Source organism: Magallana gigas, chromosome 6 (genome assembly GCF_963853765.1).
Source record: "Magallana gigas chromosome 6, xbMagGiga1.1, whole genome shotgun sequence".
NCBI lineage: Eukaryota > Metazoa > Mollusca > Bivalvia > Ostreida > Ostreidae > Magallana > Magallana gigas.
Genome location: NC_088858.1, coordinates 54,144,095 through 54,288,273, shown reverse-complemented (window position 1 = coordinate 54,288,273; position 144,179 = coordinate 54,144,095). Strand labels below are relative to the sequence as shown.

General features: G+C 32.9%; 1 protein-coding gene, 1 long non-coding RNA gene and 1 other non-coding gene across 4 annotated transcripts; 1 reads left to right on the top strand and 2 right to left on the bottom strand.

The window, feature by feature from the left end:
* Positions 1 to 41,264: 41,264 nt before the first annotated feature.
* Positions 41,265 to 52,625, bottom strand: LOC136276190 (uncharacterized). The gene is made up of 3 exons (XR_010714618.1): positions 52,492 to 52,625; positions 48,300 to 48,402; positions 41,265 to 41,393 (listed from the first exon to the last, which is right to left on the bottom strand). It is a non-coding gene; the product is annotated as an uncharacterized lncRNA (long non-coding RNA).
* Positions 52,626 to 53,550: 925 nt separating this feature from the next.
* LOC136276414 (uncharacterized) lies at positions 53,551 to 104,932 on the bottom strand. Its single transcript, XM_066088314.1, has 8 exons — positions 104,806 to 104,932; positions 101,192 to 101,254; positions 101,022 to 101,107; positions 87,090 to 87,161; positions 86,865 to 86,982; positions 85,571 to 85,665; positions 53,860 to 53,928; positions 53,551 to 53,667 (listed from the first exon to the last, which is right to left on the bottom strand). Exons 1-8 carry the CDS (start codon positions 104,930 to 104,932, stop codon positions 53,551 to 53,553), a joined length of 747 nt encoding a protein of 248 aa, XP_065944386.1.
* Positions 104,933 to 107,352: 2,420 nt separating this feature from the next.
* Positions 107,353 to 108,349, top strand: LOC117688764 (uncharacterized). 2 transcript variants are annotated; one of them, XR_010715193.1, is made up of 3 exons: positions 107,353 to 107,448; positions 107,700 to 107,780; positions 108,222 to 108,349. It is a non-coding gene; the product is annotated as an uncharacterized protein (transcript). The 2 variants fall into 2 exon arrangements; XR_010715192.1 differs by having other exon boundaries at positions 107,386 to 107,500.
* The last annotated feature ends 35,830 nt before the right edge of the window (positions 108,350 to 144,179 follow it).

Here is a 144,179-nt window from a genome sequence, read left to right as displayed (position 1 = left end):
GAAGAACAGTCCTAATCAGACAGCAAATACATAATACAGCATACGGACGTTTTTATTAATATAATTATATATAATTTATGTACTATTTAAGTATGCTTGAATATGCAAATTTTAAAGCCAATTCGATTTGTATTAGAAGATTAATCTACTAAGTAGTATTTTTAACCATGTGTTCGCTACTCGATCTTCAACTGTCCGATTACTTTTACAATGAACGTACATGTACACAAAATATTTAAAACTCACATATTCTTTCAGAATAAAAAAAAAATATATAAATGAAGAAAATCAGCAATGAGTTTGCTTTTTAATGAATCTGACCACCACTGAGATGAGGTTATACCAATAATGTGACCCTTATTATTTTACGGCCTGAATGTAAATAAAACATCAACTTGTTTAAAAATGGTTTGTTTTATCGTGCCCGTACCTACCGCAAGCATGTAACATTGGACTTCTTAAGCTGCCTTATCTCGAACGCTTTTTAAATATATTTCAACTTTTACTTACTACATCCTGCTTAACTCTCTCTCTCTCTCTCTCAACTCATAAAAACATTCTTATATTTTGTTAGCCAAATAAGGTATTACATTATCATAGATTACAGATACTTATGAGAATATCGCCTAGATTTTGTTGAAATTGGTAGTGTGTCCCAAACAGACACAAGCGAATTTATTTACATTTCAAATCGTACGACTGTAAAACGTATTATATTCATTGATGGCATTTTTCCCCTTGATTATACGAACTATGATTTAAATCTATGGTTTGATGCATCGTTAATCAATATAATTGGAAATGAAAACAACAACGAGCATTGGAATGTGTGATAACGTATAAACACGAGAAACATGTGTCCTACAGTGAATCGGCTGTCCACTAGCGCGGCATCTCCTCGGCCCGTGTTATGAAAATGTACACTCAATGTGGTGGGTTTGAAATGTTTGCAGTTTGATAACTGAAATTTAGTTTCGCACAATAAAACTATTTCATGACATAGACAAGATCACAAAGAACGCCTTTTTTCAATGACAGTCATACTATTCATTTTTTTTAATTAGGAGAGCAAAACAGCAAGACTTCGTAGTTAATGGTGTAATCTTTTTTCATTTACTCTTTAATATCGTTATAATCTGAATTCTTTGTGTTTGCAGCTACATAAATAAACCCGTGTGTGCATTACAGCAAGGCGCATATCTTGTGTATTGGATAACGGCAGACCGCTCGCTAGTCCAGCCGCGACCCATTTCCTCGGCCGCGGGCAAGGATCGGATACGTATAATTGTTTACATACATGAAGCTCGGAATACAGCTAGCACGATTTTAAATGCGACTCAAATACATTTCATAGAAGCAATTCTTATACCCATAATATGTTTCACTAGAAAAGAATAAAACTGTTTAAACACTTTCCGAATGCAAGCTAGTACACTGTCTATGGTAGTAGGTTAAGGTATAATCTTTTTTATCTACTATTAAAATCATTAAAATCGGAAGTTATGTGTTTGCAGCTTCATAAAAAAACCATGTGTGCATTACAGCAAGACACAAATCTTGTGTATTAGATAACAGCAGACCGCTCGCTAGTTTATTCGTGACCTATTTCCTCGGCTGCGGCAAGGGATCGGATACGTAATTGTTCACATACACAGTTTGGAATACAGCTAGATTTTAAATGCGACTCAAATGCATTGCATAGAAACAGTTCTTTTATCCATAATGTGTTTCACTAGAAAATAATTTAAATGTTAAAACACTTTCCGCCGTATGTAAACTGGTGCCCTTAATGTCAATTATACGCACAAAACACTAATACATGGTAATAGGTCTGGCTTTTTACACTCATATTACGCAATACCCGAACAAAATATTATTGTCACGACATTAATAAGATCATAATGAACAACTTTTGCAGCGACAGCCATATCGAAATCTTAACCGCGTTTGAGTTATAAAGCGATAACTTTCAAGAACTCTAGGTCCCTAACGTGACGGACCAGCTCTTTTTTCGTGATGTCATATGTAAACTCTTTCAAACATAATTTTTTTCTGTTCTACATGTCTTAACAAAATATTTCCGGAAAAAAAGATAAACTAAGAAAACCATGCAAAATCATAACGCTTTTTAATCTCATTTTTTTAGCCCTACCGAACTTCGGCGCTTTTTGCGCTGAAAAATTCTAAATGCACTATTACATATTTACAATCTTTCATCTTTCATTCCTGAAATTTTGAACTCAATATCTTTTTTAGTTTATGAGAACCTTCGTGGACAAGCCGACCCTCCAAAAATCGTTAAATCGTTATTATCTCAAAACCGGAAGTGACGTCACCATTAAAAAAAATTTGCAATAAGGTTCAGAGCAATATCTATCAGATCTGAAAGTTTCATGTAAATCGGCCGAGTAGTTTTTGAGAATCGCGTACACAAAATCGGTAAGAAAAAAAATAATAGGGAAAAAGAAACCGAACGAAAACAATAAGGTCTTTCGTTGGAAAACGGAAGACCTTAATAAAACGAATAAATACATATAGAAATATGTTTGATACTATCACATATACCTATCCCCCCCACCGGCATTGATCCAATTAACATGATTATTCAACATGTTAAACCACTGCTATATGAAACTTGACTATTCCCCAAATTAATTACTGGAAATCGTGATCGTTATGTGGCATATTTTCGCTTAGTTTTATTCTACTTGATTTTTACGATTGCTTTCGCTAATTTTATACCAGTAAAGCTTTTGGCTCGCATACTTAACCTACTATAAGGATAATAATACAAATAAATTAATAAATTAGATTTCACCCTTTAACGCACCCCCCCCCCCCCCCACACACACACAGTCAGTGGGTGCAAAGGTAGAGTACCCAGGCTATGTGCGGTGAGGCTTGATTAATCCTGCATATCTGGCCAGAACTGTCGATTTAAAAAAAAAAGAAGCAAGTTGGGAAGTCAGTGTGTTTTTGTTGTAGCTGATAAGAATATTGCGCGTGAAAACAATAAAAAAGCATTTGACAGAATGTGCATGTGTTTTAAAAGTGGATTACGGCATCACAAGATCTACAGGTATATTATTTCTAAAATGAGCTTCAAAGAGACATAACAGGGTTTTTTCCTCATTTTGGGTATTTCCCTTTTTAAACACAGTTGAGTAAAAGAATAGAAATCGTGCATGTACTGAAAGATTGAATTTTTTCCTGCAATAATAAGCTCGCAATTGCGTGTTAAAGATTTTTCCGGAATTCAAAATTCATGTCTTTAGAATTTTGTTTTCACCACATGTACAATCTGTAGAAATTCGTAATCTTTTCACCCCCTTGCTGAATTGATTACAATCGTTGCGCTAAGCTGTTGATCAAAAGGCTGAACTAGCAATATGTACTGTTTGGACCGTCTGAAATGATTAATTTAACGGTAAATTGAGAATTTTCAAATTTTACAAAGCATTATTTTAATATTCATGTAAGTTATGAGAAAACTGTCATTTTAAAAGTTTTAAATTTGCTGAGTGGGTTTAAATACAAAATTCACAGCATGACAACTGTTGTTATGTTGTTAATTTTTATTTACACCCACCCAGTAAATTTAAAATTAACATTTTGCGCCAAATGAGCCTGTGGCGTCTCTTTAATGTAAATATTTCATCTCCATAATTTTGGAAACGCTTAGAAATGTATTTGATCATTCTCTACAATCGAATCATACATTCTGCAAAAGAAAAAGAACGACAACTTTGTGAGATTGAGATCATGCATGTTATACCTAACATTAGGGGTTTTCAAGCAGGAACGAATTTTTCATATGAAAAAGTTCGCTGTTCAAGAGTTTTAATTGATTATTTATCATAAATTTTAGTATATATTGTGAATCATTAATTAAAATCTTAACTAAAAAAATATTTTCGGTAAAATATTTTTTATGCATATTCCATAAAAGAACACGAACATGTAAGCAAAGTAGTTTCTATCCTGTAGTATTTAGTATTGCAAACTCTTAAATAAGACTTCAAACCTATGTATGGGCCTAATATATGGGCCTAATATGGACACCCCTAGTTTTTATGAAAATATAAGAGATATATTTTTAGAATTTGACAATGATTAGTTCATACTGTGTGGTTATTCTAAACTCTAAATCCTTCGCTTGATACTTGTAAATTTACACTGGAATTAATAACGTAGTAAAGTCTTAGAAATTTTGGAAGATTTGCAATTTGTCGATTATTATAGAGTTCTAAATTCAGATAAAAAAGTTTACACATGGCGCAAGAAAAATCCTTAGAAACAAAGTCGTCTTGATATTTTTCTTATTTCTGATAATCTTTAAAATTTAGTTGAAAACTGTTCTATAAAACCGGGTTACAGGTCTGATCACTCCATTGTTTTGTTTAAGATAAAATCCAATCCCTTCGCGAAAGGGTGTGGGCTTTGAAAGTTCAACAATTCTTTTCTGTCAGACAAAGAATATGTAATAAAAGTTAAAGAAACTATTCAGTCAGTTAGTAGACGATATCTAGATAATATAGAGAGTTGTGATTTTCAATGTAAAAATGGTATTGATGAAAGTCTTTTTTGGAGGTGTTAACGATGGAAATAAGGGGGGGGGTGACTATTTCTTATTAACATATAGAAAAAAAGGTCAGAAACAACACTGAAAAACATCTTGTTCAGGAAATAGAATGGAATCAGATTCTACTGTTGATATTAATATTTTGGATGAGAAAAAGTGCTCTTGGAAAAACTACACAAGGAAAAGTTGTTTGGACATATGTTAAGGTTTCGTGCCCATTGGATGGAAGAAGGCGAAAAACCTTCAAAATATTCATACAATTTAGAAACTAGAAATTATATAAACAAAACAATAAAAAGAATTGAAGTTGATGGTATTGGAAGGGTATATGAGCAAGGAAAAATACTAGATTATGTAAAGAAGTATTATGAACATTTATATGCAAGTGCGGACACAAATTTAGTAAGAATTGATTTAGCTAATATTATTTTTAATTACAATTCACCTAAGTTAGACAATGGGTTGTCAAATGGTCTAGAAGTTTTTATAGAAAAAGAGGTATTAAATGTCATAAAACATATGAAGAACAACAAATCTCCTGGAAATGACGGGTACACTGCTGAATTTTTAAAATTCTTTTTGGAAAGATATTAAAAATTTTGTTGTACGAGCCATTAACTGTATATTTTTGAAGAAGGAACTCCCAATCTCACAGTGACTTGGAATTATCTCATGTCTACCTAAAGGTGATAAGCCTAGACAGTTTTTAAAAAACCCAGGCGACCAATTACTCTTTTAAATGTTTTGTATAAGATTATTTCAGGGTGTGTTAGTTTTAGAATCAAGAAAGTATTAGATTATTTAATATCCGATACACAGAATTTATGAAGGGAAGATACATTGGAGAGAATACTAGATTTATATATGACCTGTTATCTTACACTGAGTTCAAAAACATACCTGGTCTTTTATTACTTATAGATTTTGAAAAGGCTTTTGATTCTATGTCGTGGTCATTCATATACCAAGTCCTTAAATATTTTGGCTTTGGAGAAAATATTATTCAGTGGATTAAGATTTAAAATACAAACTTCCATGCTGCTATTTTACAGTGCGGCCATTTATCACAACAGTTAGTTGTACAAAGGGGATACCGTGTCGCTCCATATTTATTCATCATGTGTGCAGGAATCTTAGCAATAATGATTAAACAAAACAAAAATATTAAAGGTATTTTTATTAATGATATTGAACATAAGATATCACAATATGCAGATGACACTTCAATAGTCCTTGATGGTTCACCAAAATCACTTTTTGCAGCTCTAGAAACCATAGAATATTTTTCTAGTTTTTCTGGTCTTATAAATACATCTACGACAAAGATTATTTGGATTGGATCAAAAAATATTTCAGATCAGGTTTATCATCACACAAGATGGAAATTGGATTGGGGGTCAACAACATTTAAACTTTTAGGAATTCAGTTCTCAGCACATCTTCATAATATTGCCGATATGAATTATAATTTGCAAATTCCAAAAATTATTGCTTTGGTTGAGAAATGGAAACGACGAATTCTTGCTCCCATTAGTAGAATTACTGTTATTAAAAGTATGCTCATACCGAAACTAAATCATTTATTCATTTCACTACCAAATCCAAAGAAAGAAACAGTTTCATACCTTATTAAAATATTTTTTGAATTTCTGTGGAAATCTAAAATTGATAAAGTTAAGAGGCCAGTCATTACACAGGACTATTCATCAGGAGGGTTGAAAAGGGTTGATATTAATTTTATCATATCTCTCAAATGTTCATGGATAAAAAGGCTTACAAAATCACACAAACCATGGGTGGAATTTTTATTTACCATTTATGGAAATGAATTTTCACAGAAATTGTTTGAATTTGGTGATAGTTTTGTAATCGAATGTTTACACAAGGTAAACAATGATTTTTAGAAAGATGTGTTAAATTCATGGTTATGTTTTATTATTTCCTATAGTGATCACCCAAAGGCAAAAGATAATCTTTTAAATACTCCGGTGTGGTACAATTCAAAAATACACATAGCAAATATATAAAAATGTTTTCATAAAAACCTGGTATAAGAATGGTGTAAAGGTCATACAGGATTTTTATGATGAAAATTGTAATTTGTTTAGTTATGAAGAATTTAAATGTAAATACAATCTCAAGAATATATGTACATGTATATTGAAATACAACAGTGTTAAAACAGCAATTTTTAAGGTTTTTGAAAATGTCTAACTTTGACAGGACTTCTGTTAAAAGAAATCCTAATCCATGTATACCATTTTTTCCAAACAATTATACTCCATAAAAAGTGTACAAAAATTATTTACAATGTTTTTACTGAAAATGTGGTTGTCCCAATTGCTGTAACCAAATGGAAAACAGATCTAACAGATTATAATGTTGAAGATCTTACTGTATATGACATTTTAAAGATTTGTTTTAAAACTACCTAAGATTCTTCTGTACAATGGCTTCAATTTAGAATTTTACACATTTCCTGTGAGAAAATACATACCCTGTGGAGTGAACTTAGTTTATACATTTATAGAAAGACCTCTGAAAGAATTGGATTAAATATGTCTAATATTATACTTGGCCAACTTCCATTGTCATTTCATAACAAAGTCATTAATTTTATATCTCTGTATATGAAACAATAAATTTTTTGTTGTCTTATGTCAAATAAGATTCCATGATTGATTGGTTTCCTTTGTCACTTAAATCTAAAATACAATATTGAAAGATATGCTGCAATACAAACTTGTAAATAACAATATTTTGAAAACTTATGGGATAGTTGTAAAGGTATCTTGACTGCTGATATCTGATCTATTTTTTAATATTATGTTTTTTTTTGGTCTATTTTTAAAAGACTCCAAACCTTCTATATCTTAAAATTTAAAAAAAATGATATATTTTTGGGAGTTGATTTTAATAAACGCTCCAATGCAGTTACTCTGCATGGCAAACCGGAAGTGAAACTGTGTTTTGACCTAAGCACAAATCATCGCCGCTGACAAGACTTAGTTCTCGAAAATAATCGATAAATTCGATGTAATGTATTCCAAAACATTGTTTTCAAGGAAACTTATTTATTAATACTTTGAAAATAGTCAGATTTAAATGGTACGACCAATTTAGATAAATTTTGTAGCCTTATGTGTTACAACGACAGAGTTAAATATAGTCTCGTTCAACCAGACGCTCGGCTGTCTGCGTAAATGTCCGACAAGCAGATAGTCTCTCTTGCTAGTCGGAGATTAACGGAGACAACCGAACGTCTGGTTAAATGAAACTAGACTGAGATAAATATTGCTTGTATCCATACAATTTTCCATAAATATTTCCATTACTGATACATAGTTTGATGGCATTAATTCAGTCTTTAAATACTGCACAACAAGATTCATGTGGTGTTTCCCTAAATTCTTAAAATTGTCGGAAAAGCCCAAAAAGTCTTATCATAAAAATATGCGTAATTCAAATACGGATAACAAACTACTTGTCATGCCAAATAACATGTCGTTGATTTTAATATAAATAATAATCTATAAAATCAACTCCCGTTAGTACTTCAATATTTTGATAAGACTAATCTCCTCCCGAATGATGCCTCCGTTTATCAGTACTATCAGTTCTTTGATTCTTTATATCGAACGCTTATTTTTTGTGTTCTGAAGTATGAACCACGCGGTGACCTTTTAAGTTTTTAATCAATGTACGATCGCTGTAATGTTCACAAACTAAATCATTCACTCACAGTATATTCTAGATGTAAAAAATTGATTTTTTTATGGAATTAAAACAAACTAAAACTTAGTCTTGTGTATATTTACAAAGACTAAATGTAAATCTTCCTCATTTATTTCTTTTTATCAACATTTCAGTCATACTACAATCTCTTTGATCAGAAAGAAAACCATTCCACATAGGGTCGATGTGAGACAAAAAGAATGGTGCATTTAGATTTGCTAAAGAACAATCTTCGTACCACCACCCGGAACCACGAACTAGAGGACAGTTGCGGCGAGTATCATCATGATCGAAAGTGCTGAACTTATGACCGGTCAGAACGTGGTCTCTAAATGCGTCGGCTGTAAACCAAGATTCATACAAATAATCATTATACATATATATAATATGATTTCTTTCGTTTGAGGGACGAATTAGACAGAAATCAATTTCTACTTGGTATAATAATGAATTAATTATCCGGATATATAAGGTTTTCATTCGAATACCTGTTTGTGTCACCTGGTTCTTAAGAACCGGTTTATTAGCAAGGCTATATAAAGAATTACTCAGGTGTTAAATACCAGTTTAGGACGACACGTACAGCGGAAAGTTTAAATTTTCAGAATTTTTTTTATTAAAATAAATAATCATGTGATCCAACTTTATGCCATAATTATGTGTGTGTACATTTAATATGCCAAATATTAAATAGCTGCAGCGTGTCGTTGCTAATTCCACACAATGTGTTGTTATTTACTAGTATCATAGTATTCAGCTTTCATTTGGAAAGTAATGAATGGATTTAAAGGAGAATATATATATATATATATATATATATATATATATATATATATATATATATATATATATATATATATATATATATATATATATATATATATATAAATATATATATATATATATATATATATATATATATATATATATATATATATATATATATATATATATATATATATATTAGATATTAAAAAAATATTGACCGGTCAATATTTTTTGGATGTGCTTATGTTATAATATTTGCGCGACTCCAAAAATAAGGAACGTCATAATATAGGCAGTCAGTCAAGGCAAGTAAACAACTGACGTACAATGCGACGGTTTGCTATCTAAACGGATACACGGATTTGCAAATTATTGTGAAGTAAATTAATCAGATGGAACATCTGTAGCTTATTTTCTACGTGTTGCGAAATATAACTAGTGACCATTTGATGCCAATAATTTTTTGGAAATGTACTAAACACAAAATTAAATTCATGAACTCTATGTTGAGCTGATAAAATTACGACTATCCTTTTTTGATTTTTGGTTTGTTTCTTCATATAACAAAACAAATATTGACTGGGGTTGAGAGCAACAGTGATTATATTAATCCCCCTTTGGGACGAATATATTGCCCTTCGCTTCGCGTCGGGCAATATTTCGTCCCTCGGGGGCTTATATAATCAATGTTACCCTCAACCCCAGTCAATATTTGTATAATATTAAACTACCTCAACTAACCGACTTGAAAATTCATCCTATTGTTAATGGATTCAAAGACTAAATAACTTACTAGACGCAATACTTAAACCTATTTGTGAGTTTGTTTAATTAGTAAGAGATGATTTGGATTTTATGATTTACATTCCTAAATGTGTTGATTCTAAAACATTTTACAAGTATCCCATATACATTAAGAGTAGTGGCTTTAAATTAATGGATAGACAGACATCTCAATATTTAAATCCTCGATTCTCAAAAGAATGTATACTTGAAGGACTAAAATAAGTCAAACTATCACATATGTTCTAGACGTATGTAAGAATTAAAATTATTTCTTCAAAGACAGAAATACCTGATCAATCTAATCATCGCTGGAATAAGACGAGCGTCACAATTCCATTACTTGTTTTACGTAATCATCGCCGGTGTAACGAGAATAATGACCCCCGTTGAATAATGACCGGTGTCGTATAATTTAAGGTCCGCCCTGTAAAATGGTCCGGCCGGACCTTTAATGTTAACATTTAGGGTCCGACTTTCCCCTATAATAAAAGGTCCTACCCGTAGTCACTTATTAAAAGTTCTCTTAAAGTTATTATTCTTTTTGCTCCTGTACATGTATCTTAAAGATGTCTTTGTTTATGTAATCCAATCGGACATTTGCGTATCGTACATGAATGACCATATTACAAATTACATTACTTTTGGAATATTAAATATTGATAGCGGGTTAGATTTAGACCAATTGTATTAGAATCTGAAAAAAGAAAACCAGGAGTATTTTCACAATAATTTGCACACACTATTTAGTCCCTTTGTTTTTAAATCTCTTCCGGTGTAAATGTATTAACAGAGGGTTTCACGACAGGTGAACACGGGTAAAAGAAGCCCTGCAGGCATTCACACCTGTGCTAATCAGAATACACCCCTGAACTGTGAAAGAAAAAATGTCTCCGCTGTAGTGTTCTACACAACTTAGATTGTCTTTTTAGCTCGTGCTTTGTTTAATTTTCAGTAGGTCAGGAACGTATGATTATATACTAATAATTTATACATCTCTAGGTAGATTTGATATTTATTTAGTGTATGATAAATGATAAGAGGCCGCATACATGTGTATGGATTACCTGAATAAAAGCGATATACGTTGACAATATAGTGAACATACGTAACTGTGGTAACTATAAGGGCGTGAAAAAACAAAAGGAAGTTAATTAGAAGACAAATGTACCTATTTTCAAAAAGCATGTTTTGATTGACCACAGGTACATGTAGTGTTTATTCATTCTTTCTTTATTCACTTTAGGCTTAACAGCCCATCCGTATTCATGTACATATAACATAGAATATTTCCTCCAAAAATATGGTTTGATATATTTTTTATGAAAAAGATCATACAAATGACACACCAATAGGAAATAAAATTCATCTTCCACACAATAAATATTACAATATACATTTTCTTCGAATTCTGAGTGTTCTATTCAATCGACCAGTTTAAAAAGTAATAATAGTCTAATAGTGTGGTAATAATCTCTCTCTCTCTCTCTCCCTCTCTCTGTGTTTTTTTTTCTCAAAATATACACGCAATTTTGTTTTAAAAAAAGTAATGTGTTTATTCCCGACCGTATTTGATCACCTCAAAATTCTCAAAGATTGATTCCATATTCCTTTATTTACAACGTCCAATAATTTTACATGTATATAATGATGCATAATAATGCAGGATTTGGAAACGAGTAAACACTTAATAGATAAATCCTTTTCCATCGATAAATTCTACAAATTTCAAATTTTGGTATGTCCAATTTAGGATTTCTCATATATGAAAAATTAAAGTTGAACTAACAGCGTACTTACAAAAAATGCGTTGAGGAAGAAATATAAGAAGCAATGTATATAACCTGTAACCTTACAAAGTTCATTCATTCATTCTTTATTTCCTCTTTCCAGAGATTGTAAACACATACATATCAAAAGTATATTAGTAATACTAGAGACGAGCTCGTTGCAAGCAACGATTAGGTTTTCCGTCGTAGCTGCGTCATACTTGTGACGTATTACAAAAAATTGATAGCTGACCATCGTACAATATTAGATGTGTAAACACTGAGAAACAAAGTATTATATTTCTGTGACCGCGTAGATTTTACGGTGATAAAGAATTCGTCTGGATCTGCATCGGTCGTGTGCAGTACGAACGGTGAGGGAATGTTGGCGTAAAGTGTATAAGGTAAAAGGTTGGGGCGCGCTGTGGGCCGTAAGCTAAAACGAAGGGTAGGTTTGCCGTATTCCCGAAGGTCCACCAGTATACAGTTCCAGGGAAATAAACAGGCAATTGATGCAGGATTCCACATTATTGGACGAGACTCAACGATGGCAACATTATAACAATTTAACAGACAGACATGTTACAAACAAGTCGGATATGGCCAGAAGTGGCCTCCGGACTCAAGACTCTGGGAGAGTCGGACGTGGCCGGGTCTGGCTGCCGTATTCCAGACTGCACATTGACAATTGTACACAACTATTTATAAGAATCTTAACAATGAGTATAAATTGCAATAAACAGGTATTGGTATAAGTTAGCTGAGTGAAAGGTTCACAGATATAAACTAATTAAAAAAAACTCAATGAGTCTTTGATGTCCAAGATATGAAAATCTGACAATTGCACAATGTTGTTTTAAGAGATTAACAGTCCTTGAGACATGACACTCTGTCTCTTTGAAATCACATATAAAGTCTGAAAAGTGTCAATCACTAAATAAAAAAAGTAACTATGTAACAAATAAACTGTGAGAAAAAATTACGAAACAGATGTTGAATTTTACAAGTAAAGTAAAAAAAAAATTATAATTGAACAGTGCATTTTGCACGATGATACTACATGTTTATAAGCAAATACAGATCTTAACACGTTGTCTCTAGTTTGATTCGCCGCATTTTATTCACAGAGTGGGACTGTGGTTATGCCCGGTACGATGGTAAAAAGACCACTGGCAAACGTTTGACACGCATTTTTATCGAACGCAAGCGCCAATGAATCTATTAGTATATATGCGGAGATCCTGGAAATTTTACAAGGGGTTTTGAAGAATAATTTTGTATTTCGAGGAGGGGGAACATGCGCGGATCAGAAAATTTTTCCGGGGTGAGGGTTTGAAAGTCAGACGGTTATTTGAGTTTGCCAAGGGATGTCCGAGGCATATTTGGTAAGTTTAAAAAAATTGAACTTTCCAAAATTTTTAAAAATTTCACTCATAATTTCATACCATTTTTTTTACATGCTACCAAAATGGGGGGGGGGGCAACTCCATGATAATTCAATTTTTTTAATGTAAATTTTATAAAAATAGTTGCTTCGAGAAAAAGTGGGGAGAGGACATCTTTATGACATATAACATGTGAAACTGATTTTATTCCACCCACAAGCTTGAAATAATGAAATAATTTTAATGAAAACAATATAAATAGACGTCATAAATCCCATATCAAACGCCATATAACCACTTGATTCTGCGCGTCTTTTTAATGAATTTAGAAACAGCGGCAAATTCTAAAATTTATTTTTAAAGGTAATGTTAGCTGCAAGTCTGTAGACCTTGTATGAAAAATTTCGGATGGTAGTCAATTTTTCCGGGATACAGACAGAGCGGTACATGTATGCAGCTAAGGTAACTAAGAATGATCCCAATAAAATACTTTGTTGAGTAATGCAAGCTTTTAAAAAAGCAATACTTATATTTGTTTAAAATATAACACCCAAATACTTCGTCTTACATTCGTTATTTGTAGAACAAGCAGAACCAGTATCAGTCTGACCGGCCTCACAATATACAATGTTGGAATGTTATTGTCCTAGCATTGCAATGCTCTGCATGTACACAATTTCTTTTAAAATTCAAACACTTAAAGTGTTCATCTATATGGCTACACATAACGTACACACGTGATTCAAAATAACCCAGACGGAAAACGGTAAAGAATTCAGTCATTGAGTCTACGCTTTATAGAACTTGTAAGAAAACACAATGCGGGTCTGAATGTTTGTTGATATGTCAATCTATCAATGTACAGTTTGTTAATTATTTTCGATTGCTAAGGCTACAGCGTATTTGATGAACATTAAACAACATTTTTTCCATGCCACTTTTTTCCATGGAAGATAGCGAATACAAGTATAAAGCATTCATAAAATTCATTTAATTACCTCTTTAGAATTGTGTATGGAATAAATAATTTATAAGTTGCTGCTGAAGGTTGTTTGGTATTTTCGTTTGTAGATGCTTTTAAGGGCTGAATATTAAGTTCACTTTTTAAAATCATCTCCACGATGATAATTATATTATATCCATCGCAAATCAGTATTTTTTTTATTTTTTTTTGCTTTAAAAGAATTGTTCTATCGGGAGCAATCCCGCGTTCGTTTAAATTGTCATGTCAGTAATACACATTGTGCTTTATATGACGGCCGTGTATACGTATTGTAGAAAAGTTGAGTTTAATTACCATGCATTGGAACCCTTTTATTAACACATCTCCCAGTACTGAAACAATTCAAAATGTCCCTCTACAAGCACATGCACTGTCGTCTAGGCGACGGCCTGAATACAGCTAGCGACTCTCCTACTGATCGGTTACCTGAGTCTCGTAATGCATCTAAATATAGACAGGGGCACAGTTATGAAACAAACAACAAAAATAAGGTCAAAGAGGTTTATCTATATGAAATGAAAATGTACATATGTATAAACACATTTGGGAATTTTATGTGGAATTATTTTTGCGCGCTACATGTATCAGTTAGTGCATTACAAGAAGCCCTTTCATAACCTCATAAACGTGCGCACCCCCACAAAAATGGACCGAACTGACAACAATTGTTTCTGCAAATACTGACTATAAATTACAAAAACATTAAATTGAATACTATAGAAGGATTCAAAATAAATTTCTTTACAACTTTGCTTCAATAATGCATTAGAAATATTTATTCCTTTTTAAGTTATTGACAAGAAACTTTGGACGCCTCTAACTCCCTAATTATAAGGGCCAGCCCCTTTTTCGGTATACCGAATGAAAGGTCTGGGCAAGACCAAGAACTTTTAAAATACATGTTATAACAAATTTTTATCAGGTAGAAAACTAACACGGAAAATCCGCGAATTTTTTTGATTTTTTTTCTTACCTTTGTTTCAACATCTATACCACCCCTTTTATTTGCATTTAAATAATAAATAAAATATATCTCGCACAAATTCAATGTATTAGCTTCCAAACCAGCCCATCTTTGAGACTCTGCCAGTCATCGTTAAAGCTAAACCCCCTGGACAAAAGAAGTCGTGAAATTTTACTAAAAGGGGAATAACTCGAAACCAGATAGGGATTTTCCTCAACTTAAATATGCAACGACAACATCACGCGGCATGTTATCAGTCCTGAAAATTTCAAAACAATCGGTGAACAAACGAGCGAGATATTAAGGATCAAAGTTGGCGTCTAGAAGAAAAAAAAAATAATAAGAAATTTGAAAATTTTTCAGAATAATAGTAAGGTTTTCCGCTGAGAGCGGAAAACCTTAATAACATCATACAATATATTAAGTTAGTCTATATACAAGTATTATATATAACTACACACAGTATGCAAATAAATAAATAAATAAATAAATAAATTTCTGAGATTTGTTCGAGTTGCTGACCTTGTCAGCGGACGACTCGTGATAGGGTTCGATAGTGGAGCGAGGCACAATCTAGCACTAGATGATTATTGAGTTTTTGAAAATTGCTTGTGTTATTTTCATCTAAATACGCACACGTTTTGCGACCGAGGAGTATCAAAAAAAGGTCGTCGTATGAAAGAGCACAGAGTTCGCTGCAGAGATAGACACTCAAGTTCGAGATCTCTGTCCACCAGGCATTACGGATTGCGTAGGTTACAGAACAGGAACATGCTACATGAGTGAAGAAATCATAAAGTATGGCGCCACATAATTGACATGTATCTAGGTTTTCGTAAGGTTGATCCAAAATTAATTTGCAGATAAATTTACACTGAAAGATTTCGTAGCAATTTGTAGGAAAACGCCAAAACTTAGCTGGATCCTTGTCATGGAATATAGCTAAAAATCGTGAGAATCCGGGATCAGCGGAGATGCGGGATTGTCGGAGAGTTCTGTGACGTTGATTAACTGCTTGATTCACGATTTTTTTCCAGGTTTGCTTATTGGGAAATGTTCCAGTATCCAACCACTGTTGTAAAAATTCTAGGAGATTATATTCTGTCAGCAAAATCATAATGTCGGGTATAAATCCAAGTTGATATTTAGATAGGTTTTCTAGGAAGGAGAAAAGGCGGGTTAAGAAAATCCTGTTAGCTAGAATCTCGTAGTTTAGAAGACAAAGTCGTCCCAAGAAGACGAGTTTTCTTTTGTCAATTTCAGAACTGATGGGGTACACACCAAAGAGGCTTTCGCAAATATCTGACCTTGTTTTGCGTGGTAAATTTTGCGCCGTTTTACACACCGAGTGTTGGAATACGTGTAACCGCTGAGTATCTTTCGCTGACAAGTTGTTCCAAAGCTCGCATCCGTAAAGCACAGAGGCTCTTACTACAGTTTTGTACATATGTACTATTGTCAGTGGATTAAGGTAGGGAGAACCGATATCTGAAAGGGCGTAAAAGGTACTATTACCCTTGCGGCAAGCAGAATTGATGCGGTCAGAGAAGTTACACTTGTTGTTCACTAGAATACCTAAATGGTTGTATGTGTCTTGGGGGGAAATCGTGTCATTGCTTAAATACCACACATGATCCGAATTTGGTTTCCGTTTGTTGGGGTGAAATTCGAGGACGCACGATTTTGACGCGTTAAAGTTAAACCGCCACTTTATAGAGTATTCATAAGCGATATTTAGCATGTTCTGTAGTGATTGTGGCGTTAAACCAATGCACGAGATGTCATCAGCCAACGAAGGACAGTTACTTGTAATATTAAGTATGGAGTAAAAGATTGACGCCCTTACTAAAAGAGAGAGCGTCTAAGAAAAGCAGGCTTGTATTGGTATAATTTCAAAAACGATGCTTCGTGCCTGCTTTGATTTACCCCGAGGATCTTTTAATTTAGGAGTAGGACCCAATACTATGGCTCAAAAAAAGGTCCGCCCGCCGTTGAAATACTGGATGAAGATAATCAATATGCCTATTGATTCTTACTTTGATTTACCCCGAGGATCTTTTAATTCAGGAGTAGGATCTAATATTAAGGCTCAAGAAAAGGTCCACACGTTGAGAAAAACTTGTTAACAACTGTAGTTAAACAATGAATTAAGTACAAGTAGTTATTTCATATTGAACAAGTTTTAATGTCCATCTAAATTACATTTTTATTTAGGGGGTAGGATACAATATCATTGTACAGAAAAGGTCCACCCCATTGAAATGCTGTATGTAAATATAATTCACAGTAATTTTACCCGATGACCTTTTATTTTAGAGGAAGGACCCAATATTATAGTTCCAGAAAAGGTACGCTCGTTGAAAGAACTGGTCATACATGGATGTAGTTTAATATTCATTTGATTCTTGTTGTGATATTATTCACTTGATCTTCTTAATGTTGGAGTGGACATGAAATTGACTTCAGGGAAGTTTTTTTTTTTATTTATTCAGAGTAGTTACACATTAATTGTAAGTATTTAAATAATTGATTTTCATCGTAAGATATTTCAATTAAAGGAATGAGACTCGGTACATGTAAATATATATGCATTGTGTCCCTAAAAAGATCGTAAAATTAATGTAATAGTAAGAGAAGTTACCGTAGTAAAACATATTTATAATTAAGGTTATCCGACGACTTTTTAAAAATGTGACAAAGGCCTGAAATCCATTGCAAACGATTGTCCGTCTCATTTAAATAATCTTATAATATTGAGCTATGTTTGGGCTATTTGTCTGACGGTATTGATTTTCATCTAATGGCCTTTTTAGTCTTTAAATTGGGGGAGGGGCCAAGAAATGCATTTCATAATGTTTATATGATACTTGTGAAAAAAAATTAATGCTATATGTGGGTGTAGCAGGCAGGAATCTAAAATAAAAGAAGATAGGGGAATAAGATAGCGCAAATGCCCATTTGATTTCGTCGTAAAAAAAATTCCAATTTAATTTTTTCCAATTAAATATACTTGATAATGTATTATTACAAGTTTACAAAAGCCCAATTTCAAACTATATTCAGTTTTGAAAATTTAACCAAACGATAAGAAAAAAACCCAATAAATTTTGAAGTTTTAGTGATATCGAAGCCACAACCTAAAAACTCTAGCTCTATGATGTTACCTATTGTCCGGTGCTCTAACCACTGAGCCATTTCAGTAACAACATGACCTATTGTTAAATGCTACATAGGACTTCAACCACGAATTTACGCACTTGTAGTATTTTTCTTAAACGCTCAATTCCTGAGATACAAAATGACATTTTTAAAGTATAGTGAGTCATCTCTCTACGTTTTTGTTGATTGAAACCGGTTTGATTTCCTTTAAACCTTATTTAGACTATGACAAAAATATGGAGCCCAGACCCACTCTATAAAAGAAAAAGCATTGAAGTTCTAAAATGACACTATTTGGAGGTTTTGACACGCATACGCCAGTTTAAATCAACCTATTCCAAATATTTAACATATTTAAAGGTTATAAATCGATGTTATGGTAAATATTCATTGTTTTCAATAATTTAGAAAGAAATAATGAGATGTGTTCATATTTTAATTTTATAGTATCTTATCTATCCTCAAATAGGCAATAATTTACACGCCTTATTCACCCATCTTCTTTTACCGGGGTGTCAACATTTGCATTTTTCACACAAATATTTTCTTTTTAAGAAATTTTTAAACTGAATCACCTTAAATTCTTTTAAGATACAAAATGCTAAGACAGCCGAAGAAATGTGGCTCTTTGCTAATATTACATGTGTTTAATTTCTTATGAACAAATCAATTCCTTTGGATACTCCCCTTCTTTGATATTAACAAAGGCAAAAGTCTGATCCAAAAATATAATTATAGAAAAAAGGATCAAAGAATTGAACAGTTTATTATAATTAGCATAACTTACACATGTGCCCTAGTGCAAATAAAAAATAGCAATAATACATACCGCTTGCAGGTATCGGTATTTAACTTAATTGTAAAAAAATATTTGATTTTGTAACGTGTCACGTTTTCAAGCGTGTATCATATTGGAAAGATGTGCAAAATGAGGGCGTAAAGTATAAAATGTCCATTGTTTACATGATTATTTCAAACAGTCAAACACCGGAAGGTGTGAACCCTTCAGGGTGCTGTGTGTGTATAAAACACCTGACTGAAGCCATTGTTTAATTAGTGACACCAATCAGTTTCATTTCCTGTTTATATAAGATCTACTGGCAAAATTAATGTTGAAATAAAAAAAAAACCCAGGTTTAAACTGTTTTTTTAATGTGAGTTTTAACTACATGTAAAATTATGTATTTTCATTTACACTTCGTGATGGATGTTTACAAACTCACTTTGGGTAAGTACTCCTTTTAAAGAATTACAAACCAATACCACTTATTTTATTACAAAATACTCGAAATTGAAAAAAAAAATACAAATGAAAAAATATATACCCCGGACCTTTTATGGAATGCTGGAGAAAACGTACCCAGGAGAAAACGTACGCAGGAGAAAACGCACCCAATTTATAAGGTACGTTTTCTCCAGGAGAAAACGTACCCGGGTACGTTTTCTCCAAGAGAAAACGTACTCTATGGAAATAATAAATAATGGTTTTCATAGATATTCTTAAATGAAATAAAATATACAATAAACATTTGTATCATTTGTTGCTGTAGTTTTTAAATGCATAGTCACCATGGTCACGTACTTAAATTATTAAGACAATAATTTGTAACATACACATACACGAACGTGGCCTGAGCAGTTTAATTAGTCGACAATTAATCCACCATAAACGAAACCGTTAAATAATTAGTTTTTATTGTAATCTCATTTGGAGAACTAAATGATGAGTATCTCAAGAAGTCGAAATCGCGTTTTGAACAGTCAATTTGCTTCCGACGCCACTGACATGTATAATTTGTGTGGAGAGTGAATATTTCTACCTCCTGCGCGGGGAGGCAATACATAATATATAACATATCTTGGGAGTTAAAAGGTCAACTTGTAATGTAGCAGTTTATTCTGAATTAGGACGCTGTCCTCTGATGTACCAAAGAATGTTCAACATAGTTAAGTTCTGGAAAAAAATACTGTACCATAATAATTGTATTATTCAACATTGCTAATATACACTATATGACTGTGTCGAAAAACATAATGCAAAAAACTGGTTGTATCATGTTAAAGATTTTTTATGCAATCTGGGTATGTTTGAATTGTGGGAAAAACAAAAAATAACAGCTGCAGATCTCATTGTTGTTAAGCAACGTATTTTTGACCAAGCTACACAGTATATTTTTTCTCAACTAGATATTTCTAGTAAATGCTCTTTTTTCAAATACCTAATTGCAACCCATAATTTACAATTTTATTTAAGGAAACCTATTCCAAACAAATATCAAAAGTGTATTTCCAGATTCAGGTTGTCTTCACATCAATTGTCGATAGAAACAGGTCGATTTTATAATATTGAAAGACACAATAGAAATTGTTTTTTATGTTCAAATTCTATTGAAGATGAATTTCATTTTATTTTAATATGTCCCATATACGAAGGCTATCGCAAAAAATACATTAAGCCTTATTACTGGAAAAAACCTTCAATGTGTAAACTTCTGCAACTTTTTAATGCTGAAAATGTAAAGGAACTATGTAATCTGGGTAAATTTATTCACTTTGGTTTGAAATTAAGAAAAGATTTACTTAATGCAAATTAGATGTTGATATCATAGTATGTACACTTCTGCCACATTCTCCTGTTAACCTACCTGTACGTGTATATTGTTTATATTTATTGTACTGATGAGCTGTATAGCTTAAAGTTAATAAAGAACTTGAAACTTGAACTTGAAAATATTATAAATAATAATAACTCCTCAGGTATTTAATTGATTATCACTATAATTAAAATCAGGGGATCTCGCATAGAAAAACTCAAATCGGTAAGGCTACCGATAAATGGATAATTAGAAGAAGTAGACTGATAACACTTTATGACAGGTCATTATTTTGTACTAAAATAAAAGTTGCTACAATTATTATAAAGATATCATTCATTAAATGAATATATTTCTATACATCTATGCATTGAAATATGCATTAAAGTAGCATTTGAAAATTATTTAAAATGTCCAAATTATAAAGTATTAAATTCATTTATCTATGAAATTCTTACATTTCTGCATGTATATTTATTATGCAAAACAGTATTTAAAAGTATTAAAAAATATTAAGTAGTATTATTATGATTTTCATTGGGTACGTTTTCTCCTGGAGAAAACGTACCCTAGAGATTGGGTACGTTTTCTCCTCGGTACGTTTTCTCCTGATACCCTTTTATGTTAGGCGGACCTTTTCTTATACGGGCCGGACCCTTTTAGAGCAAAGGCGGACCTTAAATGTAAACATTTATGGTCCGCCCCGGACCATTTTACAGGGCGGACCTTAAATTATACGACACCGGTCATTATTCTACGTAGAAAAATTACCCTTTTGCCTATAAGAAGAATAAGTGTCATTTTCATAAAAATGAGAACACTCTGCACGAAGAAAAGTGACCCTTGTAGAATAATGACCCCCTTAGAGATAAAAGTTTTTCAGTATATTTTTTATTATTTTTGAAATAGTCTTTACAATATTGTAATTTTTACTGCAGTTTACAGAAAGTAACAGAAATTATAAATCTTATTCAAAAAAACTTAAAGTGAAAGAAGGGTACTACTAAACAGAGAACTCTAGAGAACTTTAGAGAACTCTGGGGATTTTCTCATATTTAAAGTATTTAGAACCCATTTTTGCATTTTATATGATAAAAAAAGTTGTATTTTAGTCGAAATATATATTTAAAATATTTGGATTTAAGTAAATATTAATTATTTCACGCAAAACATCAAGTTGGGGGAGGCTAAATTATTCAAAGGATCTCAATCCCGAGCAGTTTACTCTTTTTTAAATTCTTTCAACATTTAATATAATTCTTAATATGGATTTTATTTAAGGTTAATTATATTTTATTATTTGTAGCGTTAGTGTCTTTATTCTCCGTTTGTGATTTGTTATGATTTTAATTAAGATACTGACTTTTTGCTTGTCGCCAACTTCAAATCTTGATAGTTTTACCAGCTGTTTACGACTGAGTGTAATAAAACAACTCTTCTCCTTGAATATGCATTTATAAACGGACAATCGAAAAAATATCCGAAATCCATATGACACTAGAAATTGTAAATATTAATTAAGTGATATAAAGGGTTTAAAAATAATGCATAAATTGCCTTTTCCTTACAGAAGAAATTAAAGGGACATGTTCACGATTGTGGTCAAATTCTATATTTCTGTTTTAATTATTTACAATATGCTTTAGGAATACATTTTTAATGATCAAATGAAATTTAAGAGTCATTCGTTAACAGTAAAAAGCAAGATATGTACATTTTTTCTTTACAATGATAATAACGTACGTAAGTTGTTATATCTATAACAACAGAATATGATCATTGAAATGTGATAGCTCAATATATATCATGTTGTGTTTTTACGTGCATTATTATACCAATGGCTCTAGGTAACCTGTATATATAGAAACAATGTCTAAATGACATTAGATCAGGATCGGAGTTTGACGATCACGCCGACTAGATTTCCTTCGGGAATTTGTCTTTAATTAGTTTAAAATCAACTTTAATGAGTTTATGTATGTAGTATAACATGTTACTGAACAGATACGTGCATAATAAAGCATTTGTTAGCCCTTTTAAATGAAAAAATCCCAGAGTTCTCTAGGATTCTCTAGAGTTCTTTAGAGTTCTCTGTTTAGTAGGACCGGGTATATCTTAAACAAGAAAAATCCTTCCGTTATAACAAGATACTGACGTATTGCATTGGAGTATGATTGCCGTCTTAACGATTACATTTACATGTATCTATGGTGTTCCGATAGGGCCACTTTGACGGCGAAGGAGCGAAAGTGCGAAGATGCAACGACGAAGCGCGAAGATGCGATGGCGAAAGTGCGAAGGTGCGAAGGTGCAAAGGCGAAGGAGCGATTTAACTATCGCTCCTTCGCCTTCGCAACTTTGCACTCTCGCCTTCGCATCTTCGCAGTTTCGCCTTCGTCTTTTTTGATTGCATTCAGCAAGTCTGTCGATTACATAGCATTTGATGCAGGCACCGTACTCGCCAACGTTTTCCGATTGATCCATGCAATTATTGGTACGCATGCGCTAGGCCATCGTGCTTACTGTGAATGCTTATAAATATTTTAATGTGTACATGTGACATTATATAAATAGTGCCTGTTTGGGAGGGTAACAGTTGAAATTGACACCCCGAGAAAACCATTGTCAACCGACGCGAAGCGGAGGTTGACAATGGTTTTCGAGGGGTGTCAATTTCAACTGTTACCCTCCCAAACAGGCACTATTGTTTTTATTATACTGAATGTCTTATTTAATAATATTCTCGTTGAGTTCTTGCTTGGATAGACCCTCGAATCCCCCGCTTCCTCTTTTTTCAATCAGGAAGGTGCGGAATAGATTGACAGACCTCTTAATAGTACGTTTAGTACTATTAAGTATTTCTCATCCAAAAATTTAGCTATTTGGGACTCTTCCACATTTGCGAACATGTTTTTCCGTCGTTTGTTTTCTTTAATCAATCATACTCGGGCGCACGCTTTAATAAACTCTTTATTTGTTCACATTACTTCAAACGCATAACTGACTCCTTTAGGAATGACGTGAATCCACGGCGAACCGTACGCGCATAATTTACACGCATGTAACATTTTTTTGTGTTACCCGTTGCCAAGTGCGTTGCTAACGCTGAGGGTGATAGAAGGGTTTGTCAACTGCTTCTAAGCCAATCAGATTTCGGTATTTAACATGAAAGTATAATAAATATGTTTACTAGTGCTGGCTATGCCTAATCATTATATACTTCTCAATAAATGTAATGTCCGCCATAATGTATACATATGCACTTCCAAACTCCGGTCACTTACCAGCCATCTGTTTACCGTGGATCAAATACAGTAACATTCTAATTTCATTATGCAACACTCCTTGCTCATGCATGGATCTGGAGGAGGAGAGGGGGTCCCCCCCCTGGAAAATACAATATTAATTATTTCACGCAGTAAAAGGTTAGAGGGAGTCCGGACCCCATTCCCCCTAGATAATTAAGATTTATTAATTTTATAAAATAAAATTTCCAAAATATGCCTTGGAACCCTTTAAACGATAGAGAGATCCGCAATTATAATCAAATTACTGAAGTACTGCCGGGAGTTGATTTTATCGATTATTATCTATACTACTATATTAAAATAATAGACTCGAATTTTTTAGCTTTAATACCAAATAATCGGAAGAGTACTGTCTATTGTTTTATATATTCTAAACATATTTGGTATTTGAAGATTACCAATATGTTTTTATTTTTTCTCAATCAAGCTTCGCTAATTAATAATCAACGAAAATTTCTCAAAAAATTCCGGATATCATCTGAATATTTTTGGATTTTACAATTTTGCGCATGCGCATTACATTCATGGTAAATCACGGGAGGCTCTTTATTTTAAGTTTCGACAATATCACATTTGCATGGATAAACTCAGAGACATTAAAACAAATGCCTATAAATTTTCATTAGAAATTGTTTTCTGTTCATTAAAGAAAATACGGGAGATAACTCTAACACAGTGCATTTACTATAAAAAAAAAATCCCGAGAGTTTTGAATGTCAACATGGTGTGTAAAAAAACGTTGTTGAAGAAATGTTGAAATTAAACTTTTCGAAGAAAGGTATTTACAGCTTCCAAATGGTTTGTTATGAACAATCACAGGGCGAAAAACCATCTTTAAGCAAGTCCTTAAAGGTGGCTTAAAGGTGACTTAAAGGAGCTTAAAGGCTATACAACCTTTAAGCCGCCTTTAAGTCACCTTTAAGCAAGTGCTTATAGGTCCTTAATGTCCAAACTTCTTTAAGCTACCTTTAAGCCACCTTTAAGCCACCTTTAAGCATCTTTAAGTGGCATTTACGCTCTCTTTACGCTGCCTTTACACTGTCTTTAAGTGGCCTTTAAGTCAATATTGATCAAGCTGAACAATAAAAACATATATTAAATGCAAAAGCTCTTTTATAGAGATGGGAGGGGGTCATCCGAGTGATAATATAATTTCCAAGGAAGGGGGGGGGTGTTCCAGGCGGTTTTAATCGTCGCTCCATTAAACACAGATCGCTATCATCAGCACCGCTCTGATGGACACAGATTGCCGTTATAAAATTCTTTATAATTTTGGGGGGTTTCAAAATTATTGTAGGTATGAGCGCAGTCTCTGTATCTTAATATGTGCATAAAACTAATTAAAGTATGTTTGTTTCCTATTATAAATTAATCGGTGAAAAAAATCTCTCTCTCTCTCTCTCTCTCTCTCTCTCTCTCTCTCTCTCTCTCTCTCTCAGTTCATCCGGTTATTAAACAAAATAAAGATAATGAACCAAAAATGCATGATTTAATTTGTTAATCGGTTTAAGGTTTGTATTTTTTTTCAATTTTCATTATTTCTAACTCTAGATCTGCTAGATACATGTTAAAGATGAAAAGACTCTCAACTGCCTTTGTTATATCGGGCAGGATATTACTGCTTTGTTTGTCTAGACATAGTTTTGTTCGTTTGTGTATATCTAATTAGAGTCTATTGTTTGTCCAACTTAAGAAAACCCCTGGAACTAACACAGAATATACAAGATATACACAGCAGTTGTGTCGTGTGCCCAGGTGCATGTTTGTGTATATCTAATTAAAGTCTATTGTTTGTCCAACTTAAGAAAACCCCTGGAACTAACACAGAATATACAAGATATACACAACAGGTGTGTCGTGTGCCCAGGTGCACGTCAGGGTTTCTAAAGGCGTTGAATCTTAGTATGTACGAGTATACGATAAGGCTAGTGAATAAAAGTTAATTTACATTTGTAATTCATTTTCAAAGTATTATTTCCTAGCTCTGGGTTTCAAAGATGTTACGTCTACAAATTAACGATACATGTATGTAAGAGTAAAATCTTGAGGCTAATTAATTAATGTACCGGTGATCATAAATAGGGGTTGATTATTTAAATATATGTATAAGGGTAAATATGTCAAATATACCCGGCCTGGCACTTCATACAATTGTATGTACAAGTCATTTGCAATTGCCACATGCAGTAAATACGTCACCGGTAATTGGTAATTTTGTTTGTTATAGAATTGATAGTTTAAAAATCATGTACATGTACATACAATTACATGTAAATATTTAAACATATTGGAACGGCGCCGCGATCATGAAAACCGGGAAATTGCGGGAAATTGAACAAATACCGTAATAATATCAAGGCATTTAATAAAAGAAATGATTTCATTTTCTTTCTTACATTTTTATAGCTATAAATTAGATGAACGTATATCTACTCGGTTTAAATTTATTAACTAAGAAAGCCTACTATAGTGAACCTAACGGTTTCCATTTAGGTATAATATATTTTTGTTCACTGAAGACCAAGTTCCGTATTTCATTCTAAATACATGCATGCATGTAATTTATAAATTAGATATAATTGATTGTTACAAACTGAATGGTTTGTCAAAATCTTTTCAAGTAAACACATTCAATACAGTGATTCAATATCCACTGATATATAGGATATAAAAACGCTCATATATATGTAAGTTGCCGTGGCGCAGAGGATGTGTGGTGATGCTACTAAACTAAGGGTCCCGGGTTCAATTCTCGCCGTTGCCGGTTTTTTTGTGTTTTTTTTTTCATTTTTCTTTCTAGAACAAAAACCGTTTTAATACCTTTTCTTTCATAAAGTTAATACATTTTGTTGGAAATTAAGCACAATATTGAATTAAATTTTTTTTAATGGCTTAAAGGTGGCTTAAAGGTAGCTTAAAGGTGGCTTAAAGGTGGCTTAAAGAAGTTTGGACATTAAGGACCTATAAGTTGTCCTTAAAGGTGGCTTAAAGGTGGCTTAAAGATGGTCTTTAAGCTGCCTTTAAGCCATCTTTACGCTTTCTTTAAGCCACCTTTAAGCAATACTTATAGCTTAAAGGTAGCTTAAAGGTGGCTTAAAGATCGTCTTTAAGCTACCTTTAAACACCTTTAAGCTATCTTTAAGGAGGACTTAAAGTTGGTCATTCATCCTGTGAATTTGACTGTTATTTTCAATGCAACTTTATTAATTTTCTTCAAAATCGTTTTGGAGCGATTCTGCAATTTTCTGCTACATTATGGGTATATGGGAGGCAGACACAGATTACATTATTCCAACTCAGCAGAGTGTAGTGAAATAAATAGCATTATTGTGGCATAGCATATGCTATGTCAACCCGTGCACACACGGGTCAAAATCTAGTTTATCTTAAAATCAACGATATGTTATTTTGCTTGGCAAGTAGTTTATAATCTGTATTTGAATTATGCACGTTTTTAAGATATGAATTCTCGGACTTTTCCGACAAGAATTTCGAGAAAACCTCTTATGAATCATGGTGTGTAATATTTAAAAATAGAATAGATTTCATCCAACTATGTATCAGTATTCGAAATATTTCAAAAATTGTATGGATCCAACCAATAATGAACTCTAGTCTCGTTCAACCAGATGCTCGACTGTCTCCGACAAATAAGAGATACCAGGTCACGTGATAGCTTGGTGATGCGACCTGTAAATATAGACTGCCTCTCTGCTTATTGGAGATGTACGGAGACAGCCGATAGTTGAACGAGACTATTTTGAACTCTGGCGTAGGAATGCATAGGACTGCAAAAATTTCTTAATTGTTCGTACTATTTAAAATCAGACTATTTTCAGGGTATTTATAAATAAGTTTCCTTTTTAAAAAAATGCTTACATCGAATTTATCGATTATTTTCAAGAACTAAGTCTTGTCAGCGGTGATGATTTGTGCTTAGGTCCAAACACTGTTTCAGTTTCGGTTTGCTAGAGTAACTGCATAGGAGAGTTGATTTAAATCAACTCCCAAAAAGATGAAGGCGAGAGTGCGAAGTTGCGAAGGTAAAGGAGCGATAGTAGTATCGCTTCTTTGCTTTCGCAACTTCGCACTTTCGCCTTCACATCTTCGCGCTTCGCATTTTCGCTCTTCGCCGTCGCACCTTCGCACTTTCGCCATCGCAACTTCGCACTCTCGCATCTTCGCCCTGTAGCGAAAGTGCGAAGGTCGAGGTGGCCCCATCGGAACACATTATGTATCTTATTATTACGAGTGACAACACATTAAAATTATTTCGAGATACAAGACACTATAAAAACAAAATTCTGTTAATTGGTGATGAAAGAGTAGACTGGATATTGTGCACGAATTATACTTGCATTGACGATTTTCCCCTACTACAAACTGATGGGTATGTAAGTGCATCACCCAGAATTAATGATGAAACCAAAATTATGAAAAGATTACTCCACTGTTAAGCATAATAACCAAGCTGAAGTTAGCAGGCACTAACAGCAGCCATTACGCCAGTAGAAGTTAACAGCCAATAAGGAAAATCGTCAAAGTACTTAGAGTACTCGAACAGAAAATATATTTTACTTTATCATTGGCATACTTTTATTAATATCAAGATGATTAATGCATCTATGAGCCCGATATATATATATATATATATATATATATATATATATATATATATATATATATATATATATATATATATATATATATATATATATATTAGCACAAACATTGCAATAACTCTCAAATTGACATATACCCGCCCATAGTGAATGATATAGATATATATAAAGCACAGGGAAATTCACTTTTGTTGGAGCTCCACCTCCGCCCCGACTGAGACTTGAACTCACGACCTCTGGAACGCATTCTCCTAGCAGTGAGCGGCCACCGCTATATATATATATATATATATATATATATATATATATATATATATATATATATATATATATATATATATATATATATATATATATATATTCAAAAATTCCTTTTTCTTGGTACCGGGGATGAATAAACACAAAAAATAAGTCCAATGCTCAAACAACTTTTATCTATAGCGCTTTCGCCCTACCGGGTCTTCAGTAGATTTAAAAACAAAGTAAACATGAACATTATGATCTTGTTTACTTTGTCTTTAGTAGATTTAAAAACAAAGTAAACAAGAACATTATGATCTTGTTTACTTTGTTTTTAAATTTACTGAAGAGCCCGGTAGGGCGAAAGCGCTGTAGATAAAAGTTGTTTGAGCATTGGACTTACTTTTTGTGTTTATATATATATATATATATAGAGAGAGAGAGAGAGAGAGAGAGAGAGAGAGAGAGAGAGAGAGAATAATACATACCCTTTTCCATATCACAGCTTGTATCAGCCCGAGACTCCAATATCAGCCCGAGGGCCGAAGGCCTGAGGGTTGATATTGGTCGAGGGCTGATACAAGCTGTGATATGGAAAAGGGTATCTATTATTATATTTATTGCATACTTAGTAATAAATTTAAAAAGAAAACCCATCAACTTGAACAAATTGATTATTCATATCATTTGGAAAAAGTATGGACATGTACATGTATAAAATAAAAATATGAGTTCTTTTTGTTTAAACAAACATGAAGCTACAGGACGGAATTTCATCAGGTTTTAAAAGTTGACTGCCTTAAAACATTTGCTAGCATTTGAAGTTTTCAACTGCACTTAAAAATGTCGACTGTAACTGAAAGTGTTTTATTTTTCGTCTGTAAACATGCAAAAATGCCAAAGCGAAAAAAGGCAGAGGAGTTCCGCAAGGGGTGTGATACGGATCCGTATCAACCTGGAGGGCTGATAACCTGTATCAGCCCCGGAGGCCGATACGGATTTTGTGATGTCATCTGTATCACACGTGCAAAAAACCTGTATTTATTACTAAGTATGTAATAAATATATATATATAATACTTCGATTGACAATTCATTCACCAATATACAAATATTGACTGGGGTTAAAGGCAACATTGATTATATTAGCCCCCGAGGGACGAAATATTGCCCGACGCGAAGTCAACATTTGTTTTGTTATATGAAGAAACAAACTAAAGTTTAAGAAAGTACCTGGTACTGTGGTTTCATCAATATTCGTTGAATACCAATTTTCGTTGATTTCGTTGTTAAGTTTATCCTTGAAATTAAATATTCATTGAACTGCCATTTCTACTAATATTTTGTATTGATAGAGTCATTGGCCACGAATTTACGTATCCTTGAAACTGTGATTTTCACTTTATCCACGAAAATTGATACCCTTGAATATTAATGAAACCACAGAAATTGAAAACAGATCGCCGTAATTTTCTCAGCTCAACAAAGAATTCACGATTTCTATTTTGTGCAAAGTTCCTTTCCAAAATACCCTCAGCATCAGGCGGTCACTGGGGATATTCCGCCGACCGTAAGAATTAACATAAAAATGTAATACCTGATTTTACAGTAATTTGCAAAACCTTATATACGTTATGATAGCAAACCGTCGCGTCCGTTGTTTACTTGCCTTGACTGGCTCTCTATTATGACGTCACCTTGTTTTGGAGTCGCGAAGAATTATTTACGTCATCGTTTACAAATCAACAAATCGGAGGCGATTTTTTGAAAGAGGGAATGTTGTCTAGATATTATTCCTAGCCGGTCAATATCAAAACAATATTGACCGATCAATATTTTTCGGACAAGCTAATACTACAATTATTGACTATTCGTCTATATAGAGTTATATAGTGAGAATAAACCACTGAATATAACAATGACTATTATTATCGGGGTCACTGAAATCCAGGTTGGAAATTCGTGCCAATTCTTCGATAAACTGTAAATCGGAAAATGTAATTTATTGTTGCCCAACAAACGAAGAATTTTATATTGAACAAACAGGAAGATTAAACGCGCGTTTTCGTGTTTACAAGCAACATATTAAAGACCGCAGTGTATGTAATACTCATGTTGTGTGCTAAATGCGGTAAGTGGACATTTAAATAATTACCATTCTATAAAATTCCAACTGATAATGAAACACTGCGATTAGCTAAGGAAGACCACGTTATAAAATTATTCAAACCAAAGCTTAATCGCTTTCAGTGATAAAAAATATATACATGTATGTGTAATAAAAGTGTATCATTTATAACATTTGCTAAAATTATTTCAACGCCTTTATGTTTTGTGACTTTAACTGTCTGCCACTTTAACGTTATTATGACGTCTAAATGAACATTGCTTATTGACGTTACTTCGTAACATTCACTGTATTAATCATTTGAACATATTTACACTCTACTGTGTTTTTCCATTATATTTGGTGATCTTTACATGCCTCTAAACGCAACAACCAAAGCACTGCACTAAATTTACGTGTAATTTACATACGTAGTTTTTAAACATTGATTTCTATGTTATCGGTTTGAAAATATGATTCATACAAGTTGTACGCTACGTTTTTCAATCATTCAATAATAACGTTGATTCTATTGTTAAAGCAACATTTGAAGAGTTATTTTTCATGGATTATATTATGGGTCACTTCAACAGTCTTATTGAACACCAGTGTAAACCGATTTTAGAAACAGATGTTCTTGCTGTTACTAGTTTAATCCCTCCGTGATCTCCAATTGATATCGATTTATTAGATAATATAATGCATCTCATCAATAAAGGAATTTAAATAAAATCATTGATATTTTTGACGTCGTCTTGACAATAGACCAATCCGCACTTTACAAAAGTTATGTCCCTTGACCGCCATCTTTCGCGAAAAACCCATAGATTTCTCACAGCAGCCTTTGTAGTTTAGAGGTTTATTACTCTGTCATTTGAAGTTAAAAGTCCGTTTCTTTTGTGTATTTTTATTGCCCCAGGATTGGGCAACCCAGACCAAAGAAAAAAATTTCATTCAAAGACATTTCATTACAGGACGTCCAAATATTTGGTTGCATAACGAAAGTAAAGTTTTTTCTTCTTTGGGTTGACCCGACAAAGAGAAACAACTTTTGTAAAGTGTAGATTGGACTAAAACTGTCGTCAGCTGAGCAAACAAATTATCATAAGGCGTTAACTCTTGTTATTCAATTTGTCTGCTCACCTGACGGCAGTTATTGTCACGTCAAAAATATATCATTCAATGCTATGATATTTACATTTGCAAATATGTTTCCTTATATGAACCTATAGAATAGCGAAAACGTTCAATTCTGTATAAACTTTTTTGTGACGTACGGAAAAAATATAACATATATTCAAATATTCATTTTGAAATGCATTTAATTCTGGTTTATATAATGAAATGAAATGTTTTCCTTTTGTTTAATGCTCTTTTTCGGTTGTTGTTTAATACAATCAATTAAAAGGGCATATTGTTTGGGAAAATGTTTTTGGCACAGTTTCTGAGGTGTTTGCTCGGTATCGGTATGCAAGCCAGCAAAGCAAACTCCATATTGCCAATTGTTCTTTTTTAGAGTTCGGCTCAGGGTAACACCAAATTATTTAGCAAAAAAGTTTAACTGCTGATAATCAAGGAGACGTAACAGTGATAAACTTGTCAGATAAGGCACTTAGAGAAGAAACAAAGGTTTTTGAAAGGAGACTTAAATTTACCCAGACACCAAGTAGAAATAATACAGAGGAATTGAACAAGATACTGAAGCATTTTGTAGAGGATAAGGATTAGCAGAGTATTTCATAGACGAGGAATGCAGTTATAAATCCATCGTTCAAAATCAAAGCAATTTTACTACCCTCGATGTAGAAACCAGAGCCTTTATACTTTTATTGATCATTTTTCAAAATTACCAAGTACATTGTAGATAAAAAAATCATTTGATAATACGGGAAGATAAACTGGAGGCCATTGGAAATTAAAGAAGAACAAAAACATTATCACAAAAGAAGCTGAAGGCAAGGCAGTAATTTTAAAGGAAAGTGAACATTATAACACTTGTGTTTTTCCATACTGGAAAATGAACTTTACTCTGAAAAACTAACCAATTACCAATCTAAAAATATTATAGACGAATTGAGTAAAACCATAACAGAATATGGACAAAACCTGACTAAAAGGAAGATAATAACTTGTTATCTTTTGGTGTTATGACGACCAACTTTTACGGATTATCAAGAAGTCATAAAAGTCACATTATCAGCAACTTGTGCAGAATCATTCTCTACATACACATGTTGTTATTTGGTAAGTAAACGAATAGTCTGTGTGCGTATAACTGACATAAATATTAAACCGAAAGTGTGCCAGCTTACACGGAATGCTTTGATTTACTTCAACAAGTTTTCAAGTATTCATGCTTTTCGTACAGCTTTTATTCGAGAACTATTATAAGCCGATTTATTTAGCACTGTGTACTCTGTCGAAATCGGGAAAAACGAACAATCCATAGACAATTAAGTAAATATTATGGTCTCTCAATAAGTCAGCATGCAGTCCAGTGTTGTTTCTCAATAGCTTGTCCCGCCTAGAAAACTGTTCATACTTAGAGCATGCCCTTGCGTATGGAATTAATTGAGAGACAAAAACTCCATATGCAGGTGATGGCGGTATATTGCTTAACAGGTAAGGAAAGTTGGCAATGAAGTCATCACATTTTTCATAAAGTTTTGTTGTTAGGTTACCATCAATGCCCCTTTCCAGTAAAATATCCAAATATGAAACAGATTACCCAGATTCTGAGGTATCTTTAATTTCTAGTTCACCGAGATATATCGAGTCGACTGAAGTATGAAAGTAGGTAGGTTAATAAAAGTTACATTGTAATATATGTAATTTTTACAAACGAAATGTCAAAAGATTCATTTGAAAACCTCCCCATTGAGCTATGCTAATGGATAAGTTCATTCAAACCTCTCAGCCGAACGTTGCGTGAAAGTTAGCGGAAACTCTGCGCCATAAAATGTCTCATTTATTTGCGCGCCTATTAGTGAAAGAGTAGTCATGAAATACTTTTTTGCATCAGATACTTTTCTTAACTTTACATATATAAAACGAAATATCATGGATTTGCGCCCCCTCCAATTTTTATGAACTAAAAATAAAGAATTCTAATTGAATTGAAATGAAGTCACAGTTAGGATTTTCTTTCATAACTTTGAGAATTCACGATGTTAATTTCAAGATGTTTTGTATGAAGCTGCCCCTCATACATTCATAAACAATGATACGTTATTGAATATCCTGTCATGATGTAAATTTTGAATTTACCAGGTGGCATTAAATACAAAATTTTTGTAACAGTACAGAAGGTAGTGGGCCTGCGCAGAGGCTTAGTGCAACATACATTTTAAAACTTTTTTATACCACAATTTAGCACGGATAAAACCCCAAAAATATTCATTTACAAGTCAATTTCCGCTTATCGAATGTTTTATGCTAAGTATGTCATTAATACAGCAAAGATAGAAGGAACAAAAATAACCAGGTTGTTACATAACATATATATATATATATATATATATATATATATATATATATATATATATATATATATATATATATATATATATATATATATATATATATATATATCATACATATATTTAGATTTTTACATAAGTTTTTAGCAGGTTTATGTAACAGTATATTTCTCTGTCAGATGCGTAGGGGGGATAACAGATAGAACATTATAAACGATAAATGTGTTTTGTAACACGTACGAAATTTCAACGCTTTATACAATTATTCCCCATGACAAATTAAAATCTAGGCTTTTTATATCATCGACAGTTGTTTCTTCAATAAAAATAGAAGTCGTAAAAATACTTACCTTGTCATTGGAAATATAAAAAAATATGTTGTTAAAAACCATTCTGATTGAACACACAAGTACTCTGAAGTTGACATTAAAAAGATGCTTGAGTGTCTGATAGACACCAGCTATGAAGTTTTTGGAAATCAAGTCTTCCATCAATCTGTTGGAATTCCCATGGGTACCAAATTGTGTCCATTGTAAGGATATCTATTTTTTGAATTCTTATGAAGCAGAATTTATTCAAAAACTTGTACGTGAAAAAAATAAATCACTCGCTGTGGCCTTCAACTCAACATTCAGGTATATCGAAGACGTATTATCAATTAACAATTGTTATTTCCATACTTTCGTCGACTCGATATATCCAAGTGAACTTGAAATAAAAGATACCAGAGAGTCTGCGTTATCTGTTTCATATGTGGATATTTTACTGGAAATGGACATTGATGGTAACCTAACAACAAAGCTTTATGATAAACGCGATGACTTCAATTTTTCTATAGTCAACTTTTCCTTACTTATGTAGCAATATACCTTCATCACCTGCATATGGTGTTTTTGTGTCTCAGTTGATTCGATACCCAAGGGCATACTCTTCGTATGAACAGTTTCTAAGGCGAGGCAAGCTTCTGACAAACAAGTTGATAAAACAGGACTATCAACAGTCTCGAATGAAGTCATCTTTTCGTAAGTTCTATGGTCGATACAACTTCTTTGTCAGCAAATACAATCTTCCACTGGGTCGCATGCTGACTGACATTTTTCATACTTATTCTTGGACCATTATTAATCACCCAATTGACTTTTCCGGTTGTTTTTTTTCCGATTACGACAAAGAGCACACAGCGGGTGTGACCGGTCATCAGAGGATGCTCACTCCTCCTAGGCACCTGATCCTACCTCTGTCTATTTGGAGGTGCGTGTTGCTCTGCTTTGAATTTGTATTTCGTTTTATGGGTTTTTGAGATGGTTGACGGTTTCTTATTGCCATGTTTTCATTTCAAAATGACCGGTGACAAGGTAAGTAAATCTACATGATCCATATTTATTGAAAAAGATATCAATGATGTCAAAAAGACTGGACTTTGTTTATTTGAGGAATAGTTGTATAAAGTGTAGAATAGTCGTACGTTTTGATGCTGTTGATTTTAGTAAATTTTCTAATGGTTTGTTGTATGATTTACACCGATTCTTGAGTATATTATTGCATAGTACTCATGAAGTTTCTCCTTTACTCCTGTCAATATTTTGGTAAGAAGTAAAAAATTGAAGTAAATCGCCGAAGAGGGCTATTTGTTTGCTCATTAAAGGTTTTTTTCAGCTTGTCGAAAAGACCGGATAAGTTGTAATTGTTTCAATCATTCTTTTTAGACATCTACTTAATGCCGCATGAGTACTGCTTCGACGACGAACGGAACGAAATTCTGATATAATGCTATTAAATAAAAGACTTAAACAATCCAGAAACGAATATTTAAATATACTTAATGAAGAGTTCAAGTCTTTCACAAAATAAATAGATACAATTCGGAAATTGTATGATTCTATAATCAATCTACCCCATCCATTGTCTTAATATAACCATCATAGGAAGCAAATTCAAGATGTCAGAATCACTTACACTGGTAATCATTTTTTTTTATCAACGTCACGTATACAACGCAGCTGCGACGGAGGATTTACTTGTTGTTTTGCAACAAGCTCGGCTCTAGTTTACTTTGAACAATTTTGTAACAGCGGATTTGCGTAGATAAATTTCTGAAATCAATTAGAGCAATTTTAACTTATCAAACTCAAGTTGTTTAGATTCATCTGTTGGTGGCATTCTGTTTTTTTAATTTCATAAAAATTATTCTATTGGAAAACCCTTGTGTCAATATGCTTTTTTAAATGAGATCATGTAACAATTAACGACAAGAATAACTTAACACCGGGACAAAGGACGCTGTATGGTCTTTTTACGACTACTTTTACGATGGACTTCGACAAAGAAATAGATAATTTATATACAGTAAAACACGGTTATAGCGAACACGCTAATAATGAATTGACGCTTACAGCGAATGGAATTTCATTCCCCAAGTCTCTATTTCATGTTGTAAACTTGATGGATATAACGAATTACGCTTATAACGAAGTTAAATTGGCCGTCCCTGGGACTTCGTTATAAGCGTGTTTTACTGTATAGTCTCCTGTCCTGTGTTTCAAGTAATGTAAATTTAATTTGTACTTTGTATTTTCACATTTTATTACTTAAGAAAATTGCTTATACTGTTGATCTATTGATGATTTAGTCTTAAAAATGTGCCATGAGAACATTACCTTTAGTTGATCAAATAATTTAGATATAAGGGTATATTATATTCTTGGTTTTGTGCAGTGTTTAAATGACAACCCTGTTCTATTCAGATAACTTAACGTATATTTCTTTTTTTATTAGAAACTGACTTAAAGTTATCTCTACCCATTTTTTTTTATTTCTGCTCTAGAGATTTCTTTTTCTTTCGAATATATAAACACATTGTAAAAAATCACAAAATAGTTATATTTAAAATATATGTTTACCTCTTGGTTTGGTCACGGGATAATATCAGAGTTGATTTTTTTTAAAAATTGACATATTGTGGTATAAAAGATTATTTGAAACGAAATAACACTTTTAAAATGCAAATATGTTCTGTTCATGCTTTGTTCATAATTATTATTTTAGAAATCCATCGCCGCCTCAAATGAATGAGCTTATAATACTTATTTCTTCGGTTTTATGCATAGTTTAAAAGAGGTTGGCTCCTCTCTTTATGGGTAACTATGTATGTCACCTATTGTCTAAAAATTTGGCATCATATATTGATTCCATTGGAATATTTGCAATTTCAAATAAACCATACTGATTAAAATTATATTTACAGAATATAGTAAGGGCCTTTTTTGTGGCGGGGGGTTTTCAAGAAGAAAATGATCAATTTTTTTATAACCAAATATTTTTCATTTTGGTTGTAATTTGATTAAGCCAAAATTTTGAAACAATCTTTCCATTTGCTTGGCATTTAAAGCCATCAGTAATGCAAGGTCTTTTAAACTTTAACTTTGGTATCACTTATTTAATCACTACATGTGTTCAACTTCACACTGTATTGATTCATAACTAAATAATAGTTCAAACTATATTGATTTCTTCAAATAGTAAATTTCCATGCCAAATTTAAGCACTAATTTCAGGATAATTATCTTTTTATTTGGGACCCCATATTTCCAACCAAAAAAATGGCATGTGACCAGGCCGTAAATATAATATGAACATCTTATTTAGATCCCAATCTTTATATCAAAGTTGTTTTTGGATGATTGACAATACTAGTATATCAGGTGCCAACCTACTTAAAGGGCCATGGTCACAATTTTGGTTAAATTTAATTTTTCTGTTTTTATATTTTGCAAGGCTTTAGGAAATCAATGCATTTCTAATGATAAAATGGAATTTGAGAGTCAGACGTAGAGTTATAAGCAAGACATATAACTCACATTTCTTTGTCAGGTAAACAAGGTTCGTGCTCTTTTTTGTTTAATGTTCAATATTACAATAAAAAAAATCTTTTTCAACCATGATTTGTCTTTGTTCTTAATCATTTTAAGCATAAATAAACAAAAAACCTTATTGGAATGACCATCTGAAAGACCTATGGGGAAAATGTGATTTAAAGAGAAAGAGTTCCTTAAATGCGATTGAAATTGCAATATGAGGGCAAAACTACGACACAAATACACCCGAGATCGAGATAAGTTTGATAAGACATTGAGGCGAACTAAATGAGAATATAGGCGATCGAATGCCGAAGAAATAGAAAACATGAGTACGAAAAACCCGAACGATTTCTGGGCAAAATTCGCAATCTCGGTCCGAAAAACAAAAAAGCAATACCACTGGAACTCATAGACGAACACGAAAGATAATAAATGATGAGAAAGATTTGCTCTACAAAAGGCGTGCAGATTTTAAAAATTTGTATACACTGGAGGCGACAGAGATGATTTTGACCAAGGACACTTTGAACAAGTGAGTGAGGGCACATAAACACTTCCTAGAGTCGGGAATGGACAATCCATATTCACCAAATGGAACACTAAACAGGAATTTGTTATTTGATAAAATAAAACGTTTAGTCTTCAAAGCCAAATCAAAGTCCGTGGATACGACGAGATACCTTATGGAGTGTTAAAATCTCAAAAAGTCATAGAGACGTTGACGCGACTACTGTGGTTTCATCAATATTCGCTGAATACCGATTTTCGTGGATTTCGTTGTTAAGTTTATCCATGAAATTAAATGTTCATTGAATTGCAATTTCTAATATCAATTTGTATTGATGGGGTCATTGGCCAAGAAATTTACGTATCCTCGAAACTGTGATTTTTCACTTCATCCACGATAATTGACACCCTTGAATTTTAATGAAACCACACTATATTTCAGTTGATCCTTGACACTAGTATTGTTCCATCAGTTTGGCGTAAAGCAGTCAAGTCCTAGAATTCCTATAAACTATAGAGGAGTTAGTCTCCTCTCCCGTATCAGCAAGATCTACAGTGACTTTATCGACCATCGTATTACAAGTCACTTGGATGAACATGAAGTTTAGGCTGATGCGCAAAACGGCTTTCGAAAAAACAGGCCGTGTGGAGATCGATCACGTATTCACGTTGAATTCTGCTATTCAAAACTTAAAATTCACTATTTGTAGCTTCATTGGCTTACGAAAATGTTTCGATTTCATTAACAGAGATGATGGTGTTCAAATTATAAGTACATGACATTGATGGCAAGGTGTACAACTCTGTGAAAAACATTTATTAAAACTAAGAATCGTGTGTGCGGTTAAATGGTTAGCTTACCAATTGGTTCTCTTGTAACACTGGAGTGAAGCAAGGAGATACCTACCTCCCACATTGTTTTCGATATTTATCATTGACCTTGTACAAGACGTTAATGAACTCGGTCTTGGTGTGGATTTAGGGGAAACAAGCTCTCGCTCTTAATGTATGCGGGCGACATAGTAATGCTAGCGCATTCCGAAGCGGACCTTCAACGGATGTTAGATGAGCTTCAACAATGGTGCAAACAATCGGTAAAAGCACCCTAGAGACTGTGAATCAGTACAAATACGTACCTAGGAGTGACATTTAATTACAATAACTTCTTCAATAACAACGCAAAACTACTAGCTAAGAGTGGTGGCCGTGCACTTGGACAAATCATCGCCAAACTAAATAATAACAAATATTTTGGTTTTACATCGCAAAAAATCTATTTTCCTCGTGTGTTTCCCCTACCCTAGATTATGGAGCTTGTATGTAGGGCTACCGTAAGTTTCAGATTAAACATGTAGACAATTTACAGAACAGGGCAATAGGATACTTTCGGGGAGTCAATTTCGACGGTGGTTCTGCATGTTGAAGTTTTGGAACAAGCTGATATGTTTTGAGGATGACCGAATAACAAACATAACCTTTAATTTAGACTATGAGCGATGTCGTGATATCTTAAGCAGTTAAAAGAAACACATTATGAACGAGATTGGACTAGGGCAATATTACGACACCAAATAAACTATTGATTTGGGCTTAGTTGAATCAGATTTCTACTCGGAAATATGGAAAGACCCCTTAGAGAATGTACCAAAATAGTGGACGTCCAGGACCTTCAAGACCGATTTCGGCTTAGAAAATTATATCGCTAAATCTGAGCAAAGCGGAAAGATCACACATGGCCTAATCTAGAACAGAGATCCTTCCATAAAGAATCGAATCGGAAAATGTCCAAACGAGCGATTGTGCACTCTTTGTACCCAACAAGTCATAGAAAATGAACTACACTTCGTGTTTTACAGTCCGTATTGCAACCAGTGTCGCATTGAGATCATTGGCAAACAGCTGCAATTTTTATTTATTTAGGTTATTTTTTTAATTTTGATTTGTTTTCATTTTGGAGACGTATACAAATTATTGTACCTATGTAATAAATTGTGTGTTGATGCAATATGTAAAACATAAACATATTTGTGGCATCATTATGACATTCATTTTGGATTTTGCATTGCTCCATGGTTTTGAAATCTTTAATCATAATTATAATTGATAATTAGGTTCAACTAAGTTATTATTTAAATAAGATAAAAAAGTAAACCCTTTGCAAATAAAATAAACTCATAAAAACAAGCCAAATTGTTATGAAAATATAAAGCGTCCATTGTAATCCTCCTCATACGAAACATTTGTGGATGAAACTTTTTATCATATTAGCGAATTCTGAATTTAACTAATATCAAAGTACGTGTAACGTCAACATAATACATAATAAAATCCACCTTATATGACGAAAAAATGTCCCAATCTTACTTGCATTTCCAGAATAAGTCCCCAAAGAAAGCCGAAAGCCATCAGTTCCGTTGGATATTGAAAATGAAGAATATTGAGCAATTGCAACGTTATGATTCGATAGCTTTTCTATTCTGATGTAGAGAGAGTTGGCGTACTTAGTAGTCAGCTCATGAATGATTGTGTTTCCTGAAAAAAGCACAAATACACTATCATTAAAAATAACATTTGCTAGCTATTACTATAATTTATCAATGTTTGAATTAAATATAGCTAAATACATAAGGTCAATATTAAGATATACAAGAAACTTTAACATTGACAAAAAGAATGTTTGTGGATCTTGTGGGCTATCTTTACCCACTAACTTAGATCCCTTGAAACGTGTTTTCATATGTATCATACTATTTGTGATTTTCTTCATGAATACGATAAACTGTTTTCAAAATAGTCAATTATAAGGGTTTTTTAATCCAAGTATAGTAGGCCTTCAAATATCTGAAAACCAAATATCCGGACGCTTCAGTTTACCGACAATTTTACGGGACAAATGTTTATTATTTTCTTTTATCAGGAGTTTTGCGTTCGGATCCAGACGACCTGCTTTTATCACAAAACACCGTTAACTATCAATTTTGTTTCATTCAACGGGAAAGCTATTAACAAATAATTTTATCAATGAAAAAAATCGTTTTTAAAGAGTGAAATATAAATTCTAAAAATAAATAATCAAAGGTTAAAATCATATAATGTTATATATGTATTATTATCTTCAATTTTATAATTTTTTCTGACAAAATAGTAATAAAAAGCGGTGCCCCTTGTATTGAAACGTTTCAACTGAAAACTTTAATTTGTTGCTATTTCGTATCAAAAGCAATAAATAAAACCTTCATTTATTAACACTTATCTAAAACAAGTATAAATGCTAACTCCTCCTAGGCACCTGATGCCACCTCTATCTTTTTAGAGGTCCGTGTTGTTCTGCTTTGAATTTGTACTTCGTTTTATGGATTTTTGAGATGGTTGACAGTTTGTTATTGCCATTTTAATCCCCTCGCCAAATTGTTGCGAGGGGGATATAGCATTGCTGCTGTGCGTTTGTGTGTATGTATGTGTGTGTGTCCATTGTGAGCTTTTTAGCAAAATTCCAAGAAAACCCTCCAATAAATATTCATCAAACTTTGTACACTTCTTTGGCATGGTAAAAGGACAAACCCTATTGATTTCCAAGTCCACTGATTCAATAAGTTTTAAATTATCGTGAAAAAGCGAAGTTAAAACATGAATTTATGTACGACTTGACAATAGACATTTCTGGTAATTTTAGACCTTATGTATGACTTTTAAGTAAATCGCTACCGTATGCAGTTCAAATAAAAAACTTGATATTTTGGGATTTTAATCTAGTAAACGTAAAGAAACCAAACGTTTTGTAGTATTAGAGGGTTAGAAGATTGCCCATAGGTAAAAGTTGAAGCGGGCAAGAAATTAAAGTCATCCGATTGACATCGTAACAAGCAGTCGACTCTCGGACAAATTTTCCCGTATTACTTACAAAAGAACTAGTCCTAAATTCAAAGGAGACTTTAACAGATATCGCACGTTTATCCCGCGAGGATTGTTTCATATTAATAATAGCTGCATATCTATTACTATGGGTTGACATACCACAAGCAACTAGAATTGTCCATCAGAGCAGACTACAAATCGCTAGATCTTCAGTTACGTTTCATAATATATACGGATCGTTTATGTATGCTTATATAAAAATGAACATCACTTAATGAATCCAAATCATTTAACTTTAAAGGGGCATGGTCACGATTTGGTCAAAAATTCTTTTTTCGATTTTAATGTTTACAATGCTTTAGTAAAGCATTTTTAATAAGCAACCAAAATTTTAATGTCATGTGTTGAGTTTTAAGCGAGTTAAAGAGCTTACAATTCTTCGCTATGTAAACAAGGGTTTTGTTTACATTTTGAGTGTTGAAGTAAAAATTCCAGTTTTAGACCTAAAATGAATGAGTTAATCGTTAGGAACTGTTTTTTAATGCTTAAAATAAACTAGAAGATAGACAAATTCGCTTGAAAAAAGATTTTTTACTGGTATATTGAACCTATGTAAACAAAAACAGGGCATGAGCCTTGTTTACATGACGAAGAATTGTGAGCCCTGTATCTTGCTTAAAACTTATCAATTGGCACCCAAATTTTATTTGATCATTAGAAATACATTGCTTAAGCATTGTAAATAATAAAAACAGAAAAGTAAAATTTGACCAAAATCGTGATCATGCCCCTTTAAAGCATATTTGTACCTGTGTTGAGTTTCTGCTAGGAATAGGAAAACTGCAACCACGTGCATGTAAACCCCTAATTTATACACCACAAAACTTGGGGATTAGGATAAAATATATATTATGAATTCAAAGTGTTTTTTTTAAATACTTGTGTCATATTCATTTTGATCTGATTAATTTTGATCTGAAAAATTAAAATGTAATTTCCTAAATAAAGAACTTCCCCCAACAACAAATCATGTCGCGAGGGGATGCTCCGCTGTTCGGTGCCCTTGTGTCATTATCATTTGTGACAGTAATAGATACATGTTTTTATCCTACATTATGTAAATATTACTGAAATAACATTATTTAATATAATAACAAAAGTTCAAAAGAATATTATGAATAATTATCAAGATGGTGTTAATATGGCTGTCATTTTGACAGGAATTGGAGAGTATAAATGCCCCCCCCCCCCCCTTCGTTCTATGAAAAATAATATTTTATCTTAATAATCCTCTTTATAGAAAATAGAATGTAGATTATTAGGATACAATATGTGTTATTTTAACTAATAAACAACGCAAGCGTAAGTTAAAGAGAAAACAAAACAAACAGAGAAATAATAAAACATGTACAAGATCAACTCTGACTCGTTAACACAAATGTGAAGCGGGGGGGGGGGGGTTCTAATCTGGGGACCATTTTTTTTTCATTTTTCTATTAAAAGCACATAATTTCCTCAAATAACAGACTTTTGTACTTGAAATTATAAATTTAAAACTAATAGCATTTTTTATTGTGATATTTGTATTTGATAAACATTGAATGCGTTCTTGCTGCAACTAGTTACAGCTAAGTAGGTAATGAAATTCATCTTCTATTTCGCACTTTTTGCAATGAGCAAAGAATCTTTCATGTCTAGGAAAATTTGCTTAACGTCCACTTTAAATGGGTAGATGTTGATTACATGTTCGAAATTTACAAAAAGTAATTGCATCTCTTTTTTTAATAATGTATCAAAACAATGTTTAAATTTTCCTTATAAATTCTATCATGTAAAGCTTTTTGGGATGATTGAAAAATAGATTGCAAATTTGCTTTAACTGGTCTATCAAGGTAAGTTTTATTTTTGCCATAAGCTATTTTGTGTTATGTATAGTTCGATCAATCTAGATATTAGATTAACCACAGTTATTTAGAATATATTTAATGTTTTCATACCAATGAATTTTCCCCATTTCTGATTCATACAAATCCTAGACCATATACATATATCAATTTTGTAATTTTTGTATCTTTTCCGGCAAGTATTCTTTACCAAAAAGAAATAATGCATGTTTTAACTTGAATTTCAAGTGGATATCGACCAAGTTCACCATATATCATGAAATCTGGAGTTGAATTATTTAAATGGAGTAGAAGTTTACATAACTTGAGATGATTTCTTTCCATAATTGCAATATTTGAAAACTTCAGACAATTTTGTCGAAATCTAGTTGACATTAATTGATAGTTTATGAAATCTCCCCCCCCCCTTTTTTTTTTAGCTCAATTGGGCTGAAAGCTCAAGTGAGCTATTCTGATCACATTTTGTCTGTCGTCCGTCTGTCTGTCCGTCTGTCTGTCCGTCTGTAAACTTTTCACATTTTCAACATCTTCTCAACAACCAAACTTGGCACAAAGCATCCTTAGCCTAAGAAGATATAAAGTTGAGAAAATTAAGGACCAAACCTTCTTACAAGGGAAGATTTTTTTTAAACAATATTTTATTATGTAAAAAATATTACATAATAGGATTGGGCAGCAGGCAATCTGCCTATTTGAGCCCTCTCCTTTAACAGTCAATTTGACAAACATTTATGGTACAATGTAACAATAGAATATAGTTGAGAAAAACAAAGGAAAAATAAGTGGAATTAAGATGCTTGGTACCGGGTATTATTTATGTACAAAATGAAAAATAGTTGTAGAAAGCTAGCAGTTTTGCTGTTTGAATGACACGTGAATAATGCACTAAAACTTAAATCTTTTGGTAGCTAATACATAATCATGTACAATCGTAAATATAGCAACATTTTTGTTATAAGGCAAACTACTGTCCCCATATAACAATAAGTCAAGAGAGATGGGGATATCTAAATGTAAATTACTTATTGACTGTATAAAAACTTGCCTCTGTGCATCATAATGTGGACAGACAAAAAAATAATGATAAGCATTTTCATATACAATGGAATTTTCACACAAAAAACTTGCATTATTTCTTATCTGACAATGTATATTGTTTGCCTCGGCCTAGAATGTCTCTACGTCATTGGATATTTATCGTCACGTGATTGCCATGGAAATTTCTTTACACGGCGAGCGTCAAAATTTATACGGCAACATGGCGGACGTAACATTATTTAAGCTGATTATTTGCACAAATGTTCAACCATACCTTTGATTTTTAAGCCCCAAAATATTTAGAGTAGCCCCATTTTGCGCGTGACGTAATATTATGATCCTACAATATGGCATCCAGGTTTGCACAGACGACTGACGAGAAAGGTAAAAAAAATTAGAGAATTAAGCTTTGAATTTTAATATTATGTATTATCTTCTGTTTGTTTACATATAAAACTTTAGGTCCTCGACAATACAAAACACTTATTAGGTTTGTTACTGACTGTGTAAAGAAATTTGGGGGATTTGAAAAGTCCATAGAAGGCTCGGCTCCGCCTCGCCTTCTATAGACTTTACCAACCCCACAAATGTCTGTACACAGTTAGTAACAAACCTAATAAGTAATAATATTTGCTTTTCTGTTTCCAAAGTCATAAAGTTTGTTTGGCTTTCTAAAGAATATGTTTTTTTATGGCTTTTTTGAATGAAGACTCAGTTGGTAAAATTCTAATGTGAAGAGATAATTCATTTATGGATGAAGGTAGAAAACTGTTCATAAAGGCAGTTGTTTTTATCTGGGGTAAAACAAATTTAAAATCATCTTGGTGTCTTAGTGAGTAATTATTTTGCGGTGTACATGGCATAAGTAAATTTTGTAGATATTTGGGGGCAAGGCCATAGACCATTTTATAAAATAAGGTGAGTTTATGAACCTTTCTTCTATCTGATAGTAGATCAATACCCAATTCATCATATAGAGCTGACCTGGATGAGTTACTTCTAAGACCTGATATAATCCTTGCAGCAGTTACTTGAATATCTTCTAGAAGTTTAACTTCTCTATCTGAACAATTATCCCAAACTATATCAGCATATTCTAAAACTGGTCTTATAAATGAAAAATATATTTGTTAGAGAGCATCTACATAGCTTATATTTAACAAGTTTCAATAGGTTTAACCTTATACAAGCTTTTTCATGAATAGAATTAATATGTTGTTTCCAACCTCCATCATATTGGAGATTTACACCAAGATGGATGTGACGATCAACTTTTTGTATAAATGGACCATGGACACTAAACTGCACAAGGGGGTGAGATATATTTTTTCTACTAAAATCAAGGTTTTTGGTTTTACTGGGATTAAAATCAACTGCCCATATGTCAGACCATTTACATATTTTGTCAAGATCAGAAACATGTGAATTCGTTACAGCCTGTGTGTCATTGTCAACAATAACATATATAGAAGTGTCATCAGCAAAAAGACGAAGATTGTTTGATATATCATAAGGGAAGATAATTGGGAATTAATGAACATTTTCGAGAAATTTTCAAAAATCTTCTTCTCAAAAACCATTTGGCCAGTAAAGCTGAAACTTGTGTGGAAGCATTCACAGGTAGTTAGATTCAAAGTTGTGAAAATCATGACCACCGTGGGTAGGGTAGGGCCACAATGGGGGGGGGGGTGTCGAAATTTTACATAGGGATATATAGAGTAAATCTTTAAAAACCTTTTTATCGAAAACCGTTTGGCCAGAAAAGCTGTAACTTAGGTGAAAGCATCCTCATGTAGTTTAGATTTAAAGTTGTGAAAATCACACAATCTCACAAGGGGTTCAGAGTTTGATGTAGGTTTATATCCCATATATAAACAATTATTTAGGATCTTTTTGAGAGCTGCAATGCTCAACATGTGTTATTACTATAAAATCATCCTGTTAGAAAAGGGACTAATGATAATTAACATAAGAATATCCAGTGGAAAAATTGATTCTTATTTATACAGGATATACATGTATTATACTATGTTGTCCAGATAGTTTGTACTATGACTCCATTAAGCTGATTTTATAATGCCTTTTGTTGCTCAGGTGAGCAATGTGGCCCATGGGCCTCTTGTTAATATATCACATGATGCTTTTGTAGCTTTGTCGGCTAATTTCGATATCAGTAGCTTTCATCTACGGAAACGAGCCTTGTCTTTATACCAGTGTTGTGTATAATAAGACCCCACAACAAAAGTAGGTGAAAGACGGCGAAGAATCATCTTCAGCAATTTATATTTTACCGTAAAACGTTATTATTTAAACTATATAAAAAACAATTGAGTTATCAATATCTGTGATACTTATTTAAACAATAAGTATGCCCTTCTAACGAATAAACAACCCTTCGAACCATGCATTAAAATGTTGGCTTTCTACAAACATTAATCCCTACGAATAAATATACTTAAGTATTTTCAATTGTATTACATTTCAAAATAACAATATGTATTAATTTGAATACGAACTTACCTTCTAAAAAAAAAATTTCTTAAAGCTATTAATACAGTTTTCTGAATATTTATCTTTGACATCTGTTTTCTCTATGATTTAAAAAGAAATTACATTGTTTGTTAAAAAAACTATAATGTACCCAGCCAATAATTTTGATGAACATCACCAAATCCATTCTTGTATGCATCCCAAGTAGTATTGAAATTCACTCTGGCATTTTCTCGAGATCTATATTGAATTACCTGTAAATAAATAAATGAAATGATTATCTGTCTGCATAATTTCTTTTAACAAATGCTTTTTTAAAACAATATTTGCTGATCCTATTGTTAGGACATCTCGCTTTTTAGTTTATACACAAGAAATGATCAATGTTTTAGCATTAGATAATCTCTGGAGCGCATATAGGCCAATAAGAAAACTATGTATTTTAACTTTCCACATTACTAACTGTAACGTGCAAGGGGGTCACTGCCTGTGATCCCCGCGGGCCCGTACCCGACAGCTCCTGCACATATATAGGGACTCAACGTTACGCAGGCAGGGATGACCGCACACCTACGCAACTGAACAGGTACCAACGTTAACGCAAGCAGGGATGACCGCACACTTGCGCCAACAACGCAACCTAACGCAAGCAGGGAGTGCCACACACTTGCGCCAGAAAGGCCAGAACACCAGCAGGGATGACCACACACTAGTGCTCCGCCGCAACCACCACCAATACAAGCAGGGATGACCGCACACTTCTATTAATGCGATACAGAGCAGGGGTGACCGCACACTCTGTATCGTAGGTTAAATCACACGAAGATTAGAAAGAGCAGGGATGTCCACACACTCAATCTAACCGTACCTGTCTAAGTTTAACCCCAAACAGTCGTTTTTAGAAACGCAATAGACACTGTCCCTATATATATGCCGGACTAAAATAATTCGTGGTATCTTAAAACAGAAAATCAAAAATAAACAAACTGATCCAACCTAATCTAAAACTACTTATGCCAAACAACTTATTTACATAGAATATTTAATATTGTACAACAAATAATCATCACACTAATTGGTTATTATTGGAAACATTAATTAAATTATCAAAAATCAATAAATCAAAGGGGAATAACTCTAACCAAGAACACATTAGTAAGCTGCCCGCTTCATAACATCAATAAAAGTATTTAAAACATGAATTATCAAAGTACTGAAGTACTGACGGGAATTGATTTTATGGATTATCATCTTAAAACCAACTTATCTTGCATGGCAATTAGTTTCTAGTCTGTATTTGAATTACGCACTTTTTATAATATGAATTTTTAGACTTTTCCGACAAGAATTTCGAGAAACCCCATATAAATCATGTTGTGTAATGTGTAAAGAAAGATTTCAAACTATGTATTAGTTATCGAAACAATTCTAAAAATGTATGAACCCAAGCACTATTGATATCGAACTCTTGTCTTGTAAAACTAGACGTTCGGCTGTCTCCGTTTCCGTTAATCTCCGACAAGAAAGAGAGCCGGGCGTTTGGTTGAACGAGACTTTATTAAACCCTGGCGTAGGAATACACGAGACTACAAAAATATATAAATTTTTCGTATTATATGAAATCTGGCTATTTTCAAAGTGTTTATATATAAGTTTGCTTGAAAAACAATGTTGCAACATACATTACATAACATTAATTTTTCTATTTATTTCAAGAACTAAGTCTTGTCAGTGGTGATGATTTGTGCTTAGGTCTAAACACTGTTTCACTTTCGTTTTGCCAGAGTAACTACATAGGAGAGTTGATTAAAATCAACTCCCAAAAATCACTCGCTATGGCCTTCAACTCAACTTTCAGTTATATCAACGACGTATTATCAATTAACAATTGTTATTTCCATACTTTCGTCGACTCGATATATGCCAGTGAACTTGAAAAAAAAAGATACCACAGAGTATGCGTCATCGGTTTCATATGTGGATATTTTACTGGAAATGGACATTGATGGTAACCTAACAACAAAACGCGATGACTTAAATTTTTCCCTAGTCAACATTCCTTACTTATGTTGCAATGTACCTTTACCTGCATATGGTGTTTTTGTCTCTAAATAAATTCGATACGCAAGGACATGCTCTTCGTATGAACAGTTTCTAAGACGAGGCGAGCTACTGACAAACAAGTTGATAAAACAGGACTATCAACAGTTTCGTTTGAAGTCATCTTTTCGTTGATTCTATGGTCGATACAACGACCTTATCAGCAAATACAATCTTCCACTAGGTCGCATGCTGACTGACGTTTTTCATACTAATTGTTAGACCATAATTAATCACCTAATTGTCTACGGACTTTTCCGGGTTTTTTTTTCCCCGATTACGACAAAGAGCACACGACAGGTATGACTGGTCAGCATGGAATGCTCACTCCTCCTAGGCACCTGATCATACCGCTATCTTTTTGGAGGTCCGTGTTGCTCTGCTTTGAATTTGTATTTCGTGTTATGGATTTTTGAAATGGTTGGCGGTTTGTTATTGGCATTTTTTTTATGAAAAAAAGGAATAATTCCAATCCATTTTGTGACAACTGTACTGTAAATTCATTTTTTTAAACTATAAAAAGAAAGTATGGCTACGTAGGTTGTGGTAATTTTAATTATATAGAAGAAAGCGAGTATAAAACTTTAACACTAACTCGAACGAAAACTAAAATAAATATCAACGATATCAGTGGTCTGTGTAATACTGTTTACATGAAACCTAGAATTATATTGAAGTTTAGACATGATTTGTAAATGTACTCTAAGATTAAACTTCTGTAGTATCTTCTATGTAAGATGATATGGGTACTAGTATGTCTGCATTTATTTCTAGTTTTTACACATCGTCTGAACCAAGTCTTTGAGCCATGTATATAATCCACACATACGCAACAATCCCAACATGCGGTTTCTTCTGAAGGCAGAGGACATTGTCGAACGCGGAGCAGTAGTAAGTTGCCACGAAAAAGGGTAGGGCATTAAGTTTGCTTTCAACTCATCAATAAAATATTTACTTCAAAGAAAATGGCCGCAGAAGATTGTTTGTTTACAGGAATCATCGACAATTGGAATTAAAATGTACGAAACCTCGAAATTTTACAGTCTCGAACATTAGCTGATAACTCAAATATAACAAGGCATTATTTTGAGAGTTGAAATTAATGCATATCTCTCCTATTAAAAACTTACAAATTTTCTAATAGTCATAAGGGGTAAATCAAAAAATAGTTTTATCTCAAATGTTAATTATTTCAATGCAATTATATTTATTTAGTTACTAGTATATTGTTTATCATAACATACTGCATTGAAGCAATAAGAACAGAAAATATTGTGCGTATATCAGAAATCAATAACTACAAATTCAAACATATTCTATAGTTTAACAGTGTGTTATATCAACATATGTTTAAAAATAAAAAAGTTAAAAAAAGAAAACAAAAACACCGATTTCAAACAACCACACTCCGAAGCCTTTTTTCACTTATCCAGCACGCAACCAGTGAGCTATGCGTGACCTTCACATAAGAGCGGTAAACGTAGCATTTAAAACGACATTTTCTATAGCATTGAATCATGATTTTTTGAAGTATACACTCTCATAACTGCAGCGGTGTGTGCATACAAATTGAGTAACGCGTGTTAGCGCGTTATGAAAATTTGTATGCACACACCGCTGCAGTTATGAGAGTGTATACTTCAAAAAATCATGATTTAATGCTTATATTTACATTTTTTTTTAACTTCTTGCCTTGTCTGCAAATGTGATTCATACCTTAAAATTCCTATCTTATCCTAAGGGTAAGTTAATATTAATGGAAGAGCCACAGTAACAGCCATAAGCGTGAACTTTGATTTTCGCTTGTGACGTTGCAGTTTACAGCGTTCAACGTTTGTGACGTCATAATAAAACTCGCCAATTTGACCTTTGACTACTTGTTGCATTTAGAGGCATTTAAATATCACGGAATTTAATGGAAAAACACAGTAGAATGTAAATATATACCTTTAGACTGTTTATTATCCTTCCGAAATATTGTGAAAAAGTGCGTATTTGGTTATCTCTGGGTACTTGCACCCTTCTTTTAAAGGAGCATATTTTATGTTGATCAAAGAACAATCGTAATCTTCAAGCAAGAGGATAGATAGATAGATAGATAGATAGATAGATAGATAGATAGATAGATAGATAGATAGATAGATAGATAGATAGATAGATAGATAAATAGATAGATAGATAGATAGATAGATAGATAGATAGATAGATAGATAGATAAATAGATAGATAGATAGATAGATAACCGTCCATCCTCCTCCAAGCAGGTCCATGTCACACATCACTTTAACAGGCTTGTGAATATCCTGGGTTGGAAATATTTCATACACTCCTGATCGCCTTAGATTACTGTTGTAAATGTCTAAACAGTCGAATGGCAGATCACCTGTATATACAAATAAATCTTTTAAATTATCACTTCCTCTACTGTCGAACCTCAATATCAGTATTTCTCATTATTATGCCCCCCCCCTGTAAGTTTATCTCCATATATTCAATACTTATCTAATTTCGCATAGTATATATATATATATATATATATATATATATATATATATATATATATATATATATATATATATATATATATATATATATATGAACGAAGATATATACAATTGACATCAAGCAAATAAAAAATAATGAATCTTTCCAAAACGCCTCTTTATTAACAGACTGGGTGATTCTAAAGTTTAAATAAACGTTTGCTGATTTTTTTGGGGGGTAATGTACAGCAACTTGAAGATATTAATTAAATATTCAATCCATTTATTTGAAAGAACAAATGTCTGCTTTTCCGGTGATTATTTTTAAGGACTAAAAATACTTAAACATCCCAGCTACTTATATTAAGGCACATAAGTATACAACAGTCGTTTCTTGCTTGTGCATTATGTATCAAACCCGACTACTATTTTAAATTGGCAAAGTACATGCACAACACAACACTATGTTATAAATTTGGTAATTTAAAACGATATTGTAACATAATAATGTGATATGGTATCATATAATGTAATACAATATTGTATAATGTGATATGAAACAATATTGTATTTTATGACATTTTATGTGTAACAATATTGTATTTTATGATATTTTATCATATATGATGATACAATATCATTTAATACAATATTGTATCATATCTTGATACAAGTTGGTATCGGCTAGTTCCAAGAGATGTATAAACCTCAGACAAATTGAGCCAAATGCTCTCTTTTTAAAAAAAAATAGTAAGTTGCGTATAGGCAAGTTTTCATTGTTTTTTAAATGCTGTAAGGCGCTGTTTTTCATATAAATTATCAAAACAATTGTAACTCACAGTTGTAGTTACACAGATCTTGGCGGCAACATTTTGAACAAAAATGGACATTCCGTTTTTTGCCGAAAGTAGTTCCAGCGCTGTATGCATCGCAAACCTTCATTGTTAAAAGTATATAAATTAGGAAAAGAAAAGCCTATAACTTTTCCCTTTTTTAACTACTAAATATGAATAAAAAAGTATTTGAGTATAGTATTAGTTTATTTTTTGGTGGAGAGGGGTGGTGTATAAGGAAACGTTAAATCATATGAATTGTTGCTTAAAATAATGATGTTTTTGCAAAACTTACTCTCTTTTCTGAACAGGTTGATGTAAAATATCGCTCTCCGAATTCACGGATTTCGTGTATGTGGCACATCTTCATAAAACGAGTGATAAAATAGTATTCATGTTTCATTAAATTGCGTTAGAAATATTTTCAAGTGCGCAAACACATAAACGTGCGAGCACATGGGTATATTATACATTTATCGCATGATCGTGAGGGAAATAGTAGATTTATTCCTCCAAAAAATCATATTTCCCGAGGGCCTCGCCCGAGGTAAATATGATCTCTCTTGGGGAAATAAATCTTCATATTTCCCTCACAATCAATAATAATAATAACTAGAGCAAAGCTCATAGCAAAGCAACGAGTGGGTCTTCCGATAATGTTGAAATTAAAGCTAGAAGTTCCTGTAAGAAGCACAGTTCTTAAACCAATAAACATAAGTAACTACGACAAAAAGAAAAAAATCGAATTATTCTTGGTATGAGTTAACAAAATCCAAATGATTATAAGCACGAATTAACAAACCTTATCGATTTCAAGCACGGCTTAACAAATACAAATCCGAATATGTAAAAGTACGATTTAACATTTATCGAATAATTTTAGATACGAGTTAATTTAACTCTTAACAGAAAACTATTTTCTTTACCAAAAAAGTGGAATCAAAACTCCTGGAAAAATTAATTTTTAAACCATTTATATCTCTGTAATACATCGTCCGATTTTAGACCGGGTTTCAGTTTTAAATTATAAATAATAAGCTCTTATTTTCTGCTTTATGATTTCCAACAGACTATCGCTAAAAAATAAGTTATAATGAAAAAACTTTGTAGCCCTTTTGGCCCCTAATTTGAGGGGTCAGTCCCTTTTTCTTGATATCAAATGAAAGGTATCGTAAATATATACATATTTTGTCCAACAAGTATTCACGAATTATCGACTGTTCTAAAGATATCCGAACAGCTGTGTTTTAGGGGCCGACCCTTAAACTCCTTACCAGGGCCTCCAACAATTTTTTTTAGATCCCATATCGTTAAGAACATTATTTTGAGCATTTTTTCTTCTACAATGCTTTTCAAAATATTTCTCCTTTTCTAGATATAAATAATCAAAGTTTTGGAAATCTGGCCCCTTGAAACCCCTAATTTCGTAACATATGACTTTCATATGGTACCGTATAGATAAACAACTGTACAATGAACATTTTTGCTTCTATAATTGAAAACAAATTATTTTTCAGTAAAGAGTTATTATTAAAAGACTTTAGAGCCCTCTTGGCCCCCTTTTTAAGGGGCCAGCCCTTATTTATTGATATCAAATACAAGGTCTTGTAAATAAAAACACATTTTGTTCATCAAGTGATCAGAAATTGTTGACCGCTCTAAAGATATCTGAACAAATGTGTTTTAGGGGCCGACCCTTAAAATCCTTACTGGGGCCACCAACAAAAATTATTTAGGTAGCATAGTGTCAAGAACAATATTCTAAGCTTTTTTTGTTCTATAATTCTTATCAAAATATTTCTCCTTTTCGAGATATTAAAGATCAAAGTTTTGGACTTCAAGCCCCTTGAAACCCCTAATTACGTAACATATGACTTAAATATACTTTTGTATACATTAACAGCTGTACAATGAACATTTTTGCTTCTATAATTGATAACAATTTATTTTTCAGTAAATAGTTATTGCAAAAATACTTTAGATCCCTCTTGGCCCCTAGTTTGAGGGGCCAGTCCCTTTTTCTTGAAATCAAACGAAAGTCCTAGTTAATTTGAACAACTTTTGCTTTACATGTCTTAACAAAATATTTACACATTAAAAGCTAGTGCTGAAAATGTGCGAAAAATTCGTGAAAAAAATTGGTGCCAATTTTTGAGCTCAGGCGAGCTTCGCCGCCTTGTGCATTTTTCAAAAAATCATATAAGTAGGATCATCTACAGACATTCATCTACTATCCCTGAAAGTTTCGCGTTTCTATCGCAATTAGTTTTTGAGAAGTTACGTGGACAAAATGGGCCTTCAAAATTCACTAAGTTCTCAAAATCTCAAACTGGATGTGACGTCATCAGCCAGAAATTTTATAATATCAAGTACTTTTGATGCTCAATACGTCCTGAAAATTTCATGCAAATCTGTTGAGTAGTTCACTAGAAATAGCGTTCGAAAAAAGTCAGAAAAAAAAAATAAAAAAAATAAAATAATAACTAGAGCAAAGCTCGTTGCAAAGCAACGAGTGGGTCTTCCGTTAATGTCGGAAGTAAAGCTGGAAGTTCCTGTAAGAAGCAGATCTCTTAAACCAATAACAAGAGTAACTGAAATAAAAAGATATCTAAATAAAAAAATCGAATATTCCTGGTACGACTTAACAAAATACGAATGATTTTAAGTACGACTTAACAAAAACCTTTCCGATTTTAAGAACGACTGAACCAAAGAAATCTGAATGTGTTAAGGTACGACTTAGCAATTTTTTTTTGTACGAGTTAATTTTACTTTGAACATTACGCTATTTTTTAAACCAAGGACGCGGAATCAAAATTTTTAAACCCCGATATCTCTGTAATGCATCGTCCGATTTTCAAACGGATTTCAGTTTCGTATTCAGCATAAATAACTCTACAAATCTAGTTAACATTTGAAATTGAAACGAAAAATACGAAAATTTTAAAACGCTTCCGGTTTCGACCAGAAGTGACGGAAACTAAATTCCAGTCTTATGTTCAAATTAAAACGATCAATGCTTCAACACAGAAAATTCCAAGTTTCTATCTTAAAGCGTTTTTGAAAAACGCCCTGGACAAAATCACTTTTTTAAAATTTAAAAATTGACGTAACGTAAAAACGGAAGTGACGTTGTAGTTAAAAATAAAACATCTTTGAGGCACAATAACCCTTCTTGATCCCTGAAAGTTTCATATAAATCTGTTGAAAACTTTTTGAGATATTAAGCTTAAAAAAAGTCAGAAAAATAAAGAAAAAGAAAAATAATAATAACTAGAGCAAAGCTCGTTGCAAAGCAACGAGTGGGTCTTCCGGTAATGTCGAAAGTAAAGCTAGAAGTTCCTGTAAAAATCAGGGTTCTTAAACCAACATAAGAAAAAACTAAGACAAAAAAATCGAATTATTCTTGGTACGAATTAACAAAATCCGAATGATTCCAAGTACGAATTAACAAAGCTTATCGATTTCAAGAACGACCTAGCAAATACAAATCCGAATGTGTAAAAGTACGATTCAACAATTATCGAATAATTTTAGGTACGAGTTAATTTAGGTCTGAACATAAAACTTTTTTCTTAACCAAGTATGTGGAAATAAAATGTCCGGAAAAATCAATTTTTAAACCCCTATATCTCTGTATTGCATCGTCCGATTTTAGAACGGATTTAGTTTTGAATTATGAATAATAAGCTCTTATTTTATGTTATTATGATTAATAACAAATTATCGCAAAAAATAAGTTATTATGAAAAGTCTTCGTAGCCCCTTTGGCCCCTTATTTGAGGGGTCACTCCTTTTTCTTGATATCAAATGCAAGGTCTTGTAAATATAAACATATTTTGTTCTACATGTATTCACGAATTGTTGACAGTTCTAGAGATATCCGAACAATTGTGTTTTAGGGGCCGACCCTTAAAATCCTTACCAGGGCCACCAACATAAATGTTTTAGATACCATATCGTTAAGAACATTATTTTAAGCATTTTTTGTTCTATAATGCTTATCAAAATATTTCTCCTTTTTTTCTAGATATTAATGATCAAAGTTTTGGACATATGGCCCCTTGAAACCCCTAATTACGTATCATATGACATATATATGGTACCGTATAGATAAACAGATGTACAATGAACATTTTTGGTTCTATAATTGATAACAAATTATTTTTCAGTTAAGAGTTATTATAAAAAGAATTTACAGCCCTCTTGGCCCCTTTTTTTATATCAAATAAAAGGTCTTGTAAATATAAACGCATTTTGTTCAAGTGTTCAGAAATTGTTGACCGTTCTAAAAATATCTGAACAAATGTGTTTTAGGGGCCGACCCTTAAAATCCTTACTGGGACCACCAACAAAAATTTTTTAGGGAGCATATTGTTAAGAACATTATTTTAAGCATTTTTTTGTTCTATAATGCTTATCAAAATATTTCTCCTTTTCTAGATATTTAAGATCAAAATTTTCTGACTTTTGGCCCCTTAAAGCCCCTAATGACGTAACATATGACTTAGACATGGTACTGTTTAGATAAACAGATGTACAATGAACATTTTTGGTTCTATAATTGATAACAAATTATTTTTCAGTAAAGAGTTATTGCAAAAATACTTTATAGCCCTTTTGGCCCCTAATTTGAGAGGCCAGCCCCTTTTTTCTGAAATCAAACGAAAGATCTAGTTAATCTAAACAACTTTTGCATTACATGTCTTAACAAAATATTTACACATTAAAAGCTAGGGCCGAAAATGTGCGAAAATTTCCTGAAAAAAATTGGTGCCAATTTTCGAGCTCGGGCGAGCTTCGCCGCCTTGCGCATTTTTCAAAATATAAAATAAATAGGATCATCTACAAACATTCATCTACTATCCCTGAAAGTTTCATATTTCTATCGCAATTAGTTTTTGAGAAGATACGTGGACAAAATGGTCCTTAAAAATTTACTAAATCCTCAAAATCTCAAACCGGAAGTGACGTCATCAGCCAGAAATTTTATAATCTCAAGTACGTTTGATGCTCAATACGTCCTGTAAATTTCATGCAAATCGGTCCAGTAGTTCACGAGAAATAGCGTTCGAAAAAAGTCAGAAAAAAAATAAAAAATAAAATAATAATAAGGAAAAGAAACAATAGAATAACAAGAGGGTCTTCCGTCGGAAACGGAAGACCCTAACTAGAGCAAATATCGTTGCAAAGCAATGAGTGGGTCTTCCGTTAATGTTGGAAGTAAAGCTGGAAGTTCCTGTAAGAAGCAGATTTCTTAAACCAATTACAAGAGTAAATAAAATAAAAAGATGAAAAAAATCGAATATTCCTGGTACGACTTAACAAAATACAAATGATTTTAAGTATGACATAACAAAAACTTCTCCGATTTTAAGAACGACTTAACAAAAAATATCCGAATGTGTTGAGGTACGACTTAGCAATTATTTTTGGAATGAGTTAATTTTACTTTGAACATAACGCTATTTTTAAACCAAGGACGCGAAAACAAAATTTCCGGAAAAATCTTTTTTCAAACCCCATATCTCTGTAATGCATCGTCCGATTTTCATACGGATTTCAGTTTCGTATTCAGCATGACCAACTCTACAAACCTCGTAAACATTTGAAATTGAAACGAAACATTCGAAAATTTTAAAACACTTCCGGTTTGGACCGGAAGTGACGGAAACTAAATTCCAGTCTTATGTCCAAATAAAAACGATCAATGCTTCAACACAGAAAATTCCAAGTCTCTATCTTCAAGCGTTTTTGAAAAACGCCCTGGACAAAATCACTTTTTTTAAATTTAATTGACGTAACGTAAATACGGAAGTGACGTTGTAGTTAAAAATTTAACATCTTTGAGGCACAATAATGCTTCATAATCCCTGGAAGTTTCATGTAAATCGACTTAACAATTATTTTTGGTACGAGTTAATTTCACTTTGAACATTACGCTATTTTACAAACCAAGAACGCGGAATCAAAATTTCCGGAAAAATCAATTTTTAAACCCCGATATCTCTTTAATGCATCGTCCGATTTTCAAACGGATTTCAGTTTCGTATTTAGCATGACCAACTCTACAAATCCTATAAACATTTGAAATTGAAACGAAAAATTCGAAAATTCGAAAATTTTAAAACGCTTCCGGTTTTGACCAGAAGTGACGGAATCTAAATTCCAGCCTTTTGTCCGTATAAAAGCGATCAATGCTTCAACACAGAAAATTCCAAGTCTCTATCTTGAAGCGTTTTTGAAAAATGTCCTGGACAAAATCACTTTTTTAAAATTTAAAAATTGACGTAACGTAAAAACAGAAGTGACGCTGTAGTTAAAAATTTCCGTTAATGTCGGAAGTAAAGCTAGAAGTTCCTGCAAAAAGCAGAGCTCTTAAACCAATAACAAGAGTAACTAAAATAAAAAGATGAAAAAATCGAATATTCCTGGTACGACTTAACAAAATACGAATGATTTTAAGTACGACTTAACAAAAACCTTTCCGATTTCAAGAACGACTTAACAAACAAAAAATCCGAATGTGTTCAAGTACGACTTAGCAATTATTTTTGGTACGAGTTAATTTTACTTTGAACATTACGCTATTTTTTAAACCAAGGACGCGGAATCAAAATTTCCGGAAAAATCAATTTTTAAACCCCGATATCTCTGTAATGCATTGTCTGATTTGAAAACGTGTTTCAGTGTTAGATTCAGCTTAATAAGCTCTACAAAACACATTTTCATTTTTGATTCGATCAGAAAATTCATTTTTTCGAAAAATTTCGGTTTCGACCGGAAGTGACAAAATACATTTTTTTGGTCAAATGCCATAAGTAAATCCGCAGATTTACAATCACAGAAAATTTCAAGTCTTTATAAACAACCGTTTACGAGAAAAGTCATGGACAAATTCAATTTTTGAAAATTTTTAAAATGACGTAACTAGAAAAAGGAAGTGATTTAATGACTTAACAAAAAAAAATCCGAATGTGTTCAAGTACGACTTAGCAATTATTTTTGGTACGAGTTAATTTTACTTTGAACATTACGCTATTTTTTAAACCAAGGACGCGGAATCAAAATTTCCGGAAAAATCAATTTTTAAACCCCGATATCTCTGTAATGCATTGTCCGATTTGAAAACGTGTTTCAGTGTTAGATTCAGCTTAATAAGCTCTACAAAACACATTTTCATTTTTGATTCGATCAGAAAATTCATTTTTTCGAAAAAATTTCGGTTTCGACCGGAAGTGACAAAATACATTTTTTTGGTCAAATGCCATAAGTAAATCCGCAGATTTACAATCACAGAAAATGTCAAGTCTTTATAAACAACCGTTTACGAGAAAAGTCATGGACAAATGTAATTTTTGAAAATTTTTAAAATGACGTAACTAGAAAAAGGAAGTGATTTAATGACTTAACAAAAAAAAATCTGAATGTGTTCAAGTACGACTTAGCAATTATTTTTGGTACGAGTTAATTTTACTTTGAACATTACGCTATTTTTTAAACCAAGGACGCGGAATCAAAATTTCCGGAAAAATCAATTTTTAAACCCCGATATCTCTGTAATGCATTGTCCGATTTGAAAACGTGTTTCAGTGTTAGATTCAGCTTAATAAGCTCTACAAAACACATTTTCATTTTTGATTCGATCAGAAAATTCATTTTTTCGAAAAATTTCGGTTTCGACCGGAAGTGACAAAATACATTTTTTTGGTCAAATGCCATAAGTTAATCCGCAGATTTACAATCACAGAAAATTTCAAGTCTTTATAAACAACCGTTTACGAGAAAAGTCATGGACAAATTCAATTTTTGAAAATTTTTAAAATGACGTAACTAGAAAAAGGAAGTGATTTAATGACGGAAACTTTTAAAGCTTCAAGGGACAAGAATTTAACACAATCCCTGAAAATTTCTTGCAAATCGGTCGAATAGTTTTTGAGATATAAAGAAAAAAAGAAGTCAGAAGGAAAAACAAGAAGAATAACTAGAGCAAAGCTCGTTGCAAAGCAACGAGTGGGGCTTCCATTAATGTCGGAAGTAAAGCTGGAAGTTCCTGTAAGAAGCAGACCTCTTAAACCAATGACAAGAGAAACTAAAATAAAAAGATGAAAAATATCGAATCATTCCTGGTACAAATTACCAAAATCCGAATGATTTTAAGTACGACTTAACAAAAACCTTCCTGATTTCAAGAACGACTTAACAAAAAAAATCCGAATGTGTTCATGTACGAGTGTACAATTATTTATTGGTACGAGTTAACTTTACTTTGAACATTGTGCTATTTTTTAAACCAAGGACGCGGAATCAAAATTTCCGGAAAAATCAATTTTTAAGCCCCGATATCTCTGTAATACATCGTTCGATTTGAAAACGAATTTCAGTTTTGCATTTAGCTTTGCAATCTCTACAACATGCATATAATTTTATTATTTACGCAAAAAAATGAAAATTCCGAAAAATTAGAATCACTTCCGGTTTCGACTGGAAGTGACAAAAATTTTTTTTTGTAAAAATGCCTTAAGTAAATCCGCAGATTTACAATCACAGAAAATTTCAAGTCTTTATAAACAACCGTTTACGAGAAATGTCGTGGACAAAATCACTTTTTGAATTTTTTTAAAATGACGTAACTAGAAAATAGAAGTGACTTAATGACTGAAAGTTTAAAGGCTTCAATGGACAAGAATTTAACATAATCCCTGAAAATTTTTGAGATATAAAGCATAAAAGAAGTCAGAAGGAAAAACAAGAATAATAATAATAATAAAAACTAGAGCAAAGCTCGTTGCAAAGCAACGAGTGGGTCTACCGTTAATGTCGGAAGTAAAGCTGGAAGTTCCTGTAAGAAGCAGAGCTCATAAACCAATAACAAGATTAACTAAAATAAAAAGATGATAAAAATCGAATTATTCCTGGTACGACTTCACAAAATCCGAATGATTTTAAGTACGACTTACCAAAAACCTTTCCGATTTCAAGAACAACTTTGCAAAAAAAATCCGAATGTGTTACAGTACGACTTAACAATTATTTTTGGTACGAGTTAATTTTACTTTGAACATTACGCTATTTTTTAAACCAAGGATGCGGAATCAAAATTTCCGGAAAAATCAATTTTTAAACCCCGATATCTCTGTAATGCATCGTCCGATTTTCAAACAGATTTCAGTTTCGTATTCAGCATAACCAACTGTACACACCTCGTAAACATTTGAAATTGAAACAAAAAATTCGAAAATTCAACATCTTTGAGGGACAGTGATGATCCATAATCCCTGAAAATTTCATGTAAATCTGTTGAACACTTTTTGAGATATTAAGCTTTAAAAAAGTCAGAAAAATAAAGAAAAAGAAAAATAACTAGACACGATCTCGTTGCGAGCAACGAGGAGGTCTTCCGTCCAATTTTTAGAATAAGGAATGACCTTACTCTTGGTCTTAGTCAACGAAACGTATCCGGAAAAGGAGGTGGAATATATGAGTGTAATAGGTGGAAGACTATTTATCCCTTTGGTGTCCCTTATTTGAGGGATCAGCTCCTTTTCATTCATTTTAGTTAAAGGTATTTTTGTGTACCGCTAATAAGTGTTTAGAAATTGGTTACGGTGTTTGTGATATCTAGATAAAATTGTTTTTATATCCGGTCCTGAAACTCCTTTTAAGGTCCAGAAAACAAACAATATATGGTTGTACATTGTTAGCACATTATTTTGAGAATCTTTTGATGAATACTGCTTTCCAGAATTTTCCTCTATTTCGAGATATTGAGGATCAAAGTGTTTGACTTCTGGCCCCTTAAAATCCCTAATTACATAAAATAGGAGTAAATGAGTCCCTTTTTCTTGATGTCATAAGACTGTTCTTGTCAATTCAAACACATTTTGTTCGACAAGTGTTAGAAATTCTCTAACGTTCTCGAGATATCTTTAGACGGCTGTTTTAAGGGCCGACCCTGAAACTCCTTTAAGGGACCGCATAACAAAGAAATTATGGTTGACTATTGTAAAGCTCAATATTTTGAGCATCTTTTGTTCAATATTGCTTTTCAAAATTTTCCTCCATTTTGAGATATTGAGCATCAAAGTTTTGGACTTCTGGCCCCTTAAAATCCCTAATTATGTAACATAGGAGGAAATGATTGCCAAGTATAGGTGAATACCGTTAGAATGAACATAATTGCTTCTATAATGTATCACAAAATATTTCACAGTAAAAAGTTATCATTAAAAGACTTTAGAGCCTCCTCAGCCCCTTTTTTGAAGGGCCAGCCCTTTTTTCATGATTTCAAATGAAAGCTCTTGTCAATTCAAACACTTTTTGTTCAACAAGTAATTACAAATTTTGTACCGTTCTCGAGATATCTTGAGAGGGTCGTTTTAGGGACCGACCCTGTAACTCCCTTAAAAGACCGCATAACAAAGAAATTATGGTTGACTATTGTTAAGCTCAATATTTTGAGCATCTTTTGTTCAAAAATGCTTTTCAAAATTTTCCTCCATTTTGAGATATTAAGCATCAAAGTTTTGGACTTCTGGCCCCTTAAAATCCCTAATTATGTACCATAGGAGGAAATGATTGCCATGTATAGGTGAATATCGTTAGAATGAACATAATTGTTTCTATAATGTATCACAAAATATCTCACAGTAAAAAGTTATCATCAAAAGACTTTAGAGCCCCCTCAGCCCCTTTTTTGAAGGGCCAGCCCCTTTTTCATGATTTCAAATGAAAGCTCTTGTCAATTCAAACACTTTTTGTTCAACAAGTAATTACAAATTTTGTACCGTTCTCGAGATATCTTGAGAGGGTCGTTTTAGGGGCCGACCCTGTAACTCCCTTAAAGGACCGCATAACAAAGAAATTATGGCTGACTATTGTTAAGCTCAATATTTTGAGCATCTTTTGTTCAAGAATGCTTTTCAAAATGTTCCTCTATTTTGAGATATTGAGAATCAAAGTTTAGGACTTCTGGCCCCTTAAAATCCCTAATTATGTAACATAGGAGTAAATGATTGCCATGTATAGGTGAATATCGTTAGATTGAACAACTTTGCTTCTATAATGTATCACAAAATATTTCACATTAAAAAGTTATCATTTAAAGACTTTAGAGCCTCCTCAGACCCTTATTTGAAGGGCCAGCCCCTTTTTCTTGATGTCACATGAAAGCTCTTGCCTTTATAAAGATTTTTTGTTCTACATGTTATAATAAAATACTATCAAAGAAAGAAATATTGAAAGAAAACCACGAAAAATCACGATGCTTTTTTAACTGTAATTTTCGAGCTCGGGCGAGCTTCAGCGCTTTTGCTCACAGGAAAACATGTATACCACATGTCAGATCTACAACCTTTTGTCTACAATCCCTGATATTTTAAACTCAATATCTTAAATTGTTTAGGAGTTTACCCCTGGACAAGCCGGCCCTCTGAAAATCGTTAAATTGTAAATAACTCAAAACCGGAAGTGACGTCATCATTAAAAAAAAATTCCAATAAGATTCAGATCATAATCTATCAGACCTGAAAGTTTCATGTAAATCGGTCGAGTAGTTTTAGAGAAAAACTTTATTACCTCTAGCCCCTAAAAACCCTAATAAGGTTAACACATGAAAAAATAATTACATTGTTAGGATATATAAACGTATAATTATGCTTCTATAATATTTCACAAAATATATCTCAGTAAAGGGCTACAAATAAATTTTTAGAGCCTTTTGGTCCCCTAATTTGAGGGACAAGCCCTTTTTCTTGATATCAAATGAAAGGCCATTTTATTTTAAACACATTTTGTTCAACAAGTGTTAAGAAATTTGTTACCGTTCTTGAGATACATGAGAAAGAAGGTTTAAGTGGTTAATCCCTTTTTTTGGGCCATTTAACGAAATTTTGAAAGTTGCATATTATTTAGTATATCATTTTGAGCATCTTTTCTTCTATACTGCATTTTATAATCTTTTTCCTTTCTGAGATATTGGTGATCAAAATATTGGACTTTTGGCCCCTAAAAACCTCTAATTACGTAACACATGATAAAATCATTACATTGCTTGGATAACTGTAAAATAAACATATTTGCTTCTATAACATTTCACAAAATACCTCTCAGTAAAGGGATACAGGTGAGAGACTTTCGAGCCCTTTGGTCCCCTAATTTGAGGGGCCAGCCCCTTTTTTTATATCAAATGATAGGTCATTTAATTCTAAACAAATGTTGTTGAATCAGTGTATGGAATTTGTTACCGTTTTTGAGATATTTGAGAAAGAAGGTTTTAGGGGCCGATCCCTTATCTCCTTTTAGGGGCCGCTTAACGAAATTTTGAAGGTTGCATATTACTAAGGACATCACTTTGAGCATCTTTCCTTCTATACTGCATTTCAAAATCTTCTTCCTTTCTGAGATATGGGTGATCGAAATTTTGGAATTTTGGCCCCTAAAAACCCCTAATTACGTAACACATAATAAAATCATTACATTGCTTGGATACATGACTGTAAGATTAACATATTTGCTTCTATAACATTTCACAAAAAATCTCTCAGTAAAGGGCTACAGATGAAAAACTTTCGAGCCCTTTGGTCCCCTAATTTGAGGGGCCAGCCCCTTTTTCTTGATAACAGATAAAAGGTCATATAATTCTAAACAAATTTTGTTCAATAAGTATTTAAAAATTTGTTACCGTTCTTGAGATAGATGAGAAAGAAGGTTTTAGAGGTCGATCCCTTATCTACTTTTAGGGGCCGTTTAACTAAATTTTGAAGGTTGCATATTTCTTAGGACATCATTTTTAGCATCTTTTCTTCTATACTGCATTTCAAAATCTTTTTCCTTTCTGAGATATGGGTGATCGAAATTTTGGACTTTTGGCCCCTAGAAACCTCTAATTACGTAACACATTATAAAATCATAAAATTGTTTGGATACATAACTGTAAGATAAACATATTTGCTTCTATAACATTTCACAAAATATCTCTCAGTAAAGGGCTACAGAAGAAAAACTTTCGAGCCCATTAGTTTTCTAATTTGAGGCGCCAGCCCCTTTTTCCTGATATCAAATGAAAGCTCCTGCAAATAGAAACTTATTTTACATTACATGTCTTAACAAAATATTTTTCAGAAAAGAGATAAACAAAGAAATCCAGAAAAAATCACAGCACTTTTCTAAACTCAATTTTCATGTCCAGGCAAGCTTCGGCGCCTTTTTACCATGACAGTTAAAATTGACATTATACACAACTATAATCTTTTGTCTACCATTCCTGAAAATTTGAACTTAATATCTTTTATAGTTTAGGAGGAGTTGCATGGACAAACTAAACCTTAAAAAATCGCTAAAACGGTAATATCTCAAAAACGGATATGACGTCATCAATATAAAAAATTTCCAATAAGGTTCAGATCAATATCTATCAGATCTGAAAGTTTTATGAAAATCGGCGGAGCCATTTCTGAGAACTCGCGCGGACAAAATTTGTAAGAAAAAAAAATAAAAATAACTAGACACGATCTCGTTGCGAGCAACGAGGAGGTCTTCCGTCCGATTTTTAGGTCATGGAATGACCTTACTCTTGATCTTCGCCAACGAAACGTATCAGGAAAAGGAGGCGGGATCTAAGAGTAATCGGTGAAAGACTATCTATACCTTTGGTGTCCCTTATTTGAAGGATCAGCTCCTTTTCATTCATTTTAGTTGAAAGGTATATTTGTGTACCGCTAATAAGTGTTTAGAAATTGGTTACCCTTTTTGAGATATCTGGGAAAATCGTTTTGATATCCGGTCCTAAAACTCATTTTAGGATCCCGATAACAAACAATATATGGTTGTACATTGTTAAGCACATTATTTTGAGCATATTTTGTTAAATACTGCTTTCCAGAACTTTCCTCTATTTCGAGATATTGAGGATCAAAGTGATGAACTTCTGGTCCCTTAAAATCCCTAATTACATAACATAGGAGTAAATGATTGCCATGTATAGGTAAAAAACCTTATAATAAACATAATTGCTTCTATAACGTATCACAACATATTTCACAGTAAAAGGTTATCATTAAAAGACTTTAGAGCCCCCTCAGCCCCTTATTTGAAGGGCCATCCCCTTTTCTTGATTTCAAATGAAAAGCTCTTGTCAATTTAAACACATTTTGTTCAACAAGTAATTACAAATTTTGTGCCGTTCTCGGGATATCTTTAAAGGGTCGTTTTAGGGGCCGACCCTGTAACTCCCTTTAAGGACCGCATAACAAAGAATAAATGGTTGTACATTGTTAAGCTCAATATTTTAAGCATCTTTTGTTCAATATTGCTTATCAAAATTTTCCTCCATTTTGAGATATTGAGCACCAAAGTTTTGGAATACTGGCCCCTTAAAATCCCTAATGACGTAAGATAGGAGTAAATGATTGCCATGTATAGGTGAATAACGTTAGAATGAACATAATTGCTTCTATAACGTATCACAAAATATTTCACAGTAAAAAGTTATCATTAAAAGACTTTAGAGCCCCCTCAGCCCCTTATTTGAAGGGCCAGCCCCTTTTTCATGATTTCAAATGAAAGCTCTTGTCAATTCAAACACATTTTGTTCAACAAGTAATTACAAATTTTGTGCCGTTCTCGAGATATCTTTAAAGGGTCGTTTTAGGGACCGACCCTGTAACTCCCTTTTAGGACCGCATAACAAAGAATAAATAGTTGTACATTGTTAAGCTCAATATTTTGAGCATCTTTTGTTCAATATTGCTTATCAAAATTTTCCTCCACTTTGAGATATTGAGCACCAAAGTTTTGGACTTCTGGCCCCTTAAATCCCCTAATTATGTAACATGGGAGTAAATGATTGCCATGTTTAGGTGAATAACGTTAGAATGAACATAATTGCTTCTATAACGTATCACAAAATATTTCACAGTAAAAAGTTATCATTAAAAGACTTTTGAGCCCCCTCAGCCCCTGATTTGAAGGGTCAGCCCCCTTTTCTTGATTTCAAATGAAAGCTCTTGTCAATTTAAACACATTTTGTTCAACAGGTAATTACAAATTTTGTGCCGTTCTCGAGATATCTTTAAAGGGTCGTTTTAGGGACCGACCCTGTAACTCCCTTTAGGGACCGCATAAAAAAGAATAAATGGTTGTACATTGTTAAGCTCAATATTTTGAGCATCTTTTGTTCAATATTGCTTATCAAAATTTTCCTCCATTTTGAGATATTGAGCATCAAAGTTTTGGACTTCTGGCCCCTTAAATTCCCTAATTATGTAACATAGGAGTAAATGATTGCCATGTATAGGTGAATAATGTTAGAATGAACACAATTGCTTCTATAACGTATCACAAAATATTTCACAGTAAAAAGTTATCATCAAAAGACTTTAGAGCCCCCTCAGCCCCTTAATTGAAGGGCCAGCCCCTTTTTCATGATTTCAAATGAAAGCTCTAGACTTTATAAAGATTTTTTATTCTACATGTTATAACAAAATACTATCGAGGAAAGAGATATTGAAAGAAAACCACGAAAAATCACGACGCTTTTTTAACCGTAATTTTCGAGCTCAGGTGAGCTTCGGCGCTTTTGGTCACAGGAAAATATTTATACCACATGTCAGATCTACAACTTTTTGTCTACAATCCCTGAAATTTTGAACTCAATATCTTAAATCGTTTAGGAGTTTACCCCTGGACAAGCCGACCCTCTGAAAATCGTTAAAATGTGAATAACTCAAAACCGGAAGTGACGTCATCCGTAAAAAAATTTCCAATAAGGTTCAGATCACTATCGTTCAAATCTGAAAGTTTCGTGTAAATCGGTCGAACAGTTACCAAGAAATCGCGTACACAAAATTTGTAAGAAAAAAAAAGAAAAATAACTAGACACGATCTCGTTGCGAGCAACGAGGAGGTCCTCCGTCCGATTTTTAGAATAAGGAATGACATTACTCTTGATCTTCGTCAACGAAACTTATCCGGTAAAGGAGGCGGAATCTTTGAGTGTAATGGGTGAAAGACTATCTATCCCTTTGGTGTCCCTTATTTGAAGGATCAGCTCATTTTCATTCATTTTAATTAAAAGGTATTTTTGTGAACCGCTAATAAGTGTTTAGAAATTGGTTACCGTTTTTGAGATATCTGGGAAAAATCGTTTTGATATCCGGTCCTAAAACTCTTTCTAGGGTCCAGATAACAAACAAAATATGGTTGTTTATTGTTAAGCACAATATTTTGAGCATGTTTTGTTAAATACTGCTTTCCAGAATTTTCCTCTGTATCGAGATATTGAAGATCAAAGTGTTGGACTTCTGGCCCCTTAAAATCCCTAATTACATAACATAGGAGTAAATGATTACCATGTATAGGTAAATAACCTTAGAATGAACATAATTGGCTCTATAACGTATCACAAAATATTTCACAGTAAAAAGTTATCATTAAAAGACTTTAGAGCCCCCTCAGCCCCTTATTTGAAGAACCAGCCCCTTTTTCATGATTTCAAATGAAAGCTCTAATCAATTAAAACACATTTTGTTCAACAAGTGTTAACAAATTTTGTACCATTCTCGAGATATCTTGAGAGGGTCGTTTTAGGGGCCGACCCAGCAACTCCTTTTAGAGACTGCATAACAAAAAAAATTATGGTTGCAGATTGTTAAGCTCAATATTTTGAGCATCTTTTATTCAATATTGCTTTTCAAAATTTTCCTCCATTTTGAGATATTGAGCATCAAATTTTTGGACTTCTGGCCCCTTAAAATCTCTAATTACGTAACATAGGAGTAAATGATTGCCATGTATAGGTGGATAACGTTAGAATGAACACAATTGCTTCTATAACGTATCACAAAATATTTCGCAGTGAAAAGTTATCATTTAAAGACTTTAGAGCCCCCTCAGCCCCTAATTTGAAGGGCCAGCCCCTTTTTCTTGATGTCACATAAAAGCTCTTGGCTTTATAAAGATTTTTTGTTCTACATGTTATAACAAAATACAATCGAAGAAAGAGATATTGAAAGAAAACCACGAAAAATCACGACGCTTTTTTAACTGTAATTTTTCGAGCTCGGGCGAGCTTCGGCGCTTTTGGTCACAGGAAAATATATATACCACATGTCAGATCTACAACCTTTTGTCTACAATCCCTGAAATTTTGAACTTAATATCTCAAAGTGTTTAGGAGTTTACCCCTGGACAAGCCGACCCTCTGAAAATCGTCAAATTGTAAATAACTCAAAACCGGAAGTGACGTCATCATTAAAAAAAAATTCCAATAAGGTTCAGATCATTAGCTATCAGACCTGTAAGTTTCATGTAAATCGGTCGAGTAATTTTAGAGAAATCGCGTACACAAAATTGGTTGGAAAAAAAAAGAAAAATAATAATAATAGGGAAAAAGAAACCAAACGAAAACAATACGGTCTTCCGTTGAAAAACGGAAGACCTTAATAATAAGAAGAATAGGGAAAAAGAAACCTAACGAAAACAATAAGGTCTTCCGTTGGAAACGGAAGACCTTAATAATAGGGAAAAGGAAACCGAACGAAAACAATAAGGTCTTCCGTTGGAAACGGAAGACCTTAATAATAATAAAAAGAAACAATAGAATAACAAGAGGGTCTTCCGTTGGAAACGGAAGACCCTAATAATAAAAAGAAACAATAGAATAACAAGAGGGTCTTCCGTTGGAAACGGAAGACCCTAAAAAGAAACCGTAGAAAAACAAAAGGGTCTTCCGTTGGAAACAGAAGACCCTAATAATAGAAAGAAACAATAGAATAACAAGAGGGTCTTCCGTTGGAAATGGAAGACCCTAATAAAAAGAAACCGAAGAATAACAAGAGGTCTTCCGTTGGAAACGGAAGACCCTAATAAGGAAAAGAAACAATAGAATAACAAGAGGGTCTTCTGTCGGAAACGGAAGACCCTAATAATAAATTGTTTATATCGAACGACAGGTGATATTATGATTACACTAGGCTGTAATTGCTTTTCAATTGTAGTAAAGCAATAACGTAGCGAATGTTAACCTGTTTCTTTCTGATCAGTTTTATGATATAAAAAGGATTTAAAAAGAATTTTTAGAAGAATGAGTCATATAATTACATAGTATGCTCATCATTGGAATTTTTCATAAGCATGGTATGAAAAATGAAAGGTTGGATATGATGAAAAATATGACGATGATAGAGAAGTTTTAGTGCCCTGACATGTGACTTTCTAGAACTAATCAGATGTCTTGTTATATAGATTAATCATATTGAGGTTTGATAATATAAACCTACTTAATTTGAACATATTTTATTGCATACAATATATTAAGATATATATACAAATTGTTCAGACACAAGTTCTGACAACTTACTAGGTCTTTACCATTAAATAGAAAAATTATACAAAACTTACAACTGTTATTACATGATATAGAATTGTTTTTACGATAAATGAAAATATAGTATTAGTGCTATATACGAAAATAAGAAACATGCACATAAACGATATTAAACAAATCTACCAGTTTCGTTGATATACATTTGAACTAATGAGAATAACTGCTTGTTAATATCAAAAGATAATGACTCATCGCCCCATAATTAAAGATGAGAATTAGATATATGAAAATGGTCTAGTTGTACATGTAGCAGATTAAGAAAAAAAAATTTCTGGCGATGGTATAATTTGCATTTGAAAAAAAGGTAAGCATCTTCAGGTGATCCACATCGACAATTACCGCTTTCTATAATATTTAGTTTGTGTAAATCATAATTGAGTATACAATTGTGTCTTATCTTGTTATGTATTATGTGTAGCTAGCGCTTTCCATGTGTAAAAAAGAGGGAGCTTAAGCCATGTTTTAAGATTTATATAATGAATTTTTAAATCTTTGTATAGAAGATTCATTTCTTACTCCTATACTTAATGTATTCCACAATTGAATAGTGTCCGGTACAAATGATTTCTTATATATTTCTGTTCTACATCTTGGTAAACTATAATTTTCAACGTTCCTAGTTCTATATCCAGAATCGTTACTCCTAGTATTAGGAATAATTTGAGATAAATATTTAGGGACACACCTACAACACTTTTATGTCTTATTGTAACGTATTACGATTAAAGCTTGAGATATAAAAAACCATCGGCACGTTCTATAAAAGTCAAATTTAAATATAAGATTCGATATTTATTTATCACCTAACCTTCTGTTAAAATATTGCGTATTACTTAAACATTGCTTTTAGAAATAAATTTCTTTCTCAAAACTATATCTATGGCCAATTAAATGCATTATTGCATCAATATTCGGAATAAAAATGAATTGAATCATGTGTATGTCTTCGAAGAGCAGTGGTATTCCTATTAAAGTTCTAGTCGTTGAACATTTTAATATTTCATATTGTCATTAATAACGGCACTAACATAAGGTAAAAGTAATTTTGTTATGTCCACTATGAAAACACATATTTGTAAAAACTGTTTTTAATTACTGCAAGAATAGAAAGTGCTCGATTTGATTTATTATTGTTCTAGTTAAAGGGATCTGTTTATGATTAGAACTGCGCTTTTAAAAATTTTTAAATCGGTATATCAGTTGTCAAGAAATTTTTAAGTTAAACATAAAGCTGAAAATCTTCTTAACAAGGTTATGTCTTATTTTTTAAATGTAAGTTCTTTAATAGGCCATATCTGAAACACAACGAGATGTGAAAAACATAGAACATTTAAGGGTCCTCGACACTCTGTTACTCCTATTTTGGGTGGTAATGGTCTGAGATTCGGGAGAAACGTCAGTCAACATTTTTCAGTCTCGACGAATCTCGCTAAGATTACAAAATGTTATAAATACAACTTCTATGTAGTAAAACTAAGATCCATGTATTTTTTTTTAGAGCTGCTTGGGGCCGATTTTATTGCAAATTTTATGTACGCTTTTAAACGATGGTTATGCTAGTTATGTGTATACATTTGTAATAACAGACATTGCAGTAGTTTTTCCGGTCAATTTAGCCACATTTCAATGATAAAATGATGTACAAAATCGTTTACAAAACAAAGGACATAAAATGGGGTATGGCGTTATTTTGCGTTATATTAAGCCCTTGGCGTCGATGCGGGTATGATTGTATTACGACTTTGACATTGCTCTAAATAAAGATTATAATGTTTTGGCAAATCAAAATTTAACCTGTGTACATTTTGTTCACGAATATTTATACAGTTTGCCTTGTTTATAATCGATGCATAATTAAACATGCGGGTTGAATATATACATGTATACCATATCAGTCAGGGGACAAAACCAAACGTTTCCCTTTTCTAAACATTCCCATAATGCAGTTTGGTTGGGGGGGGGTTCTCCTAAATAGAAACTATTTTTTTACTTTGAATACTTTTGGGTGTTGATTTTTAATCAACTCTCCTATGCAGTCACTCGGACAAACCGAAAGTGAAACAGTGTTTGGACCTCAGCACAAATCATTGCTCCTGACAAGACTTAGTTCTTGGAAATAATTGATGAATTCGATGTAATGTATGCTAAAGCATTGTTTTTCAAGGAAACTTATTTACAAATACCTTAAAAATAGTCAGATTTTAAATGGTACGAACAATTTAAATATTTTTTGTAGTCGTATGTATTCCTACGCCAGAGTTTAATATAGTCTCGTTCAACTCGACGCTCGGCTGTTTCCGTAAACCCTTGTCGGAGATTTACGGTGTCAGCCGAGCGTTTGGTTGAACGAGACTAGAGTTCAATATTGCTTGGATCCATACAATTTTCGAGAAATATTTCTACCACTGATACATAGTTTGATTGAATTAATTTTATCTTTAAATATTATTTAACATGATTCATATGGAGGTTTCTCGACATTCTAGTCGAAAAAGTTTAAAAATTCATATTATAAAAATATGCGTAATTCAAATTAGAAACTACGTATACATGTACTTGTCATGCAAAATAACATACCATCTATACTACTATATTAAAATAATAGACTCGAATTTTTAGTCTTTAATACCGAGAAATCGGAAGAATACTGTCTTTTGTTTTATATATTTTAAACATCTTTGGTACTTGAAGATTACCAATTTGTTTTTATTTTTTCTCAGTTAAGCTTCGCTAATTAATAATCAACGAAAATTCCTCAAAAAATCCCGGAAATCACCTGGATTTTTTGGATTTTACAATCTTGCGCTTGCGCAATACATTCACGCTAACGGGATCTTTAGTTTATATTTGTTTCCACAATATCACATCTCCCTGAATAAACTCAGAAATGATAATACAAATACGGGTAAATTTTCATTGGACTTTTGCTATATATTCTGTTCATATAAATTAATGATTTCTTACGAGAGAAAGCATAAAATAACAAATATACATTTCAACTAAGCACTTACTTTCATCTTCGTGATGACAAAAAATATTGATTACATGCAAAAACGTTACATTATATTTGTTAGGAGAGTGAAGATCGAATATGTTTTATCGTAAAAATGAATAATGTCCTACAGACCCAGTTTTACAAAGAAAATACGTGTACGTTGGTGAAAAGGTGTTGAGTTCTTCCATTCTATGGATTAAATTTTTTAGTTGAAAGAGATTTGCAGTCTCATAAAGGTTTGTTGTGATGTATTTGAATGTTATTTACAAGGCAACATCATTCATTAACTTTCTCCAAAATCGTTCCGGAGCTATTCTGCAATTTTCTGCTACTTTACGGGTATAAGTAAGGGATGGGCCTTTCTCGAGACACAGTTAGGTTATTAAAACTAAGGAAAGTGTAGTGAAATTAATAGCATTATTGTAGGCTTATAGCTTTGTTATGTAAATGTCAATAATAAGGTGTATCGATGTACCTATTTCTAAATGTCCGATATGCAATGTCAACCCGTGCACACACGGGTCAAAGTCTAGTTGATTTTAAAATAAATAAACATCGACAAAATCAACTCCCGTCAGTTCTTCAGTACTCTGATTAAATTTGAAAGCACACCGATTCTGTTAGTGTAAAAGGACAAAAGTCTATAACTTTCTTAAATAACTGGTTATGAGTGTGGCGATAACGAACTGTATTCTAATTCAAAAGTCCAAAGAAAAATACAAAACAGGAGCAGAACAAACACGGACCTCTACGAACAGTAGAGGTAGAAAAAGCTAGTGTTAGGAACATGGAAAAATCCTTTGACAATTCGGTGATTAATAACGACTTTAAAATAAGTGTGAAACTTAGAAATACAAAAAGAGTTTTTATTAGTGATAGCATATGCTCACTGGTTATTTGGTTACTCGGTAGGAATTATGGTAACCGGGTACAAATTCTTAAAACGGTTAGTTTACAAAAATCTTAATAACCGTGCATCTTAACGCAATTTCTTTACTTTAATTTCGTAATCCTCACGACGCTGATATACTGTTAAATCTTCGGCCATATTGAAAGTTATAATAGATATAGATAGTCTAAACCAGTCGGCCCAAAGCTGTGTAATTGATTTGTGATTAGTAAGTACTTTAAAAACCAACATGTACTTTTTTGTTTAACATTTTAGGAATGAATTTTATTTCAACCTATGTGTAAGCCTTCCGTCTTCATGATCTTCTTGATGTTTAACTCAAATTTAGGAACCACCAAGTCCAATTGCTGTTTATCAAGCAGTTTATTAACAAGCGTATTCGTATAGTTTTGTCAAAGTTATCAGAAGCAGCCCAAAAGTAAAGATCTAAAATTAAAAATCTAAATCTTGATCTCTTATTTTACATCCAAATAAAAAAATTTCTAACATCCTTTTTACAGAGGATTTTATAACATTTTACTTATGATTGACTGTTCCGAATAGTTCGGTCGATCTACGATGATGATAAGTGAACAATTAGTGTTCGAATTCCAGAGTAATATTTTATTTATTTTTTAAAACAGTCAGAATTTTCTATCAAAGAGTATGGATGCAAATTTTGAGTCCCGAGTCTCTGAGTCCCCTACCTGGGTATGATTAATCGCTTACGCACAATACATTCATTAATACATGGCTTTAAGGTTACAAAGTTAAATAGATGGAACAAACATTTTATGACTAGCTTGTAGTATCAGGGCCTTCATTGTAGACACAGTATCGCCAAATATGACAATTTGCTGATAAATTATTTATATACTTTCAGTTTGGATTTTACTGTGCCCGAATTCCGTACCTGATTAATTAACGTCATTTAGGACTAAGATTATTGAGATGCAGGCTTTGAGTCTCCTGCCTAAGTTTGACGCATCGCTTGCGCACAATATTTTAAAAATCTAATATATTAAAGTATACATGAGTTCAGGGTTTAAATGGTTACAAAGTTTATATAGAATATGGAATACAAGACTCGGTATAGATTACCAAAGATATCGATGCAGACACAGAGTCGCCAAATATGACAACTTATCTATAAACTCCCAATTTGGAATCTCAGACTCTTCCTTCTTTAGCTCCAGAGGCCTTTGGTATTAAGAGACCTGCTGAACTTTAATTGTCAATCGTTGATAATATCCAGTTTTATTTATAATGCACACAAAATGCATGAAGCTTTTTTTTTCTACAAGTATACAATACACAGGATATTAAAGTAGATTTCCAACAAAAGAACTCGTATTTAATTCAATATTGCCAAGCGACAATTTACCATAAAGCTTTCAAGATGAAGTTAAAACAGCAATTACTAAGTAAAAATGCATGTTCAATATACGATCATATGTATCAACACCCTCCTCCCCCGACACCGATAAAAAGTCTCAACTTCCGCCCCAGGGCCGGGGAACATGAATTTTACAATTTAACATCAAGACATTATGAATCCAATAACAATGCTTGATTTTTTTCCACAACTGTAATAATAACCAAAAAATATTATATCAATGCAACTTAACTATGTGGTTTGAACCCCCTGACCCAGTAACCATAATTAGGCCCAAAAAAAATTATTCCTGTTTCCTGTCACCCGACCGACCCTATCTTTTACCTTCCGACCCTAAAAGTTTTTTTTGTGATCATGGTGGTGATCGGTAACTTCGCCAGAATTTCCTCATAAAGAGAATTGAAAGTGCCCAGTCTTTTAAGTTCACAATCGTGTAAATTAACCTTACTGGCAAAAGAATGATAGAAAACTAATCTACAGACATTTTTACTGCATAAATTAACCTTGTGGTTATTAACTTGCGACTATCTTATCTTCAGGGGTTATAAATACGGGTGATGCAACAACATACTGTGTATTGGAAATTACAAAAACGATGTTTATTACTTTAAACCCTGATATTACAGTTAGTTAATAACCTGTTATTAGTTAATAACTGCAATAAATGTTAAAATTATCATAAAAACTGCTTTCTGTATCATCTTGAGAATTAAACAGATCCTCTACATAACGTACGGAAGTAAGTGGGTCAAAGGGTTGGACTAATACCCCAAGAACATGGAAGTACAGAGAATAATTTAATTAATATTGACATTAAGCTAATACAATACAGAAATATTTATCCAGAAAAGGATAAATATATTCATACACATGGAGATTAAATTTTGCAAATAATATTAGTTTTTATTTTTAATTAAAAAAAAATAATCTATTTTTTCTTTGCCTATACATTACCTGCATCAATAGTACAAAGATCTTTGGAAATTTTAAGTTATCATTAATATACTGTACACTGTGAATATCCTTTTTTATCATTTTAACAAACATGCTCCAAGTTTTTAAAAATAAAATATTTTTTTAAAAATAAAGATTTTTTCCTACCTACCTATCCTAATTTTTTTGGTCAGGTGACAGGAAACAGGAATATATTTTTTTTTTGGCCTTATCACAAGTTTCGTAAAGAACTTCATTATCATGCATTTAGTTTTTTTCTAAGATGAATATAGCGGAGAAGATTTCTTTAACAAAAAATTGATGTATTTTACTCTATGGTCATATTGCCCCTTTAGGGTCTAAAGTCCTGTCACAGGGACCCTGAGTTTCACAATTTATATAGATGACTTCTTGGTCTTCAGAATAATGCATTATGTTTTTCTCAATTATAATTATACTGGAGTAGAGAAGAACAGTTTCTTAGATCTAATACATTTTCACAATATGTCAAATTCGGGCGTGAAGTCCTGTCCCATTGGTCATGGATTACACAATTTACGTAGATGGCTCTATGGACATCATAACCATGCATTTAGTTTTTCTCAAATATACAACATAATGCCACAAATGGGTCGACTTTTTTAATGGCTGCCAGCCTTCCAAATGAACTCTAATCACTCTAATATTTTGTGATGTCGCCTTTCTGAATCAGTACTTCTCTACATCTTCTTGGTAGACTTGTGTACAATTTTTGAATGTAAACTAGTGGAATTTCATTCCAAGCCTTAGTTAACTGTGTTTTTAGGTCATTTAAATTTAGGATCAGGTAAAGTCTATTTTTCATTTTGTTTTTCATCAATAGCCAAACATTTTCGATTTGACTCAGGATCAGGAGATTTGGGAGGCCAGCTTACCTGTGGTATTTTGTTCCGATGTCTCCAATTTTCAGATTCATTGGCTCTATGACATGGGGCATTGTCATCTTGAAAGTACCATGTATTGTTGCCAAAATGTTTGACAACAACCTGCCAAATATTGTCATCAGGTGTTTAAATATATTTCTGAGAGTTCATATTTCCAATTATCAATGGTAAACTTCCTACCCCATAGTATGTTATACATCCCCATACCATTATTTTGATAGTAGCGGATGACATTGGTGCAAAATGGCTAAAACACTCGGGTCTCCATATTTCCGACGACTTTCTCCAGACTTTAAACTTACCGTCCACAGAGGCCAAGCCCGTTTCAACATTAATATCAATGTAACCATAAATAAAGAGAGGAGTCGAACTCTGACCCAGATAATAAACTACCAGCTCGCTTCAAAAGCCTAATAAATCAATTATTTTTTACAACACTTGCAATATACAGCAAAACTCGTTTAGTACGAACACGGATATAGCGAATTCTCGGATATAGCGAAGTTTTTTCGAGTCCCCAGTAATATGCTTAACAAATCTTTGCAAAATTTTATGGTTATAACGAATTCGGATATAACGAATTTACGGATATAGCGAACTGATTTTGAGTCCCGTTAAGGTGAATACTAACGAAATTTAACACCTTTATAACGATTTTCTTTACTGTTTAAAAAAGTTTGCACTACCATTTAACATAATAGTTTGAATGAATTATTTTCATATATTTTGTTCAATTCACAATCCGTTTATTAAAGGTATCAAAGTAATGTATTTTTAATTTAGGCATCATTTAGCAAAAGTTACAGTCTGGTGAAAGAAAACATGTATATAGCGAATTCGCTATAAATATTATAACGAATTCGTTATACGGATATAACGAATTACGGATATAACGAAGTAATTCCATTGGTCCATGGGACTTCGCTATAACCGAGTTTTACTGTACATGTATTTTTCCGAAAATTAAGGTTTAAGATACACTCATGCAGAATTTCAAGTTGATGGGTCTTAAAATAGCGGAGATATACGTCATTATTCTCTCGAAGTCGCCAGTTTATTTTTACTCGGACAGTTACCGGTCCAGGGCTCACGATGGGATTTTGCTTATGACAACAACAGTATTGCAACAAGTCGAGAAACATTCGCCTAATTTCTCACATCAAACGCACGCTACTTACATCCTTAAATTCCGATAAATTTCCTCAAAAGTTCGACCCCCTTATTTATGGTTACATTGAAATTAATGTTAAAATGGGCTTGGCCCCTGTGTTTCCATCAGGTTTAATAACAACCATCATTTCATCCGTAAACTCCACCTTCTTCCACTGGTTAATAATAGTCCAATGCAACTTTCCTCGGCACCAAGCTATGCGTTTCTTTTTGTTTACGTTTCGAATTCCAATGGACTTCCTAGAAGATCTCCTTGTGTATCACAAAGAGTGGAGTGTTCTTTGTACTGTGCACGAGAAATTTAAATATGTGTACTGTTATTAAAATCAGCAGTAATATCTTTCAAAAATGTCCTACGAGCGTGTCCGTTCTCATCTGACAGTAACGAATCTGGGTCTTCTCGTTCGCGGCTTGTTTTCTACATTCCCACGTTCTCTCCAACGCTTTAAAAACTTGGAAATTGTAGACTTGTTTATGTTAAAACTTTCAGATATTTCTGACGCCCTGTGTCCACTTTCTATAAGTTGTATGATCACTTTTTTAGTGTCGTCTGACATTTCATTGCCGTGTTTTGCCATTTTGTAAACAAGCGGAAAATGTAATAATAAAATTGAATTCGATACTGAAAATTTCGGAAATAAAAATTCGTAGGTGTTACTCCCTTTTGATCAAAGATATGTGTGACATCGTTGTATTGTCTCAAACGTAACTTCGAAGTTTTGAGGCGACGCTATTTATTGGGCGTCATTAAAAAGTTGACTCTTTTATGGCACTATGCTGTATATGGGAGAAGAAAGATGATACACTTTTACTATATGGCCATATTAGCCACCCCCCCCCCCCCCCCTCGTCCTTAATCTCTGACCCAGGGTCATGAATTTTACAAATTTGGTATATGGCTTCATTGACATTATTACTAAGAAATTGTCTTTTTCTCCATTTGTGTATGCGTAGAGAAGAAGATTTGGAAAAATGTAGCCATTTTAGCATATTTGGTCACGCTAATGGCGCCCCAGTGATGGTAAAGCCATATTTCACAATCTAAATTCATCTTACCATAAAAATGTTTCACACCAAATTTGGTAATAATTGGTCTTGTTTTATTCAGGAAAATTTGAAAATGTAAATTGTAAAACGATGGACGACGCACGACACACGACGACGAAAACCAACTGCAATAAGTCAACTGAGAGACTCACGTGATTTAAAAAGTGTAAATTGTCCCCAGTTATGTTATGTACTGTTATACAGGTATACTAAAATCGAATTTAACAACTACTTTTGAAAAAAAAGATGAAGATAAAGAAAACCTCATATTGATTTAAAGGGGCATAGTCACGATTTTAGTAAAAAAAATCATTATTATTGTCTATGATGCTTTAGTAATGTATTTCTTATGTTAGACAATAATTTATGACCCAATTGTCCACGGACTCTTCCGTTTTTTCCCGATTACGACAAAGAGGACACCGCGCGGGTGTGACCGGTCAGCAGAGTATGCTCACTCCTCCTAGACACCTGATCCTACCTCTATCTTTATGGAGTCGGTGTTGCTATGCTTTAAATTTGTTTTTCGTTTTATGGATTTTTGAGATGGTTGACGGTTTGTTATTGTCATTTTTTCATCAACTAAAATTTGAGTATCAGTCGTAATGGTTTAAGCAAGATACAGAGATCGCAATTCTTCGTTATGCAAACAAGGCTCGTGTCTTGTTTTTGTTTACATTGGGTCAATATACCTGTGAAAGTCTTTTTTCATACTGATTTTCTATCTGCGATATAGTCATATGCATTGGAGTAATATCCATTTGAGGTCTGAACCTGGAATTTGATTTTGAACGGTCAAAGTGTAAACAATGCTTTGGGAGCTCTGTATCTGGCTTATAACTCGACGATTGTTCTCAAATGTTGTATGACTATTAGGAATGCCTTACTGAAGCATTGTAAACATTAATCAAAGCATTGAAGTACTGACGTAAGTTGATTTTTTATCGGTTAAACATAACTAGTAGTTTCTAATCTGTATTTGAATTATGCACATTTATATCATATGAATAATCGGACTTTTCCGACAAGAATTTCGAGAAAATGCAATATGAATTATGTTGTGTAATATCTTAAATAAAAATAATTCCATTATAAACTATGTATCAGTACTCAATATTTCTAAAAATTGTACACATGTCTGGATACAAGCAATATTGAACCTTTGTCTCGTTCAACAATGCAGACGCTCGGATGTCTCCGTTAATCGCCGACTACTAAGAGAGATTCTCTGCTTGTCGGAGATTTACGGAGACGATATATTGAACTTAGGAATACATACATGAACGACAAAATATATCTTAATTGTTCGTACTACTTAAAACTGACTATTTTCAAGGTATTCATCAATATGTTTTCTTGAAAAAACAATGGTTCAGTATACATAATAATGAACTAATCTATTATTTTCAAGAACTAAGTAAACTCTTGTGTGGTATATGCCATTCCTACTAGCTCTGGCTAGCGGGTTAACCCTTTAGCTCGATTGGCAGAGTGTTGGACTGGCGTGCCAGAGGACCCGGATTCAAACCTCAGCAGAGGCAATAAGTGTCTCTGTTACACTTGTCAGCGGTGATGATTTGTGCTTAGGTCTAAACCGTGTTTCAGTTCCGGTTTGCCAGAGTAACTGCATGGGAGAGTTGATTAAAATCAACTCCCGTAAAACAAATATATTCTGATCAATCTCGTGACCACTCTCTTTTAAGGATTACGTTTACTCAGGGCGAAAAAAAAATCCACTAATAGGAACGAAAAACCACTAATTGTTCATTGTAGCCCCACTATTGTGGTGCTATTTTTCACTTTCAAATAACTAGGTCAATGACCTACTTTTTCTGCTATTGACCTCTAAATGTTTTTTGAAAAAAATGTCAAAATTTGTCAAAATTTTCCACCATTTTCAAGGTTTTCTTTATTTTTTAATTATTAAAAATAATAGAACAATTTCCAGGTTCGGAAAGGATAAAATACGAATAGATTTACTAATCTTATATTTGAATAAATCGTTTAAAGCTCATATTTTATATTTAATTTAGTGCGAATTTCCTTTATCAATTCCCAAAATTGTACCCCTTTTTTATCGAGTTTTACAAAAAAACTGACTAATAGAAGCTCCAAAACATTGATTGCCTAAAACTGTTTTTATTGTCTGTATTATTTTGACATTAACATTATATAAGGTCAATGATCAAAATTTCGAGATATTTTATCTTGAATCAATTTTATGTATTTTAAAGATTTTTCCAATCGCGTGCCAGCCAGTGATATAAATTTATAGACGAGTAAATACACAATAAAATATGTAAAATGATATGAAAAAACACATAGAAACTTAACTTTTGCAATTACACTGCAACAGAAAGTTTTTAAAAGAAAATAAGAAAATGAAAAAATTAGTCCGAATTTCCTCTGTTTCAGTTTTAATCTACTTTTGTCGGAGCATATCTTCCTCAAATGAACAAATCATGGACATCAATATCGATATTTGTTAATAGCATTGTTATTTTGTGTTTTTAAACCAACTTTGGACTTCAGATATTGAACTTTGTAAAAATATTTTTTAAAATCTCAAACCCTGAGTAAACGTAATCCTTAACGAGGCCGGGTCTAATTAGTTGTGCCCTAGATTTTTTAATGAAATTTTTTACCTGAATTTCTACTGATATAATTATTATTTTAAGATTAAAAAATAAGACATTTACCACACCGTTTGTTTAGGGGGTCATCTCAAATTTTGTTAATCTTTAACATAGGACCCTATGGGATTTTGCTTGAAATGTATCAATTTTGCACATTTTTTTAAACTTCTGCCCTAGGGATTTCTTTTTCTGTTCTACATATTAAAGTTATTGCTAAAAGGCATCAAATGGTCAAATAAAAAAAACCTTTTACCTCCTGGTTTGTTCCAGGGGTCTTATCAAAGTTGATTTTTGTATGCCCAATTTCCCAGATTTGTCAGATAATGGCTATTTTTTATTTGACAAAGGCGGAAAAGGTGATCTTTATAGTATTATTAAAGCCTTCAGACATATTTAAGTAATAAAAAAATATATAAAATCACATATTAAGGGTCATTAATATAAAATACATGGTTACTGTGTTGAAATATATGAATTAAGCTATATTTAGGCGGGTTAAGAAAACGTGACAGAGGGTTTGGCCTGCTGAACCCTCTTCACTTTTTCGACCCGAGCCCAAATATTGCTTATACTTCGAGACAGTTATTTTTATTCCACAATATAACATTAATTTTACGCATTAAACGAGCAATTTTCAACAAATTTCGCTGAATATCTGCAGATAAAACTATCACGCCATGGCGTCAAACAAGCAAAAAGATGACGTCACAATACAAATGAAACGCTGCGCGAAAGCGTGCGTACTCGTTCTGTACTCGGCCTCGTTAAATCTAATTGATATTGATGTTTTGCGTTCACACTTTATTGTGGCGCTGTTAAAGTTATGTCATACGATAAAGATACTTTTTTAGCCAATATAATTGTGTTTTTTATTCTTAGTTAAGTTATGTTGTTAGCTCTACATGTTTATTGATTTGTCTAAATTTGGCACAAAACTGCAATCCTCAAGATATTCTAAATTTGTGACTTATCAAAGGCCAACTTTCATCGAACTTCGTTGATCACAGATTTCAAGAATATAAAGTTACTACGAAATGCAATCGAGAAGGACATTAATTTTTATGACTAGAGTATGGACGTGAGAATTTCTGATACTTTTTTGTGGCTTAAGTAGAAATAGAATATTAAGACTTTTCGTCTATATTCATTTTCAACAGTTCTTACTTATGAAAACACAACGTATAGAATGTCCCAAATGTGTGTATCTAGATACTAATTAATCAGATAATCTACTAGTAACTTAGCGATAAGACTGATATCAACTGAAAAAGTAGCATGATGCACGTGTTTTGTCACGAGGAGGTTTCGTCACGGGTACTGCAAAATTCCATGCTTACAACATGTTTTTTATACATTAAATTCGTGATTTTCAAATATGTATTCTATTTCAGGGTTAACGCTAATCATTTTGTATAGTATTCTATCTACAAAAGACAAGCAAATCACTGTAATAGTATTTTCGCACGTTTAACAAATTTATAATCATTGTTTTATTCATCTTAACATGCTTAATCATAAACTTGTGTAACACAATAGTAAACAACAGATTTGAAGCACTTTAACTGTTTTCTTGACTGTTAGTTAATTTTATTGATTTTCGATAGAATTAAAGAATGAATAAAGAAATTGTACCTCGTCTTCGCTACAAATTCTGGCTGTTCGACATAACGTTGGATGCAATGCTTGAGAACAGCTAAAACACAATGGGCCTCGATTTGTTGGGTAATCTAAAAAATAAAAACCTTAGAAGCTATGTGAAATTCTGTTGATTATTTCAATGAATAAATAATGATACTTGGAATTTCAAAACAGCGTCTCGTAGACAGAAGACTGCATAAAAAATGACAATAACAAACTGTCAACCATCTAAAAAATCCATAAAACGAAATTGAAAGCAGAGCAACACCGACCTCTAAGAAGATAGAGGTAGGATCAGGTGCCATGGAGGAGTGAGAGACCTCTGCTGACCGGTCACACCCGACGTGTGCTCTTTGTCGTAATCGGGGAAAACATTGAAGACAATTTAGTGATTATTTATGGTCTAAAAATTAGTATGGAAAACGTCAGTCAGCATGCGACCCAGATTGTATTTGCTGCCATGGTCATTGTATCAACCATAGAACTTACGAAAGGATGACTTTAAACAAGACAGTTAATAGTCCTGAGCGTGCCCTTGTTTATCGAATTAACTGAGAGACAAACAACACCATATGCAGGTGATGAAGGTATATTGCTACATAAGTAAGGAAAGTCGACTATAGAAAAATTGAAGTCATCGCATTTATCATAAAGTTTTTTTCATTAGGTTATCATTAATGTCCATTTCCAGTAAAATATTCAAATATGAAACAGATTACGCATACTCAGTGCCATCTCTTAATTCAATTTCAATGGGATATATCAAGTCGACGTAAGTATGGAAATAACAATTGTTAATTAATAATACGTCGTCAATATACCTAAATGTTGAGTTGAAGGCCACAGCAAGTGATTTGCTTTTTCACGTACAAGTATTTGAATGAATTTTGCTTCATAAGAATACAAAAATAGGTCTGCTCACAATGGGGCACAATTGGTACCCATGGGAATTCCAACAGATTGTTGGAAGACTTGATTTCAAAAAAACTACATAGATGTTGTCTATCAGAAACTCAAGCATCTTTTTAATGACATCTTCAGAGTACTTGTGTGTGCAATCAGAATGGGTTTTAGCAAAATGAATTTTTAGATTTCCAGTGACAAGTTAAGCATTTTTACAACCTCCATTTTTATTGAAGAAACAACTGTTGATGATATCAAAAAGCCTAGATTTTAATTTATTTACAATTTCAACATGCAGTTCAAACTAAAGGCTATCATTAGTAATAAAAAAAGTGCTAAATGCTTTTGTTTCTAAGGAAATCATTGCTTTTAAAAATCACAATACCTTGAGCACCACATCCGTGGCTGTTACATGCGCTTCCCGTGCAGCATTCTAAACATTGTTGGATATGATTGGTGGAAGTAATATCAATAGGATTCCCAACAGAACTCGAGTTGCAGAACTAAATTTTTAAAAAATTATTCTATTTATGTTCACTTGAACAAAAAGTCATGTACAATTTGCAACTCACAAAAACAGATAATAACCAAAAGTTTCTAAAACGCGTACCGATTCTGCGTGACATCCGATATTATACAAAGTTTCTCCATTGAAGTTCGTAAATTTTTCTGTGAAACAGACCTGAAAACAGAAGAAAACAATAAAAAAAAATCCGACACTTTTTCAATAACCGGACATTACTTTTTGAATAATTCTCGTGTCGTTTACAAACTAGACAAAATAAGAAGCAAAAGATTCAAATCTTACTCGTACTCAAGATATCGAGGGTATAAACTTTTTTCATACTCATACAATACTTGACCTAAAAACTAATAGAACAAACACTGTTTTTCTTTCATGAATGAAGGAGCACGTGGTGCAGCTCGCGGACTGATTTCATTGACAGGTGAAGCACGTAGACTCCAACTGAAACTGCATGTTTGATTTAATCATAATGTATACTGTTCCTATTCTTTTATGAATACTAAACTTAGGGATATTTAATATTAGTATATTTCAAATGAATGCAGTGGCATCGGGAGCCAATTGAAAGTGTATTTGGAAGGAAGGGGGAGGGCTGAAGCGCTTTCCCCCTCCCCTCTCTCTCATAAAGATCGATATCGTAGATAAAATCAAGATCGGCGACATTCAAATTAATCAAAAAGCCTCCTCTGTAAGATAGGTAAAGGGTGGTGCTTTACGGTTAGACGAAGCCGTAAGCAATTAAGAGATTTTCTTTTGTTTTGAATAGGTGTGAAAACCCATAGTGCATGTCGTTTTTACCATGAGTTTGTTAATCACTATAGACAGGAAACTATCGCGTCTTCTAATTAATATACACACTAAATAAAATGTGTACAAAAATAGTTTGCATTTTAATATTTTGAAAGTAAAATATATATAAGTATATATATGATGTAACGAGAGTCTTTTCAGGGAAGCAACCTGAAAAGACTCTTGTTACATCATTACGTCATAGTAAACGTTTCATACAAGTTCATAACTTATGTACATTCACCTGAAGAAGGATGTAAATCCAGAAAGCGCTAGTGAATAGAAACTTTGGAACTGTTCATTTTCTTTTTCTTTATTTGATTATTTATACTGTGTGATATCACCTTTCACTCATTTTGGATTATATATATATATATATATATATATATATATATATATATATATATATATATATATATATATATATATATATATATATATTTATTATATTATATTATATTATATTATATTATATTATATTATATCATATTTATTCCATTAAATGTTTCAAATCCATTCGCTAATGCAATTGAAAATGTGTCCAAACGTATATCATTAGAGATCAAGGGAGTAATTATTTCACATTTTTTTCCATATCATTAGAGGTTACGAATGCATTTAATAACATGTACAATTTCCCATCTTTTTGTTTTGATAATGCAGCATTTAGCTTTTTAATGATAGCTATTTCTTTTATTCTACAGGTTTACCTGCTGCCTCCAGATGATCTGAAGATCAGGAATATAGAGAATATTGTCAATATGTGATTTTGCTAATGACCCAGTCAAGTCTGCTGAAGCCCAGAAGGTACTTCTTTGTCATGTGATAAACTTACAAATTGTCCTCCATATGTAGATATATTTGGTCTAAGCTGATTGGAAGCCCTAGCTACAATGTCCTGTGTAAAAGGGAAAGGTTTGTATGGGCATTTTGATGGACATTGCATACGTGATTATCGGTATTTTAAGTGTTTGGAAACTCCGAAAGTAATACCAGAAGTTCGAAAATATAATAAACTTTACAAAATGTCTTTTACACTCTCTGAGAGAATTTGATCTGCAAAAATCCCATGACTTTCTTATGCTGAAAATATGATTTTTTTGAGTTTTTGTTATTGACGCAGTCTTAATTTGGTGTACATAGTTGCAACTCATACCGACACTCATTTGCTACATATGTGTTGTTTATGACTTTGATTTTCAATATATTGAATATTTTTCTGTCAACTGGAAATTCAAATATATTTGAAGTAACACCAATCGGTAACAAAGTCTAACTATTTGATTCATTACATTTTTCACGTAAGTGCACACATTGACCCGGGTTTCCTTATTTTTCTGTATAAGTGATATTGTTTTAAAAAGTATATCACTTGTGACTTAATATTGGTAAATTAGTACATATTTCATTTTTTGAGGCTTTTTTGTGGCTTTTAAAATTACTGAAAGTACATGCACATGAGGCAACTGTTTTTTTTTGACATTGTATATATAATAATAAGATAAAGAAACTGTGAGCTGGGTTTAAAATTAGTAGCAAAATGATGTGATATGTACAATATTAGAGAAGATTACATGGTCAATATCACTTTACGACACACTCTTAAAACTATATGCTGTCATTAGACAGTAATACCCGCACCAAGTGTTTGCCCCTAAATAACACTGTTTTGTACCAGTTTAATTAAAAATAAAGGCCACATGCAAGCTCCGGTAATACATTTAAAAATTATAATTTTCATAACTGAAGGATGAGATCCCTTCCCATATGATAATACACATGAGCAGCATTTTGTGCAATTTGGGGTTGAACTGTTTGCTGTGAATTTTCAGTGAATAATCTTAAAATTTCATGTCATAGAAAGAATAACGGTCTATATAATTACTACAAACAAAATTATAAATTAGATTATGCCCCCTCCCCGTGGCGGTTGCCGGTTTTAGATTTGCTTCTGTGTGCCTACATGTACATCATCGTGTGCACAGATTTAGAGAAGGGGTGGGAGTGAGGGGTCCAGACCCCCCCCCCCTGAAAACTCATTTATATCAATTGTAAAATTACCAAAAATACACCTTGGACCCCAATGCTATTACAGACATGTAAACGCTCTAACCCATTGCGCTTCAATGTTAGGTAACATTATTTGGGGGGTAAATATTTAATTAATATTTAATTTACTTTATTGTTTATCTCAATAGGAAGTATACACCACAATATGCAGGTGTCCTGCACCACCATAAAGCTGTTATTTACCTAATAAAATAGTGCAAGTTGGTTTGAAGAATAGGTCATAAAATTACATGCATGTTACAAATAACTAATCGTTGTCTGAAGTTACATACACAACACAGGTCTGCAGGTATCATTAGCGGGTACTAGTTTTACCCAGTTCTTCGATTAGATGGGGTCACGTGTATACATACATGTCTGTGTTTTCCATATGCAGAAAAGGATTAGTTAAGATCAGCGAAAGAAATTCATTATTGTGTTTTAATTGGATTACCATTATGATGTTGACCAATATAGGTAAACATAATACATGTAGTAGCAGTAGCACAATAAAATGAGATGCCAGCATACATAAGTTCTACTTTCACTTTCTAAATGTGATCTCCCTTTGACAGCATACTGTATCATCATCTTTTAATATTTAAATAAGCTTATCTTCGTTACATATCCTATCGCATTTGTAAAGATTCTGTCATTTTAGTTGCAAAAGTTATTTTTTTCAATTGTCAGACTTGCACTATTGAGTTGACCCCATATAGCTGCAGGTCTGTAGCTCCCGGTCTGAAAAATTCAGATGGACGACCTGGGAGCTACAGGGCCATCCATTGAAAAAATTGTATATTTATTGCGCAGAAAAACGTGCGCTAGTTTTGGACTGATTTACCTTATTTATACGCAAATTCTGTGAAAACAATTAGTACCATTACAGTCTTCATGCAATTTACTACTGATATCGTCTCTTCACTTGCCTCGGATGGTCTTTTAAACTCCATCACCAGTCCCGTAAATTCATGTGGTTCACTTTGTTTCCATGTAAAATGGCGACTCTCGATCTTGATGTAAATTCAACATACTTGATTTTCCGAGGTCGGTAGCGTGTTTCGGAGAAAGTCTGAGGCAAATAAAGAGGCGATATCAGTAGTAAATTGCATGAAGAATTGAATGAAATTTGGAGAATTATTGTTTTTTATGGTTCTTAATACATGTATTATTATTCTTCGTCTTCTTTTTCTTCTTTCCCTCTCTGAACTTGTTTCTCAGAGATGGCTGAACAGAATTGTACAAAACTCTAGGATATGATAGGCCTGCATATCTAGTTGTGCACCCTGATTTGATTTTTCTCATTTTGGGTTAGACAACCACTTTTCGGGGGGGGGGGGTCAAAAGGGTGTGGAGTCTAACATTGAACCTTGTAGGAAGAATCGTATTATTGATATTAATGAATATTCATTGAATGGAATGCATGAATATTTGGATGGAACCTTATTCTGCCTTTTGTTTTACCAACTTATACCATCTTTAAACATTTGAACACAAATGAAGCCAACTACAGAAGTAATTGTTCTAAACACATCATTCATAACATTATAGTTTATGTTACATTAAAAAAGTGTGAGCACTTTAATTTAAATGTTACTGAATGAATTGTTTTAACAATAAGTGATCACATAATGAATAACAGCAAATATTTTATCGGGTGTACTTGTTTTGTGTATTTTTCTTATCCATTTAAGATATGTTTTATATTTTAAACATATTCATATACATGTAACATTTTTGGAAACAGTTATCTTTATTTAATTGAAATTTACCATTACTATTTTAGTTTTTTGTAACTCTTTTGTTTACAAACAAAAAACATCAGTTACAATAGGTAATGAACGTAATATATGTATACATTAATTTTAAAGCAGTGTATGATAAATACATAGGTCTTGTTCATGAACAGAAAAAGTTAAAATGACATAAAAATATACAGTTTCAGCCAATATATACAAATATCAATATTTTTTTTTTTCAGAATATTACTAAATTTAAGTTGAAAAGAAATTAAGATATTACATTTTTCCCCCTTTATTTAATGTTTGGAAACAAATCCCTTTAAATTTTTACCGCTTATATCTAAATTGCTGTACAGTGTATCCTATTGATCCCTGTAATACATCTTTGCTAGCAAAGGTTTTCTGATCCGCATTGCTTCTCACAAACCCTTGGATAATCGTGCTATCAAAAGGGATTTTTTTCCTGGTTTACTGACACCATTCGACCAATCAATAAATGCAAGGCATATCTAATTTAATCAACAACGTTTCCTACTGTTTATTCACGAGTGTCTCTAACACAATTAGGTCAAAACCCTTATTTTTCTAGTCTTTCAGTTTGAGCTTTCATGATGCATGTATCATTAAATGGCGCAATAACAAATTAATCAGATTGTTTATCAACAGAGGCATGCACTCGTAGATTAATGATTTACCAATGTTTTACCCCCTTCATTCTTTTACCTTCTGAATGAATTCGATCTATATGTAACATTTCTATTTATTGAATACACTAGGCATAAAAACGTTCTTCCAACTTGTCAAAATCAATGTATAGAGAGGCCGCCATTTCTGCACTAGGCATCTTCATCATTTGGCTGTTTTATAAAAAGGATACGAGATCACGTGACAACGAAAATCACGACTTTTGATAGCACGATATGCCAACGGTTTGTGAGACGCGGTGCGAATCAGAAAACCTTGGCTAGCGAAGATGCCCTGAAATATACCATTTTAGTTTTCTTGAAGAGCACATATATTACTTTTTTTCCTCATAATCATGTATACAGGGTCAATTATTTATTTATTGTCATTAAAATAGATTCAAATAAGCCTTTTGCGACCTCTTCATTGTTCAAATGGTATTGAAACGAAAGTCGGAATCAAAATCATATTCGCTTCTCATACTAGAGTACTGGCTGGACTACAAATCTCATTTTGACGCCTCCGCTGCCCTTAACAATTGGTCAGAGAAGGAGAAAGGATTATACATAGCTGTTTAGCTGCGTGGGGCAGCTCAAGGTATACTTGGGAATGTTTCTAATGAAATGGGACAACGGTATGATATCCTGGTAAAAGCTCTAGAGGAACGTTTTGCGCCGCCAAACCAGACGGAACTCTGTTGAGCGCAATTAAAGGAAAGACGACAGAAGCATCTGAAACCCTGTCGAAATTAGGTCAGGCTATTAACAGGTTGACTTGTTTAGCTTATCCGACGACATCGTCTGAGGTTAAGGAGACACTACGCAGCATTGTTAAGGCGTCCCGATTCTAAAATACGGCTGGGAAACGATATTATTTGAATCATGGCAAAAATAATTTTACCGGGAGTATTTCTTTAAATCTATGTTACATTTATTGACATCGATGTTAAACATTATATTTGATGCATTTTTGTGTCGTCATATGTACTTCGTAATCACGTGACAGGCGAATCCTAATATTGCAAATGATCTAGTTAAAACGCATCGGCGCAGGTGATTAATGCCATTAAATCATATATATTTTTAAGAAAAATCCTTTGTTAAGTCATAAACTTTGAAGTTCTTGCTTGGGAAAGAAATAGATATTTCGTTTATAGAAGATATTGTTGACACATTCCACAAAATCATCAAAATAATGCACATTTTTACTAATCAAAAGCGATTTACAAAAAAATGGGGTAAATCCGTAGGTTTCCGCAGCACGATTCACATTGGTACTTATATTCTCTACCAATTTTACGTAAAATATTCTAAAATTGTGTTGATCTTTCACCTGCGCCAAGCTGGTTTTACATGCATTAAAATTTCTTCATTCAGTTGTTTACACGTAGCAGGGAGAGTCTCCAAACCACTAGTTTATAAATAGTCTTTAACTTAAAACGAAGCTTTAAAACTGCCGATTATTTGATACTGGTTTTTAATATGAATGAATTCTGTACGTCTAGAATTAACTGCAACATTTATATAAAGGAAACATGCGGTATTATACTGGTTTGATATAATTCACTTTTAACGTTAAGATACATTCCCTGAGAACTATCGACAGGAATGCAGATCGTGACGTCAAAGTTAATTATGACGTCATATCGTATGAAGTACAGACAAGTGACTTTCTACATATCGCATCGGGAAGCCTTAACATGCCCGCGTAGGTAAAGATGCGTTTATCGATGCACTAGTCAACTCGGATATGAGACTGCGCATCAAACAGAGCAGACCTGAAAACCTAAATGAGGCAATTCGCCTTGCCGTGGAGCTGGATGCGTATTTCAAAACATAAAAGCGAGGAGACTTGCGCATGATTGAGAGTGGTGAAAGCGCAAAACCTCAGACAACGCAGCTAATGGATTTAATGAAGGCAATGCAAACTAAATTAGATAAACTAGAAAAACAAGTTCAAAATGGGGCACGACAAAGACGACCTATACAGACTTCAGGCGGAAACCTCAGCAATGGCGTGGTTTGCTATTACTGAAAGGGAAAGGGTTATATTTGGAGAAACTGTCCCAGTTTGAAGAGTAGAGGGGCAGATAAGAAAAGTGAGCCTTATAGGGGAAAACTCGTCGAATTCGTAGCAATCAAAGTAAAACAAGTGTATGAACGCAAATATAGGCGCAAACACTTCAAATCATGAAGCTGGTATCTTTCTACAAACTAAGGTCAATGAAGTCCAAGCAAATATGTTGATCGACACAGGCGTTTCGTTGACATTAATATCAAAGAAGATATACGATTTGATACCACAACACACGCGCCCAATTTTAAAAGAAAGTTCGCAAAGAGTATTAAATGCAAGCGGAGATGCGCTCCCTCAGTATGGAAGAGCAATATTTGGTATCGAGGTTTGTCAATCTGATACACATATTCCAGCGATAGTGACGGATATCACTTCGATGGAATACTCGGCCTTGGTTTCCTAAAAATGGGAAATGGTATTATAAATCTCGGAACTAATACTTTGCGGCTAAATGATGCAGAGTGCGCAGTCTATAGGCTGTTTCCGTATCACTGCTGCCGACGACGTTCATATTCCCCAACGAAGTTTAGTCATAAAGGGTAAAATTTCGGGAGACAATAAATGCGGTACCATAGATTACATTGTCGAGCTAGAAAAAAAATTCTGGAAAGGGGTCGTGCGCTAGTTGGGCGAACGTTGATTAAAGGTAGAGAGAATATACCCGTTCGACTTATGAATATTACAGATGTACTGCAAACGATATACAAGGACACAACCATCGCCAAGATGACGGCTATCGATGCAGAGAAGAGCACAGTTAGATTTGAAAACCAGTCCTCTGGCGAGCTGCGAGAGGATTTGCGCGATTTGCTAGACCGAGGTAAGGGCAACCTTACGCACTCCCAAGCCAAAGATGCTGAACAATTCCTACAAAATTATCAACACCTGTTTGCAAGTTATAATTTCGACCTTGATAAATACTGGAACAGTTGAGAAACCAATTAAGCCAGGCGTGCGCCGGATTCCTTTGCATGTGTCACATGAAGTCGACAAACAAGTAAATGAAATGCTAGAAAGAGATGTTATAGAACCTTCCAATAGCCCTTGGGCATCGCCTGTTGTTCTAGTGCGCAAAAAGGACGGGTCAATGTGATTCTGTATTGATTATCGCCGCTTGAATGAAGTAACTATCAAAGATGCATATCCTCTCCCAAATATTGACGAAGCATTTGACCATCTCTCGGGTCATGCTATGTTCTCAACATTAGAGCTAAGACATCTTTGTAACGCAGAAAGGCCTATTTCAATTTAAGACTATGCCTTTTGGTCTAACCTGTGCGCCTGCGACGTTTGAACGTCTGATGGAAACTGTTCTGGCGGGTCTTCAGTGGGACATTTGCCTAGTGTTTCTTGACGACATAATAGTTATTGGGAATATTCTTTTGAGAACATGATAGAGAACAGCAAGCTGGATTGAAATTAAAGGCAAAGAAGTGCAACCTTTTTGCAACTAAAGTTAAATACCTGGGACACATGAGGGCATTGCTACAGACCCGGATAAGATTGCAGCAGTTGCCCAGTGGCCAACTCCTTCCAATGTTTCTGACATTCGCTCATTTTTTAGGGTTGTGCAGTTATTATAGACGCTTTATTCGAAATTTTGCTTCTGCAAAACCATTGCATCGTGTTACAGAAAAGGGGCGAAAGTTTCAGTGGACGCAAGAAGCACAGAGGGCTTTTGAAAATATTCGAAACAGGTTAATATCTGCACCAATACTGGCGTTACCTGATGTGTCCAAACGATTCATTCTTGATACAGACGCAAGTAACTGCTCAATAGGCGCTGTGCTTTCGCAGGAAATCAACGGAAACGAGCGGGTGATAGCGTATTCGAGTCGTGCACTATCTAAAACAGAGAGAAGGTATTGTGTGACGAGAAAAGAATTGCTCGCTGTTGTCCATTTCAAAAAACACTTTAGCCACTATCTTTATGGAAAACAATTTTTGTTAAGGACTGACCATGGGTCACTGAAATGGCTTCTAAGGTTAAAAATCCCGGAAGGACAATTAGCGCGATGGCTTGAAGTCATCAGCACCTTTGATATGGAGATAGAGCATCGCCCGGGCAGAAAACACGGGAACGCGGATGCCCTTAGTAGAATTCCATGCACTCAGTGTGGATTACATTATAATTGGGAGACCAATGATTCAAAACCTTTAGTTAGAGTATTGCACTCATCTACAGAGGTCGAGGATAACAAAAATGGGTTGGCGAGCATCCAGGGTGGTTTGCTGGTGCGTCGATGGGTATTGCTTCCGTCAAATCGAGAGATCTATCAAGCCATAGTACCAGATTGTGAGAGGAAAAGTGTATTGGAAATGTGTCACGACAATAAGACGTCAGGTCACTTTGGAGTGACAAAGACGCTGGCAAAAATTAGACAACGATACTATTGGCCATGTCTACAGAGAGATGTACATCAGTACATAGCGGGATGTGACACATGTACTAAGCGGAAAAATCCTATTCCGAAACGCCGCTCTCCTATGCAAATCACAACGTCTGGTGTGCCTATGGAGAGGATAGCTACTGACATTTTGTGTGAGTTGCCTGAGACGGCCCGAGGAAATCGTCACATTCTCGTCGTTTCGGACTACTTCACAAAGTGGACAGAGGCATTTGCTCTTCCACACATGGAAGCGGAGACCATTGCTCAAACAATTATGGAACAAGTTATCGTGAGGTTTGGTGTTCCATCCATCATTCATTCCGATCAAGGTCGACAGTATGAGAGTAAGCTGTTCACAGAAATGTGCAAATTGCTGGGCATTACAAAAACACAGACAACGCCCTACCATCCTAAATCCGAAGGACTGGATGAGCAATTAAACCGCACATTGCTTTCAATGCTGAGCGCCTATGTCAAAGATAACCAACGAGATTGGGACATGTGTCTTCCTTATATCCTCATGGCTTATCGATCAACGATGCACGAGACAACGAATTTCTCTCCTAATATGCTTATGTTAGGTCGAGAGGCAACGACGCCTTTAGATTTAATATACGAGATGCCGTCAGAAATTAAAGAAATACCTGCTCATCAATGGGTTTGGATATTGCGCGAACGTTTGAGGAAGGCGCATGCCATTATCAGAGACAATGTAAAAGGAGAGATGCTTCGTCAGAAGAAGTACCATGATGTTAAAGTATCTTGGTCGTCATTTAAGCCAGGCGATATGGTATATGTTTTCTTCCCAGTAAGGAAAAGCGGATGCTCTCCCAAGCTAACTTCATTTTGGAGGGGTCCTTATAAAGTAGAGAATAAGCTGTCAGATGTATTGTACACAGTTGCATGTGGTTTTTTAGAAAAAAGCACTGTCATTCATTGTGACCGAATGAGAAAGAGCCATGCTCAGACATTAAGGGGATAAGACAATTCGGACAACAAGCCTGAAAACAAAGGTGGCTTAGAGATAGGTGACAGTTCACCTCATGGCGATGTTCACATTGAGGAAACGGAGCCATTCATTTCCGTTGAGGAAACTGGCGCAAGCGTAAACTGCCGATCGAAACGCGATAGAAATGCACCTAAGTGGTTACCAGACTATGAAGGCGACTATAGCGGCTAGATATTTAACGTAGGATAGACGTTCATTGAATAATTGTTCAGAGTGCAAGCGATATCTTGACTTTTGTTTGCACGGGAAAAGTTTAGAGATAGTTGACCTGTTGTAAATCATAGCCGATAAAATGGTCGCAGCTAGGAGGGAAAGACCAATGTCACATCGCGTGAAGACGAGAGAGTTGGTTTTAGATAAATTCAAGTTGAAGATATGTTCTTCTTTGATTAAGGCAGGTTCATTATTGGCTGATTATTCATTATTTGTAAGTCATGCGGACTGCTCATTGATCTTTTGCTGATTACATATTTTTTACTCATACTAAAAGATCTTTTCACTGATTTTTGTATTGAGCGAACTGTCTTTGAATCAAGTTGTTTTATTGTTAGTTTTGTTATGTTCCACGCGCATTACCAGATCATATTGTTATTTTAAATGTGGGACGCATACCTTGAGGCGTGGGTAATGAAACGAAAGTCGGAATCATAATCATATTCGCTTCTCATACTAGAGTACTACTTCCTGTTTCTAGATCTCCGAGTATCACGTGACTTAAGGTATATAAGGAGAGTTTCTGAGCTCTCAGTCGGAGTTCTGAACAGACAGCCGAGGTGAGAAGAAGCTGTAAAGGAAGCAGTAATTAGCGTGAAACCTATAACACAAATAAATACCTTACGTGCCTGCATAAGGCTTTCAGGTTTTATTGTATGTGTTGTGTCGGCTGATAACAGAATAATTTCTGTTGAGGAAGCGCGTGCGCTCTAGTAGAAAGTAACGAATTGTATATATTACTGATTTAAAGCTTTGATTGAGAAATTTGATTTGTATTATAATTGCTCAGGCAGAGCAACCGAATCTTTGAACCCGGAAAACATTGCAGTATGGAGTTTTTGAAACACATCTAGTGATCTTTATCTTATTACCTTTCATGTGAAAAATGACATCTGAATCTTAAATTGCTGTACAGTATGTTTTATCCCTTTAATATATGTTATTTTTGTTGAACTGCACGTCTATTAGTTTTATAATTTTTTTAAATGATTTGAAGAATGATAAGTATGCAATTTCATTAATCTGTTTTTCAATTTTAGAAAATTCATTCAAAAAAGATCTCTTACAACCAGTGTATTTTTTTCATTGATTTTCAATATAGTGTATTCATTGTATGAAATTGTAGATTTATACCTACAAGCAATATACATTTGATATTCACCAGGTAAATGTACCAGCGTACTACAATTGATAATGTACTTCTTTCATGCATTATAATCATTTTTAAAGGTAATACGTATAATTAAATTACTTTGACAACTTTTCTAAATTTATTTATTTTCATAAGATTAAGAAACGATTGATAGTAAATGCACGTTTTCAAAAGTTTTTTCTCCAGCGGACAACAATGAATGCTTCCCAGGGTTCATGATATATATATATATATATATATATATATATATATATATATATATATATATATATATATATATATAAACACAAAGAATAAGTCTAGTGCTCAAACAACTTTTTTTAGCATCGGACTTAATATTCTTTGTGTTTATTCATTTATATATATATATATATATATATATATATATATATATATATATATATATATATATATATATAAATGTGTGTGTGTGTGTGTGTGTGTGTGTGTGTGTGTGTGTGTGTGTGTGTGTGTGTGTGTGTGTGTGTGTTACGGTTGGTTGTTTTCCGGTCGAGGCATTTAGGCTGCGCGGGCTTCTAAATGAAAGAACTACACTTTGCAGTAATATGCTTTTTAAAAAGAATGAAGGATACCCCAATCAATAAAACATAAAAGATGACTTATTCTTTGAAAGAATTTTCTTTGCATTTTATTGTATATCTCGACCGCACTAAATCCAACAATAAGTAAAAGTAAGTTCAAGAAAGTAACAACGTAACATCGTTGGCAAAACATTCCGTTTTTAAACTTCATGCTGCCACTGCACGACCTACTGCAGTTTATGGTTTGCGCATGTGCGATACTATAATAGTACGACACAGAAAGACTTTCTGATGATTGAGGGTTTTTGAAATATATGTGCCGGGATTTCTGTCCATTTTGTTTGTTTTCATTGGATATTCCTTACACGTGCATATTAAGGAATTCATGTCAACTTTAATTACGCATTATTTCACTTTTGTCTCCGACTACCCCCAAGTTATTTTTCAATTTCTATCGTTACGCTCATCGTGTCATACACCCTGTGTAAGGCCGAGCGCACTATTCAAACTTCACCGCATTCAGGTATTTCATTCGCCTTACATTGGACAGACCCCTTTTGAACAAAAATAATACGACAGCCTCTGCACTGGTAGGAAATGTCCAATGAAAAACAAAACAAAATGGGCACATCCAGGCACATATATTAAAAAATAATCAATTAATGTAGAGGGTTTTCCTATATCTTATTGTCATAAAATCACACAAGCGTAAACCACATACTCTAGCAGATCGTGCAGTGACAGCATGAGCAAAACCAATTGTTTTGGTAGAAACTGATAAAAACGATGTTACCTTATTTATTCTTGCATTTATTTACTTTCACTTTGATTGTAGTTTCATATTTTCTTGTTTAGAAACATTTTACTGCAATGTAAAGTTCATACTTTATTTTTCTTTTATTGTCCAAAACCTATAACAATAACAAATATTTTGCCCTAATCTAATCTTTTTGGCAGCTGCCATGGATGGGACCATGACTAAGCTCCAACCTAATACAGAGAATTAATAGTTTTTCTAAATCATCTCGCAGGATGACACATTTAATGTATTTATAAAATAATAGCAATAGACAATAAAACAAAAAGAAAGATAAATAATGTATGTATGACAGTTTAAGTATATTTGAAATACATATTATAGACATATAAAAGTTCATACATTTTGAAGTCAGTGCAACCTGAAAAATTTGATTGAAAAGCGACCGTTTAGTGGAAGTTTAGGAGCGATCAAAACTAATATGGCGGCCGAATACTTTTAAGAATTTATGTTATGTTTAATCATTTTAGTTAACACTAGCGCCTGCGAAGCTGGAATGAAGACCAGACCGAACTAAAGAGCTGACTTGAAATCAACTAACAAATAAATTACCTGTCCTTCATCACACAATCTGATATTGTGGCAGTGGCGTGGTGATATAACGGCAGAGCAACTTAGACAATATAGTATTCCCGTATCTGGATATAAAAAAGAATACATAAAATAAATGACTTTTTTCATGCATTTGTTATAAATGATATCAATTGATTCTTAATTTTTACCTGCATTGAGAGCAGCGGAAATAGCAAATTGGAAATTTACCAGTACCAGTATCAATGCTATGCCTGCAATAGAAAGAGAATCAAATTTATACACTTTGAAAAAATATATTATGAATTACAATATAAGGATTGAAATTAAACACACGTCTTCTAAACGACTCCATTTTGAAATGCGCAGTTCTGAACTGATTTACCTTATCTATGGTACACTGTTACCATGTGTTTAGTTCACAAGAGTTGCACTTCAAAAGGAAAAAGATAAAAATCGTTATCGTATGTCATCAGAAGATGACCGTTTTAGATATTGGTCGGCCCGTTGCTAATTTCTTTGTGGAATCATAGAGTACACGGCGGGTGTGACCGGTCAGCGGAGGATGCTCACTCCTCCTAGGCACCTGATCCTACCTCTATCTTTTTAGGGGTCTGTGTTGCTCTGCTTTGAATTTGTCTTTCGTCTATTGGATTTCTGAGATGGTTGAAAGTTTTTTATTGTCATTTTTTCATGTTATCACAAAAAAGCAACTTGATAGATTTTGCCTACTTGTTAAAGAGTCTTAAACACAGTTCTAAATCAAGAGTATTTTTTATAAGGCCTACAGTGATTTATAAAGATATATGAACTCATAAGCTATTCATTTATATAGTCTTAACATGTTGTTAAGTTCATTGTAACATTATATTACCATCTAAGGAAAGCTCTCATATGTTTGTATATCCTCATTTTTACATATTACTAACTTGTTACTTTAACACACACACACACACTCTCTCTCTCTCTCTTTCTCTCTCTCTCATCATAATTGTTTTAAATAATGCTTTGTTAACAGATATTTCGTGCTTCCTTTCACTTCCTTATTCTCGCTCTAACACTCCGTTCTCTGTTCTTTATTTCACATATAAGAACATTAATTTAACTATATATAATTTGTTGCGCCCCAGTAAATCTAACTATTCTCTTACTCTTTTACATTTCATTATATATTGTTCGGCAAATGATATAGTTGACAGAGGTAGACTGGTTACATTACATGTCTGATCATTTATATAATTTTCGTAATCACGAGGATGTTTACTAGGAAAAGACATTAATGGAAACGTATGGAAAGCTATAAGTTGTAAACAAACTCAATTTTGAACTATAAACGCCATAGAACCCTAGGTATTTCCATGATTTTTAGATAGTGCTTGGAATGAACTTTTAAATGTGACCAAGGATATGTCTGTAAGTATAATAGCAAACTAGCCAGATGAATTTAGGTTAACATTGAGCCCTATGGGAAATGAATTGGTACTCTTTTCCCTATAATTGTAAAGGTTGAAGGAGAGTTATTGTTCCTGCCGACAATAATTATTATTTTTCGCTGGCTACGATTATAATAATGTTGACTTGTATTCGCCCAATAAATATAATGTGGATTTCGATCACGATTATTGGGTGACATTTTTATTATTTTGAACCAGAACACAATAATGATTTGATGATAAAAATTATTATGTTGGTATTTTTTATTTTTATTTTTCAAAGTTAAGATTATATAATTAGTGTGAAAAGATAATGATAGTGCAATTTTAGTGATGTTTGGTGAAGTTATTATTTTGATCAATTATATAGGAAAATATAATAATTATGTAGGGGTACCTTACGGCTTTCCTTAGTAACGTTATAACAAAACATAAAAGTAATAAACGTGATGACGAATTCAATTTTTTTTTCGCCAAATTTTCCTTATATATATAGCAATATCCTTTCATAACCGGAAGTTTTGGTATCTCTCTCCATTCGATACGCAGGGGCATACTCTATATATAAACAATTTCTGAAACAAATTCTAATTCAAGTAATCTATGTGCTTCAATCAGCCTTGTGAGTTATTGTTCTTCGAACCTTCAGACATGCATTCTCTGCACATGTCGATATGTTTTGTAAAGTTTCGTCTAAATTAACCTTGCATGGGTATTTTCAAAATATAGTTGATATTATAGTTACATCATTACAGCATTAACAAAAGCGCATTTGGGAGATGCGTGAATTCGGAAACAGATTCTTTCAACTATTTTTTTAAACACAAGATGAAATTTTAGGAAAGTAAAAACCAGATACATTTAAAATAAAGTTAAATCTGAGAATACATGTATTATGATACATGTAACTCGAAAGAGGTTAAGGTCAATGAAAGCATGAACGTTGAAAGTTTTCAACCACAAAAATTGTCTTATTTTGTTTCAGCAGAAGAAGAAAAATTATCTTCGTCGCACTTTTCTTTATTATACTTTCATTTTAATACTTTACTCTGATCGGTTTAGACGCAGTTAAGAATCCTTTCTTTTACCCGCAGCGTTAGCAACTTACTTGGGATGGGTAACATAACGAATTGTTAAGTGCGCGTAATATATGCGGGTACGGTTTGTCGTAGAATTCAATAATCCTCTAAAAAGCAATATTCTTTTTAATTAAGCCATTCAGTATAATAAAATAAAAAGTGTCTGTTTAGGATAGTAACAGTTGAAATTAAAACCTTAATCACTTAAGAAGAAACTTTTTAAATTTTAGATTAAAATGGCATACACAAACAACAATATAAGAATAACCTTTACAATTTGCAAAAGACTTTATTCTCGATGGAATTTCACACATGATACTTCGTAACAAAACTAAATTCCTGAATAAAAAACTTGTTTGAATTTTTTCCCCAAATTCCCGGATATAAAAACAACTTGATGTAACCCATGTAGAACGGTGACATTAGATCTTCTGTAAAAAGCAGATGTGTGTTCATTAAAAATCATTCCTCTTGGGAACTCTATGTTTAAAATGCAAATGTTATGCATTTTATAACAAACAAAGCTATAAAGAAATATAAGGTCAAATGCTTTAGTAATTTTGAGAAGATAAGCAACAGCCAGTTTCTTATTTGTCCACAACAATTAATTTAACACCAAATTTAGTATTTGTTTGGATTCATTCATCGAAATTTACTTTTAAAAAATGTATATATACGCTTATTAAAATTAATTTATTACTTTGCAGAATTGTATTTTGGATATATCAAATATGCATTATTTTGATGCAAATACTTTAATAACAAGCAGGAAAAAAACACCCTCCTCACTTATTGTTGTATGATATCAATGAAGATTTGTTGTTCTTTCTCGCATATGCAATGAATAAAAATGAAGAAAAGGTTTCCATAATTTCACATCAAATCAACTTTTTTAAAATGCAAAGACACGTACTTAACTTCCTACACATGGTTTAATAGATCAAAAGGAAACATGATAAAAGTTTAAAAGAGCAGATCCACTGGAAGATATATATGATAGTCAAAAAATAGTTTGCAGGTTAATATTCTCAGCAACCAAAAACGGATGAACAAAATGCAAAATCAAGCACTGTGAAGTTTAAAAAATCTTCTAAATGGTTCACTAAAACTTTGTTATAAAAATTGCCACAAATGCTTTGATAGAATGGTTGATATTATCCGCAAGGTTTACCAACCATGTGATCTTTACATGTGTAAGTCTTGGATTCTCTGTCGAGTAACAGTCTGTATTTCATGGAGTGGATCTTGTCTGAGTGACTGTTGGTATGAGTATCGAGCAGCCTGGAGGTTCACTGCCATCTGTTGACAGATTCATTCCTAGGATCTCCCAGGAGATGTCTCTAGGAGGGATAGGTATGAATTCATTCTCATCATGGTGGACTAGGAATGGTAGGTCTTCTAGTGCAGTTTGTGCTTTCATTGTGTCAGTTTGTCGACAGCATAAAAACTCTAACATATGAAATATTATAAAGGGCGGGACAAACATTGCATCTCTAAGGCTGTGGCTTAAAAACTGGTGCTCTGGTTCTAATTCCTTAACATAACATAATTCATTGTAGAGAATTATATCACGTGCTACAGCTTTCCTCATCTTAATAGACCAGGGTTGTCCCCCTACAGCGTCGGTATACATCTCCCCGTCTACTTGTTCATTGTACATCAGATATGGTTGTACTAACTTGACCTTTGCCAATTCTAACACATGTGAAGCGTTCCTATATCTGCGTGATTTGTAATGAAACAAGGCATTGTACACTATGTCATAAACAAAACCAAATTGGGCGGCTAATTTCAACAGACGACCCGATAACTTCTTAGCAACATACATTTCTTTGTTGGAAAGTAAACTATCGGAATAGGTTGGTAATATGGAAGCAGTTTTCTGTAGAACAGAGGCTGTATGTTTCTGTAACAGGACAACTTGGCAGTCTGTCAGAGGAGACATGACAACTTGGCAGTCTGTCAGAGGAGATTCTACCAACTGTTCTACTATGACCGTGATATGTATTAAATAAGAATACTGTGTGGTCAACAAATTACCTATCAGATCTATGTTATATATCAAGATACGATTTATTTAGCTACACGCTTTTTTCAAGTGAATAAAAATACAAAAAATCTTCGCTCTTAGATTTGAGGAATTTCCTTTACTAGTATCTTCATAGAAAGCCCTTCTACCAAGGAAGATCAATACAGTTTTTAAAAACAGTAACACGAACATCCAGTCATCTGAAGGATGAAGTTTACTCAGCATGAAAAAAAATTCACTGATGACAATGAAAAACCAATTATTGTGTGTTATAGACCTTCCATGGTAGTGTTATTCTTCACTTTCAAAAAAGCAGGTCAGTGGCCTACTTTTTGAAATAATTAAGAAAAATCCCTAAAAATTTTACATTATGATTGAGATTTTCTTAATTTGAAAATAATACAACTTGCTAAACTCTTTAACAAATGAAATATGGATTATGAATGGCAGTGACATTAAATAGATACAAAGCTTTAAGTTTTCATTCACAATTTAAATGAATAATCAAACCCGAATTTCCTCTATCAGTTTTTAAATCCCTACCCTTTTTTGATTCAATATAAAAAAAAACTGAATGATGATAATGCTAAAATATTTATAGTATTAAACTAAGTATATTGACCTTTCTCTGCTGGCATAGAATTTATATGAGGTCAATTATCAAAATTATCTAAACGAATAAGCGAGATAAAACCAATAGAAAATATAATAATTATGTTGACTAACATATGAAATCCTAATTTTAAATATTATAGTACTACAAAGAATATTTCAGTGGAAATCAAAATCTGAAAAAAAATTTAGTCCGAATTTCTCTTATTTTGCTAAAAGTCAAACTTTGTTTGAGCTTAATTCCATAACAAAGTAATATTATCTAATGTTATGTCAAAAATAATTCAGTTCATAAATACTTTTTGTGTTTAGAACAAATTTTACTTATGGCATTGAACGTTTTAACAAACCGGATTTGAGAACTCAAAACATGAGTAAACAACGACTTTACATTGCAAGTCTTTTGATTAACTGACTACATCCCACGTGTCTATAGTATGTTGATAGAAAACAAAAAAATAAATTGGTAAATACACGACTTTTTTCACAGCGCTTTGAAATTTCTCGATATTTAGATTTATTTGGTACCGAGATATATCAATTCATACATACATACGTCAGGCGCATGCAGTACATTAGTAATAAGACAGTTTAACTATTATTTTATTTAATTTTGAATTTCAATTTAGGATTGCTTTTTCAACTTCAGAGTCAGTCGGTCCTGAAATGTTTTTGGTAATTTATTTTATAAATCATATAGTCGATTTTTTGCTATTTATTTATTTCTTTTTTTGGTTTGGATTACTTGCTTAAGTCAATATGCTACATGAATAACTTGGCATTTTTTCAAAGTACGACATAAATTATAAAAACTTTCTCACATTTGATACGCTTACAAATCAATTTCTCCCATTTGTAAATATGTGTATTTAACGAGGTAATATCCCAGTGTTATTTAGAATTGGGAACAAATGAGAATAAAAGGATACCAAATTTAAAAGTAAAAGTTTCATATACTCGAAAACTAATGTCTTAATTCAAGAAAATAAAACTTCATTTTTTACAAAGAACAGCGTTTTCATGTTTTGTTTTGTTTGTTTTGTTTGTTTATTTATGATCTTGACGATATTATAGCAATCTGATATGATTTGGTTTTCATATGTTCTCACTACTGCAACAGCTGATACTGTGACAATGGTGTTGATTTTCATTTTAATGTGATAAAAACCTTCAGTTACCACAATACATTTTACTTGATTGTCGATCTTGTTTATTCTATTTGTTTTTGAAACATATGTCTGATAAAAAAGTTATGATATGATAGACCTAGACAAGTCTCAGTCCCCGAGCGAAAGGTAAGCCTGGCGGTCAGACATCACTGTCATTTTATACGAAATGTCTCTATACGTATGAATTTAACAATATTAATATGCATTCATTAACATGTATTTAATTGAAACTGATAAATGGATATAGGGGTTTTCTTTTCCAAGAAATTAATAATATTATTATCAATTATCAGACGTTATTTTACAATGGGTTTTTATAACGTGTTTAGCTTTTGTATATAGAATGGAATTCATTAATGTTCTTGTATCTTTTATAGATATAATGGATCTTTTTGCACAAGCGTGCTTTCTCCTAACTATAGTTTTTCAAACATTTGATGGGAGAGAAATTAATCCAGGTAATAGTATTTATTGTTATACTTTCATGTTAAATACTGAAATCTGATTGGTTAAGACGCAGTTAATAATATTTACTATTACCCTCAGCATTAGCAACGCACTTGGCAACGGGTAACATTAAAAAATGTTACATGCGCGAAAATTATGCGCGTACGGTTCGCTGTAGAATTCACGTTATTCCTATATAAAAGCAGTAAAATTTTCTTAAAAATTTTAAAAAAGACATTCAGTATAACAAAATAAATAGTGCCTTCGCGTCGGTTGACAATGGTTTTCTCGGGGTGTCAATTTCAACTGTTACCCTCCCAAACAGGCACTATTTATATAATGTTGGATAAAGAAATAAAGAATTAAGCATCTAAATTCTGAAATGGATGACGATACATCTGGAAATATATATATCACATTCATGTATTGGATGAAAAACTCATTCTTTGTAGTGTTGAGCAAGTTCGCCTTGCACAGTAAGTATTGGTCCCAGAAGCTCTCTAAAGCTGCCGATGGATCCACTGTTTTGACAACATCTTATCGGTTTCCTGGCAGTATGACAGTTGATAAGCAACCAACAAGTTTATTGTATGTTTACAAATGCAAAATTAGATTTGATATACATTTTTAATATGTATTTTTGTATTCGTTATAAAGCAGGCAATATCGTCTCTTCTATCAATTCTAATACTAGAAAATAATCGTATTCTCTAAATTTTTAGTATTTTTTTAAATCCAACATATGATAAAGATTTTGTTTTCAGTGAAATCAAGCATACTAGTAAATCAGAAATCCAAATATGAATAAGAAAGTCTTGTAATAAATCTTAAATAATAAGCTGGGTTTTTTTTTTAAAAAACAGATAATCTTGTTCAGTCTGGGCTGGTTCTTGTGGACTCTAGTGATGTTCACAGGGTCTGACCGAGGGCTCCCACTGGCGTATACCGGATCTATCCGGGAGGAGGTCAAGGTCACAGTGTATATTGTGACATGACCTTGGACGGGGGAGGATGGACGGTATACAAGCAAACTAATTTCTTTTGATTAAAGGTCATCAGATAACCATCAATTTTAAATTAGAATTAAAAATATCATGCTCTTAGTCATAAACTATCATTAAGTAATTTTTTTTTAATTTTAAAAATGTAAGTTTTAAAATTTTAAGTTATGTATGCCTTATGAATGAACATTTTACATGAAAAAAATGTTTGCGTTTTTCAATTAAGCTACAAAAGTTATACACTTTCTGCAAATTATACACTTTATATCAAACGCATTCAAAAATATTAGATATTAATTCTAATTAATTTATTTAATGACCCGGGTCGGTCAGTAAACGCTCAACTTTGAAATATTCATAAGCACGTGATGTAACAATTTTAAAACGTACACAAGAAGTCGACTCGCAAACGTGGTCTGTCCGATGGCAGTGGAATAACGCGTTAGAATAAAAAGGAAACAGTTTGACAGTGGACGTTGTAACATGAGAATCTATATTGGAGACCATTTTGAGCGGTGTTAAAAACTTCATGTTTAAATATGGACTTGCCGACATCTCGCTACAGACAGATGGGCAAAAAGCGATGTGTTTTTTTGTTTTCTTTTTTTTTTTTTTTAGATTAATAAATATTTCCTTAGAATAGAAAAAATAATCTTTTGCGTATGGTACAATATTAATTGTCTTGGTATAATAAAACGTAAATAGGTAACACAAGACTGCTTATAATCTATAAATTGTATATGTTTTTAATCGAGTGGCCCCTAGAGGGCATAATTGTGGCGTTCTATCTTATAATTACCGATAAATATTTTGTCAATGTATGAAAATAGTAGTCAGTTGCAACAGAGCTGTCATCGATTGTCATCGACACCAATACGCAACCATTCTCTTAAAATGCAGATGACAATATCTGATATTTTTTGTTAACAGCACACAGCCTGTTTATAAGTATAAACAAACTTTCGTGTAACTTCATTCTGCATGCTGCTTTTCTGAATAACCATTTGCGCGCATGTGCGGAAATAAAAAATCCACCTTAAACATTAGTCGTTTATGAATATGCATAGCTAAATCGCTGTTATTCATTTATGAATTATGGCTAGTACCTCGTAAATATTTATCAAAAAATTGTCAAATTTTCTGTAAATATTTTTTTCATACATCTAGTCATGCTTACAAAATTTGGATCTGGTTTTCAACACTACAGCCTCAAAAACGGCATATATACCTTTAAACATGAATTGAATCAGCCGACGTAGTGTAAGATTAACCGTATCCTTCAATACGATGCCAAAATAGGGGGAAGGTTAGATTCTCTAGCATTACTTTTTTTTCCATGCATTTGTTAAAAACTCTGCAGTACATATTGTGTTCAACATTTCATGGTATTTCTAAGAAGAAGGGACGGTTCTTAAACGTTTAACAGGAAGTGAGGAGTGTATCAAAGAGGATTAACTGAACAATTTTTTTTTCATTTTATGTTGTTTTGTGTATTTGTGTTAATGATTATCTATCGTGTATTGTAGATTCATCATTTTATACAAAGACACAATGATGGAAACATAGCTGTGATTGCATCCTGGGTACACAGCCAATTGATTGGAGGAGATATCTAACAATTAGATGACGTCATCATCACGGACTAAGGGGGATGTCAAAAGCGTTAACACATCCAAAGCATTGTGTTAAGCAGTACAGGAGACTAGTCGAGATACAAGAGATTGATGTGTGCCAAGACAATTAGCTTATTGCATGCAAAAGATTGTCGTGTGTGCAATTTTATATTTATTTGTAAGCTTTGAATATTATATAAAGTTTTATCCTTATGTTAGTATTTTAAGATGAAATACAGTATGAAAATAAACCAAAAAAAAAAACAATCTAATAATTTCTTTCGACTTTATTAATAGCTAGATGAGTAAATCAAAAAAATTAATTCAGCATTTCTAGGCAAATGCTCTAAAAGTTTTAGATAGTGGTGAAATTTAGTCTTTCATCCAAAAAGTAAATTTTAAAGAAACTAAAGTCTGAAACTCCAAATCATTTTTTAAATTAGATAATACTAGGTATTTGGCACCATCTATAACAAAGATCTGCCAGGTATCATTATAACATGCTCTCAATTTTGTCACAGGGGTTAATTTGTATCCGTAATAATATTTGGCATGTTTAGTTTTTCTATTTTTTAACTTTACAAATTTTATCTACTGAGGAATCAAAATGATATAAATGAAATATCTGAGCTCGGATGAATAACGTTATCTACATTAATGTGCGTTATAAATGATTCCAATAAATTAAAAAGATATTGAGGGAAGGCTTGACTTTAATTGATATTCATGAGCAAAATAATTGCATTTCAAGGTCAGAAAAACACACCCTTGTTAATATCAAGTGAAAAAAAAATTAACACATTCAACAATAGTTGAAACCACTAACTACTAGAAAAAAATCAAAACAATTACAGCAGGGAATACATTGAAAAAAAAAAAGATCTTAATTTGAAATGAATTTAATCAGTTTTTTTAATAACAATCCTGATTCAATTTGTCTTGTTCTTTAAAATTATCTCCCTGTAAAAAAACGTTAAAACAACTCATCACTGATACAGAGTAGTTTGTAAAATATCAGTAGCAATGACAAAGCTCTTAGACAAGTAACTTTCCCTAATAGTTACATGTAAAAGAATTTTTAGCATATCTTTTAGCACCCAGAAGATGCAAATAAACACCAACATTTTGTTTTATGAGAGATTTAAATAGAAATGCAAGATAAGAAAATTTATTGATTTACAAGTGTAAAATGCTTTAAATTTTAATTGAAATCACTGAGCGACCGCAAGCTAGAATAGTGATTTTGAAGGACTATGCATATATAAAACATTAAGTAAAAGAAAAAAACCTACTTTTAAAAATATAAATAATAGAATTGTTTCAGTTATTATCAAATGAAATCTATATGTCTAGACCTGGTAGTTTCTGACACCAATTTTAAGAATAGAGTACCCTATTTTGAGACGCAGGTTCAAGTAAAATATGCAAATTTTAACCTTTTTTTTTTTAAAAAAAATCATTGCAGAGTGGACATCAATGACCTTTCATATTATTTATAATGGATTTTTAAATCTTTTGTATTAGTCTGCAGCTGTGCAGTTTTAAGCGATCGACAATGCATTGATCTGTACTTGTGTGTACAAAACATAGTGTTAAACCTCATATTTATTGCTCTTTATCTTTTAACAACAGTTTTGGTTAGTATTTTATCATAAACGAATCAATATTTATAAAATGTTAACATTTTCGTCCACATATGTACAAAATAGCAGAACATGCCTCTTATCGATAACCATTGAACACGTCCAGCTAAACATTGTCCAAAGTTTGAACAATAGTTTGAAAAAAATATTTCTAGACTCTAAGCTAAATTATGCAAGGTTGGAGCTTTATTTTACAGAAATGCATTAAAAGAATTATTACCAGAAATATGAGAATAAAGGAAGCTTACAGTAATTTTCCACATAAACAGAATTCGTACAGTTCCTAAATTAATGTTTCTCTACATTGCATTATTTGATATTAATACGGACTGTGGTGCTATGTATATTGATCATTTTTTTTCTACAAAGGGAAGAATTATTTAACCTAATATTAAAAAACACAATTATATTAGCAATGTTTACTGATGTTTTACTAATTCTGAAATTTTAAAGTATTAATCCGAAACTGTTTTAAGATTACCCAATGTTCGTGGCTTTTGTGGGTAACCTTTGCACACGAATTTACATTCTCACGAACGTAAATCCACGCATTTGTTTAAAATTTATTTACAAAATTCACCTTGCTACCGACGAAATTTCGCAAAATGTTGGCTACCCACGAACATGAACCTCAGGAATAAAAATGATTCCACAGTATTGGTATTTAAAACATTTAATTGTTGAATCTACAATGAATAAATACAAATTTAAGAATGGTACATGCATGAATAAATAAAAATAACAAACTGTCAACCATCTAAAAAATCCATAAAAACGAAATACAAATTCCAGGCAGAGCAACACGGACCTCCAAATAGACAAAGGTAGGATCAGGTGTCTAGGAGGAGTGAGCATCCTCTGCTGACCGGTGTCGTATAATTTAAGGTCCGCCCTGTAAAATGGTACGGGGCGGACCATAAATGTTTAAAACATTTAAGGTCCGCCTTTACACTAAAAGGGTCCCGGCCCGTATAAGAAAAGGTCCGACTAGCATAAAAGGTCCGGGGTCCATGTATAATTATTTTTCATTTGTTTATTTTTTATTTCGAGTATTTAGTTATAAAATAAGTGGTATTATTTTGTAATTTTTTAAATTTTAAAGAGTTCTTACCCGAGGTGAGTTCGTAAACATCCATCATAAAGTATAAATGAAAATATATAATTTTACATGTAGTTTAAACTGTAGTTTAAAGCTGAAACAAACCATTTAAACCTGGGGTTTTTTAATTCAACATTAATTTTGCCAGTCGATCTTATATAAACAGGAAATGAAACTGATTGGTGTCATTCATTAAACAATGGCTTCAATCAGGTGATATATACACACACACTACCCTGCAGATGTGAGGGATTCACACCTTCGAATTCAGGTGTTTGACTTTTTGCAATGATCATATAAACAATGGATATTTTTTACGTCCTCTTTATGCACATCTTTCCAATGTGATACACGCTTAAAAACGTGACTCATTACAAAATCAAATATTCTTTACAATTAAGTTATACCGATACCTGCAAACGGTACGTTTTATTGCTATTTTTATATGCACTAAGGTACATGTGTAAGTTACATGTATGCTATTTATAATAAATTGTTCCATTCTTCGATCCTTTTTTTCTATAATTATATTTTTGGATCCGACTTTTGCCTTTGTTAATATCAAACAGGGGAGTATCCAAAGGAATTAATTTGTCTATAAGAAATTAAACACAAATGTAAGATTAGTAAAGAGCCACATTCCTTCAGCTGTCTTAGCATTTTGTATCTTAAAACAGTTTAAGAGGGTTCTTTTTTCTTAAAAGAAAATATTTGTGTGAAAAAGACAAATGTTGACACCCCGGTAAAATTTTATTCTAGATTCCTGCCTGCTATATTAACATATAGCATTATTTTTTTTTCACAAGTATCATATAAACATTATGAAATGCATTTCTTGGCCCCTCTCCCAATAAAAAGAATAAAAAGGCCATTAGATGAAAATCAATACCGTCAGACAAATAGCCTAAACATAGCTTAATATTTTAAGATTATTTCAACGAGACGGACAATCGTTTGCAATGGAGTTCAGGCCTTTGTTACATTTCTAAAAAGTCGTCGGATAAAAACTCAATTATAAATATGTTTTACTATAGTAAATTCTCTTACTTAATATTACATTAATTTTACGATCTTTATAGGGACAAAATACATTTATATATACATGTACCGGCCCTCATTTCTTTAATCGAATTATCTTAAAATAATATATCTTGAAAATCAATTATTTAAATACTATTATAAATAATAAATACTCTGAATAAATAAAAAAAAATCTCTGAAGTCAATTTCATGTCCACTCCAACATTAAGAAGATCAATTAAAAAATATCACAACAAGAATATTAATCTACATCCATGTATGATCAGTTCTTTCAACGAGGCGGACCTTTTTCTTATTGTCTAAATATCAGATCATACTCTTAAATTAAAAGATCACATTTCATCGGGGCAGATCTCATCTTGGGATGTGAAGTTAGGCCCCTTAGGCCCCTTTCCAGCATGAAAGTCAGAGAGAGAGAGAGAGAGAGAGAGAGAGAGAGAGAGAGAGAGAGAGAGAGAGAGAGAGAGACTTAATAAATTATACCAATACAAGACTGCTCTTCTTAGACACTTTGTCTATCTCTTTTAGTAAGGACGTTAATTTTTTACTCCAAGGGGATAAATATTTTTCTAAAATTAGCAAAGATGCTATTTTTTAGGCAGTTTATAAAGAGATTTATATTTCTGCATCAAAACACTTTGTAACATATCACAGATTATATACCTTGCTTCTTATATTTCTTCCTCAACGCAATTTTTGTAAGTATGCTGTTAGTTCAGCTTTAATTTTTTTTTTGAAACATTTTATTGAAACTCTTTTACAATTTTACATATATGGTACATGAAAAATTAATATATAGCATAATATTATGCAAAAGAGTTATATATGATAGAGAAAAAAAATGAAAAAAAAAGACAGACAATCACATTAGTACATCAAACATAAATCAGCTATGTATATTTTACTTCTAGTAATAACTGTAATAGATTTTAGGTTCATAATTCATAAGTTCTATGTAATAGCTAATATATATGCTACCCACAGCAAATCACAAATTGCTTTCCATTCTCTTTCATATTCTAAATATTTGCAGTTTTTTAATAACATAAATTTCTGAATAAGGAATCTGTCGACAATTATGATACTTAAACTAAAAAAGTCAAGTTTTTGGATAGGTTTGAATTTACAGGAAAAATGTATTGTTTTACAATAAGTATCATTAAGTTCTGAACTCTGTATAATTTATTATCGTTGTATTTACCAAAAAGTATGCTTCTTTTATCAAAAACAAAAGAGACATTATATTTTGTTAAGAACAGCTCTTCAATTCTACAACATACATCCTTAACTTCAGGGCATTCTGCAAATAAATGTTCTAAAGTTTCAATGTTTAATTTACAAAAGCTACAAAGAGGAGAGTCCTTAAGCTTAATTTTATAGAGATGATTATTTGTAGGAACAATTCTATGTAATATTTGATATTGCATCCATTGGAGTTTAGATTCAAGAGTAACTTTAAATGGAATTTCAAAGATATTTCCCCAGTCAAATTCATTCATATCATATCCTTTTTCTCTCCAATTTATTACCGAGGTAACTTGCTTTTTCTTTTCTCTAGTAAGTAAATTGTACATATCTTTACATCCTTTTTTACTTTTGTTAAACACTTTTAGGGACATTGGTATACAAGGCTGAATCTTTTGCTTTACTTGTGTATTATTACATGCCCCTATATATTCAAAAATTGCGTTCCTCAGTCCTACATATTCTACATAATTTGTTTTTACCTTTAAATTAATAATTGTTTCATAAGTTTTGGATCAAAAAGGTCAATAATTTATAATTTAAGATTACCCATGGACATTATTTTCTTTATAAAAGAGGATAACTCTGACGAACAGTTTATAAAAAAATGAAAATGTTATATATATCAGGAGTTTGTATTTTTCTTTTATTTTTGAATTGTTCGAGAAATCCCCTGGATGAAATAAGATAAGACAAAAGAAAGACAGTAAGAAAGAAACATGTATCCATCTTTGACTTCCGGTGATTCATCTTTTCACCAAAGTAGATAATTAATAATTTTCTTTTGTGCAATGCAATGCGTTCAGCATGGTATTGTAATGCATACAAAAACAAATTATCAACGCAAAGGCACATGGAACAACGCCAAAACTTGATAAAAAGATACCTGGTCTTTGAAAATGACCACATGTCTCCTGGGTACGTGGGCATATTTTATGCATACACTAATAAATTATCAATATTGTATAAGTATCCTGCGCTCAATTGTTGTTTTTTTTTTAATTTGAACAATGAACTCCGTATACTGTCAACCGATGTCACGATAACATTTTTATTGATCAAGGATATTTTTTATAGAACTGTAAGTGGCATGAATTGAACATCTTATTTATATATTTCTAAACTGAGCATATATTGATATTTAAAATATCTAATTGTTGAACCTAAAATTAATAATTACAAATATAATAAAAGATGGTATACATATAGTTCTCATCATTTTAATCGGCAAGATTATTTCATGACTTGAATACAACTTCATGTAGTACATGTGAACTAATTTCAACTTTAAAAATTCTCTCCTCATCGTTTGTATAATGCAGCTTCTTTTATCATTTAAAAAAATGTCTTCATATACATATTTGTTTATCACAACATTTGGACTTACTACCTGTACGAATATGTTAAACTGTTTATTTTACTATTTCCTTGTGATGTTATTAGATAATTGTATACATTCTTTTATATACATAATAAATTGATATAATAGTAAAACTTTGAAGTTCATTTTGTAAGTCTTAAACATATTTTATAGAATAAGTACATAATTCTCATAAAAATGCATCCGATCCTTGATCAAAGAAGTTTAACAGTGTCTGTACATGTGTTATTTCCTTTGCAATATTTTTAGTCTAGAAAACTTTTCAACATTGGTAAATGATATAACAAGAAACAACATATGCGTCAAAATAAATTCCGTACACCATTTGTATTTCATCACAAACATGTAAAAAAAATGGACTAAGTGCGGTATGGTCAAATTTCTGCCCCCGATTTCAAGCAATTTTTAATAGTATCGTATAAAAAATAAAATTTTCACAAATCATTGTATAGAGGATGCCTATAACTTTAATGTTGATTTTAGTCATCATTGCTCATTCGCTGTGTATCTATGACGTCACCTAAATGGCCCAATTCCCGCCAATTTGCAAACAAAATATTCTTATTTTTGCTGTATATTTTGCATTCGGAAGTATAGGGCGCAGGTCTGCTCACGTGCGATTTTAACATAAGTTTTTATTCAGATAGTTATACACATTATGCTTAAAAAATGGTACTTGAGCAAGCCTGCGCTCGATGTTTCCCAGTCGAAAAACCATCAGAAAACTCCCATATTTTGCTACAAAACATCAATTTATCAAAATAATGCAACATTCATGACGTCATACTTACTTTATGACGGCACTGTGGTGATAACCTTTTACACCTTTATTTCCAGTATGAAAACTATCTTACATCTTATTTTTAAAGCTCTTTCTAAAACGTTGTTTTTGGGGGCAAAAAATGCATAAAACCGCATAGTCCTCAGGCACGTAGCATCGGGGGGGGGGGGGGGCAGGGGGGCATGGGGGCCTGCCCCCCCCCCCCCCCCGCTTTTTCTCGCAGCAACTAATTTTTTAAAATTTACATATAAAAAATTGAATTATCATGTATAGTTGCCCCCCCCCCCCCCCACTTTTTTTGGAGGATGTAAAAAATTGATATGAAAATAAGGAAATTAGGATTGAAATTAAAGTTGTATACTATAGTTTTTTTCCAGTGTGTTTTTAAAGAGACAGGCGACACTTGACCGACGTGACCTTTGACGTCACAATAAGGGGAAATTACTCTAAGTAGTTATTGTGAATCTGCTGAAATATAAATACCAAAATCTTCTCAAAATCTTGCAGAGCTAACGAATGGGGAAATTTCTTCAAAGATAGGAAACAGCTGTAACTTGCTCCCATTTGGATGAATGCTCATTTATTTTATTCGCTATATTTACGTTAATTTTTTAAGAATGTTTTTTTTAAAGGGGGCGTGGCAACATCAGTCAAAAAATCTTCGCAAGCAAAAAGAAAAAGAAATTCTCAAAATCAGGAAAATTCTAATCCGGGTGAAGAATTGGGAGTGCGTAGTATGCCTTTAGCTCTTTAGCTGTTCAATAGTGTCTTTATTTTCACTTCCATTTATTACATGATCCCGGGGGATCCATTTTCCTTATATGATCAGCAAATTTTTTTATACGTAAATTTGATTTTTTTTTAAACGGGGGAGGGGGGGACTCTGTGATAAGTCAATTTTTTATATGTAAGTTTAAGATAAATGTCTGCTGCAAGAAAAGAGGAAATAAATTGTAATGTACATTATGTTAAAATCATTATTATTCAACAACATTTTATCTGAGATAAATTCTATATAAATAGATAACAAAATCTTATGAATTATGAATAGGCCTAATGAAAATTTACTGGAAAAATAGGCATTTTTATTTTATTCTGCATTCTCTACGTCGCTACTTTTATTTTTATTGTTTTATCATAATTCATTATTTTATCACATGCTGCGCTCGCCCCAACGGTCGCACCGTAATACATATTAAATTGTTACCGTGTTTACAGAACAGAGGAACTTCGAAATTATAGCGAGCGCAGCGCAGGTTTGAAGACACATTTAGAGTACTGCATATGCTTTGGTGAGACTCAAGAGATTTGTTAGTTGCTTCCATACCTTCGTATTGAGTCGAGATACGTAAACAAAGAACTAAAAATAAGGAATAAAGAGAAAAAATAAACAGTTAAAAAATTTATGTAGATATTGCATGTAGTCAAACCATTAAATTTTAAAGTGGGAAATTACACACCTACAGACAGGAACTGGACTCTCTCTCTCTCTCTCTCTCTCTCTCTCTCTCTCTCTCTCTCTCTCTCTCTCTCTCTCTCTCTCTCTCTGATGCAAGGTATGTGTAATTCTTGCTGCGCTCGCCAGAACGGTAGCACCGTAAAACATATTATTATGTTATATACGTTTACAGTCTATGTGTTTGTTTTTAATAGGCTATCTATGTACTTACGGGGTTAATAATTATATCATTATCTATTTGTATCTTTATCCTCTTGTTTCTGTAGTTCCTCTTTATTGAGTATTTCACTTGTTTTCCTTGCACATGTATGCATTTCTGTTTTGCTGTTCCGAAGTTGACCTCTACTTCCGGGTCAAACTTCCTATTTTAGAGTTCACCCTTATTCATACCCGGTGAATCCCATTGAAATTGACATCGTAAGTAAACAAAATCGTATTTTTATATTGATACTTGATATGTTGAATGAAAAGTAGTGTTTTAAAAGTTTAACTTTAATTGTTTGTGATTTTTATTCATAAAACTATGTAATTTGGGATGTATTTGTAAACAGATAGCCATGCTATGACCTTGAATTGCTAGTATTACATAATGGTCACTATGATATTTATGTGTACCTAGATGCTGCGCACTGAATGGTGTTAATGATAATTGACAGAATGAACTCTGTGACTCTTGTAGCAATGCGTAGTATTCATAAATGATGTTATGAAACCAGGTGCATAATACGGGCATAATAATATCCAAATTGAGAGTTTAACAACATGTGACATATTTGGCGATTCTGTGTCTGCAACGATATCTCTAGTACTCTATATTGAGTCATGTATTGTGTATTCTATATATTAACCTTTGTAACCTTTTATGCCATGTATGAATGAACGTATTATGAGTAAGTGATGCCTCATACTAGGTGGGGGACTCTGAGACCCAGGACTCGGAGACTCAAATCCTGCATCCAGACTCCTTGATTTGCAGTTTTGACGGTTTTGTTACTTTATTTAGAAATAAAATATTAATCTTAATTTTGAACACTAAATGTTCACTCATGATCGTCGTAAATGGGCCGAACTAGTCAGAACTGTCCATCATAAGTAAAATGTTATATATACCCATGTAAAATGATGTTGAACAGATTTAGATAGATTCCGCTTATTGAAATGAGATTGAGCAGACTCCTGATTTGGGCTGCTTTAGATTGTTGTAATCTTAACTATACGATCACGCTTAATAAAACCGCTTGAGAAAGAAATACTGGACTTGTCATCCATAAGCTTGAGCTGACCCTCAATAGGATCCTGTAAGACAGAAGGCTTACATGAACTTTCTTGGTGCCAGTGACCAGGACTGAGCGAAGTTCAATACAGAGTAAGGTAAGAACCATTTCTATATGTCTCTTATAGCTATCTCGAAGTAAACAACTTTGTCTAAGCAACCAATATGGCGACAGGTGATGGGTTTGATAAAAAAGAATTTAAAAATCAAATGGAGCAATTAGAAAAACAATTCGCGGGGTTGGGTCAGAACAATGAAAATAAAGGGCAAGAAACAGGTCAAAAATCCCCAGAAAAAGAGCAGATTAAACAAAATACTTTTGAAACATATCATGATGCTAGGCCGTATGAAACTCGTGAAACTCGACACCGAGTCCCAGATCAGGATGATGAAAAAGATTTTTTTATTGGTCAAGTTAAAGCTATAACAGCCGCACTCTCAGTGCCCCTATCTTCTGTGATAACTCCTTTTGAGGGAGATGCTCAAAAATTTAAACAGTGGATAAAGGAAGTTGAAAAGTACAGTGTTATGTCTGGGAAACAAGGTCATGAGATCCCCATGCTTGCATACATAACGAGTAAGGGTTCAGTTGGGGATTATATTAAAAGGTATTTAGATGAAACAGATGCGTCTGAAGAAATCCCATCTTGGGACGATCTTAAGGAATCCCTTAAAAATAGATTTGCAGAAATAACAGACCCCCAACACGCGTTAGCAGTAATGCGTAAGACTCGACAACATTCAAATGAAAGTGTTCAGTTGTTCGCCGAGAGACTATTGCAAATCGCGGAAGACGCCTACAGTAATGACAGACTAAAAGACCCTTTGATACAACAACAGTTAGTAGATATCTTTTGTGACGGGTTGACATTCGACTACCTCAGAATGAAAATTTTGCGAGAAAACCCTAAAGATTTAGAATCCGCAATTCAAATAGCAATGCGAGAACAAAATCTGAGACAGAGGCTAGCGATAAGAGGGTCAAATATGACAGAAATTGTACAAAGTAATGACAACAGACGAACTCTTTCAAATTTTGATACTACTCTTCCCTTATTAAAGGATAGAGCAGATAATCTTACCTCAATAGAAACAAGGCATGTAGAACCAATGGAAATTGACCATGCGCGTAATAGTAGGTGTTTTAAATGTAAACAGACGGGTCATAGGGCTCGATTTTGTACTCAAAATAAATCCCAAGTCAGGTCCCGTCCTCAAATAGATAAACGACCCAGTCAAAACAAACCCGTCCATAATATAGAGCAGAAACCCCGTTCGCCTGTGGAATGTTGGAATTGTGGTAAAGTAGGTCATGTGCGTGCAGATTGTTGGGGCTCGCATATGTATCAAAGAACACAGCAAAATCGGGGCAGACCATCAAATCGTCAAGGCCGAACATATAAATCTAGCGACCAAGTAAATAGGGGATCGTCTCAAAATTTCAAATCACGCTCTTATTTTGACAAACAAAAACAGGAAAACTAAGACGTTCTTCCTTCGTTGAAGCCCGAAGAAAGAACTTTAAACAAAGACCTACATATGAAATTAATTTTACTAACAACCCCAGTAGCTGTTTATTAAAAGTAGGTAAAAATAAATTTAGAGCTTTGGTAGATACAGGTGCAGCCGTATCTCTAATTAGTAAGAAAATGTATGATAATCTAATTCCCCGCCCCAAGTTGTTTAAAAATGACATCCCCTCTTTACAAGTAGCAAATGGCAATTCTTTAATTGCGATAGGGTATGTAAATATTTCCTTTAAGATTTCAGGGTTAACTTTAGACCACAAACTTTATGTGACAAAGGGACTCAACCGAAACATGATTCTCGGTCGTGATTGGCTCAAGAAAAACAATGTTCGTTTATACTTTGATCTTGGACTCATGCGTATTGATGGCAAAGTATACGCGGAACTTAAAGAAGATTTACATATCTCAACTATTGTAAGAACTCCTAAGAAACTTATTATGAGACCAAACACGGTGACTGTATTCTATGGAAAAATAAATAACAATTTTCCTCTGGAAAAAAATGACTTGGTTGAAGTGAACAGCATAGACAATAACTGCATTATGGAAGACCCAGGACTATATTTAAAAGACGCCGTTTGTATAGTTCGGAAGGATAAGAAAGTTCCAATGATCTTCGTTAACCAAACTAACAAAAATTATAAAATTCCAAGAGGCTACATAGTAGGACGAATTACCGCATTAAAACAGAAGGAAATCTCAGAAATACAGACTACTCAAGACACAAAAGAAGAAATTGATGTACCTAGAAGATTTGAACACTCAATCAAAAGACTTGTGAGCAAAAACAATGATTTATTTGCAAAGAAAGACAGTGACCTTGGAGTGACTGATACTGTTAAAATGAAGATAGAAACTGGAGATCACCACCCAATAAAGAACAGACCCTACCGTGTACCCTTAAATAAAAGACAGATAATTGACAAGGCCATACTGGAAATGATGGACGCAAAGATAATTGAGAGATCACAATCGCCTTGGTCATTTCCCTTAGTAGTGGTGAAGAAAAAGGACGGATCAGACCGAATGTGCGTTGACTTTAGAAGCTTGAATAGGATAGTGAAACCCGTATCATTCCCGCTACCGTTGATTGATGACATCCTATGTTTACTAGGTAAGGCAAAATATTTCACTGCACTAGACTTAAAGAGTGGATATTGGCAAGTGAAATTAGAAGATTCAAGTAAAGAAAAAACGGCCTTTGCATGTCACAAAGGACTATTTCAATTCAACCGTATGCCATTTGGGTTGAGTAATGCACCAGCAGTTTTTCAGGAGCTGATGAACATAGTTCTTCAAGGACAAGAGGAGTTCGCTATCGCATACCTGGATGACATTCTTATATTCTCAGAGACACCGGAAGATCATCTTCGTCATATTCAAGACGTTTTCAACCGCCTAAGGAAGCATGGACTTAAAATGAAGCTAAAGAAATGTAGTTTCTTCAAGGAACAGACAGAATATCTTGGTTTCATCATTGATGAACATGGCGTTACACCTGATCCAAAGAAAGTCGAAGCTATAAGAAAGTTACCAGCGCCCACTACAGTCCGAGAAGTTCGTGGCTTTATAGGTATGTGTAGTTATTACAGGAGATTCATACCGAACTTCTCTAAGATTGCAGAACCATTGATTGACTTAACCAGAAAATATGCAAGGTTCAAATGGACACCATGTTGCCAAAAAGCGTTTGACTTTATTAAAGAAAGTTTAACGGTAGTGCCTTTACTAGCATATCCAGATACTAATAAACCGTACATCCTGTACACCGATGCCAGCGACAATTGTATTGGAGCGTGCCTTACTCAAAAGACAGATGAGGGAGAAGATAAGCCAATATATTATTTATCACACAAGCTGAGTAAAACTCAAGAAAAGTGGTCAACCATAGAAAAGGAGGCATTTGCAATCCATTACGCCCTTCAGAAGTTAGACCATTATTTACACGGTGCTCAGTTTACTATAAGAACAGACCATAAGCCGCTCAAGTATATCTTAGAATCTCCAATGCAAAATAAGAAAATTCAACTATGGGCATTAAGTATTGCAGGATATAACTGTAAAGTAGAGTACATAGAAGGAAGATTTAACTGCTGTGCAGATCTCTTATCCAGATTACCGACAGTCAACCTGGAGTGTGAAGAGGAAGAACAATCAGAGCATGATGAACCAGATGTTAAGGACAATTTCTTTGAAGTGAACGTACTTAACTCCAATGCCTTTTCGCCTAAGAGATTAGCCAGATGTGAAGTTAAACAACACGACGAATTGGTCAAACCCTTTATTGATCTACCAGAAGAAATCAACATCAAAGAAAGTCAACAACACGATGAGCAGATCAAGAAACTGAAGAATCGGTTAAATAAAGGAACAGCAACGGCAACCGAAGAAAAGAAGTTTTTGGAAATTGATGGTTTAATATACTATCTTTCAGATGGAGACTCAGAAGGCCCAAAACTTCGCCTGTATGTACCACGTGAGTTAGAACTTTTAGTAGTGCAGCAGTATCATGACGGACTTGGACATATGGGAGTGGACAAAACATATGACGTAATCAGACAAAAGTACTACATACCAAATTTGTACAAAAGGTTATACTCTTATATAGAAGGATGTGTAGTATGCCAAACGAGGAGCAATAAGAAAAATCAACCTCCACTTCAAGAGACAGATATACCACCTTTTCCAATGGCTAAAGTAGGAATTGATCTATCAGGGCCATATCCAACATCCTTGTCGGGAAACAAGTACATAGTTTCTTTTATTGACATTTACTCTGGTTGGCCAGAAGCTTTTCCCGTCCCTGATAAGTCAGCTGACAACATAGTACATCTTATCTTAGAAGAAATATATCCAAGATATGGCTGTCCTCTTCAAATCCTCACAGACAACGGAACAGAAAATGTGAATAAGAAAGTGGAAGAAACTTTAAAAGAATTGAATATCAACCATATCAAAACATCTTATTACAGCCCTCAAGGTAATGGTAAAGTAGAACGATTTCATAGAACTCTACATGACGTGATGGCTAAGAAAACAACAGACAACGCTCAAACCTGGGATATTCATCTTAATCAGACGTTGGCAGCCATTCGTTTCCATCCTAACGATTCGTCAAAGTTTTCTCCATATTACCTTATGTACAACAGAGATGTCGTATTACCTATAAGACTGGCAGACATTTCGCACTGGCCCCTGTCATCAACTACTGAAGATGGTGGAAGAATTCTAAGAAAAACTAACTATGTGGTGCCACCGGAAGATGAATCGTCCTCAGAAAATGAAGACATGCAACCAGAACCATTGGAAAGAGCTATACAGTCCAAACAATGGGAAAGAGAAGGATCTTCAGACGAAGAGGATATTCCCCTAGCAGAACTTCAAAGACGTATAAGAGCTAAAAAGATCATGGATGATCAGCAGTATAAACACGAGAAGGATCAGACCGTAGATTCAGAATCGGATGAGACCCATGAGTCAAAACAATGTGATGAAAATGGTGGTCAAGACTATGAAATACCCTTAGATAACCCTAATGTACCCTTAGATGAAAATATGGAAATAGATGAAATAGTCCCTAAAGTAGGTCGAGGCTTCAAACCAATCCCTAAACCGCGTAAATCAATCCCTAAGCCCTGTAGAGAAAATAGCAAACAAAAGTATGTGTTGGCTATTATGAAGGAACTAACCAAATTAATAAACTAAATAAGTTATATTATTGTATAATGTAGATGTAAATAATCTTAAATAAGCTTAGCTTTGTATATATAGCACGCTTTTAAAAAGATATGACAGGATGACCCCCTGTGACATAAAAACAGATGACGAGATACGCTGACTAGCAAACGCAGACTCAGCACCTCGGTTATTTGTATGTATATGCGGAGTTAAAGAGATTTAACATATACTCAAAATACATGAAACAGCGACTAAGTAAAGAAACTGTATGACTAATTTTTTAAAGTAATTTAAGATATTGGTAAAAACAATCAAATTGGCGATCAACATCTTGAGTATGGGACAAGGTTGATCAGGTTTTCATGGTTTAATGTCTTAAGACAAAAGATATTAATTTAAAAGTTTTCCCTATGAATTCACTTATGGTGGAATTGCCAGTAACTAATTTGCATCCCATGAAAATTCTCATCTTGGGTGGGAAGCCCCTGGATTAATTGTGTTTAACTTTGGCAGTAACAATAACGATAGGACTTTGTATTAAGAAACGCAAAACTATTAAAAAGTGGGGTGGTATATGCTGTGGTGGTTGCTGGACAAGTTGTTGAAAAAGGGGTAGTGACGGAGATAAGAAAGGTTCTTCCAAAGACACTGTATTTTGTTGTGAGAATCCAGAGAAAAGGACCTCTAGCGACTTTATTGAACTTGAACCAATCCCGAAAGTCACTAGGATCCAAGAGAAACCCCGAAGAAGCGGAAGAATCGCAACTCGCAAATTGACCAGTAACACGGGGACAATTTCGACTAAACTAGCACAACAATTTCTTGGAGAGGAGGAAAATGAAGACTATTCATGGACCAAATACTATCGACCGGACCCAGAGCTGGCACGTGATACCTGGAAGAGAAGGCCGCGATGTCTACGCAACAGAGGAACGCAGGAGACGCTCCGCGAGAAGTCGCCTCGCCATCCGCGCCGACCCTCTATCCACGGGTGCCGATGATGGATGAATAATTAAGCTACAGCCGCGAAGAAGTTGTGTATTCCTTATGAAAGGATTGTGAAATTTAGCGAAAATTAAAAAATGTGAAATGTGTTAAAGTAGAAATGTGCGTTATCTTGTGCTAATGTAAATCTTGTAGTTGCTGATTCACTCTGGAGAAATTCAGGAAGAAACCGATGGACTCCGATCTTATGACGCAATCCTCACCCCTAAGAAGGAAGAGATATTTTGTGAACTTATAAGCATGCACTGACTTTGTATATATATGTGACATCAAGCTTAACCATACTTAGTATTACTTTGATGATGAATTACGATTATATTCAACTATGGTTATTTCATCTTGGTCATTATTATCATACTGTATTCATTATTGTTTTCATGATTGTAATGCGATATAATCAAACTATATGATTTTATGTACATGTATACATCCTGGTTATAGATTTGTTTTTGTAGATGAATGATGTTCCAAGCCGGAGGTGGAAACATGTCACTTGTTACTATCTCTTAACATAGATGTTCTGACTGGTATGTCACTAGGAAGTTCGTCTGATCAAGGGTAGATCAAGGACGCTTTCCTATTCCGGGCGCCAGGCATGAGAAATCTCCCTTCGGGATATTTCTTTTGTTTGGGGGACGTATGTAAACAGATAGCCATGCTATGACCTTGAATTGCTAGTATTACATAATGGTCACTATGATATTTATGTGTACCTAGATGCTGCGCACTGAATGGTGTTAATGATAATTGACAGAATGAACTCTGTGACTCTTGTAGCAATGCGTAGTATTCATAAATGATGTTATGAAACCAGGTGCATAATACGGGCATAATAATATCCAAATTGAGAGTTTAACAACATGTGACATATTTGGCGGTTCTGTGTCTGCAACGATATCTCTAGTACTCTATATTGAGTCATGTATTGTGTATTCTATATATTAACCTTTGTAACCTTTTATGCCATGTATGAATGAACGTATTATGAGTAAGTGATGCCTCATACTAGGTGGGGGACTCTGAGACCCAGGACTCGGAGACTCAAATCCTGCATCCAGACTCCTTGATTTGCAGTTTTGACGGTTTTGTTACTTTATTTAGAAATAAAATATTAATCTTAATTTTGAACACTAAATGTTCACTCATGATCGTCGTAAATGGGCCGAACTAGTCAGAACTGTCCATCATAAGTAAAATGTTATATATACCCATGTAAAATGATGTTGAACAGATTTAGATAGATTCCGCGTATTGAAATGAGATTGAGCAGACTCCTGATTTGGGCTGCTTTAGATTGTTGTAATCTTAACTATACGATCACGCTTAATAAAACCGCTTGAGAAAGAAATACTGGACTTGTCATCCATAAGCTTGAGCTGACCCTCAATAGGATCCTGTAAGACAGAAGGCTTACATATTCCGTTTACTGTTAACAAAATCTGTCCTTAGTAGACGAATTTTAGAAGTGATAGGGTTTAACGGATATGAACGGGGTATATATAGCGCGAATCCGTTAATTTTCGTTAGTCTGCAATTTTGTTTTTTTTTTTTAAAGATGTAAGTAATTTATTTTATTGGAAATTTAATTGGGTTTAAGAGATTAGGTTTGGATCACATATTTCCATAATTTGGAAATCGGATCAATTAATTTAAAGTTAATGAGTGAATTATAATTAATTAAGGTCACATTTTCAGATTAATACCTGAATCAGACCTTACAAACTTCGTTTGTGGGAATTTTTATCAGTATTTATATTTTAAGCAGGATAGGTAATTTTAGTTAGGTCTAAGTCACATATTTAGAATTTTTCTGAATCAGACTATATTAACATTAAGTTGTTGTGAATTTACTGGAGTTATGAGGCTATTTCAGTGAATAAAAAGGGCAGGAATTTAATTAATGTTGTTTTGAGGAGGCTATCTATTTATTTATTTTCTGACTTGTAAGAGATAGTTTGTGTATTAATAAATTGTGAAACTTTACAGCAGACTCTTTATTTTATTTACTTATATTTGGGTTTGGTACTTGCCAGTAAAAGTACCTGGTGTCAGAAGAACAAATCAAACCAAAGTGTAGCGTTAGCACGTTACAATACGAATATAACGCTTTATTATCTCTAGATTATTGTATAATAGTTAATCAGAAAATTGGGAATTTTCATATTATTATTATCATATAATAAAAAAAACAGACCTGTAGCTAAAAGCGACCGACCCTATTTACCCCCCCCCCCCCCCCCCCGATGTTTTAATGAAGGCTACAATACTGTAATACTGTTTTAATTTTTTTTTTACATGTTGTATTTGCAGTTTTCAAATGGTAGACTTTTAATTAAAGAAGGAGTTTTCTCGTTATCAAAAATTACTTCTAATAATAAGAAATTCATAAAATTTTGACACAGTAAAGCAGATCATATAACCAACCGATTCTACTAGTTTAATCAAACTTCACCTCCTTGTTTTTGGATAAGGGTCAGGTCAAGGCCAATGCCTTTTCCCTTAAACTTAAAGGAAGATGAAAAAAATGTAGTTCTTTGCATTTATGAAGACATATGTTTAAGATATGAAGATTATATTCTTTAATGACATGATAGAATATCAGAGTTTCTATCAGCTTATAATACTAAATTGCAATAAATATTAAAACTAAAATTGATATTGCTTAGCCCGCATTTCCTCTAATTTCCTTAAATTTTGAAGATATTTTGATTATTTTTTTATGCTTCTAATATTAAGATATTTCTGATTTTAACATATTATAAAGACTTTATATAAAGATAATATGTATTACGATGCGACTGTTGGGGCGAGCGCAGCAGGTGATAAAAAAATGAATTATGATAAATCAATAAAAATAAAAGTAGTGATGTAAAGTAAATAAATTTGAATGCAAAATAACATAAACATACCTATTTTTTCCAGTAAATTTTCATTATTCATAAATCATAAGATTTTTTTTATTTATTTATATACTGGTCGCACGCCAGTGAAGAATTTATCTCAGATAAAATGTTGTTGAATAATAAAGATTTTAACATAATGTACATTGCAGTTTGTTTCCTCTTTTCTTGCAGCAGACATTTTTCTTAAACTTACATATAAAAATTGACTTATCACAGAGTCCTCCTCCCCCGTTTTAAAAAAGATCAAATTTACGTTTTAAAAAAAATTGTTGATCATATAAGAAAAATGGATCCCCCGGGAGCATGTAATAAATAGTAGTGAAAATAAAGACACTTTTGAGCAGCTAAAGAGCTAAAGGCATACTACACACTCCCCATTCCTCACCCCGATTAGAAATTTCCTGATGTTTTTTTTTTTTTTTTTTTGCTTGTGAAGATTTTTTGAATGATGTTGCCACACCTCCTTTTAAAAATCGTTGCTGGAAATTACCGTAAATATAGTGAATAAAATAAATGTGCATTCAACCAAATGAGAGCAAGTTACAGCTGTTTCCTATCTCTGAAGACATGTCCCGATTCGTTAGCTCTGCAAGATTTTGGTATTTATATTTCAGCAGATTGACAATAACTACTTATTTTTATAGAGTAGTTTCCCCTTATATTGTGACGTCTAAGTTTACATCGATCAAGTGTCGTCTGTCTCTTTGAAAACACACTGAAAAAAACTACGCGAAAAATACTGTTTTGTTTACTTGAAAATTACACAATTTATCTGTTTCTCAAAAGTTTTACTTTGATTCTCGCGAGGTGGTATCCAGTCTAGTGAGATCGACCGACATTGAGGAAATGCATTGTGGGTCAAAATTTACTGACGCAAAAAATTTCTGTCGGATCAATGTGTAAGAAATCTATTGTGACGTCACTTGAAAGGACGATAACTCCGTTAGCAGTAACAATGCATGTACTTGTTCCCGTGAGAGTGTGAAAATGAAAAACCATTAATATGTTTTACGGTGCGACCGTTGGGGCGAGCGCAGCATGTGATCAAATAATGAATTATGATAAATCAATAAAATTAAAAGTATCAACGTAACGTAAATGAATTTAAATGCACAAAAAAAATTAAATATAAACATGCCTATTTTTTCTATAAAATTGTCATTATTACTAATTTATAAGATTGTTTATTTATCTAAATAGAATTTATCTCAGATACAATATTTTGTTGAATAATAAAGATTTTAACATAATGTTAATTGCAGTTTATTTCCTCTTTTCTTGCAGCAGACATTTTTCTTAAACTTGCATATTTAAAATTGACTTATCATAGAGTCCCCCCCCCCCCCCCCGTTTAAAAAAAAATATAATTTACGTATAAAAAAAATTGGCTGATCATATGAGAAAAACGGCTTTGGACCCCCCCCCCCCTCCGGGAGGATGTAATAAATATGAAAATAAAGATACCATTGAGCAGTAAAAGAGCTAAATGCATACTACGCACTCACCATTCCTCACCCGGATTAGAATTTCCCTGATTTTGAGAAATTCTTTTTAATTTTGCTTGTAAATATTTTTTGAATGATGCGGCCGCGCCCCCTTTTAAAAAACGTTCCTGGAAATTACTGTAAATATATAGTGAATAAAATAAATGTGAGCATTCATCCAAATGAGAGCAAGTTACAACAAAAGATGCCCCCATTCGTTAGCTTTGCAAGATTTCAATAAGTTTTTGGTATATATATTTCAGCAGATTTACAATAACTATTTAGAGTAATTTCCCCTTATTGTGACGTCAAAGTTCACGTCGGTCAAGTGTCGTCTGTCTCTTTGAAAAAACCCTGAAAAAAAAAAAGTGAAATATACTGTCTTGTTTACTTAAAAAGCATGATATTCTTGAAATTACACAATTTATCTGTTTCTCAAAAGTTTTACTTTGATTCTCGCGAGAAGGAATCAAGTCTAGTGAGATCGTCCGACATTGATAAATTGCATTGTGGGTCGAAATTCACTGAGGCCAAAATTTCTGTGGGATCAATGTGCAAGAAATCCATTGTGACGTCACTCGAAGGTACGACAACTCTGTTAGTCTTATGTAATGGTTTTATTTACAATGCACGATGTACATAGTCTTTTATCTTGTTCTCGTGAGAGTGTGAAATGGGGAAACCATATTTACAGGGAATTAATGGGACAATTAAAACAAGGCATTACTGGTCCGATTTACTGACGCCAAAACAATCCGTTGAATGAATGTGCAACTAGTCCGAATTTTCTATTCACACATGCCTTGCCGATAGAGCTCGCTTCGCACCGGCGCTGCACGCCGGCGAGCTGCGCTCGCTATTACAGGGAACTACTGGGACGATTAAAACAAGGCATTACTGGTCCGATTTACTGACGCCAAAAAAAACCTGTTGAATGAATCTGCAAAATAGTCCGAATTTTCTATTCACACACGCCTTGTCGATAGGCTGCGCTCGCTATAAATTGACAGAAAAGCTAATATATTGACCATTTATTAGTGGAGATAAAACTGATTTTAGTGATTTTTTCACACAAATCAATGTATAGAATGGGTGCTTTAAAAGCTTATAAAAATGCATTTTGATCGGCAAATATTATTTCAAAAACAACTTCTGAAAACCAAGTTTAATATCATTAGGTTACATTAGTTAAATATTCAACACTAATGTTATTTTTATTAAATGCTAAAACAGACTGATTAATATACAGCAATTCTGAATAGCGAAACGTGATATTTTCCTACGCCAGTAATCTGCCAAAAATATAGTCCTTTTTAGATTCTAAACATTGATAACCATTTTTTTGCCAAATATGTATGATAGTTAATAAGAAAGAAAAAAACATACTATTTTGATTTCCTTTCATTTTGATTTAAGGGACAATTAATCAAATTTACGTTTGACAAGTCAAAAACCAGAAAAGACTCCTTCCTTAAAGGAAAAAATATGCCAGTGGAAAGACAAGTTAACAATGGTCGATATGTCCTTCAACTTCGTTTTCAATACATTATATTTGGTACAGGGTGTCCAATGATATATGTTACCATTTTGACTTTGAATAACTTGTGATTAAACTTATCGAACAAAATAATAAATACATCTTAATAAATGTATATGATGTAAAATTTTACTCAGCAAATTTCAAAAATATGCATAATTGTTTTCTACAAAATGAATCTGTTTATTAAAAAAACATAACAAATTCAAAGAATGACTCCTCTTTGATCAATGAGGACGTCAATTCGATGACGAAAATTTCACACTACAGCAGCGGAAGTCTAAGTCGAAATTTTACGTATTGAGATTTTGGGGTCTGCTACAGAATCTGGTTGTGGTTTGCATACAAGATCTTTAAGGTGTCACCATAAAAAGAAATCCAAATGACTCAAGTCCGCAAAATGAGGGGGCCAAATTCCTGCGGTTTTAAAAGAAATAAAGTTTCCATCGAATGCCTGGTGCAACCAGTCAGTAACTTGTCGGGTAGTGTGTGGGGTCGCACCGTCTTGTTGAAACCAGATTTCCTTTGGATTAATCCCTTTTCTGGTTAAACTTGGGACAAATTTTTCTCTTTAAACTTTCAAGATAACGGGCACTGTTAACTGTCTGAGTTTCATCATTTTCATTTTTAAAGAAAAAAGGTCCGATTACTTCTGTTGAGAAGTTAATAACTATAAGTAACATGTAATATAAAAATAATAATTGTGTACATTGTATGTATTATGATTAGAAGAGGAACTTGTTTCAAATCCTCTCGTGTAATTACACAATAAAATATGTTCAACACAAAACCACTGTTGAGCTCAAACTGTTACTTTTTCACCATGTACAGGTTTTTCAATGTAAAGATTAGGTTTTTCGGTACCCCAGTAACATCCATTTCTTTTATTTTCAATTCCATTCAGATAGAAATGAGCTTCGCCAGAAAACCAGATGTTTTGAACGGTTTCAGTGTTGTTGTTTTTTTATCCATTTAGCGAACATAAAGTGACTTTCAATATCACCCAATTTGAGATGCTGCATAGTAGATATTCGTATGGTTTCAAGTGGAGATTCAATCATAATGGGCAGGTTGCATATAGATAGTTCGAGCGCTGATGCAGAAATTTATTCAGCAGGGGGTATAATCCGAGAAAAACATTATGTTTTCCGGGGAAGAGTTTGACTTTGGTACCTAAAAATATCCTAATACATAACATATCGACGCTTTAAAAAAGTATCAAACAGTTGTAAATCAGCAGGATAAACAAATATGCTTCAATGATAATCAGTGTTTTACAAATTTTTAATTAATTTTACATGCACATGTATTCAGGAATGACTTATGTCCCTTATATATCCCTAGTGTAAGTGACTGGAACTTAAAGTTTGATATCTTTGAAAGCGTTTTATGATTTGGCACAACTTTTGTTTTATATGTTTTGCCCAAAATTTAGTCCTCAATTTTAGTGCCTTAGCAAGATTTAATGCTTTGGATCTTTACCGAAAATAACGTCATTTTACCTGTAAAAACGTTAACCTTTGTCTATCTATACTGAAAATTTCACATTGGCATCATAAATAGTTTCGGAAAACTCCTCCTCACAAAAAGTCGAATTTTTATAAAAGAAAATTGACGAAATATCATGACCGGAAGGGATGTTATCCAAAAAATTATTTGAATTTAAAAATCAGCTTCAAATCATTTTTAATTATCTGTGGAAAAAGTAAAGCAATCGATGGGACATTTTGCGACATTTTGCCTGGACAAAATTTTATAGAAAAAAATAGGAAGAAGAAACAATACGGAAAAAATAAAGGAAATGGAAGACCTTAACTACATCACAACAAACCAAAAAGTGCAAAAACACCTTTATGGAGTTATAAATACACCTCATTAGCAATTATTTCATTCAAAAAACCAGGCTTCTATCTAATATATAAGACAAACAAGCGCAAAGTGTCTAGATTAACAAATTTCTTCGTTTGCATGATCACTTAAATGAAATATCATTGTGAAAAACGAAAGAAAAAATCGAATGTGTCAAACATGACAATATATATATATATATATATATATATATATATATATATATATATATATATATATATATATATATATATATATATATATATATATATATATATATATATAGAAAGAGAGAGAGAGAGAGAGAGAGAGAGAGAATTGCTAAAAATGGCTAACGACACAAATAATAGGTATTGTCATATTTTCGGGACAACCACGTCAACCAGTCCCTTCCTCTGGACAAAAGAAATAAATTACATGGCAAAAACAAAGAAAACAAAATCTAGCGTTACTATTAAAACTACTAAAGAAAATATAAAAAAAGAACAGCTACATTATAAACAGTTTTAGTTCTCATTCTTAAAGGATGTTTTGACAATGCGTCCGATCGCTCTAAAGTAATCAATCGACTGCCAACTTTGCGCTTGATTGAGTTAATTAGCTAATTAAAATTGACGTCCACGTTCATAAATGAATATTTAAACCCCCGTTGTTAACTCGTACGGCACTTATGATATTGACCCAAATTTTTCAATTAAGTTTATAATGGATAAAAGTTTGATAAACAGGAGAGAAAAAATAAATAACTATATAAAAGAACGAATCCTTGAAGATAGACAAAGAAACTGTTCCAGCCAATTTTGAATTTCGGTTTTTTATCTCTCTGCCGAAATTAAAATCACAAAAATTCATTTGAGTAAAGTTAAAGGTAAATGCTATTTATGACGTGCATGGGCATAGTTGATGTATACAAAAGCTTATACAGCGGCAATTCTTTAACAAATTATTCTTGCCCTCAGTTGCCGAATCTTTGAACCCGGCTTTCTGGTGCTTGGTTTGACAAAAACATATTTAAGGAATAAAGAATCATTTCTTGAGTTTTATAGAGATGATCAAATACGGTTGTGGTGATCAAACCCAATAAAGCCCGAAGGTCTTTATGGTAGATTTGATCTGGTAGATTTGATCACACCCCGACCGTATTTAAAGCACGGTATCGATATCGATTGGGGTCAATATTTACCGGTTGTCTTGGTGAAAGAAGAAAAACATTGTATAACATTTATATGTGAAGAAGACCTATATTTATTAATTTGAATACCTCACATCCAGAAAGAACTAGCCACTTTTTTCATAGAACTGTAAGTTGCATGAATTGAATATCGCTATATTTAATTGAACATGTTGATAGTATTATATTATATACTCTTCTTGATGTTAAGACTTGATAGATATTAGGTCTACAATTAAAGAAAGCGAATTTTGAATAAGGTTAATAATGTAGATACAATCATTGTTAGTTGAGTGATGATTACATGAATGTAGTATCTTTGTTGTTATTTAATAAATTGATTGATTAATTAATTGATAAAGATCTTAAAGGGACTAAGACACGATTTGACTTAAAATGTTCAAATATTGAGTTAGTTTAAATTGGTTTTACATGTCATTTTGTTTAAGAAATGGTAATTCTCTTCATTACATTTTTTGTAAACAACTATAAGACACGAGCTTTGTTTACATAACAACCAATTCTTACCTCTGTATCTCGCTTGTAATTTGACTTTAACATTCAGTATTTTGGTCAATCATATAAAATGCTCCAGTAAATCATTTTATACATAAAAAATAAAAATAATTTTTTTGATCTCAAATCGTGTCCAAGTCCCTTTAAACACTTTTCCTATCATCCGTATCATTCTTTTCCTTCTCATTTTTGAAAGATCATATTATATAAGGAATAAGGAATCATTCTTTCAGTATTATGAGGTGATAATTTTGGTCGGGGCGTGATCAAATCCAATAAAGCCCAAAGAATAATTCCTTATTACTTATATTCATATAATTTTAAACCATCATACTATTAAATATTAAAATATAAGTAAGCAAACCCCACTGGCGCCTCAATTTGGCGTCATTTGTATTATTGGTTATATAGTACAAATCAATACATAGTGTTATCACAGGCAAAGAAAATGGAAAATGTAAATATATAGAATTGTTTACGAGCTTTGCAACTAGTACGAAAACAATCAAAAGTGATTTATAATACTTTTTTTCACTCTAGAACGTTTTGTATGATTGTTTTATTTGATGTGTAGAGAGTAATCTACGTTATAGAATGAAATTGCCGTACCCCTCGTACAGACAGTTTATAAAAAGCTATTCCCTGAGGTTATGAATATGTATTATAAAATATAGAAATAATCTTATTAATGAAAATGCACCTATCTTTGTTCAAACAAATCGAACTTTAGATGTATCTGTACATAATCACGGTGTAATACCACAGCTTAATAAGACAAAACATAGAACAATAAGCACTTTTTTTTTCAATAAAACACTTAGTGAATTTTTTTTTCTACATGACAGTCACAATATTGGTATCAATAATGTGATACTAACCTATTTTCTCTTTTAAGAGCCCTTAAGAGATATTAATATGCTATCAACTAATTTGAATTGCCATTTTGACAAAACTAACACCATTTTCGGAAAGACCAATACATTTCTTCAGACTTTATTTATAATTTTGTACTTTTTTGTCCATACATTAAGAAAAAATGTTGAAATCTAAATGTTCGCCATTGTTACCTATTTTCCGCCTTTTTTTAAAGGTCAGCATATTTTGTCGGATTAAGCACACTGATATGATATAATGTTATGCTACCATGTTACCAGTTTATGATTATTTATTTCCTCTTTTTATAAGACTTTTAAGGAGAATTATAAAATTTGTTGTCGACAACTTTTATTGCCATTTTAAATACGACCTAATCAATGCAATTTTTTATAGCTTGCATATTTTATTCTGACTAAGTACGACTTAATTACATGTATGCTTATTACTTTTCTCGACTGTGTTTTTATTGTTTCTCTCATGCATTTTCCAAACTTAAGATACTTTAGAGAAAACATGGAAACTTTAGGGAAAACATATGAAGTCTGGCTGTTCGCGTGTTGACCTAATTAGCACTTTTTATGGGAAGGTCAACATAATTTTACAGACTCAGCACAGTTTAGGCATAACTAGACTTTGATCTGTGCGTTCTTGGGTTGACATTGCATATGATCGGACATTTACGAAATAGGTACATCAACACACCGTATTGCTGACATTTACATAACCAAGCTTTAAGCCTACAATAATGCTACTAATTTCACTACACTCTGCTTAATTAGAATAATCGAACTGTCTCGGGGCAGGCCTTCACCACACTTAAATGCCTCCCAGATACCCGTAATGTAGCAAAACATTGCAGAATCGCTCCAAAACGATTTTGGAGAAACTTATTGAAGCTGCATTGAAAATCACAGTTCAGTTATTCATAACAAACATTTTTGAGGCTGTAAATGCCTTTCATCTTAAAAATTAATTCATATTAATAAAAACTTTAACATTTTTTTACCAACGTTTTTTTTACTCGCATCGAGTTGACATTCGGAACTCTCGGGATTTTTCATATCAAATGCAATGAGTTAGAATTATCTCTTGTATTTCCTTTGATGAACAGAATATATGACACATTTTCAATAAAAATTGACATGTATTTGTAATATCGTTTCTGAGTTTATTGATGCAAATGTGATATTGTTGATTTAGCATAAATGTAATGCACATGCGCATGATTGTAAAATCCTAAACATTCTGATGATTTCCGGGTTTTTAAAGGAATTTTCGTTGATAATTTATTAGCAAATCTTGATTGAGAAAAATATAAACAAATTGGTAATCTTCAAGTTCCAATGATGTTTAAAATTAAAAAAAACCCCTAAACGACAGTACTCTTCCGATTTCGCGGTATTAAAGCCCAAAAAATCGAGTGTATTATTTTAATATAGTAGTATATATAACAATACTGTACTGGACAAATTAATGATTGTTTGTTAATAAGTGGTTGTCCGCCATATTGAATCGCCTTTTATACCCATTTTACGCCAATGTCATGGAGATCAGCATGTTTTATGTTTTGGAGTTTGCACACTTTGATTATAATAAAACCATGCTGGACAGAGTAATAATTATTTGCCATCAAAAGTTTTTTTTTTCGACTAAATCGGAACGGAATAAATACTTTAAAGGAAGATTATGCAATCCTGCTGTTGGCCATTTTAAAACACTATTTTGACCTAATTAGCGCCATTTTTGTGAAAGTTATCATATTTCTACAGACTCAGTACGTCCTAATCATGAAAAGAAACTTTCTTGGACCGGACTGTGATTGTTGGGCTCATGCTTTATTAAAAATAATTAAATCTCGCTGTCCGCTTTATTGATATAAAAAGCAACGTTTCAGTGAAGGCTAGCATATCCTTAGACTGAGTACACCTTTTTTGATTCTATATTTTACTTAGGTTTACAAAATTAAAACGTGTTTTGTGCCAAATACATGTATTGTAGAATTTTAAAATTCTAAAACATCATCATGAAAGAATTTTGATTATAGCGCACTTTTCTGCACATGAATATTGACATGTGTCTTATACCACCTTAAATCAGTAATTATATCTTCTGTCCTGGCAATTCTGCATTGAAAACCATTGCGCAATATAATAACATGTATGTCATTTATTCTGTTTACAATTTTTGTTGTTGCAACTACATGTACAGGTGTTCGTTGTTATCAATATATTCAGATGTATATTTATTTATCTATGAGAAGTGTGGGGGAGGGGGGTCAGAGTAATATATGTTATTGTGTTTGAAGGGGGGGGGGGAGGGTCCAATGTGTCTTTTTGGTAATTTTACTATTACGGTAATATAAAGGAATGAATTTTAAGGGGGAGGAGGGTCTGGACCCCTCACTCCCACCCCTTCTCTAAATCGATGCACACAATGATGTTGGCACACAGAAGCAAATCTAAAGCCGGCTACCACCGAGGGGAGGGAATATAATTTCATTTTGTTTGTAATAATTATATAGACCATACTTTCTATGACATGAAATGTTAAAATTATTGATTAACTTAAACATTAACTCACATGCAAACAGATAAATCCCAAATCGTACATGAAAGGTTTCTCATGTGTATTATGGGATGAGATCTCATCCTTAATGAAAATTACAATTTTTAAAAATTACTGGAAATTGCATGTACCTTAGTTTTCACTAAAACTAGTACTTTAACAAAACAGTGTTATTTCGGGGCAAACACTTGGTGCGGATATTATGTCTTATGACAGCAGCTAGTTTTAAATGACAAATGGCATATTTTGCAAACTTTCTTCTATTATCCCTGAGAGGACAAACATGTTTATTTATTTTACAGGAATTCTTCGAGCAGCGGACGCTATTTAGTTTTGAATTTTAATCTTTAAATCAATCAATCAATGATAAGAGAATACTGTGATATGACGAGATTTTAACTTAACAAAATACATACTTTAAAGAAAAATTAAATGAAAATGCCCTGTATATTGTTTTTATTTCTCTGTAAGTATAACATCTGTAAAAAAAAAGAATTCATTTATCATTTCCTACTCCTTTCTGCTCTATGATAAATGATCTATCTTAGGAATGATATCATTTAAATGGAAATATCTAAGTAAATAGTCCTTAGATATTTAAAATTCCAATGCTTTATATATTCAGCCGGGATAACATCTCCTTTATAACGGACGAAACAAAACTGATTTAAAAATATATATGTGGTGTTAGGTGTTTGCATTGAAACCCACCTTCGTGTGTCACACAATTGGTAAACTATATAAAAGAACGAATCCTTGAACATAGACAAAGAAACTGTACCAGCCAATTTTGAATTTCGGTTATTTATCTCTCTGCCGAAATTTAAAATCACAAAAATTCATTTGAGTAAAGTTTAAAGGTAAATGCTATTCATGACGTGCATGGGCATAGTTGATGTATACAACAGCTTATACAGCAGCAATTCTTTAACAAGATCTTGATGTTTTAAAATTGTCCTTACGCTCAATTGTCGAATCTTTCAATCCGGCTTTCTCACGGTGTAGTACTTAAACGGCTGCTATCGGTTAAAAGCGGCGTTCGATGTTCTATTCGAAAATTGAACGGTTGCTAGTCGATATAGATTTCAAGGGTCACTCCTCAAAATCAACGAAAATTGTCCCAAAGTCAAGGAAATATTAAATGAATCCGTGTGCTCGGAACATGTAAGGAAACATCGTAATTGATTATAAATGCCATTTGCTTAATTGTTCAATAAGTAACCAAATAAAGTAAAATTTCTTGCGTGGGTGACGTATCAAAAGGCCCTTGACCAAGATTTTATGCTAGCATTTTCACTTAGAAAACAGATTGTGTTGGTTCTGACCCGTAAAAAGATGTGAAAATCTATTCTGATTCATGAAGGAGAAAAAAATAAAATGAAAGTATACTTTTAAAGAATTATATGGAATACACACGAATTTTAAAAGTTACGGTTGCTATTTGAAATATTGGATTGTTAGCCCAGGCTGTAAACTAAAAACAATGCACCGGCTGCTAAATGAAAGTTTTGACTAAAAGGATGGATAGTCACTTAAAGACTGATTTTATTTAATGATGTCATGTTGTAAATTTTGAATTTACTGGGTGGGTGTAAATACAAAATGTACAAGTCGTCATGTTGTAAATTTTGTATTTACAACCACCCAGTAAATTCAAAATTTACAACATGACAATGATACCCCTCTGAAACTCTGAACAAGTCTGATGTATATACTTAGTTTCGATGGCAAAACGTTAGTTAGCACTTAAACACAACATATACAGCGGGGCGGTCAGTGCCTATTTGGGCTTGAGAAAGTCGAGTGACTATAAAGAAATCAAGAAAGGTTAATAACGGAATAAAATCAAAGCTTGGCAAAAAGTGGAAGTCTTGAGAAACGCAGATCCAAATTAATTCGTTCAATCTTTTTGTTCAACGTAAAGGCTTAGAAAACTTAGGTAGGTGGCTAACATGAAACCTATGATATTATGTATCCAATTCGTAAATGAAATGATAATTTCGCTCAATGTCTTTTTAATTTTTACATTATCGAGAGGATATTTTTATTTGATTATAAATTGACAGGAAATCATGTGTATTGACCATTGAATACGAAAAGGAAAAACACAGATTTTAGTTTTGCTTTTTTTTTACTCAAATGGGTTTGCTCTGCTGGCATATTTTCCATGATGCGCTAGCGCGCATCATGGAATATGCCAACAGAGCAATTGCTATTCATAACGCCATGTTCACTAAATAACGTTGTTTATTTCTTAAGTATATACATACAATTAGTATAGTACATGTAAGTTTTAATACTATAGAAATCTATTGATGCATAATTTATAGATTATACTTGTATATTCGATTGAACATAGAAACACTGAACATAATTGTTTAATTCAATGCATAACGGGGATGTAACTTCATTAAAATAAGGCACTGCTCATTACCAATAAAAACCGATGTTGCTGTCTAACAGTAGCCGTTTCAGAAGTTCCTTCAATTAAAATCTTTATAGTTCTATCATAAACGATTACAATGGGAAATTCTGACCAGCAAACAATACAGAGTACAAATATCAAGTAATCTGTCGCTTCAATTTCTTAGAATTGGCTTTAAATATAGCACAATCAAGTTCATAAGACTAGTTTGCTTGGACATGTGCCCAAATTAACGATGTTTATTCGCCAAGTTTAATGTAAACTCTTTATTTTGCAAAGAAATAGACCGATAGTTAAGTGTCAAAATGTTTGTTTTGTTCTGTAAGGGTTGTCAACTACTCTACAAAGCCAAAATGTTTGAATAAAAGGGCATTTTGTTCAATGTGCGAAGAAAAGTACTTACTATTTCTGCCATTTTTTTTTCAGCTAGTAGTCGGATAATTTTCGAATAGAAACATTGACCGCGTTATTTTTACCAATAGCAGCCGTATAGGTACTACACCGTGTTTCTGGTGCTTGGTTTCACAAAAACATATTTAAGGAATAAAGAATCATTCCTTGAATAAAGGTGATCAAATACGGTTGTGGTGATCAAACCCAATAAAGCCTGGAGGTCTTTGTGATAGATTTGATCACGCCCGACCGCATTCGATCACCTTATAAAAGAATGTGGGCGCTTAAGATGTAGATTCGGCAGGAATCTGGGCGCACAAGGAGAGTGAAAATTTCATCAATTAATTTTGAATATTTTTCGAATTATAACCGTTATGTGGTTTCTGTTGGATGTGGAATGAGTGGAAAAATATTTGAAATGCAAAAGGTTTTATTATAATATGGGTCTAAATATAGCAACAGGATGCAATTCTTATTTACAACTGTTTTTAAATGATTCTGTTGTCTCTGGGTCTTCTCTCCACAAATTTGAAACGTGTAAAGATAACATATTTCAACATTTAAAATGTCGCTTTTTTAAAAAAGATGGAGAGATGACCCAGAGATGACTAATTATGTACTTTTTCAAATTATTTTTTGAGGGATAAAAAACAAAGTCCATTGATATGACAGTGTTGTTTCAAACAGTACTTTATAGAGCATATATTGACAAGTCTCCCATGGCTCAGTGGTTTCGTCCTGGATTAGTGAATACATACTTTCAGTGTTTTGGGTTCAAATCCAACTGGTGGTCTTTTTTTTTAAAATTTAACTTTTTTGTTTTAAATGTTTGTTATTATAACATGATGTTGAATTATAATATACCGGTATATTTTAATTTGTTATTATTGATTTCTAGATCTGCTGTATAAACACTATAAAAAATTCTTTTCTTATTACTAGTTTTTTAGGATATACACAATATAACTTCATTAAAATATGTTTGCATTAACATTTCCAACTAGTTATCGGTTTACCTCGCATTGCCATTTTTGAAAGCTTTGTGAGTTTTTTAATAACCGGAATAGCCATGTACTTCGACTCTCAACATAATATATTTTTGTTGAAACCTGTATATAGCCTTTCGAAGTTATAGACATTTAAATCCCAATTGATTCGTGTCGAGGATTCCTGCAAACTTACCATCTTGTGCGCCCACTTTCTTTAAAGAATGACTCCTTTTTACTTATTTTTATATCCTTTTCAGCAATTTAACGATTTAAAATTAATGTAATCATTGATTAAATGTTGAAGTCATCATACGTTACAAAATTGATGGTAGTGTTATTATAGGTTAAAACACTGGAAAACATAAATATTTATTCTTAGGGCAGTTTTTGGGAATAAATGTTTAACTGTTGTCTTGGTTGAGGAAATAAATTATTGTATTTAGATTTAAGTATATTTTCATATAGTTTTTTATAACATTGATCGTAGTTCACACAGCCCTAAATTGACAAAAGTGATAGATTCAGTAAACGATGTCAGCGATAATGGTATTCATTCTTTTTAAAATCAGCTTTAAAAGGCATTGTTTAGCTGATTAAATATCAAATAATTCAGGTAGCTAAATTAAATTTTTACCATCTTTCATTGATGCCTTTTGTGTACTTTTGGTATTGACTTTGCGTGGATTATTTCCTGATCGATCGTGTCCTGAGCAAGATTAAGAGTACGGCCTTGCATGGGCTGATCTCAGACTTAAAAGTGCTAGTAATTATCTTTACATGTATGGTAAATTGGGTGACTCTGTTTATTTAATGTAACGTTCTCGACAGTAATATTAATTTACATACTTTAAGTAACTTTTTACGAATTATATGTATTGATAAATGAGTGCCTAACTATATAACTCATCTTATGTCCTTCACATTTTGATTGAATTTTTCGATTGATGAGTCAATA

Excerpts from the sequence above, each read along its gene's own strand:
- LOC136276414 (XM_066088314.1), bottom strand. The coding sequence starts at position 104,932 with ATGAAAGCACAAACTGCACTAGAAGACCTACCATTCCTAGTCCACCAT. Across the intron at positions 85,666-86,864 it reads CCACGGATGTGGTGCTCAAG|ATTACCCAACAAATCGAGGC; the intron begins GTATTGTGATTT and ends TTTATTTTTTAG. Across the intron at positions 53,929-85,570 it reads GAATTTGTAGCGAAGACGAG|ATGTGCCACATACACGAAAT; the intron begins GTACAATTTCTT and ends CGTTTTATGAAG.